At 39.8% G+C, this 144,179-nt stretch overlaps 2 protein-coding genes, 1 long non-coding RNA gene and 2 pseudogenes across 4 annotated transcripts; 2 read left to right on the forward strand and 3 right to left on the reverse strand.

Moving 5' to 3' along the window:
* The first annotated feature begins 22,099 nt into the window (after positions 1-22,099).
* On the forward strand, positions 22,100-36,457 carry LOC114279512 (calmodulin). 2 transcript variants are annotated; one of them, XM_082869931.1, is made up of 4 exons: positions 22,117-22,356; positions 22,819-22,976; positions 35,893-35,973; positions 36,184-36,457. In XM_082869931.1, the coding sequence occupies exons 1-4, from the start codon at positions 22,272-22,274 to the stop codon at positions 36,316-36,318; spliced, it is 459 nt and encodes a 152-aa protein (XP_082726057.1). In that variant the 5' UTR covers positions 22,117-22,271; the 3' UTR covers positions 36,319-36,457. The 2 variants fall into 2 exon arrangements, with proteins under 2 accessions (XP_082726056.1, XP_082726057.1); XM_082869930.1 differs by lacking the exons at positions 35,893-35,973; positions 36,184-36,457 and having other exon boundaries at positions 22,100-22,356; positions 22,819-28,056.
* A 3,802-nt stretch (positions 36,458-40,259) lies between these two features.
* On the reverse strand, positions 40,260-99,275 carry LOC114279779 (cysteine-rich receptor-like protein kinase 44; annotated as a pseudogene).
* A 27,981-nt stretch (positions 99,276-127,256) lies between these two features.
* LOC145790891 (uncharacterized) lies at positions 127,257-128,737 on the reverse strand. The gene is made up of 5 exons (XM_082869932.1): positions 128,505-128,737; positions 128,207-128,428; positions 128,027-128,119; positions 127,821-127,928; positions 127,257-127,732 (listed from the first exon to the last, which is right to left on the reverse strand). The coding sequence occupies exons 1-5, from the start codon at positions 128,691-128,693 to the stop codon at positions 127,289-127,291; spliced, it is 1,056 nt and encodes a 351-aa protein (XP_082726058.1). The 5' UTR covers positions 128,694-128,737; the 3' UTR covers positions 127,257-127,288.
* Positions 128,738-132,629: 3,892 nt separating this feature from the next.
* LOC145790892 (uncharacterized) lies at positions 132,630-135,238 on the reverse strand. Its single transcript, XR_014330239.1, has 3 exons — positions 134,943-135,238; positions 133,496-134,843; positions 132,630-132,944 (listed from the first exon to the last, which is right to left on the reverse strand). It is a non-coding gene; the product is annotated as an uncharacterized LOC145790892 (long non-coding RNA).
* Positions 135,239-138,425: 3,187 nt separating this feature from the next.
* LOC145791738 (ubiquitin carboxyl-terminal hydrolase 10 pseudogene) lies at positions 138,426-139,800 on the forward strand (annotated as a pseudogene).
* The last annotated feature ends 4,379 nt before the right edge of the window (positions 139,801-144,179 follow it).

The raw sequence follows: 144,179 nt of genomic DNA on the forward strand, positions 1-144,179 counted from the left end.
TGCGTGTGAATGTTAACATGACAGTATGCTTACCATGCGGCTAAGTGCTTATATGAGATAAACTGTTTGAATGCCTGTGGGTGGAGGTCGAATTGCTTAAATTGGAATAACACATTAAAACTGTGAGTTTTAAGCCCACTAGATAGTGGCAAAATCATCTTCTCTAAAAGCCCACTTGAGGGTGGCAAAATCTGTATTTTAGCCTACTTGCGAGTAGCAAACCATTTTCAAAACAAACATGAAATGTTTTGTTCCAATTTGGGCGATTTGGTCTATACTTATTTGCTGCGCGCACAACATAGTAATTCTAGGCTAATAACCGGTTTAAGAACACATAACGTTTTCAAAATTGGATATCACGGTTAGTAGAGGCCGGTCTTCAGATCAGGCGAGAGGGGGTGCTCATAGCTGACCTTCCCCGATCGTACCCAAGCTCCCGAGCCGAGACAACTCCGGTGATGACGGACATGTGGCCTTCGGCACCGAGTCAGGGTTTCCTAAATTTCCCCATTTTAAAAATATTTAGGTGGCGACTCTGTATCTGGCAAAGCAGTCCATGTTTGGCACTACTTTTTCAAAAATCTGTTTCTCAAAACGATTTGCCAGATTTGGACTCTTTGGTTCAGACTTAGAACCGTGACACAAATCGAGTCCGAACTGTAGTAGCATCGAGGCCCCCCACGCGGGCGCGTCTACAGTTTCTGGCGACTCTGCTGGGGAGTTTTAGAGAGTTTGACTCAAACTCATGATATCCTGTTTTGATCTCATTTATGTGTTTCTTTGCATTGCATGTGCATTGGTGCGCCTAGGAACACAGTGTTTGCCATCTGCCATTCCTGAACGGTTTGCCGGAGGCTTGTCTTGTCAAGGCATGTCCATAAGGCTGACCGGCTATGGGCTCTGACAGTATGGGAACGCAAACCCCGGTTTTACCGGGGCACCCTTTTTGACCATTCGACCTAGTGCATATTCGGAACCATAGTGACCATTCCAAGCTAGGACAGGTTGCTTACCCGATGCTAAGTTGTTTGAAACCGCTGCGTGCGTAGTGAAACCCTAGCTCCTGACAAAATAAGACAGGGAAACCCTACCCCAACATAGGGGTGTTTTGGCTCTCTTTACTTGCTATGTGCTTTCAAAATGTATTTCTGCAGGGAAATGAACACATCAGTTTGTAAGTTTGGGCATCAAGCCTGAGGGCATCAGTATCAGTTTTAAGAAGAATCGGTTATCTGCGGGAATCAGGGCTCAGTATTGGGAATAGAAATTTTGAGAACAGTGATCGGTATCGGGGAACCGTGTGCTCGGCTTATCGACTATGTGTTTTGAAAATCCAACTGTATATTATTTGTTTATTTTATGCTGTTGTGCTGTCCGGTTGTTGGTTTATTTATTGCTTTATTTATCTTTTTGCTAGGTAGTTTAGCATCATTGCGTCTAACCCAGTAGACATTCCCCAAGCACTCTGGATCAGAGGTCGCCGGCTCCATCGATCTGAGGATATGATAGAAGGACAACCAGTGTACCATTCTCTACCCCCGGTTACTAAACGGAAAGCAACTAGGCAGAGGATATCGGTTCAGCAATCGGTACAAAGGGCTTCGTCTACCCCACCTGTGTACAGTAGGGATCAGGATCCCGTTTCACCCACAGAGAGGGAACGCATACCAGCAATTCAACCAGAGCAGAACAATATGGCTAGCTTAGAGGAGATGGTGCGCCAACTTCAGGAAAGCATGAAAATGATGCAGCAAGATGCTGCCCGACAAGCAGAATTTGCCAGGCAACAGGCTACAGTGATGAGTGAGCAAGCGGATTTAATTGGGAGGTTGCAACAGCAAACCGGGGCATCACCTTCGCAGCAAATCCCTCCTCCATTAAGGGTTCCAATACCCGAAGAAACACCAAACGCCCGGAATGTCCAAGAAGATACAGACATCCCAACGGGGCCGGCTCCACCCCCGATTCCGCCTCAACAATCCAAGGCAACCACTCCCATTAACGTATCGGATTCTCCCTTTGAGTCTGAGATAGACCCCATGACATTAAAAATGCACAAGCTTGAAAAGCTGTTCAAGAAATCTCAAGGTGCGAAGTCCATTCCGGACATTGGAGATGGGTACATCGACACAGCCGTGACGCTGCCAGATCGATTTAAGATGCCCCAAATTGATCGTTTTGACGGGTCTGAGGATCCCATGGTACACCTGCGACTGTTTTCAGACGTCCTAAGGCCAGTGGGCCTCACCAGATTGCAGAAACTATCTTTATTCGGCCGGACCTTGTCAGGTGTGGCGTCCGCATGGTATGCCAAGTTGGGGGACGACGTCAAGAGAAACTGGGACGAGATGGCTGAGGCCTTCATCTTGCAGTACTCGTATAACACACAAATCGAGATCACGACCCGGGATCTCGAGACAACGAGGCAAGAACCCAAGGAAAGCTTCTCAGAGTTTGTAACTAGATGGCGGGCTAAAGCTTCAATGATGACCTTGAGACCCACAGACAAAGACCAGATTCGGATGATTGTGCGCAATCTTCAGCCGAAGCTAATGCAAAAGATGATTGTAGTCCCCTTTCCCACCTTTGCTGATTTGCATGAAATGGGGGTGCAGATCGAGGACGCCTTGAGACAAGGTTGGATTGATAATGATCGGGATCAACCCCGCAGAAATTTCAATCGTAGTACTAATGCAGGCCCGAGTGGCGCTGCGACTGCCAGGACCTCCGAAGTGAGTATGGTCACCACTAACCCTCCCCCGAGAAATGCAGCAGCCACACCATTCTCCGGCGCGTCCGGAAGCAACCCGCAAACAGCCAAATACCCTCCCAGAAACATCAGAACCTTCGCTCCACTTTATATGCCCCTGTCCAAAGCTCTGGGGGTTTTGATCAGGAAAGGGCATCTGAAGCCCCTAGAGCCGCGGCCCTTACCAGAAAGACTACCCGCCACCCACAACCCAGCCAAATATTGTGCGTTCCACCAGCAGCATGGTCATGACACTGACCTATGCTTTCGTTTACGTCATGAGATTCAGGATCTCATTGATAATGGGGTGATTCTTCCCCCTGAGAAACCTAATGTTACCACAAATCCTCTCCCCGCACATAACCAAGTTCCACCACCCAAAAGAGTCAACTTCATCCACACTGGGGTCGCATCCTACGATCCCAGTATCTACATCACACCCTCCTACCTGCCTAAACCTAAAGTTTTCCTCCCCGATTGCACCGATTTGTGCATGACGGACATCTCCATAACCCAACCCAAGCCAGTGGTGGTGACCATCGAGAACAAGAAAGGGGTTGTCAAACCAGGGTCCGTGGAGCCTGAGAATGATGTTGGGAATGCTTACAGTCCGAATGACTACATTTCACCGGTGGGCCAGAATAGACTAAATGTCGAATTTCCAGTCGGGGGAGAGCTGTGTGTAATCCGAGGGGACAATTCAGGACAGGGAATGGATGATTTGACAGCCGTGGAAAAGGATGTTGTCAAGTCCCAATTTCATGATGACCAAGACTCAGCTATCAACTGGTATGATAATGAAGAATCAGCAGAGGCCACGGGGTGGTTAGACGATCAGCCGGATGTAATAGGGGAGTTCCAGTCAGAACAAGGCCCGGCAGGGGCAGGAATGTCAACAACGCCCGGGAGTGTCGAAAAGCAGAATACATCGCCGGAGAGCGCCGGCGTCGAGAGTTTCGCTCGGGAATGGAGCATTTTAAGTACAGGGATCAGTGAGCAATCTACTGCATTGACAAAGTCAGAACAAGAAAGATTCGAGGATTCTGAGAGGATCAGAAAAGCAAAAGGCCACGTAGGGGTCGAAACCGCCGCAAGTACGGAAATGAAGGATGCTGTGAACATAGGGATAAAAGGTACTGTGAGTATCGAGACAGTTGTGCCAGAACCAGACAGATGCTTGTCAGTCGCAGATGGTATGTGGTGGGAAGACGACGATCTATGTCTTGCCCACATGGACGAGGATTGGAAAGGTAACCAACCAGATGATACCTGGTATATCGGCGAAGTCGATCACATGACTAGGAGTGGACGGTATTTCAAGCCTCCACACCTAGATCAGCCAGAGGCGTCTGGGAAAGATAATGAAGCAGAGAAACAAAAGGAGAAGCAACTCGAAGATGAGGCCGTATTGAGACAATTGAAAAAGATACAAGCAGACATCTCCATCTGGGGACTGCTTATGGCTTCTCGAGTACATAGACAAGCTGTCCTTACAGCCATGGACAAGGCCAAGCTGTCCATAGACACCATGCCCGAGCAGCTGGTGGGATTAGTCTTTTCAGGAGGGAATTCCCCAGCATTGAATTTTTCTGACAAAGAGCTTCCACCCGAGGGTGCAAACCATAACAAGCCGCTCTACATCTCTGTCGAGTGCAGAGATAAATGGATACCTGTGGTACTTGTCGACACGGGATCCGCTATCAATGTCTGCCCGGCAAGGACAGCTTATGCGATTGGTTTGAAAGTCGCAGATTTTATACCAACGGCCCAGGTAATTCGGGCGTATGATAACACAAGCCGGGAGGTAATGGGGACAGTTAAGATTCAAACAAAGGTTGGGCCTGGACAGCATGAGATAGATTTCCATGTCTTGGAGGTTCCTGCAACGTTCAACTTGCTTTTGGGACGGCCGTGGCTGCATCAGGTTAAGGCGGTCTCCTCTACCTTACATCAAGTGGTGAAATACCCCTATGGGAAGGGAGTAGCCATTGTTTTTGGAAATTCATCAATTCATCCACCACCAGAGGTGTCTACGCCTGTTCTAGAAATTGAGCATGGTATAGAAGATGTGTTCATATCAGGTTTTACCTTGGCCGAGGCTCGGGTTGTACAGAACATCATGGCAGCTAACGAAGGGGTGTATGTCAGTGCCCAAGCAGTTTATCTCATGAACAAACTCCAGCACATCCCCGGGATGGGATTAGGCAAGAGCGGTAGGAAAGGTGCCGCAGCATCGACCGAAGTGCCACATAACCCCCATACCTTTGGTTTGGGCTACCTACCCACCAAAGAGGATTGGATAAGGAAAGGAAAGGAAATGGCCGGAAGGGCCAGGGCGAAACAGATGGGGAAGCCCTTTGACTTGATGCACCAGCCCATTCGGGGGACCCTGAACGGACGTTTCGTCCGGGAGGGGGAGGACTTTCCGTTCTGTGGCTTCCCGGAGCCGTGGCTCAATGCGGAGAAGAAGCGCGTACCGGGATTTGAAATTTTCTTTGATTTACAGTTACTTGAGGATGACATCGCCGAAGAGCAGGCAGATCTATCGGCTGAGGCCGAGCAAAGTAAGGAGGTACAGTCCGAGGACGCTGAAAATGAAATGGGGGCAGCGCTGGCGTGTCTGCTGTCAGATCCTCCGATCGAACAGAGGTGCTTGGGGGATAGCTCCTCGGTATGTGTGATTGGGAATGAAGCGGCTGCGGGCCTACCATCAGCTATTTTGGATGCATCCATCGCACCTTCTCTCATCTGGCAATATGAAGAAGGCTTTCTATCAAGCAGCACCGGGTCAGGTAGTGAGCCGGAATCTGATTCTACCGAATCTTGTGCGTCGAAATCAGATTCCAGCTCAACTGAGTCTGAGTCCGGTATTCCCGGGGGTGATAACCCGGATACCACAGTCCTGTCTAGATCGTCTTTTTCATTTTCTTTTGAGTCTGTTGTAACGGAAGAATCCGACGGCTCGGAAGTATTTAATGAGAACGACGTGGATGTGGTTTCAGAGTATTTTTCTGTGCCTTTGATTTATTGCTTAAATCAGGATTTTCAAAATTTTGATGAAAACGACGAGGAAGAAATTCCTTCGGTTTTGCAACGGTTAATTGATCAAGAGCAGGAAAGATTTGTTAAACCTTTAATGGATGAAATCACTACTGTGAATGTTGGTACTGAGAAGGACCCGCGGCTGGTCCAGATCGGGTCCACGTTGTCTTCTGAGGAACGCGAGCGCTTAGTCGCTTTGTTAAAAGATTTCAAAGATGTTTTCGCGTGGTCCTACGAAGACATGCCTGGAATCGATCCTGAGATTGTACAGCACCGGATCCCTCTTGATCCCGAGGCCCGACCTGTCAAACAGAAGCTCAGGAGGATCCGCCCTGATTGGGCCATTAAGATCAAGGAAGAGGTCACCAAGCAGATTGACGCAGGCTTCCTGTTGGTGTCTGAGTATCCGACTTGGTTGGCCAACATTGTTCCGGTACCGAAGAAAGACGGCAGAATTCGGGTCTGTGTAGACTTCAGAGATTTGAACAGGGCCAGTCCGAAGAACGACTTTCCCTTGCCACACATCGATGAACTGGTAGATTTCACGGCAGGACATGCCTTGCTTTCGTTTATGGATGGTTTCTCAGGCTATAATCAGATAGTAATGGCGCCCAAGGACCGGGAGAAGACTGCATTCACTACCCCGTGGGGTACATATTGTTATCGAGTGATGCCATTTGGGCTGAAAAACGCGGGAGCTACCTATCAGCGGGCAGCAACTACGATATTGCATGATATGATCCATAAAGAGGTCGAGGTGTATGTGGACGACATGATTGTCAAGTCTAAAGAAAGAGAGGGCCACTACACCGCCTTACAAAAGTTTTTTCAAAGGATCAGAGAATTTCGGCTGCGGCTAAATCCCCAGAAGTGTACTTTTGGTGTTACAGCAGGAAAGATGCTAGGGTTTCTGATAACGCAAAGGGGCATCGAGGTCGACCCTTCCAAAATCAAGGCCATCTTAGAAATGCCACCACCAAGGACTGAAAAGGAGGTGCGAGGCTTTCTAGGTAAAGTGCAATTCATAAGGCGGTTTATCTCTAAACTAACCGTGACTTGTGAACCACTGTTTGGCCTCCTGAAGAAAGGAAAAAAATTCCAATGGGACGGCCGATGTCAAGCAGCTTTTGAGCAGATCAAAGAGTATCTACAGAACCCGCCTGTATTGTCACCGCCAGAACCGGGGAGACCGCTGATATTGTATCTTTCGGTAACTGAGACCACCATGGGCTGCATGCTCGCACAGGAGTCGGAAGACAAAGTGGAAAGGGCTATCTATTATCTGAGCAAGAAGATGCTGGATTACGAGACCCGCTATACACCACTGGAGAAGGCTTGTTTGGCCTTGGTATGGGCTACCCGGAAGCTGCGGCACTACCTGTTAGCTCACTCTGTAATGTTGGTTTCACGTTTGGATCCCATCAAATATCTTTTTGAGAAACCAGCACTTACAGGTAGGCTAGCTCGTTGGTTGCTTTTGCTTTCCGAATTCGACTTGAAGTATGTAACACGCAAGTCGGTGAAAGGGAGAGCAGTAGCGGAGTTCCTTGCCGACCACCCGGTTGAGGGGGATGAAGCGGTTGAGTACCTATTCCCAGATGAAGCGATTCTGCATATCGAGGATGAAACTTGGACGATGTACTTTGACGGAGCGTCAAACCAGTATGGGTATGGGATAGGAGTGTTGCTGATAGCGCCTGACGATTCCCGTATCCCTTTGGCATTCAAGCTCCAGTTCAGAGTCTCGAACAATGAGGCAGAGTATGAGGCATGTATTGCTGGTCTGGAAGCAGCCCTAGAGCTAGGGGTAAGACTGTTGGACGTCATTGGGGATTCGAATCTTGTTGTATCCCAAGCAAAAGGAGACTGGAAGGTCAAGGAGGAAAGGATGATAATTTACCACCAAACCTTGGATTTGTTAATTCCTCGGTTCGAGAAACTAAATTTCACCCACCTCGTAAGAGAGAACAACAGGTTTGCAGATTCGTTAGCAACTCTATCTTCCATGATAGACATCCCGTCGGGAGTCCGGATGCGTCCAGTCATCATTGATCAGAAGTTTGCGCCAGCATACGAGTCAGTTTCCGCCATAGATGAGGCCTAAGACGACAACCCCTGGTATTACGATATTTGGAACCTCTTGGAAAAGGAGACGTATCCGCTAGGGGCAAGCGCCAAGGATAAGAGGGCCATTAGAAGAATGGCTATTCAGTTCATCATCTGCGGAGGTAAGCTGTACAAAAGAGGTCATCTGGGAATGCATAAGCTCTGTGTAGAAGCTGAAGAGTCGAAGCACCTAATGGAGGCCATCCATGGAGGAGAATGCGGTGCACACATGAATGGAGTAATGTTGGCCAGAAAAATCCTTAGACAGGGCTATTACTGGTCGACCATGGAAGAGGATTGTATCGGCTTTGTTCGGCGATGCCACAAATGCCAGATCCATGCAAACCGTATGAACATCCCACCATCCAAATTGTACAATATGACTTCCCCGTGGCCGTTTTCCGTGTGGGGGATCGATGTAATCGGAGCTGTTACCCCGAAGGGATCGAACGGACATGAGTATATCCTCGTAGCGATAGATTATTTCACAAAGTGGGTCGAGGCCCAATCATACGCGGTGTTGAAGGCGTCGCACGTCTCAAAGTTCATCAGAAACAACATCATTTGTCGCTACGGGGTGCCAAATGAGATCATCTCGGATAATGGATCCCACTTTAAGAAAGAAGTGGTCGACTTGTTGGAAAAGTATAACGTGGCTTTTCATAAGTCATCTACGTATCGGCCGCAAACCAATGGAGCGGTTGAGGCCGCCAACAAGAACATCAAGCATATACTGCGGAAAATGGTGGAGACCTATCGAGATTGGCCAGATAAGTTGCCGTTTGCTCTGTGGGGCTACAGGACTTCGATTAGAACTTCTACCGGAGCAACTCCGTATTCGTTAGTTTATGGAATGGAGGCTGTTCTACCTATTGAAATTGAAGTGCCGTCGTTACGGGTATTGGCCGAATGTCAGATAGCTGAGGCAGATTGGCAACAGAGCAGGTTCGAGGAACTAATGCTCTTTGATGAAAGAAGACTGAAAGCACTGTACCACGTTCAGAGTTATCAGCGCAGGATTGCTCGGGCTTTTAACAAGAAGGTTAAGTCCAGAAATCTAAAGGAAGGGGATTTGGTACTCAAAGACAACCGAGCTCCCATCCACGACCCGAGGGGCAAGTTCAGACCCAATTGGACTGGTCCCTACATCATCAAAACCATCTGGTCAGGCGGAGCTGTGGTTCTAATGGACTTAGATGGCTTAGAATTCTCTCAACCGATCAATATGGACAAGTTGAAGAAATACTACCCTTGAGAGGCTCGCTAGGCCGAAAACCCGAAAGGGCGACCTAGGCAAAAGTTAGAGCACAAAAAATTAGAAAATATAAAAACTGAGCTCGCAAGGCTGAAAACCCGCAAAGGGCGGCCTTGGCAAAAGTTAGAGCGCAAAAGGAGAGTGAAAATACTCGAGTGAACCCGAGCCGGAACTACGTAAGGCTTGATTCCCATGTTTGGGATACGTAGGCAGCTTCATCCTGAAGTTCAGCCATAACACTTCCCCGATCAACTTTGTCCATTTGATCATCTCAGCCACCTTTGTCCATCAGCATTCGTTGGAATCTCCGGTGCAGTGCCACTCAGACTAGGGGCAACTTTCCGTTGTTATGCGGTGCTACGAGGCTCTTCAGACTAGGGGCAACTTTCCAGTTGCGGGAATTTGGGGTTGTGCATCTCAAGCGACAGATCTCAGGCGTGTCCAGTTCTGATCCACATCAAAAATGTTTTTGAAAAGTTTTAATATAAGCTGACTTCGTTCAAATAATCTTTTTACAACTTCGACTATTTTCGGACCAAAGTGGAAAATTCTTAGTACCAGAACTTTCAATTTCATTGATTTCAAAACAGAGTCTTCCTGCTCTTACAAACAATTGAAGTTGCTTTTTATTACATTCATGAAAGAAAACTTGAAAATACTAATAAAGCAATAAATCTAGGGCATGGTCAAGTCAGGTGTTCCTGCGCCCCCTCCCAGAGCTGGTCGAAGCCTCTGATGCCAAGCTGGGCCCGATCTGTGCTTCTTCATTGAGCCAATCTATGCACTCGTCAGATAAAGTGCAACTGAAAGTAGGAGCGGGGGCCAGGAGTTCTCTCATCCTCCACGCAGTGGCCTGCCAAGCAAGTTGCGCGCCTCGGGCTGGAAATGCAGCAGGATACTCTATCCCCTCTGGCGGGCAGGTCTGATCATGGCCAAATTGGCGTCGAATCCGAAATGGGAAATAGAATACACAATGAGTGAGACCGACCAGTTGAATCCCAGTCTGCCGAGGCATATTGTAACTCATTGCCGGAAGGTTCAACCAAGAGCACCGCCAAGCAATACGGTCTGCGGACAAGTGGCACATCCAAGCGAACCACCATTCCTCATCCAAGGCATTAACTAGACGATGCCGGAAGAAGTAGCCGCGAGCTGAATATGCTGGGCAGGAGTCCACAACCTGCAATTTATCCATCAACCACACCTGGGGAGGGATTGAAAAATGAGAGATTAAAGAATAGAGAGATGTACGAGGAGAGAAAAGTGGGAATGGGGTTTTGTGAGAAAAGACTGAGCTCGAGGGCCGAGTGATGTGAGCAATACAGAAATGCGAGATTGGGTGGGAAATATTACCTGTAACAATAGTGGACTCCCTGCCAACCTAGTCGTCTCATGACAGTAAAAGGCGTCTAAGCCCCTTAGTGTCTCGGCCAGAACCATGGCAATACAGCTCTTGCCCTCTCTCAAGCCTTGGGCAACCTCAATCAGCCGGACACTAGCCCCTCCAGAGCCCGAAATGAACAGGAAATGAGACAGCATGCACAAGCAGAGCGCATGTCGCCGGAAGCCTTGCCAGTGATGGTTGCTGCGATCACCAGCATCAGAAAATCGATTGGCCAAACTCGGAATGTCTAACATCCCATCATCCGTCAAAGACCGAGCATCGCGCATGCTGAGTCCACACATGCGCCCTAAGGATTGGGCATGACCAAAATTAAGTTGGGGTAGGAGCTCCTCGTCGCGCTCGGACTCCATTAATGCTCGAAAGTCTTCAAAGGTAGGACATATCTCTTGCCCGGCAAAGCTAAAAACATGTGTCACCGGATTCCAAAACCTTGCCGCGGCATGAAGAAACGGCAGATGCAACGGGGTACGACCCAGAGTGAATAGTGCATTTATGCCGAAACCCCGGAAATTCACCTTTTCCGAGCCATTCAAGCTAGCAATCCAAGCTGTGAGATGTTGAGCAAGAAACTCTTCCATTGGAGCAAATCAATGTGAAAATGAGGAAAACTACGAAGCTGGGATCTTTTGTAGGAGATAAGGTTGAGTGGGGAGACAGGTGTCAACATTCTGGTGGTTCCCCTCGTTTAGTGCCGACCGGCATCAAAATATGCCGACCGGCCATTTCAGTTTGCCGACAAAACAGATATGCGGCCGGTAGCCACTCCTTGCAGCCGGTGGTTCCTACACCGTGCCGGTGGGCTTCCTCCCTGGTTTCCTGAGCTGTTTAGGCTAAGAATTGGGGAACTTCATCACCTCCAAATCCCCCCGGCGATAAACTCTTGCGAAGTCATGCCCGTCTGCTTATCCAGTTTTGAACATTTGCTTATCGAGTTGTATTTCGCTCTCTTGTAGCTCTCGGTTCGTTTATCGAGTTGTATTCACACTTGTTTGCTTGTGTCGTAGCTTTGTTTTGCTTATCGAGTTGTAAGTCGGTTCACTACCTGATTATTACGATGACGAATTTCCAAAATGAGTTCAATTTCGTTCACATTACGGTGTGAAACCCTGCGATGCGATGCACAGAAGATCCACAAATGCAATACCTTTTGAATAAAACGATTAGTTTCATTCCCCATCACATATTTTGCAAAGTGTATGAATTTTGAAAAAAAAAAAAAATAAACCTGCCTGAGGCAGTGCAATGTGCTTAAACTACTAGTAAAAAGGAAAATAAAACGTAGAATGGCAGGGTAGCCAAGTATCAGAATTGATACCGATGAAACTCCCCTTGCGGTTAACGCACCTTCCGTATCTTTGTTCGGGTCAGCCGCGTTGTCGGACGCCCTCACATTACGGGAAATCACACCTTTGAAACGTGAACCTTTGAGTTGACCTCAGATCACAACTTCTGCAAGCAACGCTCGATGCATGCGAAGAATGTCCCGCCCCGTATCCTTTTCATGCTTTGTCAGCCCCGCAAATTGTTTCGATTATGCTGTGTAATAGTACGTTCCTTTGATTGCGTAGATCGCATGTTTAATTCCATTACCTGCGTAGACCGCATGTTTTGATTGCGTAGATCGCATGTTTAATTCCATTACCTGCGTAGACCGCATGTTTTGATTGCGTAGATCGCATGTTTAATTCCATTACCTGCGTAGACCGCATGTTTTGATTGCGTAGATCGCATGTTTAATTCCATTACCTGCGTAGACCGCATGTTTTGATTGCGTAGATCGCATGTTTAATTCCATTACCTGCGTAGACCGCATGTTTTGATTGCGTAGATCGCATGTTTAATTCCATTACCTGCGTAGACCGCATGTTTTGATTGCGTAGATCGCATGTTTAATTCCATTACCTGCGTAGACCGCATGTTTTGATCGCGTAGATCGCATGTTTAATTCCATTACCTGCGTAGACCGCATGTTTTAATTGCGTAGATCGCATGTTTAATTCCATTACCTGCGTAGACCGCATGTTTTGATTGCGTAGATCGCATGTTTAATTCCATTACCTGCGTAGACCGCATGTTTTGATTGCGTAGATCGCATGATTAATTCCATTACCTGCGTAGACCGCATGTTTTGATTGCGTAGACCGCATGTTTTGATTGCGTAGATCGCATGTTTAATTCCATTACTTGCGTAGACCGCATGTTTAACTCCGTCACCAGCATAGACCGCATGTGTTAATTACGTAGACCGCTTGTTTAGTTTCATCGCCTGCGTAGACCGCGTGCTTATGATCAATTTCGTCGCCTGCGTAGACCGCTTGCTCCGCTTGCCTAGTTGTATTTCAATATGCATTGTCATGCTCTCTACTTACTTTGCGCTGTCACGCATTTCGAGTACACCACTATTCTTGCATTGTCATGCATTTTTGCTAACCATATTGTACCTGTTAAGTTTGTTTTCTTTTCAGGCACGATATTATATGTACGGTTCATTTGAGGCTGGTGCAACCAGACGAACCGGACAGGTATTGTATCTCCCGAGTGAGACATTTTGAGAATTCCATAATTCTCTTACGTCCTTTCTGCATTGTAGTGTAGTTTGGTATGATAGCTTAAAGCTGTTGCATGTTTGCTTCGTTACAGCTTTCTTTGCATGATCATAAGTTATGCTCGGCTCCGTGCATTGTCTTGCATTTTGCCCCTGCCTTCGGGCGCATATCTTATTTGTATTGCATGTTTGTCTAAGTCTTCGGCCTTGTCAAAAATGGGTCGTCTCTGGGCTTTGACATTCACTCCCGTCATTGTTATGACTTTCGAGTTCTGTCAAAGAGGGGCAACTGTAGACACCCCATTTTTGACCGTCCTCAAGACTTGGACGTCATCGTTTGAACACTCGGTGATCATCCATGATTGTGTTCGTTTGGAGTTCCCGGAGGTCTCGGCTCGCGCGCCTTGCCTCAGGATCCCCGAACTCGACTGTTTAGTGTCTAGTTTTGCACCGAACACTTTTGTTTTGCCTTAGAAGGGCAGGGAATGCCTTGTGAGACACCCCCATACACCACCGGCAGTGGCTGGAGGCCACCGGCTGGTCTTTTTCTTCCATCGGCAATTTTGTTTGCCGGTTGGCACACTTTATTGCCGGTCGGCATAATATGTTGCCGGTCGGCACCTTTTTTTGCCAAAATAGCTTTTTTGGGCAGCCGACCACTGTTCCTCCACTTTATGGAGATATTTTGTGCCAGTTGTGATAGTTGGCACCAACTCCTTTCCCCTCCATACACGTGTATGGAGGGATTTCCCTCTAGCCAAGCTTGTTGAATAAGCTTTGCAAGAGGGATCCTTATAAGAGAGAGGCTTTCCTCTTGGTTCTAGGTTAGAAAAAACAGAAGCAAAATCAGCCTTTAGAGATATAGATACATATTATCTCTATACCTCTCTCCCTCTCCCTTCTTGTGTGTGTTTCTTGGCCCAAAAGGTGTGTTTTACCTTACTTTTGCACCATTACACACACTATTACACCTTAGTCCGAGATTGAGGGACTTGGGGGAGTTGTTTCTTGAGTTTTGGACTGGTTTTGATCCAAAGAAGGAGGTTAGGCCATTTGTTCTTCAAGGGTTCTTCAAGGGTGAGCATCTTCCCTTTTATTCCCCAAACTTGCTTTGGTTTTCTACCTATTTTGTTTATTGTTTTGGCTCTTGTGTATAACATAAAAAAGGCTCATATTTTCCTGCTCTAACACTTTCATTAAGGTCACTTTGTGGTTAGATTGCAAACTCACCCTCTTAGGCCTTGTTTAGCCTATTTTGGTGCCATTTTGATAAGGTTTTGTGCACTTCAGCCTCTTGATCTTTTGATCACTAAAAATCAGTGTATTTTAGTGTCAAAAAAGTTGGTTTGAAGTCTTGCATAGGGGAGGGACACCCCTCTCCCTTTATGGTTTTGTTTCCTTGCTTTTTGGGCTCAAAAGGGTGACATGCATACTTGCTTGGTTTTTGCTCCATTTCAGAACTTTTTGGGTATTTTTAGGTCATGTGGGATCTCTGTTTTTGGCCGGATTTGGCCCTCTTGTATGCTTGTGATATTTGCTTTGTATTGCTCCATCTTGCTTAAAAATACATCCCATGATTAGGCCATAATTTTTGTGTGTGTTGGCTTGGTTCCATGAAGCATTTAGCATTGTTTTTCCATGCTTAACCTCTGTTGGTTATCAACTTGGTCATGTTTGGCATGTTTGTTAGAGTTGCTTTGTATTTTGGCTTGGAAGCTTTGAGCATTTTGACCTCTAGCATGCATGGTTGTGTTTACCCTCTTGATTTGGCATCATCTAGGGTCATATTTTAGTCCAAGAATCATGCTTGTATGTGTGCATGCATAGCCTCTTTCATGCCTTGAAGATGTGTCTTCCTATGCCTAAGAATGAGCCTTGGTGTATTTGTTTCATGGGGCTTATTTTAGTTGCCATATTAGGAGTTTTTGGGGTCATATCTTACATGCATAAATCCTGTTTTTATTTGTTTTAATCATGCCATGAATGACCATGTTGGTGGGGGTAAGTTGTCTCCTTTAGTGCCTTAGTTTTGGGACCATAAGTTTGCTTGTTAACATGAGTTGATTGTCTACCATTTTAAGCACTTTTGGCCACTGTTTTGAGAAGGGTAAGGACCTGCCCCTTTGCCACTTCAAGCCCTCTTGCATGCTTGCCCCATGTTCGTTGCATATTTGTTCCATTAAAGCTTTGTAGCACATCAATTCCGTGGTCAATTTGCTCCATGTTTGCATCATGCTTGTATCTTGTGCGCTTGGTATCATACATTTTGTCATGATAATTGCATATTGCTTGTTGTGTTTTATATCTTGGTGGCGTGTTACATTTGAGGCTTGTGAGCATTACATGCATTGCATTTACTTGGTTTGGGGTGTCAAACCAAGTGTGGGAGTCAAGGACCATTCGTACTTCAAGTGATGTAATGTGCCTTGATCCCCGGTCATCGGGACCTTTGACTCTAACTTGATAAGGCTTCGGTTTTTCATGTTGTTTGTTGCATGCATTTTCATATCAAATGGCAAATTCGATCCTTTGACTCATCATGTACCATTGATGATTCAAGGATCGAAAGTCATGCTTCTTTGAGTCTAAAATATGATAAGAAGTAGGACCATGCTTACATGTGTCCAAAAACTCCATACTATGCACTGCCTGTCCTCTGTTTGCTGTCAAATTGTCTATTGCAGGAAGTTTCTGCCGACCGGCAGAATTTAGTGCCGACCGGCACTATCTGGAGTGCCGATGAACCTGATAAAGTGCCGACGGGAATTTTGGAGTGCCGGTGGCAATTCTGTCTGGCCGGTGGTGCTCTGCAGGATGCAGAGAGCTTGTTCCAGTACTTTGGCAATTTTCAGAAAGACAAAGCAGTACAAACAGAGGCGACAAGAGTATAGTACGGGTTTTCCGGGCAGGACGGATTCGAGCATGCATCATCTGCGCGCCCCGAGGCAGAGGCTGTGGCCACCCTCTTCATTCTTTTGCTTCCTCTTTTTTAATTAATTAGGAAATTTTGTAATAATTTTATTTATTCACTATTTTGGGACTGTAATATTAATTTGGACCCTCCGAGTGAGGGCAATGATGTAATAAGTGTGCGTGAGTGTGTGTATGTCTTCCAACCTCACGTCTTTCTTCCCTTTTATTTACCTGCTTATGATGGTAGATTAGGGCACATTTATTTTAGCATACCTTATGCTATGCATGCGTGCATTCATGCATTTGTTGACATGCACTGGGCTCGGTACATCATACAAACTACATTGTACTTTTCAATTCCAAATTGAATACATGTTACTTGTAGCATTTCATATGCCATTTTAGGGTTAGCCGAGCCTACTCTAAATTGCATCCTTGCCTGTGTTGCATTAGCCACTTAACCTGAACTAGGAACACGCATGTTTGCTAACTAGTTTATTATTTTGGCACGGAGTACGATGTAAGTATTTATGCTTTAGCATATCGCATGCGTGTGAATGTTAACATGACAGTATGCTTACCATGCGGCTAAGTGCTTATATGAGATAAACTGTTTGAATGCCTGTGGGTGGAGGTCGAATTGCTTAAATTGGAATAACACATTAAAACTGTGAGTTTTAAGCCCACTAGATAGTGGCAAAATCATCTTCTCTAAAAGCCCACTTGAGGGTGGCAAAATCTGTATTTTAGCCTACTTGCGAGTAGCAAACCATTTTCAAAACAAACATGAAATGTTTTGTTCCAATTTGGGCGATTTGGTCTATACTTATTTGCTGCGCGCACAACATAGTAATTCTAGGCTAATAACCGGTTTAAGAACACATAACGTTTTCAAAATTGGATATCACGGTTAGTAGAGGCCGGTCTTCAGATCGGGCGAGAGGGGGTGCTCATAGCTGACCTTCCCCGATTGTACCCAAGCTCCCGAGCCGAGACAACTCCGGTGATGACGGACATGTGGCCTTCGGCACCGAGTCAGGGTTTCCTAAATTTCCCCATTTTAAAAATATTTAGGTGGCGACTCTGTATCTGGCAAAGCAGTCCATGTTTGGCACTACTTTTTCAAAAATCTGTTTCTCAAAACGATTTGCCAGATTTGGACTCTTTGGTTCAGACTTAGAACCGTGACACAAATCGAGTCCGAACTGTAGTAGCATCGAGGCCCCCCACGCGGGCGCGTCTACAGCCGTCTTGCACCAGTTCTTCCAGGTGATCCTTTAATGCGTAACAGCTCTCGGTTTAGTGGCCGTGATCTTTGTGATACTCGCACCGCCTATCTCTTCTTCGCATGTCGGGTGGCCCCACCATCTTTGACGACCATTTGAAGAATGGAAGGTGTTGGACTTTGGTCATTATTGCAGTGATTGGTTCTGACAACTCTGTGTACTTTTTGTCGGCACGCCTCGAGCGCCTACTGTCGACTTGTAGTTGTTCATTCGTCCGGTAGGAGCATTGATCGCTTGATCGGCGAGAATCCCGCCTTTTGTCTCGTTTAGCGCGTTGCTATGGCTCAGGGCTCGGAGGTGGCACGAAACTTATTGGTTGAGCACTTTCGAGGGGGGCCGTTTTGGTGGACAATTGTCCGGCTTTTATTCTCAAGACATCATCTTTCACTTTGCAATACTCTTCAACTTTCTTCATCAACGCCCAGACTATTTTGGGGGGTATTTTGGTCAAGGAACTGCGAAGAGCACTATCAGGATATAGTCCCATTTTGAAGGCGGTGATGGCCATGGAGTCGTTGCAAGCATCGTCGATGAGGTTGAAGCACTCCCAATAGCACGCCGAATACGCTCTGAGCATTTTTCCTGACTGGATCTGCATAGCCCAAAGGGAGTTGGCCTGTTTCGGCTGTACCTCATTGGTGATGAACCTGGCCCTAAAGGATTTCTGTAATTGATGGAAGCTTTTGATCGAAGCTGGCTCCAGCTTGTAATACCACCTGACAACTAATGGCCCTAGGCTGTTGGGGAATATTCGACACATGAGGGCTTTGTTGTCTGCATGCAATGTCATGGCCTGCTTGTAGTGACGGATATGATCAGTTGGGTCTGATTTTCCATCGTAAAGAGGGAATGATGGAGCCTTGAACTTCTTGGGCATGGCCGCCCTTGCGATCCGTCGGACAAAAGGATCGTGCTGGTCTTCTTCGTCTGAACTGCTTCTTCTGCGCTTGTTCCTTGTATGTAGACTCTTTCCGGAGGAGCTGGAAGTTTCGGATCGTCCCTTCTTGTTGAGCTCTGTGGGTGATGAGTTGGAGTTGCTATCGGTCTCTTTTGGTCGGGCTCGAGGTCGTTGTCCACCTGCCCTCGGAGGTCGTTCGGGACCTTGGCGCATGGCTTCTCTGGATTTTGCTACTTCCAGGGCCAAATCTTGACAGAGACGTTCATTTTCAGCGATCATGTTCTCCAGCCTTTGTTCATTCTGCTTTGCTTGTTCCATGATCGCTTGTATTGTCTCTTGCGCTGAAGTCGTTGGTGAGTCGAAGTTCAAGGCGCGTCTTGCAGCGATGGTTTCCTTTCCGAGCATATTTGCTGGAGTGAGGTCATCTCCCTGTGCGGTCTCGTCAGTGGCTATCGGAGGATCTTCAGTCACGCCTACCATGGATGTATTTGAGTATTCCCATAGACGACGCCAGTTGTGAGGAAAGAGGTTTGGAAATACTCTTCAGATCCTGGGAGACGCTAGTGATCCTCAGCTAGTCACCTGAAAAGATACAAACACTCCGGTCGGGGGTGCCAGAATTAGCACTCCGATGGACAAGTCAGTTCAGACACTCAGGATAGCTTATTTGCTAAGTTAAGTCAAGTGATTCCTACATACCTTTCTCAATCCATTGTTCCTGTATTTATACCTGTTCCTTTTGATCCTCGGGGCCAGGGCCTACTTTTTAATCATTGTCCTTTCTCTTATTCGGCTCTAAGGATCTACACTTATTCGACATATGTATTGTATTCGGCATTCCATTCTCGTAGGATACAGCCGATTAATATTAGTCTTCTAAGGTACACACCTTTTGATCTTGCCATTTATTCGGCTCCCACACTTATCTTCTTCAAAATAATATGAATTGACTAGGCCATTCATGGACTAACCAGGGAATGAGTGGGTTAAGTCTGGTTTTGGGTCAATTGTATTTGTCCAATCTTATGCTTATCTTCTTCAAAATAATATGAATTGATTGGGCCATTCATGGACTAACCAGGGAATGAGTGGGTTGAGTCTAGTTTTGGGCTCTTCTTTTGTTGGTCGTTGAAATGGCATTTTTTTTTTTTCATCTTTAAAGGTTTGAATATAGGAGTTTTTGTTTATTTGGATATCATATTGAATTATTAATTACCATCTCAAGAGAGAGATGGATAACTTGACTACTCAATTAAAGAAAACTACTTATGCCTTTGTTCGCCTTGAGTAGTAGTGATCATTTTTAATTGTTTCTAATTCTCATCAGCATTCTTAGTAAACAAACTGAGCATTAAAGGTTAAGAGGGACATTAGTATTAGTAGAAAACAGAGACAGGGACAGTACAAACTTGTACAAATGAGGCATTGTAAATGCTCCTCTAATGCAATACAGGGCTCCCTAATCACAAAGGACAATGTGAAAAAACAAACAAACCACCAAAACCTAAAGAGGAAAGAAAATAAAGCTAAAAATGCACTTCTTGTGGGCTAAAGAAATGGTTCTCCCTCAATACAGGGCTCCCAGAAATGACTAGCTCTTTTCTTCCAAACGCAAAAATGGTTCTTCCTTAATATGTGTGTGTCTCTCTCTCTTCCTCTTTTAGACAGGTGTGAATGAATAGTAGAGAGAAAAGATAGCAGAAACAGAGGATTTATAGAAAGATCACAGCGATGGTGAAAAATTAAAGGATGAGAGCATTCCAAAAAGTGGCAAGTGAGGTCAGCAATGGGGTCCTCCAAATGTGAAGGACACCTTAAGCTTGGCTCACCGTCGATGTTCGCCGCTGACTTCGATTCACCTCCGATCGTCGTCGATGTTCGCTGTCGACTTTGCCGATCATCCTTCGCCAGAGCTTCGAAGAGGGAGGGAAAACATGGAGGGAATGAGAGGGAAGCTGCTGCTGTATTGAATGAAAGAAATTCAAAATTTTTTTTTTGTTGGCATTTGAGCCGTAGATCTTCATTTAAGCGACGTGGCCAAATCGTGGCCCTTGACCGAAGGAAGGGCCAGAGGCTTTCGCTGGAGAGGATCCGGACTCAGACTTTTGGGTCTAAGGGCTCATTTTTCAATACACACTGCAACAAAACATGGAGAGGGCCGAGAGAGAGAGAGAGAGAGAGAGAGAGAGAGAGAGAGAGAAAGGGGGAGAAAAGCTAGGGGTTTTCTTTCATAGTTAAAATCAAGATTGGATGGTTATTTCTTACCCAATCTTGATGAAATTTTAACATGTTGTTCATGAAATCAAGCTCTACATTTTGATTGGAGTGGATCTTGTCAAAGCTCTCTTGGATTGGTAGTTTGGGATACCCATTTTGGTGAGACCTAAACTTTATCTCTTGTTGATTTTGTTAAAACCCACCTTTATGGTGATGATATAAGTATTGTTGGTGGTTAAAGAATATATCTTAATGATTGTATTCCTCTAGTTGTGACTAGAGATGATAACTTGTAACCCCATTATTTTATTGTGGAAGTTGATTCAGAGTTGGACCCGTAGATGTAGGTATTTTTTCCGAATCACGTAAATTTGGTGTTTTGTGATTGTTTTTGTGCCTTTAATTTCGGCCATATTATTATTTGTATTTTGTGATTTGTTACCCATTTTCTAATTACACAAAGAACAAAAAATATAGGAGTTTTTCGAACAGTAACTACAACAAGGACATTTTGAAAAAATTTAAAAATTGAGACAGTAATCCCTAAATAATAGTATAAATAGATAGTTAGGAGTAAATATAGAAGATAAAATGAATAAATAAGATTATTGGAATTGGAATTATAATGACCCCCACCAACTCAGCTGAAAGGAGCTATGCTATATTATTATGATTCATTAGGTGATTATTTTAGTATTTTTAATAAATGACAACAAACAAATAAACAAAAAGTACTAAAGTCGTTTGTGCGGCAACAAAATGAAGTCCAAGTGACATCACTCATGACTAAACCGAACTTGGATGCATACTATTCACCGTCGATACCGTGTCCAATGTATTAGTAACATTTGACTACATTCATTCATACCGTGTCCAATGTATTACATTGACCATTTTGGGATTTTCTTTCTAGGAAAATTATTATCTAATTTTGGTATACCATGTTACATTTTTGAGTAATGTTAGAAATCTCAAAATTTTTACCAAAGTTTTTACCAAATATCTCATATGGATGTGAGACCTACACAATGTGTATCCCATGTGAGTCTTACACTCATGTGAGACATTTAGTAAAATTTTTGAGATCTCTAACATTTTTATACATTTTTTTGCGTAACACTCAATGTGTTTAGTTCATAAATTTAAAAAAGAAGAAGATAAAAGATGGGTGAAATGCGGCAAGTACGTGACATTTTCTATTTAATTTTGAACATAAGTTAACATTAAGAGTAAATTAGAAAAAATTTGAAACATGAAAGGGATAAAAAATTTCAAGAACCAAGGTGAAAAAATGGCTAAACATAAAAAGGATAAAGTGTAATTTACAGAGAAAGTATTTATGAAATTATATTAAGAATTCTATTTTCAAATTTCTTTCTCCTTGGCTTGAAACACTCACAACTATTCTAGATGATTGAAAATTTTAAAGTGCGATAATTTTAAGGCAAAATTTAATGAATGTCAATATTTTGAAATAACGAAACATAAGATTTAAAGACAATGAAATTAAGCAATGCCGTCCAAGTCTAACCCCATCCAAGACTTGCTCCCGGTCATCCAGAAAATTCTTAATAGAATTATAAGAAAGCAAATCTTGTTTGATAGTTAAAGTCACTTTCTTGATGATTAAAAAAAAATGAAGGGAACAATACTTATCTACCCTCCCTTCAAAGTATACTCCTTGCATATATGTAAGTGTTGAAGGTTAAAGCAATAATATTAGAGCATTCTCAACTACTCTCTCTCTCTCTCTCTCTCTCTCTCTCTCTCTGGTGCGTGTGTGTGTGTGTGTGTGTGTTTTGTAGTGCAAAAAGTTAACTACATAAAGTTCATAGCAATCATTTAGCAAACAAAGATGAAATATAAGGGAGATGAATTGAGTGAAGAACAGATTGCTGAGTTTCAGGAAGCTTTTTGCTTGCTTGACAAAGATGGAGATGGTAAGCATATGTTTCTCTTTATTTTTCTCGCTCCTTTTTGGTTCACACAAAAATATATATATTGGAAATAAGCACATGGTGGGTTAAATTTGGGGTGTCTGTTGTGCTTTTTGGTGGGGGTTCAATCTAGATATGTTAAGATGATTTGAATCGTTCATCTTGTATAATACGTACGCCGAAGAGATTGTTCATGCAAAAAAAATAAATAAAAATGATTAGATATCAATAACCACATAATTGGATCATATTTGGCTACCGGTAATTGATTAACCTAATTTTTTTTGCATAAAAACGATTATATAAAATGAACGGTTTGGATCAACGAATCCAGAGTGAGCTCACAAAAGTGCATAACATTAAGGCAGAACATACCCCCCAAATCCTGATATGCTTAACTTTCAATTATGATTTTCAATATTAATATCGGGATATGTACTGATATCGACGATATAATATGTATAGGTTGCATCACCATTGAAGAATTGGCCACAGCAATTAAATCCATTGATCAAATTCCAACAGAAGAAGAATTGCAGCGCATGATCAGTGAAGTTGATGTCAATGGTAATGGAACTATCGAATTTGGGGAGTTCTTGCATCTCATGGCCACAAAGATGAAGGTGTAACATCATCTACCTTTTTTTTTTCTTCTTCTTCTTTCAGTTGTCATGTTCTCAGTTATGTTATTTACTGGGTAAATTATATTTTCTAGGCTCTAATTTTTATTTAAATTTCACTTTGGTATTCATCTTGTAACAATTAAGTTATCAAATTTTACTCTGTATTTTAATGTGGTCCTCTTGTTACATATTGTTAAGAATTTGGACAGAAAGTGCGCCCGTAAGAGCCACATGAGCACGTTTTGGCAGCATTAGAGAAAAATATTACCAAAAAAATTGCACTATTCACCTTTCAATTTTCAATTAAATTTTACTTTGTTACTCATGTTTTAACTTTCACTTCAAATTTTGACCTATGGAGTGATGAAAGGATTAGATTAAAACTTGGCTTCAAGTCTGAGAACTTATCTATTACAAATTTACAATTATAAAGTGAAAAATTAGAATGAAATTCAAGTAAAATTCAGAGGGTAAAAATTGTAATTTATGTTATTTTAGGTGTAGAAATTTCACGAGAATGCCTTAGGATAAATTACATTAATATTTCTTAATGCTTGAAGAAAATACATTTAAGTTTCACAAGTTTGACATAAATTCACATAATACTTAGTGTGAGGATATATTTTTGAGTACCGACACGTAGCAAGGTGACGCCGACGTGTCAGCCGACATGTCACGTGTCAGGGTCATAACGCCGAGATGATCTCGGTCAAGCCGAGGTTATTTCCGAAGATATTGAAATCCGAGAAAAGAGGATAAGAGATAAGGGACAAGAGTCCTAGAATGAAGATGAGACTTAGTCAAGATGAGGATAAAACTCTTAGGGAGTTTATCTTTATCTCTTGAGGAGTCCAAAGTAAGTACTGAATTGGAATCCATAGGAGTAAGGCTTCTAGTGGGACTAGGATTGAGTTAACTATAAAAGAGAGGCACCCCGTGGGTCTAAGGTACACAATTTATGCTTTGAGCATGAGTTTAGCACTTGATTATCTTTGAGAGATATACTGACTTGATCGTCGGAGTGCCCCCGGGTGGAAGAACCACCGCCGGAGCCTTCTCTTTCTGTTGCAGATTAGCTGCAGCCATCTATTCTGCCGGTGCTCTCTAGCTGATTACTATACGGGCAGTGTGATCAGAAAATCACTCACACAATTTGGCGCCGTCTGTGGGAAAGTAGAAGAATAGATGGCCAGTAACGGACAGAAGGAAAAGATTGGGGACGACACTCCTGCTGGGAGTGGCAGACCAATTGACCTTGATATCGAAGGAGACAATCACAATGCAGAAACTCATGACCAGGGCCACGGAGAGAAAGACGTTGGCCAGGAGGGCGGCACTTCGAAGAAGACAGGCCAAAGCAAGTACTATAACGAAGATAACCTCCAGGTATGGAGGGATAGGTGCCTACGGAGGGATGAAAAAGTAAAAGAATTGGCAAACAAGTTGGCAGACCTGCAGTCGGTCGTCAACTTCATGATGCAAAACAATGTCATGCAGCCACCATACCCGCTGCACGACACACCGATTCCAGTAACTAATACCCAAAAGGGAGGAAGGAAAACAATCCCCGAAGCCCCTCAGCACACTAGAAGTGGAAGGCACTCTCACCGACCTTCCAGGGAAGTCGGACGAGAGGAGCCAAGGCGAGAGGAGTCTCGAAGGACGTATCACACGAAAGACCCAGAGCCCAAAGAACATCGGCATGTTCAAGGGCAGGCGCTCTGCTTTGACACAACCCATGGAGAAAGATCAAAACGGACCGACCACGAGGCCGAAAGTAGTGTGCCGAAAAGATTGAAGTCCAAAGGTAGCTGAGCTCCAGGGAGGAGTAAAGAAGACTTGAGAGATTACCTCAAGAGGAAGTAACAGAATGCTGAAGCTGAGGTAACTTCCCCGGTTAAGCCGAGGACACCAGTCTTGGTGGAACTAGACAAATTTGAAGCACCAAAGAGATTCATTATGCCAAGGTTTCAAGTATATGACGGCAAGTCAGATCTCAACTTTCACGTTGGACTATATCTGAATTCAATGGCATTATATAGTGGGAACGAACCATTGCTCTGCAAAGTATTCCCCTCATCCTTCAGGGAGATTGCATCAGATTGGGAAGGCCTGGCCGAGATGTTTGTGGCCAGGTTTGTGACGAACAAACTACAGCCCTTGAGGGTCGACGCACTGATGACTTTAAAAATCACAAAGGATGAAGGCCTTAGGGCCTATGCAAAAAGGTATTACGAGGTGTTCAATCGAATACCCGAATGCAACCAAGAGGTGTCGGTCGTGTTTTTCAAGAACGGCCTAAAAGATGACTGCCCACTGCGGAAGTCTTTGGCAAAGACATTGCCAAAAAGCATGGAAGAACTCATGGCGAGAATCGAGAAGTATGCCAGAGCCGAGGAGGATACGTCGGGAAACAAAGAGACAAAACAGGAGAAAGGAAACGGCTCACCGAAGCGAAGCCGAAGTAACAATGGATCGATCAAACAAGAAACGGAATTGAGGGCTAAACAGGCAGTGACGACTGTGTTCCGAATCCTGGTCCACAAAGTCCTGGATCAAATACGAAACCAACCCTATTTCAGAGCACCGACAAGAACACTAGGGGAATTTATGGGAAGAAACGTCGGTAGACGTTGTGTTTACCACAAGGAAGAAGGGCACCCAACTCAGGGTTGTAGAGCCCTGAAAGCACACTTAGAAGACTTGGTGAGGCAAGGCTATCTGAGGGACCTTGTCGATGAGGCCAGGACAAGGGAAGAACAGGTAACATTGCCTCAAGCACCAGCAGCTCCTCCCCCAGCACAGCAACCACAGGCAGCAGGACCACGGGTGGTTAATGTAATTCACTCAAAGGTGAACGAAAACGACATACGAGAGGAGACCCAGAAGGTAAAACACCTACATCACGTGAACCAGGTCAGACATAAAAGACCTTGGCCTGAGGAATGCCAGGGACCGACGATAACCTTTACTGAAGCCGACCTAGAGATGGTCCAGCATCCACATAATGATGCCTTGGTAGTATCCCTCCAGGTTGGGGAGTGCCAAGTGAAACGCATCCTGATTGATCAAGGCAGCTCTTGCGACATTATGTATGTTAGATGTTACATGGAGCTGGGCCTTCATCTTGATGACTTGGAGCAGTCCAATGGCCCGATAATCGGCTTCAATGGAATGCCGACGTGGCCACTGGGCGCAACAAGCTTGGAGGTACAGGCTGGCACCAGAAAAATCAAGACAGAATTCACCATCATCGACACACCCTCCCCTTACAACATCATCTTGGGAAGGCCATGGTTGCATGCAATGGGGGCAGTTCCCTCAACATTGCATCAACTATTGTGATTCCCAACAGAGCATGGGATAGAGGGAGTTAGAGGCGATCAGCTACAGGCGAAGAATTGCTCCATGGCAGCAATGAAATCTACCTGCAGCGTGCGAGAGCCAGAGAAGGCAGAAATTGAAGATAAGGACGTGGAAGTCCTAGAAGACGTCGGCAAAGAACCAGCCGAGAAGAGCGAAGAGGCACTAACGAAAATCCTAGTCCAGGATAGGGATAAAGAACGCTTCTTTCTTCTCGGCTCGGGCTTAGCCGAAGAAGAGAAAAAAGAGTTGGAAACTTTTTTGAGAGCAAATATTGAAGTGTTCGCTTGGACACCTTACGAAATGCCTGGCATTGACCCCGAGGTCACTTGCCACAAACTAAATGTTGACAGGTCGGCCAAACCAGTAATTCAACAAGCCAAAAGACCGACGTTGATACACGTCGAAGCAGTAGAAGAAGAAGTAGACAGACTTCTAGAGGCCAGGGCCATCAGAGAAGTACACTACCCAACATGGCTATCCAATACAGTGGTGGTAAAGAAGAAGAACGGTAAATGGAGGGTCTGCGTAGACTTTACCAGCCTCAACAAAGCCTATCCCAAAGACAGCTTTCCCCTGCCCAAAATTGACCAGCTAGTAGATGCCACTTCAGGGCATGGAAGAATGAGTTTTCTAGACGCCTACAGGGGGTACCACCAGATCGCCATGTACCCCCCAGATGAAGAAAAAATCGCATTCATCACCCCAAAGGCCTGTACTATTACAGAGTAATGCCTTTCGGGTTGAAAAACGCAGGAGCAACTTACTAAAGGCTGGTAACCAAAATGTTCAAACACCTGATTGGCCGAAGAGTAGAAGTCTACATCGACGACATGGTCGTTAAGACCAAGGAGCCTGAGGGTCATCTCGCCGATCTAAAAGTAGTCTTTGATATACTTAAAACATACCGGCTCTGGCTCAACGCATCGAAATGCGCATTTGGAGTTGGATCAGGTAAGTTTTTGGGGTACCTGGTAACAAGAAAGGGCATTGAGGCCAGCCCAGATCAAATCAAGGCCATCCCCGAGCTGAAAAGCCCGACGTCGGCAAAACAGGTTCAGATGCTTACTGAAGGGCCGTGGCCCTAAACAGGTTCATAAGCCGAAGCTCAGACAAATGTAAACCTTTCTTCAACCTGGTGAAGAAGGCCACGAACTTCCTATGGACAGAGGAATGTGAGGCCACTTTGGCTGACCTAAAGAAATATCTGACCACGGCTCCAGTCCTCTCAACACCTGAACCTGGGGAAGAACTGTTTTTATATTTAGCAGTTTCAAAACACGCAGTAAGTGCAGTGCTAATCTGAGAGGAAAAAGGGAAGCAAAAGGCTGTTTATTATGTAAGCAAAACCTTGGCCGATGCAAAAACAAGGTACCTACCACTAGAGAAATTAATGTTGGCCTTAGTAATGGCTACAAAGAAGCTGAACTATTACTTTCAAGTGCACAAGATTATAGTGCTAACAGAGCACCCACTGAAGTCCTTGTTACAACAAGGAGACTTAACTGGAAGAATAGCAAGATGGGCAGTGGCCTTGGGCCAATACGACTTGGATTTCAGGCCGAGATTAGCAATTAAGGGCCAAGTTTTGGCCGACTTCGTGGCCGAATTCACGCCAGAATCCATCGAGCATCGTGCTCCGTTGAGCCAAGATGAACGATGTCCAAGCAAACAAGGAGAAGCCCAGCCAAAGGCAAAAGAATAAAGAAAAGAAAAACTCAGACCCTGCAGCATTTATATTGGTGACTCCTTTCGCCTGTTTGTCGATGGAAGCTCAAACTGGCAAGGAGCGGGGGCAGGAGTAGTGTTAATATCTCCTGATGGGGAAATATTGGAACAATCTATTCGATTAGGGTTCAAGGCCTCGAACAATGAGGCAGAATACAAAGCATTGATTGCAGGACTAAAGCTGGCAGTGACAGCAGAAGCAGATGAGGTAATAATTTTTTGTGATTCACAACTTATAGTGAATCAGACAACAGGAGAGTTTGCAACCCGAGATGAGAGAATGTCGGCATATGCAAAGGAAGTCATCAGGCTGGTAGCCTTGTTTCGCAACTGCCGACTTCTTCAAGTTAACCGAGATGATAACAGCCACGCCGACGCATTGGCCAACTTGGCAAGTTCAATACAAACTGGAAAAATAAGGACAATAATGATTGACTATTTATCAGGCCCGTGCATAGAACCACCGATCACAAAACAAGAAGCAATGTGTGTGGACTTGGGACCAAGCTGGATGGATGCAATTGTTACTTTCCTAAAAGAGGGAAAGCTGCCAGAAGACCATAAGGAAGCACACAAGGTCAGATTGAAGTCGGCAAGATTCAATCTAACAGCGGACGGACATCTCTACAGAAAGTCCTTCACTGGACCCCTTTTAAGGTGCATACACCCTTTGCAGGTTGAAGATTTTCTATATGAAATTCATGAAGGGATTTGTGGAAGCCACACTTGGGGCAGATCACTAGCTCACAGGGCCAGTACCAAGGGGTATTGGTGGCCCTACATGCAAAAAGATGCTGAAGCCTACGTGAAGAAGTGTGAATAATGCCAAAGGTTCACACCTTTGATACACCAACCAACTGCTGACCTGAACCCTGTATCCAGTCCATGGCCGTTTGCACAATAGGGCATGGATCTCATTGGGCAGTTGCCCCAAGCAACTGGGCAAAGGAAGTACTTGCTGGTAGCAACAGATTACTTCATGAAGTGGATAGAAGCAGGACCTCTTGCCAAAATCCAAGATGTGGACGTCAAGAACTTCATTTGGAGAAACATCATCATCAGATTTGGCATTCCAAGAGCAATAGTTGCTGACAACGGAATGCAGTTTGACAGCAAACTCATCAAGAACTTTTGTGCAAAATTCAAGATAAAGAATTACTTTTCAACACCAAGTTTTTCCCAAAGCAATGGGCAAGCAGAAGTATCCAACAAAGTAATTTTGCATGAGATAAAAAAGAGGCTACAGGCAGCAAAAGGAAAGTAGGTAGACGAGTTGCCCAATGTACTCTGGGCATATCAGACTACGCCAAGAAGATCAACAGGAGAAACCCCCTTTGCCATGGCTTACGGCACAGAAGCAGTCATCCCACTGGAGATCGGCATCCCAGGGATCAGAAACCAGGGAGTAGAAAATGGGACTAATGATAGACTTCTAGTCCGAGATCTGGATCTCTTAGAAGAAAGAATGGAGAAAGCCGCAATTCAGCTCGCAGCATACCAGCAGCAGCTTGCTAGAGCTTACAATAAGAGGGTCAATCCAAGGGATTTTCAGGTTGGCGACCTAGTCCTAAGAAAAGTTGTTGGCAACAAGAAGTATCCCAGAGAGGGCAAGCTTGGCCCGAACTGGGAAGGACCCTACAGAATTACTTCGGTATTGGGCAATGGAGCATACCGGCTTGAAGATAATGAGGGCAAAGCATTGCCAAGACCCTGGAACACTTGTAATTTAAAATTTTTCTATCATTAGATGTTCCTTGTTATTTTTTGCCGACGTCATCAATAAAATCTTAGCAGAATTCTCAAAGACTTGTGAATTGATAAAAGATGCATAATGTTGTTTCTAAATAATGAGAACCCAGGTGGAACTCAAGTTCACATTAGGAGCAGAGAGAAGACAAAATTGTTTATCTTCACTTGTTTAAATTTATAGCAATTTACAAGTTGAAGTTAAACCAAAGTAATGCTTAACGCTTGTTGAAATTTGTAGCAATTTACAAGTTGAAGTTAAGCTGAGATTATTGTTTATCTTCACTTGTTGAAATTTGTAGCAATTTACAAGTTGAAATTAAACCGAAGTAATGCTTAACGCTTGTTGAAATTTGTAGTAATTTACAAGTTGAAGTTAAGCCAAGATTATTGTTTATCTTCACTTGTTGAAATTTGTAGCAATTTACAAGTTGAAGTTAAACTGAAGTAATGCTTAACGCTTGTTGAAATTTATAACAATTTACAAGTTGAAGTTAAGTCGAGATTATTGTTTATCTTCACTTGTTGAAATTTGTAGCAATTTACAAGTTGAAGTTAAACCGAAGTAACGTTTAACGCTTATTGAAATTTGTAGCAATTTACAAGTTGAAGTTAAGCCGATATTATTGTTTATCTTCACTTGTTGAAGTTTGTAGCAATGTACAAGTTGAAGTTAAACCGAAGTAATGCTTAACTCTTATTGAAATTTATAGCAATTTACAAGTTGAAGTTAAGTCGAGATTATTGTTTATCTTCACTTGTTGAAATTTATAGCAATTTACAAGTTGAAGTTACACCGAAGTAACGTTTAACACTTGTTGAAATTTGTAGCAATTTACAAGTAGAAGTTAAGCCGAGATTATTGTTTATCTTCACTTGTTGAAATTTGTAGCAATTTATAAGTTGAAGTTAAACCGAAGTAATGCTTAACGCTTGTTGAAATTTGTAGCAATTTACAAGTTGAAGTTAAGCCGATATTATTGTTTATCTTCACTTGTTGAAATTTGTAGCAATTTATAAGTTGAAGTTAAACCGAAGTAATGCTTAACGCTTGTTGAAATTTGTAACAATTTAGAAGTTGAAGTTAAGCCGAGATTATTGTTTATCTTCACTTGTTGAAATTTGTAACAATTTACAAGTTGAAGTTAAACCGAAGTAATGCTTAACGCTTGTTGAAATTTGTAGCAATTTACAAGTTGAAGTTAAGCCGAGATTATTGTTTATCTTCACTTGTTGAAATTTGTAGCAATTTACAAGTTGAAGTTGAACCGAAGTAATGCTTAACGCTTGTTGAAATTTGTAGCAATTTACAAATGAAAGTTAAGCCGAAATTATTGCTTAACACTTATTGAAATTTGTGGACAATTTACAAGTTGAAGTTAAGCCGAAATCATTACTTGACACTTGTTGAAATTTGTGGACAATTTACAAGTTGAAGTCAAGCCAAAGTGATTTTCAACACTTGTTGAAATTTGTGGACAATTTATAAGTTAAGTTAAACCAGTATGATGTTCAACACTTGTTAAAAGTTTACAAGAAGTTTGTCTATCCGAGGTGTGTCACCCCGAGAAGATTGTACAAAGAAGGAAAAGTGTGTGAAAAACATGCAGAATATTCTAAGTATAGAATCATGCAGAAGCAATGAAGAGAAGACAAGAGTACAAGCACTTAGAAAAGAAAAGTTGCATTAGCATTCATCAAGAAAAGGGCACATCGGCCATACAAAAGGCTTATATTGTTCCAAAAGATAAAGAAGAAACTAAATACAACTAAGCAAAAGAAAAACATGAAGCTAAGACTCCTATCCACCAGTTGGTTGAATTTGAAGATCAGATGATTGTTGAGAAGACATCTCAGCAGCCTTATCCGCCGCGACCTCGACATCAATTTTTGCAAGAGTGTCATCAAGGTTCTTATCAGCAAGGATGGCATCGGCTGATTCTTTCTCATCAGCAGCATCTTTGTTAACCTCATCGCCTTCTTCATCTTGAGTCAAGTCTAGGACTTGTTCATTTTGAAGAGGGGACTTGGCCCCACCAACATCTTTGGATTTTCTTACCAAAGCTTCATCCTCTTCCTCGTCACCATCCTCAGATTCAGATTCGCCGACGTCTTGACTTGGAGGTTGAGCTGGAGGGAATGAAAGAAGAATGGCATCAGCTTTCCTCAATGGTGAGTCCTCTGGGACATTAAGTTTCTTTAGAAGGGACATCCAACCAAGGGTGAAACCCTTGTTACATGCCACCTTCACTTGTTGTTCATAGGCATCTGTAACGTCGGCCATGCCTTGGGCATACGCCTTCTCGTCGGCATCTTTTATTTCGGCTTCTTTGGTGGCCAGTGCCTCCTGAAGCTCCTTTTCGGCTTGGACCATTTTTTCTTCGGCTTCTCTCTTCTAAGACTCAGCCACTTTCCTGATAGCCTCAGCAGCCTCAGCCTTCTTTTCGGTATTGGTCTGAGCTTTGATTGCAGCCTTGGCTTGGTCCTCCAGTTTTTTCATCTTTGATTGAAGACCTTTGTTGGTCTTTTGGAGGGAAGAGAACTCCCTCTTCATCTCGGCAAGCCTCTCCCGATTCTCAAAAGACTGCATTGAGAAAGAGTGGACATGCTGGATGACCTGAAAGAAAACAGAAGTATTAGAGAATATTCAAATTACGAAATAAAGAGAAAGAAAGAAGAAAATTACCAAAATAGAAGACATCTACCTGAACGGAGTGCTGAAGCATTAGAGCGTAATGCTCATACTCACTGTACTGGGCGTTTCGCTCCAAATCGCCTGGTAACAACAGAGCAGTACTGAGCGCAACGCCGACATTAATATCCTCGGCACTGTCACTTGCCATAACAGGCTTGTCTTCCAGAGTAATTGAGGGGGCCCAGGGGGCATTAGGTTTTTTTGATCCCGAGGTTGTTGCAGAAGAAGACCTCGGTTTTTTTGGTTTTTGGGATTTTGGTGGTTGAGACTCAAAGCGCCTCTTCCCAGCAGAAGGCTGAGATTTATCACTCTCAGCCAACTTTGAGATAGGCAAGGTGTCTTCAGATTCAACCTGAGCTATCTTAGCCTTTGGTTGAGCCTTCTTTATTCTTTTCGGCTTTGGTGGAGGTTGGGTTTGTGCTGGTTAGTCGTCAACAGATGATGAAATGCTGGCTAGAAGATCTTTTGCAACTGGTTTTGGGCGGCCCATCTCGGCAGTAAGGACAAGTCGTCGCCGATGTTTTCGTTCGGATATTGGGACCAAGTATAGAGCCGAAGTTGATGGCTGATCAGCTGGATCGGATGTTGATCCTTGATCTGTTCGTGATGTGGATGCAGTCAATGGAGTTGTAGTAGAGGGTGGAGAAAGGCTTTTCTTCTTCCTTTTGGGAACGTCGGGCAAAGTTAACTTATATGTTGGAACAAAATTGAGAAGCACAGGCGCTTTCCTTTTATGGACTGGCAAGTCCAGAAGTTTCTTCAAATCCTTGCTGGGAACAAAAGATTGGCGAAAATTTTTCGGTGGCTTACGAACAACTGCAAGAAGAACAGAAAATTTTTTCGGTGGCTTACGACGTCAAAAACAGGCAAAGCTGAATACTGGGCTGTTACCCTTGCCCTCTAAAATTGATCGACGAAGAGGGTAGAGATGAATGTCCTCGTCTGGAGCAAACTCCCAATTTCCCGAGGTAATGAAATAGTCATCTCCAACCCCCTTGTTGGAGTCTGGGAGGTCGGCTACGATTTTGAATTCTGTAGACCTCGGCTTAAGGTAATAAATGTAGCATTTTTCTTTCAAATTAAGGGCACACATAGTATAGCAGTACTGGATATCGGCTAGGGTGATCCTAGCATTTTCTTGTTTAGCTAAGGCTATGATGCCATTGATCACTCGGTAGGAATTGATTGCCAGTTGCATGGGGTTCAACTTATAATAGTGAAGAATCTCACGAAAAAGGATGTTGAGTGGGAGCCGGAGTCTGCACTTAGTAAAAGCTACAATGGGAAAGGGCATCGAATCATCTGTGGGCATGATGGAGTCGTTATCTCCAGCCAGCCTCAGATGGACATCGGTAGGGATAGAGAACTCTTGCCTAAAGTACTCAAGTTTGGTCAGGGTATTTATCCTATGTCTCCACATACCCATGATATCGGCCTGAATTAGAGGGGTTGGATTTTAGAGAAATAATGTTTTGAGAGGGTAAATAAGACCTCGGCAAAAATCTAGGTAAAGTACTAGTTTCAGTTTTTTCCTAAATTATGGGTTCTGCACAACAAATCCGAAACCTAGATCTATGAAAGCAAGGGTTGAAGGCACGGATCTGGAAGATAGAAAGGCAAAGACGTGCTTTAGAATCAAGAACAGGGATGGGATATCAAGAGCATAAATAATACGAGAAATAAAGGGTCAAGAACAGTAACAAGAGTGCAAGAAAGTGGTGAACAGTATGTATTCAAGATATGGGCAAGATCAAAACCATTTAATAAATATGTTCAAATATGTGATTCGTAAGATTTGAAACAAAAATGGCAACAAGTAATGAAGAATATCAACAGAATTGAAAACGAAAGGAACAGTAACTTACCAGAAGAAGTAAGGCCGGAATAAGGTTTGCCGAAGTCAGACGATGGTTACAGGAGTAACAGAGTAGCGAAAGCTTCACCAGAAAGACGAATGAAGACAATTGCAGAACTTGGGATTGGAACAATGGCGTATTCAAGAGCTAGATAGAGAAAAAGCGAAGAGAAATCGAGTGCAAAAGTGAAAAAATGAAGAAAGGGGGAAAGGCTTTGTCAAAAATTTGAAACGACGGCAAAATAGAGCATTGAATGCGCCTGGAACAACGCATACGTCAGACGGCGCATATAGACGCAAGACGGCTTACAAGCGCGTCATGGGCACGGTCTAATGAGGTGAAGACGCGTGAATGAAACAGTTGAGTAAAAGATGCGTGACAGCTCACACACGTGAAAGAACTCACTGGAATTCTTGTTCTCTGAAGAAAACATGTTGGCCTGAAAATGGATGATCTCGGCTGAGGAGTTCTTGAGTCGATGTACAGAAGGAAATACCGATATAGGTTCCATCACCTCAGGATACCGAGGTAATAGAATCTAGGGGCAGTTGTGGGGATATATTTTTAAGTACCGACACGTAGCAAGGTGGCGCCGACGTGTCAGCCGACGTGTCACGTGTCAGGGTCATAACACCGAGATGATCTCGGTCAAGCCGAGGTTATCTCTGAAGATATCGGAATCCGAGAAAAGCGGATAAGAGATAAGGGACAAGAGTCCTAGAATGAAGAGGAGACTTAGTCAAGATGAGGATAAAACTCTTAGGAAGTTTATCTTTATCTCTTGAGGAGTCCAAAGTAAGTACTGAATTGGAGTCCATAGAAGTGAGGCTTCTAGTGGGACTAAGATTGAGTTAACTATAAAAGAGAGGCACCCCCGTGGGTCTAAGGTACGCAATTTATGCTTTGAGCAGTGAGTTTAGCACTTGATTATCTTTGAGAAATATACTGACTTGATCGTCGGAGTACCCCCGGGTGGAAGAACCACCGCCGGAGCCTTCTCTTTCTGTTGCAGGTTAGCTGAAGCCATCTATTCTGCCGGTGCTCTCTAGCTGATTACTAAACGGGCAGTGTGATCAGAAAATCACTCACACACTTAGTCAATTTTTCATTTATTAGTCATATAGATAGAAAAATGATGTTATCATCTTTTTTATATTGAAATGTATATATATTCGGAAAATTATTCAATACTTTCGGAGCATCACATGTCCATATTCCAAGCCAATCACCAATTACTTAGTCTCATGTTGTTTCCCCGTTTCCAACATAAATCGTGGGCCCGTGTGCCTTTCCACCAATCAAAACCTTATGGAGCACCACGTGTTCATACTCCGGGAGTACTGAATAATCACCCTATATATTCTACCCAATTTTTTTGATCAGCTATTCTACCCAATTTATTCATGTGTTTACACATTATGTACATTAATTTCAATTGTTTTAATTTTATTAAAAAGAAGTCGATGTACTCATCTGAACTTTAGGAGTATGCAGTATAATGTCTAATTGTGATTGTTTATATTTATAGGAAAGTGAAGCAGTAGAGGAACTAAAAGAAGCCTTTAAAGTATTTGACAAGGATCAAGATGGCTACATATCACCCAATGAGGTTAATTCTTCTTCATTTTTCTTTTACAAAAATATTACTAACACAAGATAATAAATTTTACTTGCATAAGAGCATAAGACCACTTGCACCTTAATATTTTTAGAATTGTTTTGAACTCTTCACACTTACTTGCAAAGTTATTTCAAATTTTATCTACTTTGTATTTTCTTATTAATTATTATGTTTTTTTTTTTTTCATTTTGTTGGCAGTTGAGAAATGTAATGGTTAACTTAGGAGAGAGGCCGACTGATGAAGAGGTGGAGCAGATGATTAGAGATGCTGATTTGGATGGTGATGGTCTAATTGATTACAAGGAATTTGTTAGAATGATGTTGGCTGCATGACAAGTTCACCTTTTAAAGATGTGTAAAACAAAAGTAAAGCAAAAAAAAAAATTTGCTACTTATCATCATTTTTTTTTACTGTTTTATATCACTGAATTTTATAACAAAATATTATTTTGCATCATGCTTTTAATGAAATAATTGACCCAAAATTCACAAGGATTCATCGTGAAGCAATGAACTCTAATTTCCAACATGTTTCCAATCAACCCACCAACATCGAGATTGGTAATTCTAGAGAAAAAGTCCAAATTTGTAATTTTATTTTTCACTGTGTTACACAGGTATCTAATAATTAAAAAAAAAATCCATCTTACTTAATGGCCTTTCCTCTCTATTCTTTCCCTTCGTATGGGTCGGTTGCCTCACCATGATTAAAACCCTAAATGTCAATTAGACAAGCCACCTAAAAATATTTTTGCAGGTGCAATGGGGGGTTAAACAGTTCTAACTAAAGTCGATATTTTCTAAAGATTACAGAGATTTTTGTTTTATTGTCCAGCACGAACATTAAATGAATTTTTTTAATATGCATTTTTTTTTTTTTTTTTTAATGTTAGACCAATTTAATCTCCAACGTGAATGGAATTGGTTAAGTTATTGGCAACTAAACAAAGGAATTGGTTAAGTTATTGGCAACTAAACAAAATATTTTACGTTTTAATACATTTTGGCTTTTTGGTCAATAAATTTCAATTACAAGAAACCAAAAAATTATTAATAGATTTTGGCTTTTTGGTCAATAAATTTCAATTACAAGAAACCAAAAAATTATTAATGTATTTGTTAAGTTTTATTTTTTTTTAAGTCATATTTTTTTATAAATCGATATGTTTAGATGTTTCTTTCTTGGTTAATCCCTCCATGTTTATATTATATCCTAGCCTAGATTACTACATGTGCACATGTAGGAGTGTACAAATGGCCCACGACTTATGGGCAGCCCGAGGTGGGCCCAACCTTATTAGGCCCGGGCCTAAGCCCAACTCAGGACCTTGAGCCTAGGCTTGGGCCATCATTTTGAAGTCTGGCCTGGCCCGGCCCGGCCCGCTCAAGGCCCATTCAAAACTTGTCCCAAGACCCAATGTCATTTTTTAGTGAAAAAAAAAATGTTCAAGCCCTATCCAAGCTCGAGCCAAGGCCCAGGCCCACCCATTGGCCTACCCAAGGCCAGAATACCCCCTGCGCCTAGGCCTAGGCCTAGGCCTAAGTTTTTGGCTCGTGGGCCGGCCCGAATTTTGGTGAGAGCCCGCGAGATTTGACATGGGCCAGCCCAAGCCCGGGCCCGGGTCCGGGTCCGGGTGGGCCAAATTTACACCCCTATGCAAATGTTGCCTAACAATATCAATATCGGGATGTGTTTCTACAATTATTAGGAACATATTTCATTTGTTCTTCATGGAGTTTTTTTTTTTTTGGGAACTTACTGATAAGTCCCATGTAACAAGTTCAAAACCCAACTAATCCCAAAACAAAATACTTGCACCAATTAGTCCAACACATTTTTAATTGTTACCAAAAAATCATTTTTTTTTTTTTTTAATTTATAGACACTGTTCACATCTTACTACCGTCGGACTTCCGTTTAACGGTCACCGGAGACTCACTAGAATGTCTAGAATATTGCCGGAAAAAAAAATTAAAAAACATGTTATGAAACTGTAAAATTTTACAGTTCTAAAGAATGTTATAAAACTGCAAAATTTTACAGTTTTAAACCATGATTCATTCCAGCACCAAAAAAAAATTTGAAATTGCAAAATTTTACAGTTTTCACCGCCTGTAACTAAAACTCGAAAACTGCTTGTTCAGAATTCGAAAATTTTCTCCATTAGAACAGAAAAACAGAAGTGTATAGCAGAGAGAGAGAGAAAAAAAAAAGAGATCGAAGGGGAAAGACGGATGTCTAACCAAATCTGTGTAGATCTACTCAGATCTGATGTAGATCTGAGTAGATCTATATCAGATCTAAGTAGATCCATTCATCTTCTTCGTCGGAACATATATCATCTTCTTCGTCGGAGTTGATTTCAATGCTTGGTGGTTATCAATGAACCCCGATCAATGGAGAAAGATATGATCACTGGTGGTCCTCTTCCATGACAAACACGGTGACAGAAAAATGTAGAAAAAAAAACGAGAGAGGAAGGGAAGCAAAAAGCAGAGAGAGAAGAAAGGACTTTTGGGTGTAGTGAAAAAGTTATGGGATTAAATGGAGATCACATGTTTCCCATGGGACCTATGGGTAATTTCCCTTTTTTTTTTTTGGTTTTTTGTAAGTTATTTTTGAATGGAGAATTATCATTTCAAAATTAATTTCTTGCACTAATTTCGTGCAATGTACATTGTCACAAGCAAACCTCAATAATTGTTTGTAATGGGTTAGAAAAGCTACAAAGGAGATTTTTGTTGGAGAGGGGGGGATGATGAAAGAAGAAGACTTCATCTTGTAAGATGGAGCTCCATCACTAAAGTATGAGAACAGTTCAGAAGAATTCCCTATGACTAAATAAACACTATGGAGGCACGTGGTAATTCAGAAGTATAATCTGAGAATCAATAATTGGTTCCCAACTGACCTTCAGTACTCTTCTAACTGTTCTAGACTTTGGAAAGGCATTCTTAGCATTTTCTCTAACAATGAGGACTTTAGAAATCTTCTCCTTAATAATCTGATACTAAAACTTGGATTGGGCGTGGACATTCTATTCTGGTCTGATACTTGGATTAATAACAGATCACTTGCTATATTGTTTCCAACACTTTTCTCCCTCTCTTCAGCAATCGTATGATTGGCCCATGTTGGAACCTTCTCTCCCGAAGGAATCTGCTTGTATGGGAGCATGAAAAGCTTCAGGAACTTCTCCATCTTTTAAACAATTTTCTCCCCCAACTTGAGCGTAGTGATAGTTTTCAGTGGAAAATTGACAAGTTTGGTATTTTCTCTGTTAAATCGTTGGAAGAATGTTGCTCCATCCAAAGTAAAAATTATCTTAGTGCTGGCTAGAACCTATGGAAAGCTACAAATAATCTTATTTTCAATCAGCAACAAATTTGCTGGGAAAAACTTATTGGTGGTGTGAAGCTTCAAGTGGCCTTTTGGACAAAGACAAATTCAGGATTCTCTTGTTTGTTCACCACTGACTTCATGCTCTATATTCATGAGCTCAGGAAAATCAAATCTAAGAGTAGAATAATATACCTCCTGATGTGACTTCCCAAGGAATATATATATATATTTTTTTTGATGACAGTGTTGTTATTAGTGTCTTAGTTGGCTTCTTGCTTTCTATCCTTGTGCTTATTATAGGCTACTTCATCATCGGGTATGTTCTCCAATACAAGGATTTCAAACCTCTTGATTTCAGCATCTCCAATACTGCTGGAGCTTGCTGATAGGCCAAAATGGGCTGCTTCATCATCGGGTATGTTCTCTGTTTCCTCTATGTACAAGTCTTGTGTTGCTGGCCTTGGTCCTTATCTCAGATTCAGTAGAATGGTTTGGAAAAACACCATTCCCCCCAAAGTTCAATGTTTTGGATGGTTGGCATGAAAACACAAAGTGAAGACTGCCGTATTTCTGCAAAGAATTGGAGTGTTTAGTGGCAATGCCTTTATTCTTTGCTGTTTTTGCAAGGCTGGGAATGAATCAATGGTTCATGTTCTGTTGCACTGCCCATTTAGTTAGAAAATTTGGTCGGCCTTGCTGTCATGGTGGGGAATTCAATGGGTTTTACCTGGGACAGTTGAGAGTTGTTGTTTTGGTGGGATGGAGGGTGCTTCAAGAAGCTAGAAAGGAAATTTTGAAGAGCCATTACTTTGGCAGTCTTGTGGTCTATTTGGAAGCTTCGAAATGAATGCGTGTTCAAGGGAGTGCAGTCTGATATCTGGGAGCTGTGTGAGCTTATCAAAATTGATTGGGTCATCGGCGAAGGCTTCCTTAAAGCAGCTTCATTTCTTTGTTAATGACTTTGTATTCAATATTAGGCAGGTTAGAGTTTGCATAGGTGGTGATCGTGCTAGCTGAATTTGTTGGAATCTTTCCAACATTGTATTTGTGTGATCCTTGGGTGTGCACATGATTGGTCTTGCATTGGGTGCCAACATAGTTGGAATGTAATATGTAGACAATGATGCAATTTTCCCCAAGCTCTTGTAACCTTCTTCTTCTATTTTAATAATATTTCTTTCCTTTCCTGATCAAAAAAATAAAAAAAAGATACTCATAAAAAAAGTTCAAACCTTATTATGAAAAGCTCCAGAGTCAAAACAAACAACATGAGCCAAACTAGTGCCGTCATGTTTACAACAAAACAATATGCAACTTTGAAAAACAATCATCTAGGATATAACTCGGTAATGGAAACCTCATTCACAGAGGAACTACCAGATTGCTTACTCCTTGGTTGAGTCAATTCTGAATCAAAATCTTGCCCCAGTGATGTGCTTTCAGGAGGATTAATGGTGCTGTGCATGAAAAATGTTGGTTGTGACAGCAGTGAGAGAGTGAGAGAGAAGCTACTAAGCATGAGTACAACTGAAGCCATGGTTGGTCTATTTGCTACATTTTCTTGAACACATAGTAATCCCATGTGGATGCATCTTGATGATACAGCTTGTTCCAAATGGAACGGGTCGGACTGATCCACGCTTCCCAAACTAGTGTCCGAGGTACCAAGCCCACAGAGGAACCTGCACAAGAGTTCAATGGGGAACGGGGAGTCCCCCAGCGAACCCTCCGACGAGCAAGTTTGAAAGAGAGATGGACTGTAGAGATAGATTAGAGATAGAAAGCTTAACCTTCTTATTGTCTTCGACATCTGCTTATATCCTCTGGTAATCATTTCGTTGTCCCTTCCGACCTGGCATCTTGGCCGAAAGTCTGTGCTCTAGCTTGCCTTGTTCATGGTGAGGCCGTTCCGTCTTGACGAGAAGGGGTTATCGCAATAAATGCTGTAAGGGGCTTCATTAATGGCTAATGTGCAGTGCAATAACTTTGTAGGATCTTTGTCTGCTTATGCGGCTTGTCCTTCACTTGCCACGTGTCTAGGTGTCATTGGTTCTTGATGCCATGTTGAGCTCCAACAACGCTGGGCTTTAGTATTTGAATTATGCATTAGGCCCTAAGTGGTGGGCTATACCCTTTATGGGGTTACCCATATCAGTAGTCCCCCATTCCCAAGTGCAGCTTTAGTCCAATGAAGGGAATAATGAAGAAGACGATGGTTGTGAAAGACCGGGGGTCGAAGACCGACCGATAGGTGGGCCGACGGCGATGGGTGGCCGATAGGTGGGCCGACCGCGAAGGGTGACTGAGTGGAGGGTCTGACCATGAGGAGGGCCGACCGTAAAGGGTGACTGAGTGGAGGGGCAAGTGCCAGTGCACGGGGCTCGAGGAGTAGAAGGGCACGTGGTGATTTGAAGTGGAAAAGACAAGGTAGGGGAAAGGGGGCAGTAGATCGTGGTCGTACACATGGTGGAATCCCGTGATGGGGGAGGTTAGGCGTTGGGCCAGAAACGAAAGGGTGGGTTAATATAGGGTGTGGAAAAGGCAGTTTTGGCAGATTTTTTGAAAATTTTCAAGCTGGAAAAATTTAATTGTGACCCTTAGAATACAGGCAAGCCTTGGGCTTTTGGTATTATCCGCTTTACCTACCTTTTTGCGAAGAATCAAAACGTTCCAGAAGTAAACTCTTTTGTGTCGAGTGATATACCTCTGCAACATTTTGTGAACCACCTTGTGCCCGCGTCCGAAGCCATTCGCAGACACACAAGAGAAATGGCTCAAGAGGAAGTAGCAGCCGCAAGGCTTGATTCGTTAGGCGACGACGATGGAGTAGGGTTGGCGGAACAGTACCGTGCGGAGCGAAGGGAGGGGGGGTAGGTGGTCAGGCGGTGCGGGCTCGTCCTAGGACAATGATTGTGGCAGCAAAACCCATTAGTCAAGTGGAGCCGGACCACTAGCACACCAAGTCGGACAGATCCATACTTACAGCAGAGGAGTTGGAGGAAATAAGGAGGAAGTACCAAATTCCCTCGGAGATAGGGTTAAGGTTGCCCACATCCAAGGAAAGGGCGTCGGATGTGCAGCCGGACGAATTTAGCCTGTACGAGGAAGCGTTGCGAAGGGGTTTGAGCCTACCTCTCTGTAGACGTCCCCGAACGCCCTGGGAGGGCGAGTCCCGTTCTGTTCATTTGGGGTCACTATAGCTCAGGACTCTAAAATTGTCACGGTTCTTAATCTGAACCAAAGAGTCCAAATCCGGCAAATCGTTTTGAGAAAACAGATTTTTGAAAGAAGTGCCAAACATGGACTGTTTTGCCAGATACAGAGTCGCAACCTAAATATTTTATTTTGGGAAATTTAGGAAACCCTGACTCGGTGCCAAAGGCCACGTGTCCATCATCACCAAAGTTGCCTCGGCTCGGGAACTTGGGTACGATTGGGGAAGGTCACTTCGTGTGCACCCCCGCTCGCCCGATCAAAGATCGGCCTCTACTAACCGTGATATCAAGTTTTGAAAACATTGCGTGTCCTTATTCCGGTTATTAGCCTAGGTTACTATGTGATGCGCACAACATACAAGTATAGACTGGGTCGCCTGAATTGGAACAAAGCATTTCATGTTCGTTTATTTGAAAGATGGTTTGCTACTCGCAAGTAGGCTTAAAATGCAGATTTTGCCACCCTTGGGTGGGCTTAGAAAAGATGGTTTTGCCACTATCTAGTGGGCTTAAAACAAACAATTGATGATTTATTCCAATCCAAGTAACCCAACCTTCACCCACAGGCATTCAGGCAGTTATATCACATAAGCAAATAGCCTCATGGTAAGCATGCTATTCATGGCAGTCAGTCACACGTATGCAAGGATGCTAAAGCATAAAACTCACTGAGTACTCCAAGCCAAAAAAAAACTCATTAGAAATTCATGCATGATCCTAATTATACAGAAATGCCTAATGCAACTCATGCAAAAATACAACTATAGCAGGCTCGGCTATTCTAAACATGGCATATGAGATGCAACAGCTAACAAGTACTCAATTTGGAATTGAAAGTACAATGCAGTTAGTATGATGCACCAAGCCCGGTGCATGCAAAAAAGATGAATGAATGCAAACATGCTATCATACTGTATGCTAATTGAAATATGCCCTAATCTAACCATCATAAGCAGTTAAATAAAAGGGAAGAAAGACGTGGGATTGGAAGACATACATCACACTCACGCACACTTATTACAACATTGCCCTCGCACAGAGGGTCCGAATAAATAGTATACTGTCCCAAATAATTACAGTCCCGAATAAATACAAAAATCCTAATTAATTTACAAATTAATCTAGGAAAGCTATAAACTGGCATGCAAGCCAGGGATTGCCTTGACTCTGATGAATGATGTATGTTTGGACTGCCTTGTGCGGAAATCTACTGTGATGCCCCAATTAGCCTCTGTTTTGCAATGATTTCTTGGAAAGCGCGCCAAGCCCCAGAAGACTGCTGATTTTTGATTTGCTGCAACAGAGAGCAGGAAAAGGGCATGGCAATGTATTTTCACAAATGTATGCATGCCTCGATCCTCGTGCCACCAATCACGTATCTCGATGCATGATGGCTGAGGAGTCGAATTGCGCAATTCAATATAGGATGAATGCACATGAAAACACAACTAAAACCTAACTCCATCATGGATAATCCGGAGTGTCGGTGACTGGGGAATTGAGACACGTTCCGTCACTCGGAGTACGAAATGCACCTCGTTTCCCGTGCCCGGGCTAACTCCTATCCCGAACACGATGCAATATGCATGACATGCATGAAATGCAACTAAGATACAATCCTAACATACACAATGTTATGGAATGGCATACACGCTGCACGAGGTAATACACAACCGAGCATACACAATGCTATGGATGAAATGGCATACGCAATGCAATAATGGGCTTACACCAACATGAGAGAGCCTCAGCCACACTCACATAGGAGGCCATCAGATGAAAACAAGACAACTCGAAATGCGTGCACGCGTGCACGCAAACCGAGGACCGACCCTCAGGCACCGAAATGCCACTCTAATGAGACATGGCAAAGACATGGAATATGATATGCAAACATGAAAAAATCAATAGCAAAATGAGTGGCAAAATAGCTCCGAAACAAGGCGAAATGACACCCGATGCATGGAATTTCTCCCGAAATGCAAAACTAGGTACATGAAATGGCTTACAGCTATACAAAGCATGCATTATTGGTACATGGAGTGAAAAGGCAGAAGCAAGGCAGCCCCAAAACAAGCATGTTTCCAGTTTATAACAGAGCCAAACAACAAACACAAATGGGGCTAAACTAGCATGCAAAAATGGCCCCAAAAGCAAGCTAATGAAGCAAGCCACACCTGCAGGCCTCAAACAGCCAAGGGTCCTTCAACAATGTTGAAGAGGGACCCAAAATATGATATTTTACAGTTCTGAAAAGAGCCCAAAAACAGACACAGGTATGGCTAAGCTCTTATGCAAGAAATGGACCAAAAGATAGATAAAGAAGCAAGTGAAGGTTGCTGGCCTCAAACACAAAGGGGCCCTTCAACAAAATTGAAGAAGAGCCCAAAACATGGTATTTTACAGTTGATGGCCAGACCCAAAATAGCATATATACAAGCCAAAAATACTATGCAAAATATGGCCAAAAAGAGAGATATAACACAAAGTATAGAAAGGATGTCTCAAACAATGAATGACCCTCAATGAAACATGAAGAGGAGGCCAAAATAAGACTGTTTTCAGTTCTGAAAATCGCCCAAAAACAGAAGCACAATAGGCTAACAAATCATGCAAAAATGGAGCCAAAAGGGAGATATAAAGGCAAGTGATGAATGAAAGCCTCAAAAAGCAATGAGCCCTTCAACAATGTTGAAGAAGGGCTCAAAATAAGCTACTTCTCAGTTCATGACAGAGCTCAAAACAATTTACACACAGGCCAAAAATATTACACAAGAAAATGGCATATAAGAGGGATAATGAAGTAAGTGCACCAAGGAGGCCTCAAACGACAAAAGTCCCTTAATGAAACATGAAATAGAGCTCAAAAAAACACTACTTTCAGTTATGGCCGGAGCTCAGATATACAAGAAAGAGAGGCTAAGAAATGTTGCAAAAAAAGAGATAGAAAGAGGGAAATGGTAACTCACCCTTGTAGACCAATCTTTAGCAACTTCTTGGACCAAATTTGCTGCCTCCTAGCCTCTGAGAAGACCTCCAAGCTGCTGGAAATGGAAGTGGTGGTGTGGTGCTAGGTGATGGTGTGTAAAAATGGTTAAGAACTTAAGGGGTTTTGAGGTTTAGAGTAGAGAGAGAGAGAGAAATTTAATGTGAGAGGCTTGAGAGGAAATTTTCTTAACCCTAAGCCAGCAGCTGGAGCTGCTGATATATAGGCAAAAATGGGGGAAAAAATGGAGGGAAAACAATCCAAGTTTCCCTCCAAAAAGGCCAAAAAGTGAGATATAAAGGCAAGTGGTAGCTTCTGGACCCAAATGGCTGAGAGCCCTTCAACAAAGTTGAAGAGGGGCTCAAAACAAGACACTTTGTAGTTTATGACCAAGTCCGAAACAGCTCACAAGTAAGCCTAAAATACCGCGCAAAAATAGGCCTAAAAGAGCATTAAAGAAGCAAGTGATAGGAGGAGATCTCAAACAACAAAAGGTCCTGAATCAAACATGAAAAAGACCTCAAAATATGACTATCTCAAGTTCGGGTCGGAGCCAAAAAATGCAAAATGAAGGTTCGGGAGCCAAAACACGCAGTTCGGGGCCTCGAAAGTGGGCTGTTAGGCACCGGAAGTGGTGTCCGACCACGAAGTTGGTCTCTCGGACCACAGTGTCCCTCAAAAGGGAGCAAATAAGATGTATGCCAAAAAACTGAGGGAAACGGAGGTGGTTAAGCGGTCCCAAACCGAGGAACACGGCCAACGGCTCCGAAAAATCGGAAACCGTGCTCCAAACGGGCAAAATGGCCTACGACCACGAAACGTAGCCTACGGCCACTGAGAGATGATCTACGAGACCTCTCCCTCCCTTCGAGAAGAGAAAACAGAGAAAACAGAGCCTGGTTCGCAAATCGAGGCAAAGCACAAAAGAGTCCGGAAGTCCGGAGGCAAGGCTCGCAGCCGAGACTCTGAAACTTCTGAACGAGCACAATATGCAACATCACCGAGCGCTCAATCGGTGACGTCTGAGTCTTAAGGTCGGTCAAAAATGGGGTGTCTACAGTTGCCCCTCTTTGACAGAACTCGAAAGTCATAAGTGACGGGAGTGAATGTCAAAGCCCGGAGACGACCCATTTTTGACAAGGCCGAAGACTTAGACAAACATACAAAATAACAGAGATGTGCCCGCAGGCATGCCTGTAGGCAGGGGCAAAATGCAACTGACAATGCAAGAAGCCGAACATAACTTATGATCATGCAAATAAACATGGAGACGTATCCCGGTGTTTAGGGACGTATCCCAGGGTTTGGGGACGTATCCCGGTGTTTAGGGACGTATCCCAAGATTTAGGGACGTATCCCAGAGGTTAGGGACGTATCCCAGAGGTTAGAAAAGAAGGAGAAACATAGGGACGTATCCCGGTGTTCCGCAAGAAATATGAAACATAGGGACGTATCCCGGTGTTCCGCAAGGAATGAGAAACATAGGGACATATCTCTGTGTTCCGCAAGGAATGTGAAACATAGGGACGTATCCCGGTGTTTCGCAAGGAATGTGAAACATAGGGACGTATCCCAGTGTTTCAGAATGGTGTAAGCATTGGAACGTATTCCGAACGCTTTTAACCGAAGGGGGAGAAACATAGGGACGTATCCGGGCGTTTCAGAATGGCGTAAGCATTGGAACGTATTCCGAACGCTTTTAACCGGAGGGGGAGAAACATAGGGACGTATCCCGGCGTTTCAGAATGGTGTAAGCATTGGAACGTATTCCGAACGCTTTTAACCAGAGGGGGAGAAACATAGGGACGTATCCCGGCATTTCAGAATGGTGTAAGCATTGGAACGTATTCCAAACGCTTTTAACCGAAGGGAGAGAAACATAGGGACGTATCCCGGCGTTTCAGAATGGTGTAAGCATTGGAACGTATTCCGAACGCTTTTAACCGAAGAGGGTCTAACCCGTCGCACGCACGAGGAGAAAGAATGATAAATGCAAGTGAATTAGTGCATAAAAATGCAAGTAATGAGCATAACAATGCGAGATAGATGTGCACAATCAATGCAATGAATGGGTATAACAATGTTAGTGAAGTGGGTGCATAACAATGCAATTGGAACGTGCATCACAATGCAAGCATGAGAAGTGCATAACAATGCGGGTGGAAGGATGCATAACAATGCAAGTGGAATGTGCATGACAACGCATATTTGAAACAAAATGCCGAATAAGGGAATACAAGCCTTAACGAGACTAGATGAAAACGCGACCTCCGATTTACCTTTCGGAGGGGTTTGTAACACATTCAGCTCAAAAACGGGCACACCCTGTTCATATTAGAGAGAGATAACATCTGTTGCTGCTTTAATTGCCATTCTGACTTGAAGCAGGCTTAAGCTTGGGGTCGAGATACACTCACACTTCGGAGTAGTGACAAGGGCTGAGGAGGTACATCCGGAGTACAATCATGAAATCCGCTGAAGGTGAAATACACTCAGGTGGCTTCGATTTTCCCTCTTTTCTTTTGCTTTGCAGTCCAGAACCTATATAGCTTCAGATAGGCCCTGATTTCACTGTTCTCACATGACCTGGGTTAAACCCTGCAGTTTTCGAAAGAACAAATCTCATTTTGCACAGATATGGTGAATGGCACGGCACTCGGAGTACAAAACGATTTTATTATTTTTTGAAATCGAGAGATGAGTTTTTGACCAGGTATTGAGCCTACGACTGAACATAGCAAAACGACTCAACAAGGAAATAGAAGGCACACAACCTAGACACATCGAGTAACACTTGAAACGACTCAAAACAAGAATCGAGATAAAACAAAAAGACACGACACTCAGACGTGCACAGGGAGCCTGTTTCACCGGGTAATGTTCCCCACCCTCTCTCATTTGTGATCCTCACATCACTTAGCCCTCAAGCTCTATTTTTCTAAAAAAGCCCTTTTCTCACTTTTTCTCTCATCACACGTCTCTCTATTCTTCAATCTCTCATTTTTCATCCCTCCCCTGGGTGGTTGATGGATGAATAGCAAACTGTGGGCTCGTGCCCCTAGCATTCTGCTAGATTCTTCTTTTCCTGCGCGCAGCTAGTGAGTTCCTCTCTCAGAGGGGTTGTGCTACAACATGATGTGTAGCAAATCTGCAGCTAACATCGGTTGATGATGCTCTGTCGGGGAGTTTGGACGTGGTTAGACCTGTACAGATAAGGGAGTGGAATATCTTGATCCATTCCGGTTTGTGCTTCGCGCTTGGCTTGATACCTCGTTGCTTGGAGGATGAGAGAGCTTTCAGCCATTTTGCTGTTAACTTCAGTTGTGCCTTATTCTGGCAGGTAGAGTGCCCTTCTTGGCAAGTATGTTGACAATGGGAAAGGCAGGAAGCCTGACTCAACTGTGCCAGTAGTTCATCATTTTGACCATTTTTGTTTTAGTTTTCTCCTAAAAAATTTTGACCAAAATGAGAGTTAGATTAACGTGCTTGTTCGATTTTCTGATTTAAAATCATGCAAGTTAGGCTATGAGCACTGAAAATTTTCCTCTTTTGGGTCTAAGAAATGGTCCAGTTTTAAAAATGGAATACTTTTCAAGAAGATTAGTCAACCTTAGTAAAAATTCTCAAAAACTATTTTTGCAAATGACCACTGCTCAACGAGTACGGAACCTACTCTCGAGATGCACAACCTCGGATTCGAAGGAAAATTGCCCTTTGCTTGAGGGGAACTACATGGCAACGGAAAGTTGCCCCTTGTTTGAATGGCACCGCGGCGCATTGATTGGCAACGGAAAGTTGCCCCTTGTTTGAATGGCGCCACGGCGCATTGAATGGCGATGGGAAGCTGCCCCTTGTCTGAATGGCCTTGCAGCGCATCGAGTGGCAACGGAAAGTTGTCCCTTGTTTGGATGGCACCGCAGCCCTTTGTGGGCAGTCCTCAGAGCGACGAACGCAACCAGACTCTCAGATACAGAGAAGACAAAGATGACCGAAACCATCGCATGGACACAATCGAATTTGAATTGTTTTACGGCTGGACTTCAGAATGAAGTTGCCTACGTATCCCAAAGATGAGAATCAAGCCTTATGTAGTTCGGGGTTTAGGTACACTCGGGTATTTAACCTCTCCTTTTTAGGCTCTAACTTTTGCCAAGGCGCCCGTCGCGGGTTTTCGACCTTGCGAGCTTTGTTCTTCTTTCTTTCTTTTTTCAATTCTTTTCTTCTTTTTTTTGATATTCTTTTTCTTTTCTTTTCTTTTCTTTTTTTTTGCATTTTTTCTTTCTCTTTTTTTTTTCTTTTTTTTTTCTTTTTTTGTTCTTTTTCTTCTTTTTCTTGCTCTAACTTTTGCCTGGGTCGCCCTTCCGGGTTTTCGCCCCAGTGAGCCTCTCAAGGGTAAAAGTGTAGCTTGGTCCACGCCAAATGGTTATAGGGTTTCGAAGCCATCCGTATCCAGGAGAGTGGCTGTTGATTTGCAAGAGGACTCATTTTCAGCTCTTCGAGCATGTCTGATATCTTTGCCCCTAGTTCGAGAGGTACTTTTGTTCTAGCTTTGCAAGCTTCTTCTGATCTTCTGATCTTTTTGATCTGACTTTCCTGGCCTCTTGTTCGAGGGCTGCTTCAAATCTAGCCACACAGGCCGCACATCGTAGTTGACCGTTGAACCTTTTGAATTCAAGTTCAAGGTTTGGAAGCGAAGGGGTTGAGTCTCGAGGCTGAGAGCGATCCTAGGCTGCACAATCTCAAGAGCGATTCCACACAGGTCTTCGCAGGACCGCGCAAAACATTTTGTTTTTGAAAGTTTTTAAGAAAGCGACAAATCGCTCGCGCTGAAGATAGTGTGAAACCAGTCTGGATCAAGCCAGGGTCCTTCTCAGTACTTACGCTAACAAGCATGATTTCATTCATTAAGAGCTTAGCACGCCTCTCTTTCTCTCAAATGATCAAAGTTTTGCAAATCCCGAGGAATTTATTCCTCTTCGTTTTCACCGCAGTGTTCAAAAAAGTTTTGAAAAACTTAGGTCGATACAATGATTTCAAGGCACAGAAAAGACAGAGTTCTTTAGTCAAATACTGCCGTCTCATTCAGAACTTCCGACATAACTAGCACAAGGCAGAAGCAAATGCGAGAGCGTGAAGATCACTGCTGTTTTATTAAAAAAAAAAAAAAAAATCTGTTGGCACAACTGGCTCCCTGACAGAAACAGACTCAAAACAAAACGAAAAGACAAACATAAAACAAAATGGTGACGCCCGAGTTAACACCCCCCGGAATCACCCGACTCCTATACAACAGGACTGACTCGATACAACAAGACAGACCCAAAACAACAAGACTGACCCAACAGGACTGACTCGATACAACAAGACAGACTCAACAGGACTGATTCGATACAACAAGACAGACTCAACTAACTCAGTATGAAAAGACTGACTCAAAACAAAAGGACAGACTCAAAACAAAACAACAAGACTGACTCAATACCCAAGTCAGAATGTAGCATTCGCCAACTGCCCAAAACGATGCGTGCCATACGCCATATCTGAAATAAACTGAACGCCGCCCGCAGATGGTTCATCCCTCGATCACATCACATTATCCCCCCACAAGTTCACTTATCAAGTGCCGATAGACTTTGCAGGACCTGGTGCGGGGATGACCCCGTTGTCAATCAAATTTTGTATCTCGTGGCGGAGACGGACGCAATTGTCAGTGTCATGACCGGTTTGTTGATGGAAAGCATAGTACTTAGTCGGGTCATGCTTTGCAGGGAGAGGATCGGGTAGGGGCCGTTGTTCTAATGGTTTCAGATGCCCTTTCCTGAGTAGGACCCCTAGAGCTTTAGACAAAGGCATAAAGAGCGGGGTGAAAACCCTCTTGCCTCGGGGTAGATAGTCCGAAGTTCGGGGGTTTGAAGTGGATGCACTAACAAAGGGGGTGGCTGCTCTCAGTGTGGTGGTGGCGACCATGCCCACGTCTGAAGTCCAAGCAGCTACATCACCGCTGGTGGTTGCATTCGAACTATGGGTGAATGCCCTCTTGGGCTGCTCCTTCTCCTGGTCAATGAGGCCCTGCTTCATGGCATCCTCGATCTGTACTCCCATCTCATGCAAATCTGAAAAGGTAGGGAAGGGGAGCACGATCATTTTCTACATTAGCTTAGGCTGGAGATTACGCACAATCATCCGGATTTGATCCTTATCAGTAGGCCTTAGAGTCATCATCGAGGCCTTCGCCCTCCACCGGGTCACGAATTCTGAGAAGCTCTCCTTCGGCTCCTGCCTCATCGTCTCAAGATCACGGGTCGTAATCTCGATTTGGATATTGTATGAATATTGTGCGACGAAGGCCTCGGCCATCTCCTCCCAGCTTCGTTTTACTGAATCCTCTAATTTGGCATACCAGATGATCGCAATACCCGACAGGGTCCTGCCAAAAAGGGAGAGCTTCTGTAATCTTGTCAAGCCCATCGGGCGCAGAACATCTGAAAACAAACTCAGGTGGACCATGGGATCTCCTGACCCATCAAAACGGTCGATGTGAGGCATCTTGAACCTGTTCGGCAGAGTTACAGCTGCGTCGGTGTACCCGTTCTCAATGCCCGGGATGGACTTTACCCCTTGGGATTTCTTGAACAACTTTTCAAGCTTGCTCAACTTCAACGCTGTGGGGTCGACCTCGAACTCGAAGGGAGAGTCCAATAGATTGGTAGGTGTTTTGGATAGTTGGGGTAAAATTGGGGGCGGAGCCGGCCCTACCGGAATGTCCGTACCTTCCTGGACATTTGGCGTCTCCCCAGGTGCTGGAGCTCCTGCTGGGGGAGGAACTTGTTGTGAAGCGGACGCGCCGTTTTGCTGTTGCAGCTTGGTGATGAGCTCGGCCTGCTGAGCCATGATTGTAGCTTGCTGCTTGGAGAATTTTGCTTGACGGACAGCATCTTGCTGCATGAGTTTCATACTTTCCTGCATCTGGCGCATCATTGCCTCCATCCCTGACGTGTTCTGCTGATCCATCTGACTGACTGGTATCTATCCCTGCAGTAGAAACTGAGACCTCAGCCTGACTGTTCACTGGTGGGGGGGATAAGGGCCACTGATCTGGTAACTGCTGAACTGGTGATTTGTGCCCGACTAGCCCTTTTACCCTGCTTCTGGCAAAGGAACACTAATTGCCCTTGAACTGAATCTCTGACCTGACAAAGTCTATCAGCATAAGTTCGATGAACCTCGGGGGATATCGGAGCCTTCTAAAGCTATGGTTCCAAGACTACCTAGCAAAAGAGAAAACAGACAGCACCTTAGCCTGATTTCACGATAACCCACATGAGCAAAGCTGAGTGAGTGCACTCTCTACTGAATTCTGCCCCAAAATTCTGCCCCAAAATCTGAGTCTGATACCCACAAGTAAAGCTGACTCCCGAATACTGATAGTAATGCCTGCAGGCCTGATGCCCAAACTTGCAAACTGATACATGCATTCCTGTAGAGACGCACTCTAAAGCACATAGCAGATAAGTGAGAGCCAAAACACCCCTATGTTGAGGTAGGGTTTCCCTGTCTTATTTTGTCAGGAGCTAGGGTTTCACTACGCACGCAGCGGTTTCAAACAACCTATAAACGGGTAAGCAACCTGTCCTAGTTTAGAATGGTCACTATGGATCCGAATATGCACTAGGTCGAATGGTCAAAAAGGGTGCCCCGGTAAAACCGGGGTTTGTGTTCCCATACTGGCAGAGCCCACAACCGATCAGCCTTATGGTCATGCCTTGACAAGACAAGCCTCCGGCAAACCGTTCAGGAATAGCAGATGGCAAACACGGTGTCCTAGGCGCACCAATGCAAATGCAATGCAAAGAAACACACAAGTGTAATCAAAACAAGATATCATGAGTTCGAGTCAAGTTCTCTAAACCCCCAGCAGAGTCGCCAGAAACTGTAGACGTCCCCGAACGCCCCGGGAGGGTGAGTCCCGTTCTGTTCATTTGGGGTCACTACAGTTCAGGACTTTAAAATTGTCACGGTTCTTAATCTGAACCAAAGAGTCCAAATCCGGCAAATCGTTTTGAGAAAACAGATTTTTGAAAGAAGTGCCAAACATGGACTGCTTTGCCAGATACAGAGTCGCCACCTAAATATTTTATTTTGGAAAATTTAGGAAACCCTGACTCGGTGCCAAAGGCCACGTGTCCGTCATCACCAAAGTTGCCTCGGCTCGGGAACTTGGGTACGATTGGGGAAGGTCACTTCGTGTGCACCCCCACTCGCCCGATCAAAGATCGGCCTCTACTAACCGTGATATCAAGTTTTGAAAACATTGCGTGTCCTTATTCCGGTTATTAGCCTAGGTTACTATGTGATGCGCACAGCATACAAGTATAGATTGGGTCGCCTGAATTGGAACAAAGCATTTCATGTTCGTTTATTTGAAAGATGGTTTGCTACTCGCAAGTAGGCTTAAAATGCAGATTTTGCCACCCTTGGGTGGGCTTAGAAAAGATGGTTTTGCCACTATCTAGTGGGCTTAAAACAAACAGTTGATGATTTATTCCAATCCAAGTAACCCAACCTTCACCCACAGGCATTCAGGCAGTTATATCATATAAGCAAATAGCCTCATGGTAAGCATGCTATTCATGGTAGTCACTCACACGCATGCAAGGATGCTAAAGCATAAAACTCACCGAGTACTCCAAGCCAAAAAAGAAACTCATTAGAAATCCATGCATGATCCTAATTATACAGAAATGCCTAATGCAACTCATGCAAAAATGCAACTATAGGAGGCTCGGCTATTCTAAACATGGCATATGAGATGCAATAGCTAACAAGTACTCAATTTGGAATTGAAAGTACAATCCAGTTAGTATGATGCGCCGAGCTCGGTGCATGCAAAAAAGATGAATGAATGCAAACATGCTATCATACTGTATGCTAATTGAAATATGCCCTAATCTAACCATCATAAGCAGTTAAATAAAAGGGAAGAAAGACGTGGGGTTGGAAGACATACATCACACTCACGCACACTTATTACAACATTGCCCTCGCACAGAGGGTCCGAATAAATAGTATACAGTCCCAAATAATTACAGTCCCGAATAAATACAAAAATCCTAATTAATTTACAAATTAATCTAGGAAAGCTATAAACTGTCATGCAAGCCAGGGATTGCCTTGACTCTGATGAATGATGTATGTTTGGGCTGCCTTGTGCGGAAATCTACTGCGATGCCCCAATTAGCCTCTGTTTTGCAATGATTTCTTGGAAAGCGCGCCAAGCCCCGGAAGACTGCTGATTTTTGATTTGCTGCAACAGAGAGCAGGAAAAGGGCATGGCAATGTATTTTCACAAATGTATGCATGCCTCGATCCTCGTGCCACCAATCACACATCTCGATGCATGATGGCCGAGGAGTCGAATTGCGCAATTCAATATAGGATGAATGCACATGAAAACATAACTAAAACCTAACTCCATCATGGATAATCCGGAGTGTCGGTGACTGGGGAATTGAGACACGTTCCGTCACTCGGAGTATGAAATGCACCTCGTTTCCTATGCCCGGCCTAACTCCTATCCCGAATACAATGCAATATGCATGACATGCATGAAATGCAACTCAGATACAATCCTAACATACACAATGTTATGGAATGGCATACACGCTGCACGAGGTAATACACAACCGAGCATACACAATGCTATGGATGAAATGGCATACGCAATGCAATAATGGGCTTACACCAACATGAGAGAGCCTCAGCCACACTCACATAGGAGGCCATCAGATGAAAACAAGACAACTCGAAATGCGTGCACGCGTGCACGCAAATCGAGGACCGACCCTCGGGCACCAAAATGCCACTCTAATGAGACATGGCAAAGACATGGAATATGATATGCAAACATGCAAAAATCAATAGCAAAATGAGTGGCAAAACAGCCCCGAAACAAGGCAAAATGACACCCGATGCATGGAATTTCTCCCGAAATGCAAAACTAGGTACATAAAATGGCTTACAGCTATACAAAGCATGCATTATTGGTACATGGAGTGAAAAGGAAGAAGCAAGGCAGCCCCAAAACAAGCATGTTTCCAGTTTATAACAGAGCCAAACAGCAAACACAAATGGGGCTAAACTAGCTTGCAAAAATGGCCCCGAAAGCAAGCTAATGAAGCAAGCCACACCTGAAGGCCTCGAACAGCCGAGGGTCCTTCAACAATGTTGAAGAGGGACCCAAAATATGATATTTTATAGTTCTGAAAAGAGCCCAAAAATAGACACAGGTATGGCTAAGCTCTTATGCAAGAAATGGACCAAAAGATGGACAAAGAAGCAAGTGAAGGTTTCTGGCCTCAAACACAAAGGGGCCCTTCAACAAAATTGAAGAGGAGCCCAAAACATGGTATTTTATAGTTGATGGCCAGACCTAAAATAGCATATATACAAGCCAAAAATACTATGCAAAATATGGCCAAAAAGAGAGATATAACACAAAGTATAGAAAGGATGTCTCAAACAATGAATGACCCTCAATGAAACATGAAGAGGAGGCCAAAATAAGACTGTTTTCAGTTCTGAAAATCGCCCAAAAACAGAAGCACAATAGGCTAACAAATCATGCAAAAATGGAGCCAAAATGGAGATATAAAGGCAAGTGATGAATGAAAGCCTCAAAACAGTAATGAGCCCTTCAACAATGTTGAAGAAGGGATCAAAATAAGCTACTTCTCAGTTCATGACAGAGATCAAAACAATTTATACACAGGCCAAAAATATTACACAAGAAAATGGCATATAAGAGAGATAATGAAGTAAGTGCACTAAGGAGGCCTCAAACGACAAAAGTCCCTTAATGAAACATGAAATAGAGCTTAAGAAAACACTACTTTCAGTTATGGCCGGAGCTCAGATATACAAGAAAGAGAGGCTAAGAAATGTTGCAAAAAAAGAGCTAGAAAGAAGGAAATGGTAACTCACCCTTGTAGACCCATCTTTAGCAACTTCTTGGACCAAATTTGCTGCCTCCTAGCCTCTAAGAAGACCTCCAAGTTGCTGGAAATGGAAGTGGTGGTGTGATGCTAGGTGATGGTGTGCAAAAATAGTTAAGAACTTAAGGGGTTTTGAGGTTTAGAGTAGAGAGAGAGAGAAATTTAATGTGAGAGGCTTGAGAGGAAATTTTCTTAACCCTAAACCAGCAGCTGGAGCTGCTGATATATAGGCAAAAATGGGGGGAAAAGGGGGGGGGGAATGGAGGGAAAAAATGGAGGGAAACCAATCCAAGTTTCCCTCCAAAAAGTGGGATATAAAGGTAAGTGGTAGCTGCTGGACCTAAATGGCCGAGAGCCCTTCAACAAAGTTGAAAAGGGGCTCAAAACAAGACACTTTGTAGTTTATGACCAAATCCGAAACAGCTCACAAGTAAGCCTAAAATACCGCGCAAAAATAGGCCTAAAAGAGCGTTAAAGAAGCAAGTAATAGGAGGAGATCTCAAACAGTAAAAGGTCCTTAATCAAACATGAAAAGGACCTCAAAATATGACTATCTCAAGTTCAGGTCGGAGCCCAAAAATGCAAAATGAAGGTTCGGGAGCCAAAACACGCAGTTCAGGGCCCCGAAAGTGGGCTGTTAGGCACCGGAAGTGGTGTCCGATCACGAAGTTGGTCTCTCGGACCACAGTGTCCCTCAAAATGGAGCAAATAAGATGTCTGCCAAAAACTGAGGCAAACGGAGGTGGTTAAGCGGTCCCGAACCGAGGCACACGGGCAACGGCTCCGAAAAACTGAAAACCGTGCTCCAAACGGGCAAAATGGCCTACGACCACGAAACGTAGCCTACGGCCACTGAGATATGATCTACGAGACCTCTCCCTCCCTTCGAGAAGAGAAAACAGAGAAAACAGAGCCTGGTTCGCAAACCGAGGCAAAGCACAAAAGAGTCCGGAAGTCCGGAGGCAAGGCTCGCAGCCGAGACTCTGAAACTTCCGAACGAGCACAATATGCAACATCACCGAGCGCTCAATCGGTGACGTCTGAGTCTTAAGGTCGGTCAAAAATGGGGTGTCTACACTCTCCCCTAAATAGTGGTGGATGTGCTAAACAAATTAGAAACAGCGCCAGGGCAGCTGATGCCGAACGCTTGGAAGATAGTAGTGGGCTGCGCGAGTACCTGGAAGCAGGCGACCGGAGGGACGACAATGACAGTAGAGGAGTTCTTCTCTTGCTACAAGGCCTCCGGTCAGCAAGAGACTTGGGTGACTCTGCAAGCAGTGGCGGGGCGAGGTCTGGTGGCGAGTCTTCCATCTTCGGTAAAGAGGTGGAGGCTGAGACGGTTCTTTGTGACGGTGAACGGTGGAGCAGGAGTTCGCACAACGTGGAAGGTCCCCACCAAATCAGTCAAGCCTAAGTTGGATGGGGCGGCCGAGGACCGAGTGAAGAAGGTGAGGGAATGAAGGGAAGAGAAGGGTGTGAGGTGGGATGAGCTGGTCCTTCCTTCAATGTTGTTTGCCTTGAACTTGGGATCGCAACCATTAGGGGAGGATCCGGCAAGGGAGGAGTTGGAGGTGTAGAGGAAGGCAGAGGAGGAGAGAAGATTGTTCACCAGAGCGGACAAGTATAAAGAGGCAAAGTTGGGACCTGTTTTGAGACCGATCGCGAGGAAGCGAGTCCAACCCCGCCCCAAGTCGCTGGGGGAGAAGGATTTGAGCGGTTTGGAGCCACGACCACCTCCAGTGGATCCTCTGAAAGAGACGAGAAAAGGAGATGGAGGCTGTGTTGAAGGAGAAGAAGCAGAAAATGGTGGACAAGGGTGAAGAGAAGCCAGCATTAAAGAAGATGAAGGAGGGGGTGGTAAAGGTCCCCCCAGAGGTGGGGCTGGAGGAGACTGCCATTGGCTCCGAAGTACAAGTGGAGGGTGGGGCGACTGGCCCTGAGCAGGGGGCAGAGCAACAACCTAAGAGGGGTTCTGCGCCCCAAGAAGAAGGAGAGAGGGCTAGGCTGAAGACCGCCATTTACCATGCCCCAGCAGTGTCCGGGCGACTGGAAGAAGAAGGAGTTGAAGCCAGGACCGCTGCAGATCACCTCTTGGAAGTGGTGGAGGACGCAGCCGTGTGTTCGATGGCTAGTTTCACTGAGGCCGAACTGTTAAGGAGGTTGTGCTCTGCCCAGATGGAGGCGACTGCCCTAGCAGGAGCCCTACTGAACAAGGCGGCGGCACAAAAGGCGAAGTGAGGCCATTGAAGGCAAAGTTGGAGGAGATGGAGGCCCAACTTGAAAGTTTAAGGAAGGAGACCGTAGGCTGGAGGAAGACCGTGCGGAGTGCGTGTGTTAGGGGGCTAGAAAAGGCCCAGAAGGCCAAGAAGATGGAGGTGTTGGCGATGATACAGAGCTATTCCATCGACCGTGCCAATGCTGAGGTGCTCGTAACCAAGTTAGAGCTGGAGACGGCGCGCCGCAAGGTGGTATCGCTCGAGTTCCAGCTGGTTGGCGAACAGAAGAAGTTGGAAGAGGCCCAGAAAACCTGCACCGTCGCCAACGAACGGTGGGATGAGGCCATGGTCTGCAACGAAGATCTGCGTGCCCAGTCGATCAAAGAAAAAGAAGAAACAGGTCTGAAGATCGCTGGGTTGGAGAGCGCGCCGGCAGACGAGCGCGCCAAGTCAGTGGCGGAGAAGGCAGGGCTAGAGAGGGCCTTAGAGGAAGAAAAGGCCAAGTTGGCATCTGAGAGGGCGGCGTACCCCGACCTATGTGTTGCAGCAGTAGAGCAGTTCAAGGGGTCTGCCGACTTCCAGGTGGCCATTGATGCTGCGTTTGCCAGCAGCTTGGCGAGAGAGGGGAATAGGGGGGCTGGCCCGTCGGGAGTGACCGCTGGGAGCAGGAGTGAAGAAGAAGTGATCCAGAGCTTCCAGCGGTCGGACTTCTAGAAGCATGAGATGACTGAGTTCTGGGACAGTGGCTGGAAGACTTTCAAACGTAAAGCAGAAGAGCTGTTCCCAAACTTGGACTTCAGCAATGTAAGGATAGATGAAGACGACGTGGCCCAGACCCCCCTAGACGAGGGTGTTGACGAAGAGGACCTTGCCTCAAGTGAAGATGAATGATTGGTGTGAATAAAATTTGTAAATAAAATTTTGGTTGTTGTTGTTGTTGTTGTTACTTTTTTTTTGGTAATTTCTGTAGTGAACTTATGTGTAAGTTTGTGAATAAATGAAATTATGAGTTGTGTTTTTCATACTATTGTCTTTATTTTTTGTGGATCTGAAAAGAATGAGAATGGTCATTCACATAAGGCTTGTGTAAAAATCATAGTAAAGGCTGAGAAGTAGGGAGCCAGTCTGGCTTGTAAAACGTGAAGGTCTTAAAATGTGAAGTTTTAAGGCATGTTGTAAGAGTGGTGAGAAATAAAAGACTGGGTTGGGAAATGAAAATTAAAAAATGTAAAGAATGTTAAGAGGCGTAAAAGCATGGTCCTGAAATTTGACTAAGTATGGCGACTATGCCACAAACATAAAGTTGCAAGAATGGCCTTGGCCCAGCTCTTCATTCGTGCTCAGTTTGGCTTGAGCCATAATTAGCTCAGTCTGGCTGAGGCTCCAAGTAACTCGGTCTGGCTAAGCTCTTCATGCTCAGTCTGGCTGAGGCTTTAAGTAACTCAGTCTGGCTGAGCTCTTCATGCTCAGTCTGGTTGAGGCTTTAAGTAACTCAGTCTGGCTGAGCTCTTCATGCTCAATCTGGCTAAGGCTTTAAGTAACTCAGTCTAGCTGAGCTCTTCGTGCTCAGTCTGGCTAAGGCTTTAAGTAACTCAGTCTAGTTGAGCTCTTCGTGCTCAGTCTGGCTGAGGCTTTAAGTAACTCAGTCTGGCTGAGCTCTTCGTGCTCAGTCTGGCTGAGATTTTAAGTAGGGCGTTATTGAAATACCACATAGATAACTGAGATATAAGATTGTTGTCATTTAAAGTGTAGCACATTGATCACAAATTTACACCATGTGAGAAAAGAACAAAAACATCCCAGTGTGTAGATTGTTAAAAAGGAAAATACAGCAATTGATCAATACAAAAATAGGGCTTTATTAAAAATAACGCTTCAAGTGCTCGGCGTTCCATGGATGGGGAAGATCTCAACCTTCCATGTCCTGAAGTCGGTAAGTGCCCGGACGAGGTCTGCCCTTAACAACGTAAGGTCCCTCCCACTTGGCTGCCAGCTTGCCCTCAGCTGGATTTTTGGTGGCAAGAGTTGCTTCGCGCAAAACAAGGTCCCCCATGGCGAACTACCTTGGTCGAACTTTGCGGTTGTAGTGTGTTCTCATTTTCTGTTGATATGAGGCCCGTCTGACGGCAGTGGTCTCTTGGAGTTCTTCGATTAGGTCCAAGTCTGCCCGACGCAGTTCTTCAGTTAGTTCTGAATTCGGGTGTAGAACCCTTGGGGTAAGCAGACCGATTTCCACTAGGATGACCGCCTCAGTGCTGTATGTTAAGCGAAAGGGGGTCTCCCCAGTGGGGGTTCGAGCGATAGTGCGGTAGGCCCAGAGTACGTTTGGTAATTCCTCAGCCCAAAGTCCCTTAGCAGCTTATAGCTTAGTTTTGATGATCTTCAAAAGAGAACGGTTAGTAACCTCAACTTGGCCATTGGCTTGGGGATGACATGGGGAAGAGAAACATGACTAGATGTGAAGTTCTGCACAGAATTTCCTGAACTTGGCATTGTCAAATTGTTTGCCGTTGTTGGAGATGATGGCTTGAGGGATGCCAAATCGGCACACGATCGACTGCCAGATGAATCTGGTTGTGTTCCGCTCGGTAATTGTGGCAAGGGGTTCCGCCTCCACCCATTTAGTGAAGTAATCAATGGCGACAATTGTGAATTTGGTTTGGCCTCGGCCAGTGGGCAATGGACCAACTAGGTCGATCCCCCATTTGGGGAATAGGTAAGGACTGCAAAGTGTGATCAATTTTGTAGAAGGAGCATGGGGGATGTTAGCAAAGCGTTGGCACTTATCACATTTAAGCACGAATTTAGTGGCATCTTGGTTGAGAGTAGGCCAGAAGTAACCAGTGCGAAGTATTTTGTGGGCTAGTGACCTGGCACCCGAATGATTACCACATATACCCTCGTGGACTTCTCTCATCACGTAGGTCGCTTGAGAAGGACTAAGGCATCTTAGGTATGGGCATGAAAAGCCACGTTTGTACAAGAGGCTGCTGACGAGAATGTAGTTGAACGATCGGGCCCTGACTTTGGCGGCCTGCTGTTTGTCGTCTGGCAGCTCCCCCTGTGTCAAAAATAAAAAGATGTCGGCCGCCCACGGAATAGGTTCGTTTTGGAGGAAGTGGACTTGTTACTGGTTTGGGAAAATGGCAGGGTGGGCCAAATACTTAAGGCGGACACCATGGCTGAGGTCGGACTGGTCTACAAAAGCCAATTGAGCCATCTCATCTACCTTGGAGTTTTCCGCCCGAAGAATGTGCTTGATGTGGAAAGTATTGAAGAGGCGGGCAAGGGGGAGTGCAATATCCCTGTAAGCCCGCATTGTGTCTTCCTTGGCATCGAATTCCCCCGTAATTTGTCCGACAATAAGCTGGGAATTGCTGAACACCCGGATATGGCTGACACCAATGTCTCTGGCTAGGCGGAGACCTGCTATCAATGCCTCATATTCGACCTCATTATTGCTTGCGTCGAACAAGAAGCGGAGAGAACACTTGAAATAACCACCCTCGGGGGCGGTGATGATGAGACCAGCCCCACTGCCTTCTTTGTGGAATGATTCGTTGACGTTGAGGGTCCAAGAATGGGGGTCTTCTGTCTCAGTGTGGGGTTGCGGGGGTGGTGGGGCCGTGGTTGGGATGGGATTAGTGAATTCTAGGATGAAATCGGCAACAGCACTACTACAAAAACAGATAAAGATCACACTTTTTTGGTGTGATGTATATTATTTAATCACACCTTTTAAGTTTTATTAAAGTGTGATCTTTGGGAGTGTGATTAAAATGGGTCATTTTTAATCACACTTTTTAAGTGTGCTTAATAACATTTAGATCACACTTTTTAAATGTGATTAAAAATATTTAGATCACACCTTTTAAGTGTGATTAAAAATATTTTGATCACATCTTTTAAGTGTGATTAAAAATATTTAGATCACACCTTTTAAGTGTAATTAAAAATATTTATATCACACTTTTAAAGTGTGATATTTGGAAGTGTGATTAAAAATCGTCATTTTTAATCACACCTTTTAAGTGTGATTAATAACATTTAGATCACATCTTTTAAGCGTAATTGATAACTAATAAAATCTGTGATAAAAAAAGGATTCGACATATTTGAAAAATAATCAATATTATTTTTGTATGCACATTTGAAGAATGTAATACACATTATATACTATATTTTGAATCATAACCACATATTAAATAGAATAACGTCATATATTTCATAAATAAAAATTAAATATTCAAAAGTATATACAAAAGAATTAAATAAAAAAACATTAACTGTGCTTACATAATTAAAAAATAAAAAAAAACTTAAAAAGCTAAGTTCTTTAATTCTTGGACCATATTTTGCATCTCCAAAAAATTTCTGACTTGAAAATGAAAACACAAATTAAATCCAGAAACCGCTGATGCATATGGATAAACTAAAAAGTTAATTCAACAAACCAAAATAGGAACATTAATCATTTCTGCTTGATCTTAATCCTTTTGGAAGTAACTTCCCTGTTAACAATTAGATGCCATAGCAGCTCTGTGTCAATGACATTGTAATTAGGTCACTAATGAGCACAGTATTTAAAAATGATAAATCTCAATACAGCTTGTGTACGATCTTTTTGTGAATGTATATTATTATTACTGTTGAACCATAATTCTAGGTACCCATAAATAAATAAATAAAAACTCAAGAATTTACTCCATTTTTTTTGGGAGGGGGGGAGTACATACATTGCAGTTATTATCACGAGCAGCAGTAGGTTTTGGAGATGCAGAGGCTGCATTTTCTTTAGCACCTTTGGAGGAAAAAGAAGAGAAAACAGTTACCCATTTCATGCATGTCTGTCTACGAATTGAGTTCCAACCAAACCAGAAAATTTGACGTATACGTTAAATGGAAATCTGAAAAAGTCAAATGAAGGCAGATTCTAGGGAGTTCAACCAGTAATTTTAACCAAACTTCAGCAACTCAATATGAACAAATTCACAAACATAATAAAGTAAATAATACCCTATTGGAAATCATGACAAGTTTCTTAGCAACCGAGAAAAGAGCGAGTAACCATACAAAATTTTTGTTAAAAACACTATTAATAAAACATGAAGAAACAACGAGCAATGAACTAAATCATGATTTTTTCCCCTTAAAAATTATATCATAAGGCCCTGTTTGTTTGGGGTTATGGGGAGGGGATTGGGTTTGATAGTGAGGAGGGGATTGAGAATGGAGTGTTTGTTTTGAGAGATAGGAAAGGGATTAGTAATCCCTTGGTATTAGTAAGGAGGAGGAAGGGGGATTGGTAAGGAGGAGGTAGAGATGGTATTAGAAAAATAGTGAGGGGATTAGAAATTTTTTTATTTTTTATATATTGGGAATTTTTTTTTAAATATAATGTTTATTTTTTATATTTTTTTATTTGTTTTATTATTTTATATAAAAATAATTTAACAATTCCTCACTATTAATCCCCTCACTATCAATCCCCTCACTATTAATCTCCTCACTATCAATCCCCTCACTATTAATCTCCTCACTATCAATCCCCTCACTATTAATCTCCTCACTATCAATCCCCTCACTATTAATCCCCTCACTATCAATCCCCTCCATTCTATCTCCCAAAACAAACGGGGCCTAAGATTTCCATACCTTTCGTATCTCTATGCAAAAGGAAGCCGTTATAATCAAGCATAGTCACTAACATCATTAGCCTGGTGCATCACACACTTTCGCTTCATCAGGATTCATAAATTTGCCAACTCATATGTAGTTGTTTGGGCTAAAATTCAAAGCTTTTGCTTGGAAGTTCATGCTGGACATATCACACTTCTGTAGCCATAGCCCCTCCAGGAGAGCTTGTCTCTCCAGTAACGGAAACTCAACATGAAGGGAGAAAACTAGAACCTTTCCCCACTCCAACAACCCCAAACCTTCTTATAGAGCTAATGGGTGGCCAATTTGTATGACATCAATAGACCAATGTGATGAGGAACATGAAGACATTGGATGAGCATAAATTGAAGATTATGGATTTACTTTAGTATTATTTTCTTATATATGATTTATTGGGTTTCATTTATTAAATTAGGATTTTCATATTGTAAATCCTATCGTAATGAGTATTTTTAGAAACTTCAATTAAGGTTTCGTAGGATGCCTATAAATAGGCTTCTATGTAATGAATTTGTCATACTTGAATTGATATTGAAGAATAAGATTGAGCTTGGAGAATTGCTATTGTCCAGTTTTGTTATTTTCTTTTCTTTTTCTTTTGGTTTCAATTTTCTCTTCCATCCAGCATCATAATATTAACAAAAATCAGGAAATACTCAGGGAATATATGAATTAATGATTACCGAATACACATAACAAGTTAGGATAATTCACTAGCTCCCATGCAAATTTGTAGAAAATTTTTAAAAATTGCCAAATATATGTTCCATTAGGCTACCTGCAAGAACTGGCACAAGTGATCAACCAATGGCCACTGCTTTTCTTCAAAAAGCAATTGCCACATCCCGATTGCAGTATCCAATGCCAAAGATTTCTGACCCTGCGATTGACAAAGAAAATCAACAACTGCAGAGTATTCCACATATCCCAAAGTTGCAAAATATGAAATATCTATTTGACATCACCAGAAAAAGCATCCATTTCCAATTGCTCTTCGGAGAACCGATTATGATTTTCATTTGCAAACAGAAAGAAGAAACTAATTGCAGTCATGTCCTTTGAGGACCTAATCTGATGAGTTTGGGGGGGGGCATAGCCCACCAATCCATGCATTTGTCGCTTTACATTACAGTAAAAAACACTGTCAATTATGTGATTAGACTAAGCCAAAATTGCAAAACAAAATTACTTCAACTCATGGATTTAATCCTCTAGTGCTGCCTCCCATGCTTCTCCCACATTATAACTAATGACCTCAACTGTTTTTTTAGAGGTTTCTACTTCTAGGTAGAAGTTAAAATGTGTTTTTCCACGAGGGTTTGAAACATTTGACCAACTCTGAAGAAGCTAGTAGGGAACACCGACGATCTGGACCATACAAAAACAAAACTGAAACCACTTCCAATAGACTTGTAAGCAAAACAATGACTGGACAATATGACTGTGTTTGGGTTGTCATAAAATAAAAATGTTTTTCTAATTAAACCCATACCCTGATCAACTCTGAAGCTACCTAGTAATTTTTATTCTCAATCCTGTGCTTTATATATGGGGTCATGCTATGGGCTGTCATTAAGGTGAAGAAAATGCCATTATAGTTAGAATTTCAATGCACTTTTCATATATTTTCACAAATTTTTACATATTTTTATACACTTTTTCAATACACTTTTTACACCTATATCAAAGCTAATGACCACCCAATGAGAGGTCATTAGCATTTTCCTTATATATATATATATATTGTCCGCTCTCACTCTCGCTCTAGATACATAGGTCATGTCTGAGAACTAATGTCTATTAATTGCATTAGCACATATGCCGGCATATACTTCCGAGTCAAATTAATTGTCATTAATAAAAAACTATCCACCACGACAATACGGACAGAAAAGGCGGGCATCATTACAAGGGTATATCATCAATAGAACATGGCATACCACCTCATGAGAAATTATACCAAGGTTGATGTATCTTCTAGGAACTTTGACAGTACGACAGAAAACCAATAATGAGAAATGTAAATCCAAGTCTTTATGCTTATTACATATACCTTCTCCTTTGCCCAGCCAAAAGCAAAGTCATAGATCTCACGGAACTTTTCTAGACAACCATATTGAAGATTAGTTCAGTAACAAAATAGTGGAAATCCTAAAGTTCATAAAATCAATCTCCTCATAGAGGGCTCAAGTTCAACATCAAGACAGCATTTGAACTGACTTTGTGATGAGCAACATGACATATGAAAAAATAGAAAAATCATGAATTATAACTTATAACTACTAGCAAGTAGCAACTAATGAAGGAAAAACAATGTCACATTTACATCCGCTCATCTTTCAACTCAGAATGCATAAATTGTATCCTGTCACAGAACTTCTCCAGTGAATCTATCCTGATATCAAAAAATAAAAACTTTGTGAAGTTGACATCATAATGGTTCAAGGCTGGTTTTGTTGATTAAGAATAAGCAGCGAATACAACTCAACAAAAAGTTGCCCAAGAGCTTGTAAACCACCAATGAACTCCTGCTTGGAAAATTCACACATGATGGCAGCCTTCATGTGCCAAGAAAGAACTAACTACAGCAAGGCAAAAGGTCCATGTTAGCTAGATGTTTACATGTTATTAGTTCATTTACTAGATAACTAATAATTCTATCAAGAGAAACCAAAAGAATCTTGATATATAATGTAAACACAGATCTGATTTCATTAATATATATGTCGATATTGGAACAATGCTTGAAAGCTTTTGAAATATATTTAGTCAATAATTCAGCAATGTAAACCAATAAAGTAATAACCTGCTTGAGTATATTCATCAATAAGAAAATGAGGAACTGAAATAGAAGTTTAAGATCTAGTAAAGTGAAAGAGAAAGAAACTACAGTATGCACCTTGTAGCAATTGATGGACAAAAAAATAGGAAATAGTGAGAAAAGAGCTCTATAGATCATCAAAAGTCACTAAGCATGCACTTCTGATCTTGTAGACATTATCATAATGCTGGAGCTTAGAGACATCGTCATTCACTCTTATATGGCAAGCGATGAGAGGCAACAATAAGATCTAGCCAGTATCGACCACGACAAGGTTGAATTGCAACACTGCATGTTACACCTGCATCCTATTTCACTAGGAAAGAAAGCTCCTCAATCAAAGTGATTTCATTCCATTCAGTTAAAGACAACGTGCAGCAAACACCCTTTCCATCCATCTCAAGTATTCCAAACCAAACCAAACCAAACCAAACCAAACCAATTCAGCATATTTATGGCAAAAGAAAAAAGTAACTTAAAATATATAGCAAATTTAGCACAGAGTCTTGCTTACCTATGTGATCCAATTGGAATGTTTGAGATATAAAACTTATCTATGCTGTTGTAAGTTAAATTAGAATGCTCCAAAGATCCATTGGTATAATTAACTGGCACCAAGACTGTGAAAGCAAGGAATGCAATAGGAACAAAAAATTTAAGATATTTATATCCCGTGTACAACAGGCTTGAAGCAAAAAAGAGGTTGGAATGACATATTTTCAAGGTTAGCATATTCCTTTACTTACAATATTGCAAACAACAACCCGTAAACAACTTCAATTTGAAACAAAAAAGAGGCTGGAATGGCAGAGTGAACCTCAATTAAATTATGAAACAGGAGACCGGAAAAGTAGGAGCTAAGCAAACACAACCAAAACAGATGTAGCACAAAAGCTGTGCAACTATGGAAAGCCCTTCAGTCAAACATAAACTGAATATAAATCAAGTGAAAGAGGCAGCAGGCTTGAATGACTTGCAATCCATATTGAAATCGTGGGGAATTTTAGTTAGAAAAGTCAATAAATGAGTTACAATCTATTCCAGTCAATAAATGTATTTCTTCTGTGAGCAATTTTAGTTGGAAAAGTCAACCACATTCTTTTTCTTTCTTTTATTTTCTTCCCCCTCTCTCTTTTCCAAATACAAAAAAGGGGGCATTGTCCAAGGCCCATCTCAATTGCAGGTCTGTAAATAACCAATATGACACTATAATATTTAAACTTAGTTCATCTAGATTACAATATGGAACAACTGTGGAGTTACTGGTAGGACGGTATATAAATGCATATATGCACATATATATATATATATATATAGAGAGAGTATACATGTCAAGAGACAATTTTTTTGGGGACTACCCATCCCCCACCCACTCCCCGATGGAGAATTAAATTAGATCACCTACTGACCTGATGCATAGAGAAATTGGGAAAACCCACATATTTTGGGTAGGGTCTCCATGGATAAACATTGGGTATGGTTTTATTGCCATCCCTAGCGCATTGCATTCAAGTTGTCTATACTCCATCGGCATAAAGCATCCTAAAACAAGAGAACTACAAAGATCTACTTTCAAAATAAAAAGAGATCTAACCAACATTATTGTTGAAATCTTTCTACAAATCATCAATAAAACCATGCATTTCAATACACCCTTCTGATAAAGACAATAAACCTCCTCAGTTGACATTACAAAATTTTAGCAATCATGATAAATTATCACATACCCACATCACAACAGTACCCAAAAAAGACAAATATTCAATGCCCACGAAGCAATTTCACAAACTACTATTAAATTACAAACACCCAATAGTGGATAACATCAGATATTGCATATAAAATGTGAAAACCAAAGAATAACTCAACAAAAGAACAAATTGAGATATTAATGACCCAAAATCAACAATAACAATATGATCAAATCAAGGTCTAATGTGTTCTTACCAAATACATGAATCAACCATAAAGTGGAATTGGCTGAAGAGAGTAAGAAGATAGATTTGAATATGGGTTTAGAGCTTCGCCTACTCTTCTTCTTTTTTGGTCTCAAATATGAGTGGAACTTCAAGGTGAATCCTACTCACTGAAGAAACTTAATTACAAGAAATATCCCTAAAAAATAGTTCAGGTGCATCTCTTTATCAATATTAATTCAGAGGGATTAGGTCTCTCCCCTAAAATTCTGCTGTAACATTATCAAAAACAAAAACAAAAAAATTTAATAACAATAATTATTATATTGTATTCTGATTCTGCTATATCAAGGTTTATTCAACTGTGACCTCTCACCCAACTATCTTTGACATCTCATGATTAGGATGTAATTGTAATTTATCAAAAAATGCAGTACAAACAATAGCTACCTTAGATTTCTTTTTCCCTTTTTTGCAATGTATCAAGGCTTATTCAGCTGTGACCTCTCACCCAACTACCTTTGACATCTCATGATCAACATGTAATTGTAATGTATCAAAAAGTGCAGTGCAAACAATATTTATCTTAGATTTCTTTTCCCCTTTTTTGCAATTCTAGCCAAACAAATTAGCAAGTTACAAAAATATTACATCATATTCACCTGGGAAACATATAAAACTTTCCAAAAACCAAAATTTAAAAACCTCTACATTAGAAAAAAGATCAGGTACTGAAACAAATTTGAATTAAAAATGTAATACCATTTTCCTCCAAAAGTAAACCAGTACCATCAGCAAAGTAGCCACATATAGTTTGAGGCAAAGCACATGTCTACTCTAGGAAAACCATCAAGTTAAGGAATCATACACTGAGTACACATTGCTATTACAGCTTACTCAAGAAAATTGTGAGCAGAGATGTATTAGATGATTTCAGTGCAACTAGACAAATCAACGAATAAATGGGAATAAGTGATCATACCAGTTGCAATTCTTCTGCATCAACCAAAACAATCTGTGACAGCTCTTGAAGTAGCTCCATATCCAAGAAAACACTTGTGTTGTCAATTATAGGAATAGTGCCCTGCCAACTACCAAAGCCAGACCTTCTACACAATACATCAGTGGAGAAAATGCAGCAAGCAGCTGAATTTGTGAGTGGAAATGAATGCTTAGTGGTCTGTATAACAGCTTGCAACTTTTGCTTTTCATGTTCAAACCTTCTCAAAAGCATCTAGAAAAGCTTATTTGAGTTCAACTAGAAAGGTAAACAAGCCACCCTCAAACATATTTTGAAACTAGTTAAGTTTTCAAATCAAATTTGAATAACTTACAATTCAACTAACATACAATCTTATATCAATGTCATAAGGATTACTCTATATTTTCTCATGATATCTTTATTGAGGACCTATCAATTTCTTCACCTAAAGGTGTTTTGGAAATTAATAAAGACCTAACAAAAATTTCAAAAAAGTGTACAAAATGTTGGAAATTAATAAAGACCTAAAAAAATTTAAAAAAAAATTCTCGTTTTGTAAATTTTTCAAAATTGTGTCAAACTAAAAACAATATGAAAATGATAGATGTTTTCTAACTCTACTTCTACCATTTTTTTTTCTCCAAAAACTTAAAAAATGCAAATGACCAAACAATTCAATAGCAAAATGAGGTCAAGTAGCAAACATACCAAAAAGAGTGGTGGATTCAAAACATATTTTTCAGTTTAAACAATGTATCTTCTAAGACAAAATCATCTATACTATTATAAAGTGAAGGCTGGAGTTTGTATGGCTATGGCGAACGACCATTGGAGTCCTTTTGTTGCCGCGTCTGCGACATTACCGATGCTCGCAGAAAACAACCACCACCACTAATAAGCTGCCATGGCTATAGCGGTGGGGGCAACATAGAGATATAGAGGAACCATTTCAACCCAGTCGATAGAGGAACCGACTGGAATGAGAGAGTCGAAAGAAGAGTCAAAAGAAGTGTACCGTCTCGTCGCCGAACTAGTCTCGCCGCTGCTGAACCAGTCTCGCCGTCGATTGAAACCCTTCCCCTTCAACCCCAGTCTGTCTTCAACCCTCTATCTTCTCTCACTCAGATTAAGGTTTGCTCACTGTTTTGAAACAGTGTTGTGAAATTAGGGGCTCTACAAACCTGAAAGGAAATGAAAAAAAGGGCGGAAAGGCAGAGGGAAAAAAAGGGGGGAAAGTTTGGGCGGGCCGTCCAATGAGTCAGTGAAAAAAGAGAGAAATTTGTTTTATTTTTATTTTAATGAATTTTTTTTTATTTGGTAGAAGTAGAGGTAATATTTTAATAAAAAAATATTGTTTGTTAAAATAAAATTAATTTTTTATGGTCAATAAAAAATATTATTTTGTGACCCATTTTTTTTGTTATTAAAAATCAAGAGCTAATTTTTTGTGGTAGAGAAGAGAGAGCAACAATAATAGTGAAGGTGGTGGATAAGAGGTGATGGTGGTGGTAATGGTGGTAGTGATGGCAAAAGAGATTAGTGGTGAAGTTGTGGTAGTGGTAGAGGAGATGGAGTGGCGGTGTTGGAAAAGCGGTAATAGAGACAGAGAGAGAAAGAGATATAGAGAGACAGAAAGAGACAGACAGACAGATAGAAAAAGAGAGAGAAATAAGAGATGAGTGAGAGATAGACAAAGAGAGATAAATGGAGTGAAAAGAGATGATCGAGAGAAAGACATAGAAAAAGAGAGAGATAGAGAGAGAAGAAAGATGAGCGAGAGAGACAGAGAGAAGAGAGATGAGTAAGAAAGATAGAGATAAAGAGAGAAAATATATGAGAGAAGAGATAGATGAGTGAGAGACACAAAGAGAGAGGAAGGAGAGAGACAGACAAAGAGAGGAGAGTGATGAGTAATAGAGAGAAAGAGAAGAGAGAGAGGAAGATGAAAAAATTGGTGAAAAGAGATAGACAAAGAAAAATAGAGACAAAGAGCGAAATGATATAAACGAGAGAAAGACAGAGAGAGATGGAGAGAAGAGAGATAGACGGGAGACACAGGGAGAAAGAGAGAGACAGAGAGACAGACAGAGAAGAGTGATGAGTGAGAGAGAGAAAGAGAAGAGAGACAGAGACATAGAGAGAAAGAGAGAGACAGACAAACAAAGAAGAGCAATGAGTGAGAGAGAGAAAGAGAAGAAAGATAGAGACAAAGAGACAGGATTGGGGGTTTTTGGTAACCCGAACGGGAATGGAAAAAAAATGGCGGGCCGAGTGGGGGAGATTGGGGGTTACTAAAAATCAGGAACTAATTTTTTGTGGTAGAGGATAGAGAACGACAGTAGTGGTGAAGGTAGTGGATAAGAGGTAATAGTGATGGTGGTGGTGATATCGAATGAGATTAGTGGTGAAGTTGTGGTAGTGGTAGAGGAGATAGAGTAGCGGTGGTGGATGAGAGGTAACTGTAGTAGTAATGGTGGTAGTAGAGTGGTGGTGATAGTAGTAGTAATAATAGTCGTAGAGGCGGAATGGCAACAGTGGTAGTAGTTGTGGTAGTGGAATGCCATTTGCAGTAGTGGTGAAGGTGGTAGAGGAGATGGGTAGTGAGAGAGAAATGAGTAAGAGACAGATAGAGAAAAGAGATAGAGACAGAGACAGAGTGATGAGCGATAGAAAGACAAAGTGGTCACAAAAAGTGCATTTTCTTGTAGTGTCTCGATAAATCAAAAGATAGCTTGGTAAATAGAGAAGAAGGGAGAGGGGAGTAAGCAAGGCGAACACAATGAATGAGAGACAAATAGACAAACAGATAGAGAGAAAAAAATAGAGAAAATAGTAAAATTGTGAAAAGGAGTGAGAGACAAAGAAACAAATAGAGACAGACAGACAGAAAAAGAGAGAGAAACAAGAGATAAGCGAGAGATAGACAAAAAAAGAGAGAAAGAGAACAAAAAGAGATGAACGAGAGAAAGACATAGAGAGAGAGAAGAAAAATGAGCGAGAGAGATATATAGAAATGAGCGAGAGAGACATAGAGAGAAAAGAGATGAGAGAGATAGAGAGAAGAGAGATGAGCGAAAGAGAGATAAAGAGAATAAAGATAAGTGAGAGAGGCAGAGAGAGAAGACAGATGAGAGAGATATAGAGAAGAGAGATGAACGAGAGACAAAGAGAGACAGACAGAGACATATACAGACAGACAGAGAAGAGTGATGAGTTAGAGAGAGAAAGAGAAAGAGAAAAGAGAGAGACAAAGAGAGAAAAAGATAGAGAGTGAGAGACAAAAAAAGAGACAGAGAGAGAATAGAGATAAACGAGAGAAATAGAGAGAAGAGTGATGAATGAAAGAGACAGAGAGAAAAGAGATGAGAGAAAAGATAGATGAGAGAGAGACACACAGAGAGAAAGAGAGACAGATAAACAAACAGATAGACAGACAGAGAAGAGTGATGAGTGAAAGAGAGAAAGAGAAGAGAGAGAGGAATATGAAAAATGGGTGAAAAAAGACAGAGAGGGGGGTAAGAAGAGATTAGGGATTTTTGGTTTTGGTCGGGGTGGTTTGAGATTGAGGATTTTTTGTTTGGGTTGGGGGGTTACAGAACGGGAATGAAAAAAAAAAAAGCGGGGGGGGGGGGGGGAACACAGCGAGAACGAAAAAAAAAATCGATCACAAATGAAATTTAAACAACAAAACGTGGTTTAACCTTTTTTTTTTTTTTTTTTTTTTTTTTGCGACGGGGGTTGCTGTAGCCAAAAAAATTATTTTTTGTTAAAATAATTTTTTTTTTTGTAGTTAATGAATTTTTTTTTGAAAAAAATCATTTTTTTTTATTATAGCTTGAAAATTTATTTGTTTTATTTCTATTTTAATGAAAAAAAAATTGTTATTATTATTTTTTTTTATCAAAAAGTCATATTTTTCGCGACGGCAAGTTGTACCGTCTCAAAAAGTCTTTTTTATTTTTTGTCACGACAAGTTGTGCCGTCTCAAAAAGTCATATTTTTTGTGACGGCAAATTGTGTCGTCTCAAAATGTCATATTTTTCGTGACGGCAAGTTGTACCGTCTCAAAAAGTCGCATTTTTTTTGCGACGCAAGTTGTGCCGTCTCAAAAAGGCACATTTGTTGCGATGGCAAGTTCTGCCGTTTCAAAACGTCATATTTTTTGCGACGGCAAGTTGTGCCGTCACAAAAAATGACTTTTTGCGACGGCAAATATGCCGTCGCAAAAAGTTCCGTCTCATAAGCCCACTTTTCTTGTAGTGTATAATCACACTTAATTAAAAAAATAAATATATATATAATCACATTTAATTAAAAAGTGTGATTAATATATATATATATATATAATCACACTTAATTAAAAAGTGACATAAAAAATAAATATGATCACCCTCAATTAAATTAAGTGTAATTAAAATATCAATCTAATTTTTTTATCACACTTCTAATAAAAGTGAGATATTTTCATTTATCAAAGTGTGATCTTTAACTGTTTTTGTAGTAGTGATATAATCACACTTTAATTAGAAGGTGTGATTAAAAAATATATAAATAATCACACTTTAATTAGAATATGTGATTAAAAAATATATATATAATTACACTTACTTAAAAAGTGTGATTAAAAAGTAGTAGTGTATATATAATCATACTTTAATTAAAAAGGTGTGATTAAAACATATATAAATAATCACATTTTAGTTAGAATGTGTGATTAAAAATATATATATATAATTACACTTACTTAAAAAGTGTGATTAAAAAGTAGTAGTGTATATATAATCACACTTTAATTAAAAAGGTGTGATTAAAAAATATATAAATAATCACACTTTAGTTAGAATGTGTGATTAAAAAATATAAATATAATCACAATTACTTAAAAAATGTGATTAAAAAGCAGTAGTGTATATACAATCACACTTTAATTAAAAAGATGTGATTAAAAAATATATAAATAATCACACTTTAGTTAGAATGTGTGATTAAAAAATATATATATAATCACACTTTCTTAAAAAGTGTGATTAAAAAGTAGTAGTGTATATATAATCACACTTTAATTAAAAGGTGTGATTAAAAAATATATAAGCAATCACACTTTAATTAAAATGTGTGATTAAATATATATATATATATATATATATAATCACACTTGTTTAAAAAGTGTGATTAAAAAGTAGTAGTGTATATATAATCACACTTTTAATTAGAAGGTGTGATTAAAAAATATATATATGATCACACTTAATTGAAAAGTGATATAAAAAATAAATATTATCACACTCAATGAAATTAAGTGTGATTAAAATATCAATCCAATTTTTTTATCACACTTCCAATAAAAGTGAGATCTTTTTTTTTTGTCAAAGTGTGATCTTTAATTATTTTTGTAGTAGTGCAGCCTGCCCTTTGATCGTCGTTCGAGGTCGGTTGGAGATGTCAAATTGGCTGAGCTCGACCGACCATTGCATGAGTTTGCCGGACAGCTCGGGCTGTTGCATTATCTTTTTCAAAGGTTGATCAGTGAGGACCGCTATGGAGTGGGCTTGGAAGTAAGGATAGAGTCGTCTTGAGGCGGTGACTAGGGCCAAGGACATTTTTTTCTAGCAATGAGTAGTTCTGTTCGGTGCCTCTGTAATAAACTGGGCGCTGTACTGAACCGTCCTCCCTGATGAGGGCCGCACTGACTGCGATGTTCGAGATGGCTAGATAGAGAAAAAGAGGCTCGCCCGTGAGTGCTTGGGAGAGTAAGGGGGGTTGGCCATGCACTGCTTCAACTGTTGGAAGGCCTCTTCAGATTCGCCCGTCCACTCGAAAGTCTGCCAAAGAACTTTGAAGAAGGGGAGGCACTTGTCCGTTGCACGGGAAATGAAGCGGTTGAGGGCGGCGACTCTGCCAGTAAGCCTTTGAACTTCCTTAACCGTTCTGGGTGACTGCATTTCTATCAAGGCCTTGATCTTTTCGGGGTTAGCTTTGATGCCTCACTGACTGATCATAAAACCCAAGAACTTCCTAGATCCTACGCCGATGACGCATTTCTCCGGATTGAGTTTCATTTGATACTTTCGTAGGGTGTCGAAGGTCTCTCGCAGGTCAGCCAGATGATCAATGGAGATTTTGCTCTTGACTAGCATGTCATGAACGTATACTTCCATGTTCCGGCCTATTTGATGATGAAAGACGACGTTGACCAACCGTTGGTAAGTGGCCTCAGCATTTTTTAACCCAAATGGCATGACACAATAATGTTAGGTTCCCCGGTCGGTGATGAAGGAGATGTGCTCCCGGTCAGATGGGTGCATCATAATTTGGTTGTACCCAGAGAAGGCATCCATGAAGCTGAGCATTTGATGGTCGGTTGTGGCGTCAACAAGCAAATCGGTGCGAGGAATGAGATAACTGTCTTTGGGGCAAGCTCGATTAAGGTCGGAGTAGTCGACATAAAGTCGCCATTTACCGTTGTTTTTACGAACCAGGACCACATTTGACAGCCATCTGGGGTAGTCCACATTTTTGATAAACTGTGCCTCAAGGAGCTTATCTACTTCATAAGCGATAAGAGTATTGTGCTTTGGGTGAAAGATGCGCTGCTTCTGGCGGAAGGGTCAGAAATGAGGCTCAATGCTGAGACAATAGGTGATGAATGAGGGGTCAATACCCGGCATGTCGGAGTGGGTCCAGGCAAATACGTCGTTGTGCTCAATCAGGAGGGCAGTAAAGTCAGCCTTGGCCTGAGAGGATAGTTGGTTGCCGATCTTGGCAGTTTTTGTCGGGTTGGTGAGATCGATGGGGACCTCGATAAGCTCTTCCACAGGTTCCCCTCTGACCAGCTCATCCTCGTCCCTAACATCGAGCCCTTCAATGATCATAACCTCCTTTAGCTTGACCTCTTTAAATGAAGCGACGTAACATTCCCTGGCCACGGTTTGCTCGCCCCTCACTGTGCTGACCCCAAGGTCGGTGGGAAATTTGATGGCAAGATAGAAAGTGGATGTAATAGCTTGGAAAGCATTTAGGGCGGTGCGGCCGAGGATGATGTTGTAAGTAGAGGGACAGTCGACGACGAGGAAGGTGAGCAACTTTGTGGTCTGCCGTGGTATTCTCTGATTCTGATGGGAAGAACGATGGAGCCGATGGAGGTCACCTGATCTCCAGTAAAACCGACCAAAGGGGTTTGGAGAGGGGACAGACTTTCTTCCCTGACCTTGAGCTGGCGAAAGGCATTTAGGAAAATGATGTCTGAAGAACAGTCATTATCGACAAGAACCCATCTGACTTTGTAATTGGAGAGGAGGGCAGAGATGATGAGGGGGTCGTCATGGGGGTAACGGATGCCTGTGCAGTCAGCCTCCGTAAAGGTGATGGGCTCCATCCACTACTTGGACTGTTTGGAAGGGCAGTCTAATGTGGCAACTTCTTTGTTTGAGCCTTGCCTTATTTTTCTGAGTTCTGCCCGCTGAGCCGAGCGGGATGGTCCTTCACAAGCAATCCCGCCAGCAATAACTCAGATCTCTCCAACAGGGGGGGCGGGGTTACCTTGTGCCCGGGGTTGTTGTGGAGGGCGATCATGATCATAGTTTGGATGTGCGGGTTGTCGAGGAGGGGTGCGCCGGCAGTTGTTTCTAATGGGTTCAGTCCTTTGCCTCTGCTGAGGGCGGGCTTCCGTGAACCGACTGAGATGTCCCTGACGTATCAAGCCCTCGACCTGGTCTTTGAGGTTAATACACTCCTCCGTATTATGGCCGTGGTCCTGATAAAAGCGGCAGTATTTGGACTGGTCTCGCCGGTTGGAAGGAGACCGTGATGGTTGGGGCCATTTTAGGGGATAATCTCATTGAATCTGGTTCAAGACTTGTTCCATGGGGGAGTTGAGGGGGGTGTACCGTTCGAATCGGCTGGGAGGTCAGGCTGACGCCGACCGGTTGGCTCGTGGTGGTCGATCGGTATACTGGGGTGTTTAGTGAGTGTACTGGGTGTTTCTGGTTTCTGAGTCCTTTCTCTTCTCTCTGGGGGTCGGGTTTTTGGCTGTAGGATCTTGTCGGGCAGCTAGGGAATCTTCGGCGTTCATGTATTTTTGGGCCTTGGAAAGTAGGGTTGCCATGGAGGTCGGGGGGTTTTTGGAGAGAGAAAAAAGGAAATTAGATGATCGTAGACCGGCCATGAAAGCCGTGAGAATGACATTGTCATCGTTTTCTACCACCTGTAAGGCCTCTGTGTTGAAGCGGGTGACAAAGCTGTGCAGCGACTCTCCCTCTGTTTGACGGATGTTAAGGAGCTGAGTTGCCGGACGCCGTTGGCGCTGGGCACCAATGAAGTGGCTGAGGAAAGAGTCACTCAGGTGCTGAAAGGTAGAGACAGAGTCCGTCGGTAGCTGACTAAACCACAGTCGGGCTAAACCCTTAAGTGTTACAGGGAAAGCCCGACACATGATTTCATCAGGGAATGCATGGAGGATCATGAGGGTCCTGTAGGTCTCTAAGTGATCGACTGGGTCCGTTGTACCATCGAAAGAGTCAATCGAGGGCATTTTAAACTTAGGAGGTAGAGGTTTGTCCCTGATGGAGGCAACAAATAGTGAGTTAGCTGTGGTAGATGGTTTATGATGTATGTTCTGCATGACTCCTTGGAGTTGGAGCTCATGGCTCGGAGTTTCGCGTCCCAGAGTGGAACGTTGTCACTGCCAGAATGCAGCGGGGGCTGGACACTACAGGCCTCTCCCTCGGGTGTGGGTGCCTGGACCGATAAAGGTGGGGCCCGGGGTGACAGGTTTATATCTGGCGGAGGGGGTCGCAAGCCTTCCAAGTTGGGTGGATTGGGCTGTTGGATAGTGTGGCTCGGGGCTCGTTCTTGGTTGGGTAGGATATCTGGAGGTGGTAGAGGAGGCATAGGAAGGTTTCTTTGGAGTAGAGTAATAATCAGGGCTTGGTTTTGCTCGGCCAGGCGGTTAATGTTGTTGGTGAGCTCGGTGAAATACTGTAGTGGGTTGTTTGGATTGGGAGGGACGGCATGGTGGTCAGCAACATTGTGGTGAGAAGCCATGGATCTAGTTGTGACCATCCACCTTCGCAGGTGGTAGGATGGGGTTATTGGGAAGGGGTCTCCCGCGACAATGAGCACAACTGGCGCGCGGAGCAAGAGGTTTCTTATAGACGGTGCCAACTGATGATACAGCGTGTTCCAGATGGAACGGGTCGGACTGATCCACGCTTCCCAAACCAGTGTCTAAGGTACCAAGCCCACAGAGGAACCTGCACAAGAGTTCAACGGGGAACGGGGAGTCTCCCAGCGAACCCTTCGACGAGCAAGTTTGAAAGAGAGATGGATTGTAGAGATAGATTTGAGATAGAAAGCTTAACCTTCTTCTTGTCTTCGACAACTGCTTATATTCTCTGGTAATCATTTTGTTGTTCCTTCCGACCTGGTATCTTGGCCGAAAGTTTATGCTCTAGCTTGCCTTGTTCATGGTGAGGCTGTTCTGTCTCGACGGGGAGAGGTTATCGCAATAAATGCTGTAAGGGGTTTCATTAATGGCTGATGTGCAGTGTAATAACTTTGCAGGATCTTTGTCTGCTTATGTGGCTTGTCCTTCACTTGCCATGTGTCTAGGTGTCATTGGTTCTTGATGCCATGTTGAGCTCCAGCAATGCTGGGCTTTAGTATTTGAATTATGCATTGGGTCCTAAATGGTGGGCTATACCTTTTATGGGCTTAGCCATGTCACATCTCATTATGTCTTGTACACAATTTGAAATAGCCTCCAATATGGTGGGGTCTACCACATTTGAAGCCCTTTTATCCTTCCAATTTTTCCATGTCTGCAAGAATGAAAGTTGAAGGGGAAAAAATATAATTTACTATATATATATATATATATATATATATATATGAAAAATGATATAGTTACAAAACATGTATGCATAATTTATGACAACAATAATGTGGCTGTTGTATTTTTTATAATGTTATCTTGATAAGTATTTTTCTTTAAAGTGATAAAAGAAAAACTTGTCACATCATGCTTTGTCATTGTGTAGCTTAAGCTTTTAAGACAATTAGTAACTTAACAATCTTTCAATAATTAAGTCTTTTGTTTTGAAGTGATAAAATCAAAACTTGTCTTATCATTCTATCTAGATTGGGTCTAGATCCTTTGCTTTAAAGTGACAAAATCACTCAATTTTTATGCATAATAATGTGGTTTTCTTTTGTCCTTTTATTTCAAGTTAAAAAACTTACCATTGTCGCTAATAATTTAAAAATTGGCACAATCACATCATTCTGAATAAATTTTTTTTATATAAAATTATGTTTGTGGATCATTTTTCACTCACACACACACACATATATATGTATATATATCCTTATTCATACTTACATAGGTTAGAAGGTACTCCGCATTCTCCGCTTTTTGAAAATGATTGTTCTTCTGTCCACTTATGATTTTTAGAACTAATACTCCAAAGCTAAAAACATCTGATTTAACTGAGAATTGCCCATACATTATGTACTCTGGTGGCATATAACCACTGCAATTGCAAAATCATATAGGTGAATTATTTCATCTTAGAAGTTAAAGATAGTAATTTTTTCAAGGTTTTATCTCAACTTACTCACAATTATTTGATTATGCTTTAATGTTTTTGTTTTTCAAAATTCTCACATGATCCAACAGCTTTGAGTGAATTGAAACAAAGGACCATATAGGTTTTGGGACAGAGGATCTCTAACCTTCAACACAAGGTTTTTATGTTTTTCACTTTTAATGTTTCTAATCAATTACTTTGTATATACACAAACCATTTGGCTTTTCCATTTTTTAAATTGAAGAACAGATGGTAAGAATTTGTAGGACTTTTATGTTACTTTCATTTCATGGTAGAAAATGTACATGTAAAAATGGAACAGATATTGTTTGTTAATTTTTTTTGATCCACAAAGAAAACTTTTGTTAACTTGAAATAATGCTTACGTCAAGAAAAATGGATTAAGGAATAGAACTCCATTTGATACTTCATTTGATTAAGAAACAATTTGATGTAGTGTATGCCCACACAATTCTTAGACCAAATAGATGGGCAAATAAGGCCAAGGCAAAAAACATTGGTAGAAATCAAATGGCCCGGACTCAAAATTGCATGAAATTTGGTGGATTGATAGAAAATGTCATTTTGGTCATGATTCATTGACCCTAGTAAATTTTAGTTGAATTCTATTGTTCAGGCTGTCAATCTTGACATTTTGTTATTTTTGGAAAGACTTGCTACTCTAATTACTCCTAGCGTAGAACTCAGAATCTTATTTTGTCGAATATGCTATTATTGTAGCAGTATATATTAGTATTTTCTTTATTTTATTTCAATATTTTTATTTTTGATAATTTTCGTTATCTTTCCTTATTTAAGTATTGCTCATTACGAAACTATCAATTCTAATTGTTTCCTACTAGGTTAGGTTTGCTTGTACTTATAATTCATTAATGTAAACCTTACAGTTTTTTGAGAATTAATCAGTATGTTTGGTTTTAGTTTTTTGAATTCAGTTTTTTAGAAATTGAGTTTTTTATTTTTCATATTTGTTTGTTTTTAGTGAATATTTTTAAAATTTTAAGCATTTTTTTTAGATGCACTTTACTTAGATGTATCTAAATAGTAAAAAATTTGTGAAAAAATGTTTTAAAAAATTAATAAATACACAAAAATATAAGAAATGTATTGAATTTTTGTATTTCTTTTTTGTATTTTTGGTATTTATTTTTTAAAGATTTTTTTCACAAATGTTATACTTTTTAAGTGTATTTATGTTAGGTGTGTCTAAAAATTAAAAAAAAAATTGCTTAAAATATTTAAAAAATTCAGTGAAAACAAAAGAAATACAGAAAACGAAAAAGTAGAATTTTTTGAAAAGTAAATTCTGAAAATTGAAACCAAATAGAATATAATTTTGAGTTTTATACATTTCTTTTTTTATAACCTTGGGTATTATTTGAGAATCAACTATTGTTGAACCTTTATTTTCGGTATTTCTTGCGAATCAACGAATCTAAAGAAGAATCTTACTTCCGGTATTGGGTTTTCAGTCAACGGATTCTAAGATCATTACTATTTTGCTTTTCTTGTTACATCACAATTACTGGTTAAGTTTAATTTTATTTGATACTTGCTTTGGAGAAGGTAATACTTAGGAGTTGTTTAGGATGAGCTAAATAAGTGTACTTTTTGTCTTTTTACGAAAAGATGTGCAGAAAAGTAGAGAGGTGATGTGATGAAAAAAAGATAAAAAGATGGATTATTTTAAGGATGCCAAACTTGGCCTTACTAGGTTCCGACAAATTTGTTTGTATTCCCTTGAGTTTCATCAAGCACAAAAAGCCTTGCCATTCCAAAATCTGAAATTTTAGGGTTCATATTTTCATCTAATAAAATATTGCTAGCTTTCAAATCACGATGAATGATCTGAAGTCGAGAATCTTCATGAAGATAAAGAAGTCCCCTAGCGACGCCTCCTATGATTTTGTGGTGCATATCCCAATCCAAATATGCTTGTTTGTTTGGATATACATAAAATGGCTAATTCTCAAAGCTCTACTAAATCATAAACTGGTCTACAAATAGTAATGTGCAACATGAATTTTAGTTCTATGCTCTATTTTAGAAAATTAAGTTTGAGATGATTCATTCTTAAGTGGTCATAAATGTATGAAATATAGTTATATGTCTTCCATTCTATGCATGTAGGTCGATGTGTATTCAGAATTAAGTCAATGAAGACAACAAGGTTTTTATTGGAAGTATAGAATGATATGAAACGAAAATTTGGTGACGCAATTATGATTTTTTTTAATAAAAAAAATCATTCATTGTGAAAAAGAGCTTTATAACAGTTAAACTAATTGTATCAACTGTGAACTGGTCATGAATTGATTGTAAACATCGATATGTATTGGAAATCGGCTCAAACGATTTTCCTTCTCATCAATATGCTAGTATTGGGAGGTCAAAAACCAATACGTATTGGCCGATATTTAAAACTATGAAAGATAACAACATAGAGAGCTATCTTACCAAATAGGGAATGATCAAGACTTCCATTGGGCATAAACTCATACATGAGAAGTCTTTCTGTTCCTTCCATGCAGAAACCTAAAATCCTTGGCAAATTTTCCTATGTTGAAGTTTGGCCACCAACAAACTTCCTTCTTAAATTCCACTTCACCTTGTCCAGAATTTTTGGATAGCCTCTTTGTTAAGCATAATGCTCAGGATGAGGCTCAAGCTAACTCTGCAACAGCTGCACCAGCAGCACTAAAGCTCTGCAACAGCTTATAGTAGTCCAGCTCAGCTCAAGGTTGCAAGTTGCTATTTTAATAGTTAGTTTGTTAGAACTAGAGTTAGATTGCAGTTATGGTTAGGTTAGGAGGTTAGAAGGTAGTTAACAAATAGTTGTTTCTCTATAAATACAAGTTATGTAATTCTATCTTGCATTGAATAAAAAGTGTCACATAGCTTGTTTATCAGGAGGAAGAGTAACTAAAGACCAAGTACCTTGGTTTTGAAGAGCTTGATATTCATCTAACATAGCAGCTTGCCAAGCTGGAGACTGAGCAGCTGCTTGATAATTCTGTGGCTCAGTAGAATCGGCAGATTCTGTAGAAGCAAGAAGACAAAGGGAAGAAGAGGAAGCAACATGATTCTTACTCTTGGACCTAGTGATCATAGGATGAGGAGGAGGATGAGAAGAAGAGATTGGAGGAAGATCAATGTAGAGAGATGAAATAGGCAATTGAGAAGAAGGAGGAGCAGACAGAAGTGATGAAGGGGCTACAGATGAAGGAGAAGCTGATGGAGACAAAGAAGGAACAGCCGCAGAAATAGGAAGAGTTGCTGCAGACAGAGTAGGTGTGGCTGTTGCAGATATAGAAGAAGCCTCTGCAGCCAGAGGAGATATGACTGTAGATTTAGGAGGAAGTGATGTCCAGAAAAAATTAATTAAAGAAGGAAGAGTAGGAACAGAGGAGGAGATAGATGAAGGAAAGCTAGAGGAAGATTGTTTAAAAGGAAAAAGAGATTCATCAAACACAACATGTCTAGACACATAGATCTTCTGAGTAAGAGGGTCAAGACATCTATAGCCCTTAGTAGATGGTTGATAGCCAAGAAAGATGCAGGGAATAGATTTTGGTTGGAGCTTATGAGAAGAATAAGGCTTTAACCAAGGATAACACTTACAACCAAAAACTCTTAAGAACTGATAATCTGGTTTGTGATGAAAAAGAACTTCAAATGGTGTATGATTTTGCAACTTAAGAGTAGGTAATCTATTGATCAAGAAGACTGCAGTAGCAAGAGCATCAAACCAGTAAATCAATGGCATGGAAGAATGATGCATAAGAGTGATAGTGGTTTCAATTAAATGTCTGTGTTTTCTTTCTGCAACACCATTTTGAGCAGGTGTATGAGGACATGTTAATTGATGAACAATACCTTTTTGTTTAAGAAAGTTTTGAAAAGAAAGACTAAGGTATTCTCCCCCATTATCACTTCTTAAAATTTGAAGATGAGTAGTAAATTGAGTTTCAACAAAGGCCTTAAATTCCAGAAATTTTGAAAAAACTTCACTTTTATAATGAAGAGGAAAAATCCAAGTGAACTTACTACAATCATCAATGAAGAGTACATAGTATTTATAACCAAAGTAAGAGGCTGAAAAGGGGCCCCAAACATCTGTGTGAATAAGGGCTAAAGGCTTGTTAACAGTAGAGTTAGACAAGCAAAAAGGTAATCTATGACTTTTTTGCCACACAGCAGGATTCACACAGAGCAGAGTTATTATTGGAATTATGTACAGAAGATGAATGCATGAATTTATTGTGTGCTAAAACATGCTGAAATTTTTGAGAAGAAGGATGACCTAGCCGGAAATGCCAGTTGGATACAGCAGACTGCTTTGAACAGTTAGATGCAGCAGATTGCTTAGTACAGGAGAAGCATGCTGGTGAAGAAGAAGATGCAGAAGATGATGAACCATAATAGTTGTTTCTTTATAAATACAAGTTCTATAATTCTATCTTGCATTGAATAAAAAGTGTCACATTCTCTTTATGGTATCAGAGCCTTCAAGCTCTTGCGAGCAGAAATCCTTTGAGATATTGCTATGGCTTCTTCAAACCCTACACCTTCAAGTTCTTCTTTACCTGCAAATCTTACACTCTTAATTTCAAACCTGAATGCTTTTGTGCCTACGAAACTTGATTCAACCAATTATATTGTCTGGAAAAGTCAGATTCATAACATCTTGAAAGCTACAAAGCTTCTTGGATTTGTTGATGGTACTATCATATGTCCATCCTCTATTGTGATTGACTCAAACAATCAAGAAGTTCTGAATCCAGATTACACACAGTGGATCACTATTGATTCACATCTGTTGAGTTGCATCACAGCTACATTGTCTTCGTCTCTTTACACTTATGTTATTCATTGTCAGACTAGCCATGAAGTCTGGTCTGTTCTTGCCAAAAGGTTTACCTCTCTTTCGAGATCTCATATTCATCAGTTGAAAAATAAACTCAGTCGTATTGTTAAAAAAGGTTCAACAATGGAAGACTACTTGAATCAATTCAAGTCCATTTCAGATCAGCTTGCTCTAGCTTCAGCACCAGTTGATGATGAGGATCTGGTGCTCTTAGTTCTTAATGGTTTGCCAGATGAATACAATGCTTTCAAGACAACCATTAGAGCTCGATCTGATCCTATTTCCATGGAAGATTTGTCTTCGTTACTGTGTTCAGAGTCTATTCATATTGAGTCTTCCCTGAAACAGACTCATACAGCTGAAATTCCATTTGCTTATTCTGTAACAAGAGGAAACTATAAAGGAGGTAACAGAGGAGGTCATCGCGTTTCTTTTCGAGGCCGAGGTTCCTCTCCTAGAGGTTTAGAAGTTTTCAGAAGTTCAGAAGGTTCCAGAGGTTCAGAGAGTAGTGGTCGGTTCCGAGGCAGTTCACAGCATGGTAGTCCTCTCAGAGGTAGTGGTCAATATCACAGAGGTCGGCCCAACTTTAATCCTAATAATGCTGTGGTTTGTCAGATCTGTGGAAAGCTGAACCATACTGCACTAGACTGCTGGTACAGAATGGATTCATCTTTTCAGAATAGTTCACAGAATAGTCCACATCAAACCTCCTTTATTCAAACCAGTCCCACAGCCTATATTGCTTCTGCCTCACCTTCATCTGTAGCATCCACACCTGCATCCTCTTCAAACTAGTTTCTTGACTCTGGTGCAACCAGTCATATGACTAATGATCTTGCTAATTTCTCCTCTTATCATCCCTATTCTGGACAAGATCAAGTTGCTGTCGGTGATGGCTCCACTCTACCTATCACTCACACTGGTAAGGGTCTTCTTCCCACACCTACATTTCCTTTTCAACTTCACAATCTCCTTTATGTTCCTTCTATCTCCTCCAACTTACTTTCCATTCATCAACTAACTAAGGACAACAATTGTACTGTTACTTTTGATTCTCATTCTTTTCTGATTCAGGACAAGGCTACTCAGAAAGTGCTGCATAGAGGATCTTATGCTCATGGCCTCTATCCCCTTTCTTCATCATCTTCTGCATCTTCTTCTTCACCAGCCTGCTTCTCCTGTACTAAGCAATCTGCTGCATCTAACTGTTCAAAGCAGTCTGCTGTATCCAACTGGCATTTCCGGCTGGGTCATCCTTCTTCTCAAAAATTTCAGCATGTTTTAGCACACAATAAATTCATGCATTCATCTTCTGTACATAATTCCAATAATAACTCTGCTCTGTGTGAATCCTGCTGTGTGGCAAAAAGTCATAGATTACCTTTTTGCTTGTCTAACTCTACTGTTAACAAGCCTTTAGCCCTTATTCACACAGATGTTTGGGGCCCCTTTTCAGCCTCTTACTCTGGTTATAAATACTATGTACTCTTCATTGATGATTGTAGTAAGTTCACTTGGATTTTTCCTCTTCATTATAAAAGTGAAGTTTTTTCAAAATTTCTGGAATTTAAGGCCTTTGTTGAAACTCAATTTACTACTCATCTTCAAATTTTAAGAAGTGATAATGGGGGAGAATACCTTAGTCTTCCTTTTCAAAACTTTCTTAAACAAAAAGGTATTGTTCATCAATTAACATGTCCTCATACACCTGCTCAAAATGGTGTTGCAGAAAGAAAACACAGACATTTAATTGAAACCACTATCACTCTTATGCATCATTCTTCCATGCCATTGATTTACTGGTTTGATGCTCTTGCTACTGCAGTCTTCTTGATCAATAGATTACCTACTCTTAAGTTGCAAAATCATACACCATTTGAAGTTCTTTTTCATCACAAACCAGATTATCAGTTCTTAAGAGTTTTTGGTTGTAAGTGTTATCCTTGGTTAAAGCCTTATTCTTCTCATAAGCTCCAACCAAAATCTATTCCCTGCATCTTTCTTGGCTATCAACCATCTACTAAGGGCTATAGATGTCTTGACCCTCTTACTCAGAAGATCTATGTGTCTAGACATGTTGTGTTTGATGAATCTTTTTTTTCCTTTTAAACAATCTTCCTCTAGCTTTCCTTCATCTATCTCCTCCTCTGTTCCTACTCTTCCTTCTTTAATTAATTTTTTCTGGACATCACTTCCTCCTAAATCTACAGTCATATCTCCTCTGGCTGCAGAGGCTTCTTCTATATCTGCAACAGCCACACCTACTCTGTCTGCAGCAACTCTTCCTATTTCTGCGGCTGTTCCTTCTTTGTCTCCATCAGCTTCTCCTTCATCTGTAGCCCCTTCATCACTTCTGTCTGCTCCTCCTTCTTCTCAATTGCCTATTTCATCTCTCTACATTGATCTTCCTCCAATCTCTTCTTCTCATCCTCCTCCTCATCCTATGATCACTAGGTCCAAGAGTAAGAATCATGTTGCTTCCTCTTCTTCCCTTTGTCTTCTTGCTTCTACAGAATCTGCCGATTCTACTGAGCCACAGAATTATCAAGCAGCTGCTCAGTCTCCAGCTTGGCAAGCTGCTATGTTAGATGAATATCAAGCTCTTCAAAACCAAGGTACTTGGTCTTTAGTTACTCTTCCTCCTGATAAACAAGCTATTGGCTGCAAGTGGGTATTTAGGCTCAAGAAAAACTCAGATGGTTCTATTGCAAGACACAAAGCTAGACTTGTTGCTAAAGGCTTTCTTCAAACTGAGGGTGTAGACTATCATGAAACATTTAGTCCTGTAGCTAAACAACCTACCATCAGAGTTCTCTTATGTCTAGCCCTTCAGATTTCAATACCTTCAGGGCAAACTTCAGGTGTTTCCCACTTCTCTCAGTTTGCGGGGGACTGTTAAGCATAATGCTCAGGATGAGGCTCAAGCTAACTCTGCAACAGCTGCACCGGCAGCACTAAAGCTCTGCAACAGCGTATAGTAGTCCAGCTCAGCTCAAGGTTGCAAGTTGCTATGTTAGATGAATATCAAGCTCTTCAAAACCAAGGTACTTGGTCTTTAGTTACTCTTCCTCCTGATAAACAAGCTATTGGCTGCAAGTGGGTATCTAGGCTCAAGAAAAACTCAGATGGTTCTATTGCAAGACACAAAGCTAGACTTGTTGCTAAAGGCTTTCTTCAAACTGAGGGTGTAGACTATCATGAAACATTTAGTCCTGTAGCTAAACAACCTACCATCAGAGTTCTCTTATGTCTAGCCCTTCATTTTCATTGGCCTATTAAGCAACTTGACATTTCAAATGCCTTTCTTCATGGCATTCTTGAAGAGGAAGTTTATATGCATCAACCTCAAGGTTTTATTGATGCTAAACATCCATCCCTTGTTTGTAAATTGCACAAGGCCCTCTATGGCTTAAAACAAGCTCCTCGAGCTTGGTTCTCCACTTTCTCTTCTTTTCTTCTTTCTCATGATTTTGTTCCTAGTCATTGTGACTCCTCTTTGTTTGTCAAACACACCTCTACTTCCATTACTGTTCTACTTGTTTATGTAGATGACATCCTTCTTACTGGGAGTGATCCTCTCTATATCTCTACTCTTGTTCAACATATGCACTCAGTTTTTTCCATGAAAGAGTTGGGTTTACTCAACTATTTTCTTGGTATCTCTGTTACTTCTTCTCCTTCAGGTTACATTTTGTCTCAGCCAAAATATGCTTCTGAAATTCTTGCAAAGGCAGGCATGAGTGATTGTAAACCATATTCTTCTCCCATGGCTACTAAGGGTGTTCTTCCTGAGATGGACTCTTCTTTTTCTCACCCTAGTCTTTATAGAAGCCTCGTGGGTGCTCTCCAATATCTTACACTTACCAGACCTGATCTCAGCTTTACAGTTAATTATTTGTGTCAATTTTTACAAAACCCTTTGAATAGTCATTTTTCTGCTGTTAAACGGCTCCTCAGATATCTCAAGGGTACCTTAAGTCATGGCTTGCATTTCACCTCTGGTCCTCTTGTTCTCAATGCATTTTCAGACTCTGATTGGGCTGGCAGTGCTCTTGATCGACGATCCACCACAGGTTACTGTGTGTTTCTTGGTCCCAATCTCATCTCTTGGTGTCCTAAAAAGCAACCAACAATTTCCCGATCTTCATCTGAGGCAGAATATCGTGCTTTAGCTCAGGTATCTGCTGAGTTGAGTTGGCTTGGCATGCTTCTAGCTGAACTTCATGTCTCTGTGGCTGTTCCTAACTTATGGTGTGATAACTTGTCTGCAATTGCCTTGGCTCACAATCCAGTCTTCCATGCTAGAACTAAGCATATTGAAGTCGATTATCATTTTGTTCGTGAGAAAGTTGCTGCCAAGAAACTTGCTATTTGTCATATTGCGTCCACTGACCAAATTGCCGATATTCTCACAAAGCCTCTCTCAGTTTCCAGATTTCAATACCTTCAGGGCAAACTTCAGGTGTTTCCCACTTCTCTCAGTTTGCGGGGGACTGTTAAGCATAATGCTCAGGATGAGGCTCAAGCTAACTCTGCAACAGCTGCACCAGCAGCACTAAAGCTCTGCAACAGCTTATAGTAGTCCAGCTCAGCTCAAGGTTGCAAGTTGCTATTTTAATAGTTAGTTTGTTAGAACTAGAGTTAGATTGCAGTTATGGTTAGGTTAGGAGGTTAGAAGGTAGTTAACAAATAGTTGTTTCTCTATAAATACAAGTTCTGTAATTCTATCTTGCATTGAATAAAAAGTGTCACATTCTCTTTACTCTTCACAGCTATATCTTGTCCATTTGGAAGTGTACCCTATAATTACATTCAAATATATATATGTATTCTCTCAATAGACTCAAATCTGTAATTTGGCACAACTTAATTGAAATTTTTTTATGAGAATATTCTTTTAGCATGTAAACAGGCCCAAATCCACCTTGTCCAAGCGTGTTACTATCAGAGAAGTTGTCTCTAGCACTAAAATAGTATTGTAAGGATTCTACGGCACTGATTTCATCCGTAACTTCACAAAAAAATAAAAATAAAAAAAAATATGAACTTAAAAATGACAACAAATTTGGATTTATAAACTTTCATTTTATTAGCAGTAATGTTTTTGTCTATCTTGTAGGTCTTGTCAACATGTCTATGTACTTCGTTTTTCTTGAGAAGTAAATTTATGTAATAAAGAATTTATCTACTGGTCCTTTTTTCGACCAAGCTCCATGGTGTCGGACTTGTCTGACCTACCGTTAGCTTTCTAGAGAGTGATGAAATAATATATTTCAACGTTACCTGAGTAAATCCTGTACTATTAGGCCCAAGTTATTAGAGATGAGCACAATAATGTATCTAGCCACCTATTTAGGTTGTATTTAGATCATAAACTTGACTACAGACTTGTACAGTGAAAAGAAAAAGAAAGAAGGAAGTAATTAAAAATGTAAACTAATTTTTTGACACTTTCTTACTCCTACAAATTTATAATTCAAACACAATCTTAATATAGTAATTTGGAATTGCTAACACGAGGTGTGTATTAGCTGAAAATTTTTAAATGGTACGCATTCCCCTTAAAAAGGTGAGTACTCTATCCTCATATTTATAAAGTTTTGTGATTGTAATTATGAATTATGCATGCTTTATTATGCATCCTAATTATAAAGATTTGGGATCTTAGTTATGAATAATAGAGATGGCAATTAGGGGGTCCATGGCACTGGGACTGACCCGGCCTCAACCCGAATCCAATTAAATTATACTACACGCTCCTTGATTCGAATCTGAATGGTGAATGGTATGAACCTTCGAAATCTGAGCGCCTTGTCTCGGGACCTCTTAACTTTCTCCTCTTGGCCTGGTTTTTGGACGATGCCTTGCTGCCTTTGCCTAGAGGGAGACAGAGGCCTGTAGGCCACTTTTTATAGCCGTAGGCTACCTTTCCCTCTTGTAGGCCACTTGTAGTGGCCCGTAGACTAGTTTTCGGGGCTTCCGGCTGAGTGCCTTTCCTTGCGGACTATTGTCTTTTTTCCTTTTGGTTTGTTTTTGAACTAAACCTTGTTACCCTTTGCCTGGAGGGTCGAACAGGGGTGTAGACCAGTTTTCCCCCCTGTATACCACTTTTTATGGTCGGTCAGCTAGGGTGGGTGGTCGGTCTACCAGACTAAGTGGTCTGCAGCCTGTCACCACCTTCTCCTCTCTTTGTAGACCCCTTTTTTCTCCCCGGTCAGCCAGTTTTCTCCCCTGTAGACCACTTTTTGTGGTCGGTCGACCACCCTAAGTGGTCTACGGCCTTTTTTCTGCTTATGCAGATATTTTTGGTGCTAGCTGTGCCAGCTGGTGGCCACTGAATGCATCGTGTATGGAGGGATTTAAACAAGTTTAAGCTTGTAGTTGCATTGTTCTATAAGAGGGGAGCTCTCTCTCCCTTTCCAGGGGTTCTAAGATTTTGGAGTCAAAAAATTTCACTCTCTCTAGCGTTCTCTCTCTCTCTCTCTCTCTCTCTCTCTATATATATATATATATATATATATATATATATATATATATATATATATATTGTGTTACATTGTGCTCAAAAGTGAGTGTTCTTCACATTTTTGCCTACAAGCACCTAGTCAAACACCACTACTTTTGAGCTGAGATTCTTGAAGGTTTGTTTGGAGCTTAAAAAGCTAGTTTTGGCTCCGAAAAGCTGCTGGTTTTGTTGTTCTTCAAGGGTAAGCCATATTCTCTTTAGAGCTTTGCTTTAGTTGCTTACTTAGCCATCTTTGCATGCTTCTTTTGGCTTAGCTTTCAACTCTAAAAACTTTTGTTTTGAAGTGTTTGAAAAAGTTGTTTAAGGCCTTGTTTGAGTTACGGGTGTCTCTCACTCTTTTATGCCTTATTTGCTTTGCTTTGTGCTACCTTTTAAAGCCCTTGAAACTATCTCCTTTTGGTCTTCCTATCACTAAATTCCAGAGAAATTCCAGTGGTAGAAATGTGGTTTTAAGGTCCCAAATGGGTAGGGGTTGTCCCCCCCTCTTCTCTTGTTTGCTTGTGTTGATGGCCCATCAAAAGAGCATGTGTTTCTACTTCTTTGTGGCTTTGTTTAGGCTCGCTTTGGTAACTTTTCAGACCTGCCTTAACTCTGTTTTTGGCTGTCATGGTCACCTCTTGCATGCTTATTGCACTTGTAGTGTAATCCTACTTGTAGCCTTACAAAGTAGCATGTCTTTGTGCCTCGAATTTGCTTAGTTCAAGCATGTTTCTAGCCATTATTTTCCATGTCATAACTCTAATTTTGGTTGGTGGAGTCACCCCTAGCTTGGTTTTGGCACTTGTAGTGCAATCTTGCCCATTAGCCTAGTGTACTCGGTGTTTTGGCCTTTCATGCTAGCTTGTCTTGGCTATACTCCATGCATGTTTTGGCATTATTTTGAAATGCTTTAGGACTGTTTTGAGTCATCGTGATCCTTTGGGGCTTGCTCTGTATAGCTATGGTGTAAATGGCTTCATTAGTCTTGAGTTTTGAGGCTCGTAGCATGCTATATTTGTGATGTATGCATGATATGGCATCATTTGGAATGTAATTTCAGAGCTTATGTCTTTGCTATACTCCCATATTTATTACTCTTTCATTGCCCTTGAGGGTTATGCATTATGCCTTGTTTGTGAGCCAATGAATAAACATGCTTTCCTTCCCTTTTGAGCCTATGTTTTAGCATGCTTTCGGCCTTGATTTAGCATGCCTCAACTCTGTTTTGAGTAGTTTGGGTCATATGGGATTTGTTATGCATGGTTGTAGTGCAATAGCTTTGACTAGCCTAATGATTCAAGGTCCTTAGGATGCTATGCTTGTGTTGTTTGGATGGTTTGACATCATTTCTTACATGATTTCAGAGCATATTTCATTGTCACACTCTCACATTTTTCACTCATTCAATGTGTTTGAGAGTTGTGTCTTCATGCCTTGTTTGTGAGCCAATGTGTAAGCATGCTTGTATAAGCTTTTGGACTCCATTTTCAGCATGTTTTGGCCTTTATTTTGGCATGGTGGAGCTCTGTCCAGAGCTGGTTTAGTTGTTTAAGCTTTGTATTGCATGCCTTTTGTATGACGCTCTTTACTAGCTTTGATGTTCTTGGCCTCCGAACATGTCTTGCATGCATTGCTTACATGATAGAACCTTGTGCATGCCACATTAACATTGATAGACAAGCATGTTGTTTGCATGTATGTTGCATTGCATCGTGTTTGGGTCAGGTGTTAACCCAAACATGAGAAATGAGGGGCGTTTCATACTTGAAGTGATGCAATACGCCTCATTTCTCGGTCGCCGACCCTCTTTATCAAGCAGGATAGAGGTGGAGGCCCTTATGTGTTATTTGTGCATTCATTGACATTGACTTGTGCAAACTTGGCTTCTCGGATCATCGTGCATTGCGATGCTCGGTTGGTGGCCCGAGAGTCGAGTACCGCGCTCCCTTGAGCTTGAGAAATGATAAGGAGGGTGGTTGTGCACACATATCTTGCAAATACACTGCTATGCCCCTTCTTGTTCTCTGTTGTAGCAAAACTGGAGTTTGGCAAATTTTCTAGTCGGTCGACCAGTAAGGGTGGTCGACCAACCAGTTTTTCTGGTCTACAACCAATTTTTCTGGTCTACAGCCCCCTTTTCTGGTCTACAACCAATTTCAGAACATGAAACTTCATGTTTCGGATCATCTACCATGTATATCATCAAGAAAACAAGACTAAAACTTGCAATATAGTTAATGGACAAGATTGTTTGGATACCCTCAAGTTATGATAACAAATTTCTGAGCTCACTAAAGTTAAGCACATTTTTTCAGGATACATATGTGGTCCAGTGGGAGATTGTTAGATAATGTCTCAATGGGACCACATAATTAAATGTGGTGTTATCATTTATAAGAAGCCTACAATTTAAGTGATTCAATTTAGTTAATAGGCTTAAGGGTATATGTGTTATGGACCTAATGTGTAGATACTAGTTGTATAATTTCTATTTCTTGGTTTTCAAAACTGAAAGGTTATGGTCCCTATTCCTTCCCAAGGTGAAAAAAAATAAGAATACTGTTTTGTTTTTCTAAATCCTCTCAAGGAGAAACATAAGGCACCAAAGGGAAAGGATTAGAAGGCTCTAACAAAGTCAATATTAAGGTTTTATTGACAATCAGACACTTCCGTTTAACCATTCATCAATGGATTCAGGTATGTCATTTTGTCTTGATTTCTTGATAATACACATGGTAAATGATCCAAAGTGTAAGGTTTATGTTCTGAAATTTATGTTTACAAGTGGTATCAGAGCGGTTATATCATGTGTATTATCAGAATAGATATGCTTTTATTCATCCTATTTAGTTTCCTGGAATCAGATTCTGTTTTTTGTATTTTTGTTAGCATGAATGGTGTATCTAAGAGACGAAATCGGACTCTTAAGGATATGGTAAGAAGTATGATCAGTCATTGTACTTTACCAGAGTCCCTCTGGGGTGAGGCTCTAAAGACAGCAACTTATATCTTAAATCGGGTGCCAACTAAAGCAGTTGTAAAAACACCTTATGAGCTTTGGGTTGGGCGAAAGCCTAGTCTAAAACATTTGCATGTGTGGGGGTGTCCTCCTGAGGCGAGGCCTTATAAACCTCATGAACGAAAATTGGACTCTAAAACCATTAGCAGCTACTTTATTGGCTATGCCGAACGATCACGGGGTTACAAGTTTTATGATCCCACAAATAGGTCAATATTTGAGACGGGAATTGCAACATTTTTTGAGAATGTTGAGTTTGGGGGGAGAAATCCAGTTAGAGACATTGTCTTTGAGGAGGAAGCAGGAGTAATCCCACTTCCTACTACTACTTTTGACCAATCACAGGTTCCTATACCTGTCATTGCTCGAGAAGTAATTTCGGATCCTCAACCAGACAATGTTGTTCAAGATAATATAGTTCAAACCCCCATTCAAGATGAGGTAATTGTTCCTGAGGAACAAACTCTACAACCTCAACCTCAAGAATCTGTGCCATTAAGGCGATCCACTAGAGAAAGGAGATTTGCATTTTCAGATGATTATATTGTATATCTCCAGGAACATGAGGTAGAAAATGGAATGTCGAAAGATGATCCAATCAACTTTCGTCAAGCCATGGAAAGTTCAAACTCTCATAAGTGGATAGAAGCCATGAATGAAGAATATAAGTCTATGCAAGACAATAAAGTTTGGGAACTTGTCTCATTACCAGTTGGTGCGAAGCCCGTAGGTTGTAAATGGATATTTAAAACCAAAAGGGATTCAAATGGTAACATGGAGAGGTATAAGGCACGTCTTGTAGCCAAAGGCTTTACTCAAAAAGAAGGAATTGACTTTAGAGAAACTTTCTCTCCAGTTTCTTCGAAAGATTCTTTTAGGACAATTATGGCGCTTGTTGCATATTTTGATCTTGAGTTGCATCAGATGGATGTCAAAACAGCTTTTCTTAATGGTGACATTAAAGAAACAATTTATATGGAGCAGCCAGAAAACTTTGTGTCAGGAGACCCAAAGAATATGGTTTGCAAATTGACTAAATCCATCTATGGACTCAAACAAGCTTCTCGTCAGTGGTACTTCAAATTTCATCAAATTCTCACTTCGTATGGTTTTGAAACTAATGTTGTTGATGAATGTGTGTATCACAAGTTCAGTGGGAGTTTGTATTTATATTACTGCTTTATGTCAGCCTTAAGTTTTATCTATGTGCAGAGTGGACAGATTTTCATAGAGCACATTGGGACAAACTCCATGATAGCGGATCCACTTACGAAGGGACTACCACCCAAGGTCTTTCATGAGCACACTGCTCAGATGGGTGTTGTTCTATTTGAGAACATTCTGGTTTAGTGGGAGCTTGTATTTATATTACTGCTTTATGTCAGCCTTGAGTTTTATCTATGTAATTAGATTAATTTCTGCAGAAATGAAATATTCAGTTTATTACGCTCTGTTACGTATTGTGAAGTATTGATCTCAATAAAGTTAAGTAGGACCAGTTGGAAATAGGCATGTATGGATCACATCACATGTAATTTCCATGCTACGCATCCATGATTGATCTATGTCATTTAGTTGTATTAGTATATGTGACCATTGGTGGGTCGAGTTACGATTGATGTAACGAAGACCGCTTTGATCCTATATTAATATAGTTAATGGACAAGATTGTTTGGATACCCTCAAGTTATGATAACAAATTTCTGAGCTCACTAAAGTTAAGCACATTTTTCAGGATACATATGTGGTCCAGTGGGAGATTGTTAGATAATGTCTCAATGGGACCACATAATTAAATGTGGTGTTATCATTTATAAGAAGCCTACAATTTAAGTGATTCAATTTAGTTAATAGGCTTAAGGGTATATGTGTTATGGACCTAATGTGTAGATACTAGTTGTATAATTTCTATTTCTATGAGGGGCAGAAATAGAAATTAAAACATATTGGTTAAAGTTGGTTTTCATTCCTTTTGAACTTCCACAACCTTTCAGTTTTGAAAACCAATTACAACCTTTAAAAGGTTATGATCCCTATTCCTTCCCAAGGTGAAAAAATAAGAATACTGTTTTGTTTTTCTAAATCCTCTCAAGGAGAAACATAAGGCACCAAAGGGAAAGGATTAGAAGGCTCTAACAAAGTCAATATTAAGGTTTTATTGACAATCAGACGCTTCCGTTTAACCGTTCATCAATGGATTCAGGTATGTCATTTTGTCTTGATTTCTTGATAATACACATGGTAAATGATCCAAAGTGTAAGGTTTATGTTCTGAAATTTATGTTAACACAAGATTCATTTATAAATTGGTCCGGCCTCATAGTGAGAAGATTAAATCTACACTCTACATTTGAAATTTTGAGTAAATTTCTGATTTTTCTTTCTGGGTTTATAGACTTTCGGGATTGTGAGAGAGAGAGTAGTTGTTGTCCTAAAATTATTATTATCTCTCCTAACACGAATTTTATAGCACACAATAAACAATTCTAAGATACAACTCAAATAACTATCCATCCTCCTCATGTCTGCAGACATCAGATGGTTAATAATGAAGTGTCTATCACTACAACATATTAAGATTTTAGGGACATAAATTACTTTTCAAGGTTGAAATATTTTTATTGTCAAAAGTGTCATTGTTATATTTTTAACGATGAAATTGAATATTTAGTGATAGATTATTATCATTTGGGACCCATTTTTTTGTCTAAAAAAATGCACATTTTTTACCAAATAATTTTTGTTCCTAAAAGTACATTTATTTGACTTTTTAGGATGAGATTTTAGTGACTATCCTCACGACGATGAGAATTGATCTATAAATATTTTTTGCAACAAAGTTTTACTTTTAGAGATAAAAAATTTGTTCCCAAACTCTTATTTGTTATAGTAAAATGTCTATAGTTAAATTTGTCTATCATAGATAAATAAATAAATAAGAAAGAAAATAAAGATTGTGGGAATGGAGAAGTTATTTGATGGGTCAAGAATTCCACATGAACAGTGTGTATGATTAATGGGAACCATACATAAAAAAAAAAAAAAAGAAGAAGAAGAAGAAGAAGAAGAAGAAGAAAAAAGAAGTCACAATAGATAGAGGAATTTTAATAATTTTATTAATGTATTATTAATTCAAAAAAATAGCCACAATATACTTTAAAATTTCATTGATTTAACATCTCACATCAATATAATGACGTGATATATATCTTCAACCTATTGAAATTTGAATATGTTATGGTCTGTAAGGGAGGAAATATAAGATACGTGGCTTTTTTATTGGCGCACATACTTTCGTTTGCCATCAGGGATATCAAAAGAAAAGACCCTTCTATCTAAAAAAGAAAAAAAGAAAAAGAAAAAGAAAAGGAGTCCCTATAACTTTTGGGGTTACAACTATTCATTAAAGTTTTTTGAAATTAAAATAGGACAATTTTCACCGGTAATTCTTATACTTTACCATTTGTATTATTTAAATTTTTATAGTTTTATTTGATTCAATTTTAATCATTAATTTTAGATTTTACATTAATTTGGTTCAATTGATAATATCGTTAAGATTTTTTACAGAAAATTTTCATTGAATTAGTTACGGTTAAGTCACTAAATTGATAAAGTTCACAATTTAACTCCTAAAATCGTCATATATACCACTCATATGCGCATTTGCTATAAAAAAAAAAAAAGCAAAAAGAAAAACAAAGAGCTAACAATTGTATTCAATTGGATCAATTTGAGACAAAATTATATTCAGGATAAGATATTTCCAAACATAACTTAACATGCAATAATCATGCCACGCGATTGCCTCCGTGTAGTTTGGACAAACTTGTATGAGCTTATGAGTAGAATCATTGACACAGAGCTACGACAAAAATCGAGTTCAACATCTCCTCTACAAAGCCCTAATGCATTAACTCTATCAGAATTTTGGCCATGAGAAGCAGAGTAAAATCCATATCTGTTAATGGTTGAGGAGAAAGAAGAAAGGAGGGTCTTGAGGTTTGCCTCATAAGTAGTAGTTTTGTTATTTGGATTAGGCACACAGAAACTGAATATGAAATTAGGCTGAGCAGTGGTGATGGTGATGGTGTTGGTGATGAGGGTATGTGAAAGGAAGAAAAGCAGTCTCCAATAAACCATTTTTACTGTATCTATATATGTAAATCATAAAGCATTATAAATTAACGTATCGGATAAAAATAATTTGGATCATACCTTAATGACACAACCTCGTGGGTAAATCACATGCTTCCAAAATCTGATTAGTCAACGAACCCAGCAGTGGAGTGATACTACAAAATGAGTATCGCCCACACAAGTCACAGTGCAAAATGGCTTGATCGTTGTTTTCTGGGAGAGAGTCAGAAAGAGAGTCAGGGAAAAAAGGTTATGGGTAAAAACCACATAACGTATATCTGATATACGTATATCTTTAGATTAACCATATAATCTGATATATAACCAATATCTATCTATCCATCTATCCATATCTATTAATATGATAGATATAGATATCCTGAATGGTTATCCAAATAAATTTGAATTCAAATTCAAACTTACATGGATAAGGTTCGAAAGGTTCAGGTTCAAAAGGTTCTAAGGGTCATGCCACATGGGCGCCCAATTTCTAACATCTCCCACTCGAACATGAGTTGGAATGACATTGCCATATCTCTATCTCAATCTCACCCAAAATTAAACAATCTCATACTAGCCACTACATCGTGCGACTGCTAAGAACACATGCATGTGGGAGCTCTATACTAGAAACTCAAAATGAGCCAGCATAGAGACATCAACCCAAAAAGAAAAGAAATAGTGTCTCATATACCCCAGACCCATCTAATTACACCGGTCCAAAAAACATCTTTAATCCCTCAAAAGAGCATGTTTGACCCTCTCAATTCTTGCAATATATTCACACTCAATCCCCTTCTCATACAGAGCGATGTGAGTTACCGGCAGTGAATATACAACAGTGGTGTAATACTAGATGATCTTCTCTTTGCCCTCATGCCATTTAGTTTAGGATTGACCGCTTTTCCAGTGATGTCCCTTAAGGCCGAATCATACATGACCGCAGGCAACATACCAAAGTAGCAGAACATCAACCCTTACCTTATGACATAGTCAAAAGTCACAAAAGGGTACATAAATGAAAGTCATATCAATAATGACACGTAAGACTCACACGGTGAGGAAACAGGGATCCATTCTCTCACCTCTTTACTAAGTCGCCAAGCACATATAGTATGAATACATGTTACGGTGGAGTAACTCTTCCAAAAGAGTGACGTCATCCTCGATACACCGTACAGATATAAGTCTAGTCGTCTTCTAGCGCCTAACCCGAATTCTCTATTTGCTCGCCTTCTAGGCGCCAAATAAGATCTCGCATCTGGCTAATCATAATAAGCACAACATAGAAAGTGGGTACTAATATCCATGTTTGATCCTTAACACGACCTCATCTTGGTTGTAACCAAGGCGACATATATAGTGGATTATTTAAGCCTCTCTTGGCTCCAAATAAAAATAAACCACTAGTCTCATCCTTGCTCGCTCCAAAGTGCCAAGGGCGATTGCTTGTGTGAGTGAGCCAATCTTGCCTGCTGACATCATCATCTGCTAATCATTATGACACAAACCATAATAGTGTCAATATCCCATCATCTCAAAATAAGTGATCGATTTAAAAAAAAAGACCACAGCTTGCGTAATTATAGATTCCAAACATAAGCCTTATCAGCACCTCTTGCGATAAGTATATACAACGGAATCCACCATGTGCGCCTCACATGAAGTAATTTAAGATCACTACCTCTTGCACAATAACCTCTCTAAAGATATTTTGGTGACCAATTTGCGTTCATTCTTGATACGCCCAACTAGCGCATATGCACCCAACTAGCGCATTGAATCTTACAAGGAGCAAATTAATATACTACTAGTAAAGCATTTTATCCACAGTCTAATGAGCAAGGTCAATGTCTAAACAACTCAGTTGACTATTTACCAAAGATAACACTTATCATGCCGAATACACCCACATAGCGTACTTTAGGCTCCCACAACAAAGAAAAGATCAAGGAATATAGGTCATCTGTTTCTCCCAAAGACAATTCGAGGATTCACTCAATAGCTAAGGCTCTGGCTTTTACCGATAGGTAAGTCAATGGGTTTGCAATTTTGCATCTAGAATCGTTCTAGGATATTCCTTATGTAAGTCATCGAAGACAAAACATGAATTCTCCCAAAGCAATCCCTAAGGATCGTACATCCGAGCATATAAATTACATCACCCATGTCCATCATATCTAAAATAGAGGACTGCCCACCCTAGGTGGTGACAACCTTATAAATTCCTAGCTATAATGACTATGTAAGGAAAAACTTCTTTTGGACCATTGATCATGCCTCAGTGGTCTTCATCGATCATCGTTGGCCTATCATGGCTTGACGAAATCTAAGAACCACTATTTCGATAACTGTTTTAGGTTGTAAAATATTTATTGGAACTAGCAACCTTTTTGCGCTCCTAACTTTTCACCATAAAAGCAGAAGGTAAATCCCTACGGATCTACTTATCCAATTCTCTAACGAGAAAGTTGGGTCACAATATCCACAAATCAATGTTCCGAACTTATGTCAATCATAGCCTAAGTCAAAATAACCTCACTCCCCAGGAGGAAGTCTTCTCATGGTCTACACTTTCCTCAATGGTGCGACTTTTCGGTATCTAGCGAGCCTTATGCCTCAACAATGACTATCCAAATTACGTATAACTTTATAACAGTTTTGCGTCATAATGGAAAGTCAACCAAATTATAAAAAAAGGTTAATCCTCAAAGACTTTGTCTTAAACTGCGCAACATTGATCCACTTCCTAAAAATAGGGGACTAGAGCCTTAGGCATTATCCTAGGCTCTTTATCATCTTGCGGCGCAATCATGAATGTTTCCCTCTCAATCACCCAGTGATGACGTGAAAAATTTTCACATTCGCTACCACGCAACTAAGAATGTAGAGTATTCTTCTCTAATGGAGTAATCCATTAGTAGGCACATCGCTCCCACTGTCCCTAGGATATTGGAAATTTATTTCCATTCTCAACTAGGCTACATAGAGCGCTATGCCTAGAATTCTCTATCTTATAGAGTTCCAAAAACTCTATTCACGTCACCTTTACTAATAAAACTTTATGTGACTTAGTTACACTACCACAAAGCTGCTTACCTATATGCATATGACCTGGAGGGTTTACATTACCGCATACAATAATGCGCCACACGACCCTTTGTGTTTACAAGACAGCATACAATAATGCGCTATAAAACCCTAGTTCTTAACTTCGCAATCTTATGAGAAGTAAAATAAAGATAAGCTGCTTAACGGTTACAGATCGCCCATAAATGGCTCTCCGCTAACCCATTACTCAAATGGAGTGTAAAATCTGATATGGAGGGCACTTAGTTAGGGATATAGGCAACAAACTAGTGCAATTCCCAATTGGAAAACATTTTACGCCATTATCCACCTAACATTAACAATATTTAATTCCTTATCTCTACTACACCATTGTGTTGTTGAGTACTAGGAATAATCAATTTCTAAGCATCTATCTCTCTTCACAGAGTTTTCTAAAATAACTCAAATAGATACTCGCCACCTTGGTCAAAACTAAAGGCACGAAAGCTATTATCTCATTGATCTCAACCTCATATGTGCTATGTCAAAAATCATCTCAAAACTTTTGACTTATAGGAGATCAAATAGTCTTGACTCAGATGCGTATCGTAATCTATAAATGTGTCGAGATTGAGGCTTAGCTATCATATCCTTACACATATCTAGTCACAAATATCATAGTGGACTAAATGCGCCAATACAAATGACCTCCTATGGCTTTCTTACTTACTCATGTGCAACCATTGCGAACAAAGTTACATTCACATGAGAGCAGGATGTCATAAGCGAGTGGGCCCGAGAAGGCCTACTCAAACCATCGTGTCATCATCTCATTAATGTGATTAAGTATAATAAGCCACTAGTTCATGACCAATGTCATAAACTAATTCCAATCATCTTAATGTGTGAGTTCTCGAAGACAAGTTTTAAAGGTTTAGGTCTAACTAGGTAATGACTCACGACTAATTCATATTCACTAGATCATAAAAGGATGTCATGGAGATATCAAGTGCGCCTAAGTCGCAAATTTAACTAGTAAGTGCTAATCCCCCGCACCTTCAAGTCAATTTTATTCTCCATACACTTTACTGCATCTAGTTGAAAGATGACGATATTCCTCTTGCCATATCTATTTCTCGCTTCATAGTTACTTGCAATTAATTCTACTATCCACAAGAAGGAGAGAATAAGCTATCAACTATGATAGCTCCAAAGTAACTTAAGCGCGAATTAGGCTAAAGAGTCGAATTCAACCCAATGCTCTCACAAGCGATGCGTCAAATTCTTAGAGTCATAACAACCTTGTCGGCCTTGACCTTTTCATCACTATGCCGCAACGTTTGTGCTTAGTGCTAAACGTTATTCAAAATCGTTAGCCTAGCTAAGGAATCATACAAAGAAGCCCCTCCTCATGTCTCACACTCAAGTGTGGAAACAGTAAGTGTCCAGACTTAGACAAGTTGGCAATGCTAATAGATTTTGCAGTTTCTAAGCGCTAATCTTTTCACTTAGTGTTAATAGATTTTACAGCTTCTAAGCGCTAATCTTTTAACTTCACGTGATATTTCAACACACACTATTATAGTGTATGAAATTTTGCTCCATCCACTCTCAATAATTGGGTAGAGAGCAAAACACTGCTCATACTGGCTACTCGTCTTACACTTAATGACTAATTTATTTAAGCTCGCATTTCTTGGATGACGTGACTCTTGAATGTTACTTCATCTAATGATGCAACATTATTTACAAGTCAAATTACAAAGTCAATCTGCGCAGCTCAATAGTCAAGATCATATACAGATCTATTGAGGGCTTACTAATTTCATAACTCCAAAACTCGCCAACCAAAACTACGTAGCGTGCCGCTAACCATAGCGCACACATTAGTTTTTATTATGCCAAACAAGGCAACAAAACTACGGTGACTTTGAGTCATGTTTCCTTACATTGGCTCAATTAAGACTTGACCTAAAGTCTCCAAAACTTTTGCTCATCTAAAGAATGGGATTACATTGTTCACATTTGAACATCTTTACTAAGTCTAGGTCAACCAATTAACTACCATAAGCTAAGTCAATTTAGAGAGAAATTCATTGGGATTAATTTGATTAGCATAATATAATTTTGCCACAAAAATCTAAATTAAATAGTGACAATATTACACAAGTCGCAAGATCGAAAATTCACTATGCTCGTAATCATCTCTTGCGCCACAGGTGACAATTATCCAAAATTTAATTTAATTTATGTGCAAAATATTAGCTTTCGAGAGTTAATCTACAAAGATTTCTCTCAACCGAATAACCTCCCACTGACTATGGAATGTCTAAAAGCATGATAAAAAATTCTAATTCCATACAATAGCATCATGATGTAAATTCACAATCAACTCATGCTATGTTACATTTAATAACGAAATTAAAATAAAAAAAATAATTAATCATGCTATTCTAATTACAACATATTACAAACCCTAAAAAAATAATATGCTGTATTTAATATTCAAATTATACCATAACAGAAACTGTATCACTTCTGAAATTTTCTGAAATTTTTCTGAAATTTTCTGGAATTCTAAATAACTAATAAATACACATTAAATTAGAAATAAAAAATTCCATAATCTGATAAACTGAAAAAATTATTCCAGTAAATAGAAAAACATTTCAGAAGTCTACAATAAAAAATTCAACCCCAGAAAATAATTTATGCAATATCAGAAGCATTTTAAAGCATAAATAATGAATTATAATCACAGGAAAAATACTTTTTATTTTCATAAAATTTTCAAAATTTTACAAAAGATATAAAATATAATTCTAAGTCTAACGGTACTAACCACGCTTAAAACAAAGCTATAACGAATTAATTATGACCATTTAACGTAATTCTGAATTTAAAAACAAAAACAAATAGACCCTTACATCAGCAGCCAAGCCGGCGGAGGAAAAACGGTGCGGCTCAGCACGCGCGGCTCAGCATGCGGCTCGGCTCGCGGCTCAGCACGCAGGGGGCGTGTGTGGCGTGGAGGGCGCACGCGTGGAAGCACGGAACATTGCGCGCGTGGAGGCGCGTGAGAGTGCGCGGAGGAGCGTGGAAGCCTCCCACGACGTCAGATGGCGCGTGAGACCCACGCTCTACCTTCCAAGGTGTTTTCTGGTTTGATTTTTGTACTGCCGGACTCCATTTTTCACAATAAAAACATTTATGGCATTAAAAATAACATTTAATGAACATAAAAATGAAGTGTATCACATTCTCAATCAATGAGAGTTGAAGTGTAAAAAATCGTGCACTTCATCTTCCTCCTCCATTAATTTTCATGCATATAATATGTATATATTTATATAAAAAAATACACATATTTTAATGCATAAAAAATAAGCACGAAAAAACCCATATAGGCTCTGATACCAATGTAAATCATAAAGTATTATAAATTAACGCAGCGGATAAAAATAATTCGAATCATACCTTAATGACACAACCTCGTGGGTAAATCACGTGCTTCCAAAATTTGATCAGTCAACGAACCCAGCAGTGGAGTGATACTACAAAATGAGTATCACCCACACAAGTCACAGTGCAAAATGGCTTGATCGTTGTTTTCTGGGAGAGAGTCAGAAAGAGAGTCTGGGAAAAAAGGTTATGGGTAAAAATCACATAACGTATATCTGATATACGTATATCTTTAGATTAACCATATAATCTGATATATAACCAATATCTATCTATCCATCTATCCATATCTATTGATATGATAGATATAGATATCCTGAATGGTTATCCAAATAAGTTTGAATTCAAATTCAAACTTACATGGATAAGGTTTAAAAGGTTCAGGTTCAAAAGGTTCTAAGGGTCATGCCACATGGGCGCCCAATTTCTAACAATATATATATATTCTATCATAAGAATAGGTACTTCCACAAACATGCTAGAGAGGGAAAATGCTCTGCCTTATTTAGAAGGCTTGCGCATTTGTAGAACAAGCTGCCACTTTTCTCACCAATACAAATATTCAAGTGTTGGCTAATCTAGCCTCAAATTTCAAATGAATGAATCTACTAACGAAAGATCCAAAAAAAAAGAAAAAAAAAAGAAGAAGAAGAATCTACTAACGAGTTGTGGAGAAGTTATTGGTTTATCTTGGGGCATTGTCACATGATGTTCTAATGGTGTTGAGATTAGTGAAGGGAGTGGAGTTCACAAATTTGTGTTGAGTTATTGAAAAATATGAGGAAATATAATGAATTATAATTGATGTGGGGTATAGACACGTGACGTCCGAAGACCAACCACTAATTTTTCCAAGTTGAGACTGTGGGGACATAATTTTTGAATGACAACACGTGGCCGAGGTGTCACCGAAGTGCCAGCCGAGGTGCCATGTGTCCTGGTCATGATGCCAAGATCATCTCAGCTAGACCGAGGTTATCTGTGAAGATACCAGAATCCGGGATAAGCGGATAAGGGACAAGAGTCCTAGAATGAGAGAGGACTTCAGTTTGGGTAAAGATAAGACTCTTAGAGAGTTTATCCCAATTCTACTGGGAGTCCAAGATTAGCAGTAATCCTAAGTCCATTGAAGCTAGGCTTCAATTGAGACTAGGTTTGTGTTGGCTATAAAAGAGAGGCACCCTCATGAGTCTAAGGTAGGTCTTTTATGCTCTGTCTAGTGAGTTAAATATTATTGGTTATCTTTGAGAGATATTTTACTGACTTGATCGTTGGAGTGCCCCCGGGTGGATGAGTCACCGTCGGAATCTCTTCTTTCTGCTGCAAGTCGTTCGGGCTTAATCTATTTTGCCAGTATTCTCCAGCTGAGTGCTTGATTGGCAGTGTGGTCGGAAATTGACACACAATTTGGCGCCGTCTATGGGAAAGAAAGGAGAATAGATGGCCAACGACGGACTGAAAGAGAAAGTTGGGGACGACACCTCAGTAGGAGTGGGAAACATATTGACCTTGACGTCGAAGAAGACAACTGCAACGAAGAGACTCGTGATAAGAATCACGGAGAAAATGACGTCGGCCAGGAGGGCGATGTGCCAAAGAAATCAGACCGAAGCGAATATTATAACGAGGATGACCTCCAGGTATGGAAGGATAGATGCCTGCGGAGGGATGACGAGGTGAAGTGGATGGCGAGCAAATTGGCAGACTTGCAAACGGTCGTCAATTCCATGATGCAGAACAACGTCATGCAATCACTGTTCTCTTTACAAGATACGCCGATTCCAGTGGCCAAGAAAGATGCCCAGAAAGGGGGATAGAACACAGTTCCTGCAATCCCTCAGCACGCCAGGGCTGAGAAACACTCTCACCGGCCTTCAAGGGAAGTCGGGCGAGGGGAGTCAAGAAGGGAAGAATCAAGGAGGACGCATCGCACCAAGGAAGCCGACCCCAAACAGCATCGACATGTCTAAGGGCAGGAGTTGTGCTTCAACGCAACCAATGGAGGAAGGACCAAGAGGACTCACAATGACATAGGCAGTAGTGCACTGAAAAGACTGAAATCAGGAGATAGCCGAGCTCTTGGGCGGACCAAAGAGGACTTGAGAGATTATCTCAAGAGGAAACAACAAAATGCCAAGGTAACTTCCCCTGTTAAACCAAGAACACCATTCTCGGTGGAGTTGGACAAATTTAAGGCCCCGAAAAGATTTAGTATGCCGAGGTTCCAGATATACGATGGCAAGTCGGACCCCAACTTTCACGTCGACTTGTGCCTAAACTCAATGGCGTTGTATGTAGACGTCCCCGAATGCCCCGGGAGGGTGAGTCCCCCGTTCTGTTCATTTTGGGTCACTACAGCTCAGGACTCTCAAATATGTCACGGTTCTAAGTCTGAACCAAAGAGTCCAAATCTGGCAAATCGTTTTGAGAAAACAGATTTTTGAAAGAAGTGCCAAACATGGACTGCTTTGCCAGATACAGAGTCGCCACCTAAATATTTTATTTTGGGGAAATTTAGGAAACCCTGACTCATTTGCCTAGGGCCACGTGTACGTCATCACCAAAGTTGCCTCGGCTCGGGAACTTGGGTACGATTGGGGAATGTCATTTCGTGAGCACCCCCGCTCGCCCGATCAAAGATCGGCCTCTACTAACCATGATATCCGTTTTTGAAAACCTTGCATGTTCTTATTCCGGTTATTAGCCTAGATTACTATGTGATGCGCACAACATACAAATATAGACTGGATCGCCTGAATTGGAACAAAACATTTCATGTTTGTTTTTGAAAGATGGTTTGATGGTGCTACTCGCAAGTAGGCTAAGACGTGGATTTGCCACCCTCGGGTGGGCTTAGAAAACATGATTTTGCCACTATCTAGTGGGCTTAAAACATACATTTGATGAATTGTTCCAATTCAAATAACCCAACCTTCACCCACAGGCATTCAGGCAGTTATATCACATAAGCATATAGCCTCATGGTAAGCATGCTATTCATGGCAGTCACTCACACGCATGCAAGGATGCTAAAGCATAAAACTTACCGAGTACTCCAAGCCAAAACAGAAGCTAATTAGAAATCCATGCATGATCATAATTATACAGAAATGCCTAATGCAACACATGCAAGATGCAACTATAGCAGGCTCGGCTATTCTAAACATGGCATATGGAAAGCTACAGCTAACAAGTATTCAACTTTGAAATTGAAATACAAATGCAGTTAGTATGATGCGCCGAGCCCGGTGCATGCAAAACAGATGAATGAATGCAAACATGCTATCATACTGTATGCTAATTGAAACATGCCCTAATCTAACCATCATAAGAGGGTAAATAAAAGGGAGAAAGACGTGGGGTTGGAAAACATACATCACACACACGCACACTTATTACAACATTGCCCTCGCGCGGAGAGTCCGAAAGAATAATACAGTCCCGAATAAATATTACAGTCCAAATAATTACAAAATCCTAATTAAATTTACAAATTTAACTAAGAAAGCTGTAAACTAGCATGCAAGCTAGGGACTGCCTCGACTCCACTCCGGATGATGAATGATGCATGTTCGGGTTGCCTTGCGCGAAAATCCACTGCGATGCCCTAATTAGCCTCTGTTTGTGATTGATTTCTTGAAAAGCGCGCCAAGCCCCGAAAGACTGCTGATTCTTGATTTGCTGTAACAAAGAGCAGGAAAAGGGCATGGCAATGTATTTTCACAAATGTATGCATGCCTCGATCCTCGTGCCACCAATCACGCATCTCGATGCATGATGGCCGAGGAGTCGAATTGTGCAACTCAACATAGAATGAATGCACATGAAAACAAAACAAAACCTAGACTCCATCATGGATAATCCGGAGTGTCGGTGATTGGGGAATTGAGACACGTTTCGTCACTCGGAGTATGAAACGCACCTCGTTTCCTGTGCTCGAGCTAACCCCTATCCCAAGCACGATGCAATATGCATGATATGCATGAAATGCAACTAAGATACAACCTAGCATACACAATGCTATGAAATGGCATACACGATGCACGAGGTAATATGGCATACACAATGCGCTAACATACAGCCTAGTATACGCAATGCTATGAAATAAAATGGCATACACAATACACAATGGACTTACACCAACACAAGTGGACCTCAGCCACACTCGCATAAGAGGCCATCAGATGAAAATGAGACATTCGAGATGCGTGCACGCGTGCACGCAAACCGAGGACCGACCCTAAGGCACAAAATGCCACTCTATCAAGACATGGCGAGGCATGAAGTGTGGCATACAAACATACAAGTTTTAGAAGCAAAACATGACCCAAAACCGCCCCGAATCATGAACACATGGCACCCGATGCATGAAAATGGTCCCGAAATGCAAGATTAAGCATATGAAATGACTTGTAGCTACATCAAGCATGCATTATTTGATCATGACATGTGAAGACAGATTCAAGGCAGCCCCAAAAAAAGCATGTTTTCAGTTCTAAGCAAGGCCAAACAGCAAACACAAATAGGGAAAAACTAGCATGCAAAAATGACCCTAAATATGAGATAAAGAAGCAACTCACAGCTGCTGATCCCAAACAGATTAGGGCCCTTCAACAATGTTGAATAGGGGCCCAAAATATGATATTTTACAGTTTATAGCAAATCACAAAAACCAACACAGGTATGGCTAAGCTCTCATGCAAGAAAAGGGCCAAAAGATGGACAAAGAAGCAAGTAGTGGTTTCTGGCCTTAAACACAAAGGGGCCCTTCAGCAATGTTGAAGAGGGGCCAAAAATATTGCACTTTACAGTTGATGGCCGGACCCAAAACAGTATACATGCAAGCCTAAAATACTACACAAAATGAGGCCAAAAAGAGAGATATAACACAAAGTGTATAAATGGTGCCTCAAACAGTGAAATACCCTTCATGAAACATAAAGATGGGGTCAAAATAAGGCTATTTTTAGTTCGGACTACAGCCCAAAAATAGAAGCAAAAGAGGCTAACAAATCATGCAAAAATATGGCCAAAATAGAGATACAAAGGCAAGTAGCAAATGGAAGACTCAAACAGCAATGAGCCCTTCAACAATGTTGAATAAGGGCTCAAAATAAGCAATTTTACAGTTTATGACATGCCTCAAAACAGTCTACACATAGGCAAAAAATACTACACAAGGAATATGCATACAAGAGGGATAATGAAGCAAGTGAAACAAGGAGGCCTCAAACAGTGAGAGGCCCTCAAACAAAAGTGAAAAGGAGCTCAAAATAAGCCTAACTCCAGTTAGGGTTGGAGTCCAAAACAGCAAGCAAGTATGGCTTAGAAAGGATGCAAGATATGGACCAAAAAGAGGGAAATAGAGCTTACCCTTGTAGACTAAACTTTGGCACCCTTTTGGCTTGAGTTGCAGCACTCCTAGGACTTGAAGAACAACCTCCAGCTGCTGGAATGGAGGATGGAAGGGTGGGGCTTGGTGGTGGTATGAAAAGGGGTATAGGACTTGGAAGGTTTTGAGCTTGGAATAGAGAAGGAGAGAGATATAATGCCAAGGGCTTGAGGCAAAATTTTCCAACCCTGAAATCAGAGCTGAAGCTTCTGTTATATAGGCCAAAATGGGGGGAAAAAGGGGGGAAAATGGAGGGAAAACCAACCAAGTTTCCCTCCAAAATGCAGCCCCCTGGATACAAAATCTGGGGGAAAAACAGATGCATATTTGCACTGTAGCTGATGTAAGGATTCTGGCCGGCCAGTTATCTAGGTTGCAGGTGGCCGGCCGGCCAAGGGTCAAAAGGGTCAAGTGTGAATAGTGGCCGGCCACCATAGAAAGAGGGCCTCTGATGTGTGCACAACACAACCCTGTGGTTGAACACTGGAAAAAGTGAACCAAGAGAGAGAACAATCCATTTTTCAAAGGGGTTCAAAAGGGTCAACAGCAATTACTGGCCGGCCACCAAATATTGGTGGCCTCCCAGATGTGTACATCACAAATATGTGGTTTAGGGTTCAAGAAAATGGCCCAAGGGTGTTCAACATTGGCTTTGAAATGAGGAAAAACGGGCGACAGAGGGCGATGAAGGGATAAAGTTGGCTGACAGAACAATTACTGGCCTCCCACCCTTCTACGGCCTTCTTACCAATGAAACAGAGGTCCCTGCCAAAAATGAACCAAAACCAATGCAGAATGAAGGTTCGAGGGCCGAAACGCGCAGCTCGGGGCCGCGAAAACGGGCTGTTAGGCACCGGGATTGACGTTCGACCACGAAGTCGGTTTCCTGGGCCACAGTGTCCCTCAAAAGAGAGCAAATAAGAAGCATGCCGAAAACTGGAGCAAACGGAGATGGTTAAGCGGTCCTGAACCGAGGCACACAGCCAACGATTCTGAAAAAAATCGGAAACCGGACTCCAAACGGGCAAAATGGCCTACGACCACAAAACGTAGCCTACGGCCACTGAGAGATGATCTAAGAGACCTCTCCCTCCCTTCGTGAAGAGAAAACAGAAAAATCGAGCCTGGTTTGCAAACCGAGGCAAAGCACAAAAGAGTCCAGAAGTCCGGAGGCAAGGGTCGCAGCCGAGACTCTGAAACTTCTGAACGAGCACGATATGCAGTATGACCAAGCGCTCAATCGGTGACGTCTGGGTCTTAAGGTCGGTCAAAAATGGGGTGTCTACGTTGTACATCGGGAACAAGTCGTTGCTCTGCAAGGTGTTCTCCTCATCCTTCGGAGAAATTGCATCGGACTGGTTTCACAAGTTGCTGAAAGGAACTGTGAAAACCTGGGAAGGCCTGGCCGAGATGTTTATGGCCAGGTTCGTGACAAACAAGCTACAACCATTGAGGGTGGATACCCTAATGGCCCTGAAGATCGGCGAGGATGAAAGCCTTAGGGCCTATGCCAAAAGGTGTTATGAAATATTCAACCGAATACCAGGATGCAACCAAGACATAGCAGTTGTGTCGTTTAAAAACAGCCTGAATGATGACTGTCTGCTTCGAAAATCACTGGCAAAGACATTGCCGAAAAGCATGGAGGAGCTGATGGCCAGGATAAAAAAGTATGCTAGAGCCGAAGAGGACACGCCGGGGACAAAGGCGTCCAAACAAGAGAAGAGAAATGGTTTGCCAAAGCGGAGCCGAGATAATACTAGATATGAGAAGACAAGAGCTCAGCCCAAGTGAGCAGATCCCGGATTCCAGATCTCGGATCCCAGATCCCAGAAGACAAGATCTCGGCCTAGATTATTAAGTCCGAGAAGAAAAGAGCTTGGCCTAAGTTAAAGAATTTTTATATAAGGTCCACAAAGGAGTATGTGGAAGACATATAGGGGGCAGATCCCTTGCCCATAGAGCAATATCGTAAGGATTCTTTTGGCCTTACATGCAAAATGAAACTGAAGCCTATGTAAAAAAGCATGAAAATGCTTTGAAATCCACCTGCAACGTACGATAGAATAACAATTCGGCTGGGGGCATACCAGTAACAACTTGTTAGGGCTTACAACAAGAAGGTCAGCCCAAGAGAGTTCAGAGTTAAGGACCTCAGCCTGAGAAAGGTTATCGGCAATGGGGCATAATGGCTGAAGCAATAATAAAGTGCCAGTTTGATTTTTGAAATCTGTGCGATAGGACCGACCAGTCCTATGATGATGTTTCTAATTGAAACATGACGAATGACTTAGACTTATTATATGGCAGAGTAGAAACTTTACTTGCATATAATAAAGTTGAACTAAGTTGGGTTAATCTGGACTTGTTATATCGGCACAATCAGACACAGATTGGAGCTAAGTGCCTTAGAAAAGAGACCAAGGTCTCGGCCAGTCTTTGTTCAGATCTTATATCGGTGATGAGGTCAAAGCCACGTGCCTAATGAGAACCCAAGTGGAACTTAAGTTCACATTAGGGGGCAAAGGGATGAAGAATGATGCTTGGGAGTTGGAATTTCACAAGCTAAGATTGGTTTAGACACTTGTTAAAATTTAAGTTTACAAGTTGAAGTTAAACCGAGGTCATGTTTAACACTTGTTGAAATTGAAATTTACAAGTTGAAGTTAAACTGATGACGTGTTTAACACTTGTTGAAATTAAAATTTACAAGTTGAAACTAAACCGATGTCATGTTTAACACTTGTTGAAATTAAAATTTATAAGTTGAAGTTAAACCAAGGACGTGTTTAATGCTTGTTGAAATTTCAAAATTAAACATGACCTTGGTTTAACTTCAACTTGTAAATTTTTAAAATTTCAACAAGTGTTAAACATGACCTCGGTTTAACTTCAACTTGTAAATTTTTCTCAAATTTCAACAAGTGTTAAATATGTCATCGGTTTAACTTCAATTTGTAAATTTTTCTTAAAATTTCAACAAGTGTTAAACATGACCTCGGTTTAACTTCAACTTGTAAATTTTTAAAATTTCAACAAGTGTTAAACATGACCTTGGCTTGAAAATTCCAACTCCCAAGCATCATTCTTAATGCCTGACCTCCCGTGAAGGCCAGTGAGAATGCCCCTTTGCCCTGTCGTGCTGAGGGACTGCAGGAACTGTGTTCTGCCCCCCTTTTTGGGCATCTTTCTTGGCCGCTAGAATCGGCGTATCTTGTAAAGGGAATGGTGACTGTATGACGTTGTTCTGCATCATGAAATTGACGACCATTTGCAGGTCCGCCAATTTGTTCGCCATTCCCTTCATCTCGTCGTCCCTCCGCGGGCATCTATCCTTCCATACTTGGAGGTTATCCTCATTATAATGCCTGCTTCAGTCTAATTTCTTTGGCACGTCGCCCTCCTGGCCGACGTCCTTTTCTCCATGATTTTTATCACGAATCTCTTCGTTGTAGTTGTCTTCTTCGACGTCAAGGTCAATATGTTTCCCACTCTCAGTAGGAGTGTCGTCCCCAACATTCTCTTTCTGTCCGTCGTTGGCCATCTATTCTCCTTTCTTTCCCACAGACGGTGCCAAGTTGTGTGTGTCAATTTCTGACCACACTACCAAATTAGTACTTAGCTGGAGAGCACCGGCAGAATAGATTAAGCCCGAATGACCTGCAACAGAAAGAAGAGATTCCGGCGGTGGTTCGTCCACCCGGGGGCATTCCGACAATCAAGTCAGTAAAATATCTCTCAACGATAACCAATAATGCTTATCTCACTAGACGGAGCATAAAAGACATACCTTAGACCTATGGGGGTGCCTCCCTTTTGTAGCCAACACAATCCTAGTCCCAATAGAAGCCTAGCTTCAATGGATTTAGGATTACTTCTAATCTTGGACTCTCAGTAAAATTAGGATAAACTCTCTAAGAGTCTTATCTTTACCCAAACTGAAGTCTTCTTCCATTCTAGGACTTTTGTCCCTTATCCTCTTATCCTGGATTCTGGTATCCTTGCTGATAACCTTGGCCTAGCCGAGATCATCTCGGCATCATGATCAGGACACGTGACACCTCGGCTGACACTTCGGTGTCACCTCGACCACGTGTTGTCATTCAAAATTATGTCTCCACAACTACCCCCTAGGTTCTATTACCTCAACATTCTGAGGTGATGGAACCTATATCATTCCTTCTTTTAATCATGACCCCGGTTTAACTTCAGGTTGTAAATTTTTAAAATTTTAACAAGTGTTAAATATGTCATCGGTTTAACTTCAACTTGTAAATTTTTAAAATTTCAACAAGTGTTAAATATGACATCGGTTTAACTTTAGCTTGTAAATTTTTTTTTTAAATTTCAACAAGTGTTAAACATGATCTCGGTTTAACTTCAACTTGTAAATTTTTAAAATTTCAACAAGTGTTAAACATGATCTTGGTTTAACTTCAACTTGTAAATTTTTAAAATTTCAACAAGTGTTAAACTAATCTCGGTTAAACTTCAACTTGTAAATTTTTAAAATTTCAACAAATGTTAAACATGACATCGGTTTAACTTCAACTTGTAAATTTTTAAAATTTCAACAAGTGTTAAACTAATCTCGGTTTAACTTCAACTTGTAAATTTTTAAAATTTTAACAAGTGTTAAACATGACCTCGGTTTAACTTTAACTTGTAAATTTTTAAAATTTCAACAAGTGTTAAACCTACCTCAGCTTGTAAATTCCAACTCCCAAGCATCATTCTCCAGCCCTCTTTGATTCTCCATGCCTGACCTCCCGTGAAGGTCGGTGAGAATGTCCCTTGGTCCTGCCATGCTAAGGAACTACAAGAACCGTTTTCTGTCCCCCCTTTATGGGCACCTTTTTTGGCCGCTGGAATTGGTATATCTTGTAGCGAGAACAGTGGCTGCATGACGTTGTTCTGCATCAGGAAATTGACGACCGTTTGCAGGTCCGCCAATTTGTTCGCCATTCCCTTCATCTCGTCGTCCCTCCGCAGGCATCTATCTTTCCATACCTGGAGGTCGTCCTCGTTATAATACCCGCTTCGGTCCGATTTCTTCGGTACGCTGCCCTCCTGGCCAACGTCATTTCCTTCGTGATTCTTATCACGAGTCTCTTCGTTGTAGTTGTCTTCTTCGACGTCAGGGTCAATGTGTTTCCCACTCTCAGTAGGGGTGTCGTCCCCAACCTTCTCTTTCTGTCTGTCGTTGGCTATCTATTCTCCTTTTATTCCCACAGACGGTGCCAAATTGTGTGTGTCAATTTTTGACCACACTGCCAAATTAGTACTTAGCTGGAGAGCACCGGCAGAATAGATTAAGCCTGAACGACCTGCAACAGAAAGAAGAGATTCCGGCGGTGGTTCGTCCACCCGGGGGCACTTCGATGATCAAGTCAGTAAAATATCTCTCAAAGATAACCAATAATGTTTAACTCACTAGACAGAGCATAAAAGACATACCTTAGACCCATGAGTGTGCCTTCCTTTTGTAGCCAATACAATCCTAGTCCCAATAGAAGCCTAGCTTCAATGGACTTAGGATTACTGCTAATCTTGGACTCCCAGTAGGATTAGGATAAACTCTCTAAGAGTCTTATCTTTATCCAAGCTGAAGTCTTCTTCCATTCTAGGACTCTTGTCCCTTATCCGCTTATCCCGGATTCCGGTATCCTTGCAGATAACCTCGGCCTAGCCGAGATCATCTCGGCATAATGATCAGGACACATGACACCTCGACTGATACTTCGGTGCCACTTCGACCACATGTTGTCATTCAAAATTATGTCCCCACAGAGACTATACAACTTGACAACTTGTTGGCCGTCATTGCCAAGTTGTTGTTGGTTTTTTTTCTACAAATTATTTTGTTAACACCCTCTTAATTTGTAATACAAATATATATATTGAACTGCTCCAATTTTCGTGATGATACTGCCATGTTTGCTTTGGACAAAAATAAATATCAAAAAGATATTTTTTAATTTTAAAAAATTATTTCTTTCCTCCCATAAGTATCTATATAAAAATAATATGTATTTTTCATTGTTTTAATTTTTTTTTGGCCAAATTAATTTTTATTTAAAAAAATAAAATAAAAGGGTAAATTACACTTTGCACCTTTGCACTTTGCACCAAATTCCACTTTAGTCCTTACACATGAAATCATGACAGTCAACTCCTTGCATTTTTGGTCAAATCCCACTTTGGTCCCTACACATGAAATTGTGATACTCAACTTTCTATACTTTTGGTTAAATCTCATTTTAGTCCCTACACAAGTGTCAATGTCCACTTTCTATTACTCAATTGTTTAAATCTTTAACAGAATCTAGTCATGTGACAAGAATGTGACTACAATATGATGGTAAGAGAGGAAAATCATTTACGTTTTCCACCAATACACTTTATCCCAAAATTTACATCAAATTATGATTGTATTAGGCTAAAACAAAACGCAAATTGTTAACGATTAAGAAAATGAACCAAGGTTTTGCATAATTTGAAATTACGAAACTCTATTCTTCACGGTAACACAATCTTCTCTCTATTTATCTTCTTTTCTCTTTGACTTCTTTGTCACATATTTTTTTTTTAATATTTCAAAATCTTTATTTTCTTGCCTCTTCGTCCCAATTTTTACCATACGAGCACACACACACACACACACACACACACACATACATATTGTATTATATAACTCTCACATACTTATCACATAGGACAAAGTGTATTGGTGGGAAACATGAATGATTTTCCTTTCTTCTCCTCATTTCGTAGTCACATTTTTGTCACATGAATGGATTTTGTTAAAGATTAAAAAATTAAGTAACAGAAAAGGGATATCGATACTTGTGATTTGTGCAAAAGTGTAGGAGGTTCACTGCCATGGTTTCATATATAGGGACCAAATTGAGATTTGACCAGAAGTGCAAGAAGTTGAATGTCATGATTTTATGTATAGGGGTCAAAGTAAGATTTGGTGCAAAGTGTAACTTACCCAAATTAAAAACATATTTGTGAAGGGTAGAAATTCAAATCTGGCGCAATAGAAATATGGGCCCAAATAAATCTGGTAAGCCTAGATGAATTGAGCCCAAAAACAATAGGAGCCAACCAACATGATTGGGCGCATCAAAAAAAATCAAGCTCAAAGCAGAGACTAACCCCTGACAAAAGGATGACCCTCCGATTGGGGTGGATCCAAAGGCCAAAAATGAATAAAAGTTGGCCACTACCACAATGACCTTTGACAGAATGATGTTCATTCAATCAACAGAGATTTGACGATCATCCACAAATACAAATTAGCCACTACCTCTGACAAGTAGCCAACCGTTCGATCATCAAAGATCTAACAATCAATAGCAACTACAAGTTGGCCACTATTAAAGTAATCCCTGACAAAGGGCTAACCATTTAATCAAGATGGGATTGACAGTCGACAACAACATACCAATTAACTATAAAAAGGACTCAAGGAAAACAGGTAAAGAGCACACAGAGGTAACTAAGAGTATCTATACAAACACACATGTCCTTCCTTTATTTCCCTATTACAATCAGGTCCAACTGACTTAATCATGTCCAATGAAAATTCTATGTAATTGAAGTTTTTCGTCATCCAAAAAAAAAAAAAAAAAAAAACCAAACTACTGACTTGATCATTGAAAAGTCCTCCTGACCTACCAAGGTCGGGGTGATCTCAGACTTTGGTTTCTCTTGCAAGCGCAGGATTAAGTGCATCATCTTACTAATCTCATGTGGAGACCAATTCACCATCCACAATATTCTTATAACTAAACCAAACAGAGCCAGTCTTTGTGAAAATATTTCCAAGTTGCGCGTTGGTGTGGACAAATTTTCACAAAGTGATAGCGTAAAGTGATGACAACAATATCTACAAGTTGCTCTGATAAAGTAATAACGTAATTTAATGTGCTTGATTCGGACATAGAAAACTGAATTTTTTGTCAAAACAATAGCAAATATATTGTCACCAATAAATTATTGTAATAAGGTCCATTTACTTTTGTTGTAAATCTAAAAAAAAAAATTCTTCTAAAATTCTACCGCTTCACAAGCGGCGTCGATAGCGGACGATGTATTCTGCTTTATAATTGATGAGACTGACACCGTCATTTTGTTTTTTGAGAATTCTGAGAGTGACACAGCGTAATTTACACTCAATCCAAACTAGACCATGACCTTCATAACAAGAGCAATCAAAGTCTCGAGTAGAGCCCCTATCATAATGTGAACCTTGATTCAAAAATTACTATGCAAGTCCCTTAACTATATAAATGGAGGAGGATGTCTTCCGGTCTAGATTTTAGATTGGAGAACATTGTTTGGATTTATAAGGTCCATTATAAGTTCTGTTTCGATAATTTAAATCGTTCATTTTGTCGAGCACTTCGTGTATTTTGTCCACAAAAATTTTTTTTTTATGTCAATTAGATAATTGTAACTTATTCAATATATTGCGTTTGTAACTAAAAAAAATGTATAGTTTATTTTTAAAAACACAATTATTGTCTATTTTTTTAATGAAAAATTGAACAAGTTACAATTCAAATCAGCTTAATTTTGTGTGTGGATGAAATACAAGAAATATTCAACAAAAATTAATGATTTAAATTATCGAAACGAGACCCATAATAGACCTCATAGACTCCAGCCTAAAATCTGGACAGGAGAGGTTCCTTCTCCTAAGCAAATTAGTCATTCTTGTCACTTTCCATATAATGAAATATATATATATATATATATATATCTTATCATACCAAGGGTTGGTTTGGAAACAAATTTTTGTTGTTGTTGTTGTCGTTGTGATTTTTTAGTGTTTTAATTAAAATATAAGATGAAAAAAAACTAATATTTTTAGAATAATTTTTTTTAATTTTTATAAAAAGATGTGTAAAAAAGTAAAATGAACATAAAGATATATTTTACTTTTTAATATTTGTTGGTTTTTTTAATTTTTTGATGACTTCAACTTTTAGGCTTTTTTGGTGAGTTGCCAAACAACCCCTCAGATAATAAATGTGTCAACGTGCTTGATAACTGAATAATTTAGATTCGACTCATTTAAAATTCATTTCAACGACTTATTTATTAAATAAATAAATTTAATATTAGTTATTTTTAATGATTCTGAAAATTACATTTTGTCCCTTAAAATTTTCAATTTCATAACAAAGAATCAAATTTATTAATAAATCATCAATTCTTAATAGTTTTTAAAGATATCAGAAATTTATTTTTAATTAATAATTCAAGTAATTTTGTTATGGGAGATGCACCAATAAATCCCAAATTAATAACTTATGCACTGTTTAGTCCTAAAAGTTTTCTTATAGACTGAAAGGTCCCATTACAATGTTAATAACATCAGATACAATGTTAATAACATCAGAGTCATGTTACAAACATTGGATTTCAAACATCTAATGTTCATCAAATTTCAATAATGTTTGAAAATATAAGATGAAAAACATCTAATGTTCATCAGATTTCAATAAATTTTGAAATTATAGAATGAAACATCAGATCATTTACATCATTCACATCATGTTGATGTAAAAAAGGGACTAAATGGAGCATAAGAAAACTTTTAGGACTAAATGGTTCAACGTTTCAAAAACTAGGACTTATGGGTAAATTTTCCTTTTGTTATTGCATATGAAAATAGTTATGAATTTTATTTTTTAAATTAATTCTCTTAAATATTTTTTTTTTTGGTAAAAGGGTATTTGTAATTTTTTAAGTTATTAAAAATAAGAGAAAATTAGTTTAAGGTCCCTATCCCATTTTTAGTAATGGAAGATATCCACAATATTATTTTGTAATGTCTAAGGTCCCTCAACCATGACACTTATATATCACAAAGAAATTTGATTCTTTCAAATCAAATCGACCTCTCCCTCTCTTCCTCTCTCTCTGCTCTTCTCTCTCCCAACGAACTCCATCTTTATCATCGCCGTCGACAGCTCTTCCCTACCGTCGCATATCCTCCCGTCGCCTCCATCTTCTCCCGCATCTCCTCTCGCGGTCGCATCTACTCCATCAGCTCCTCTCTCTCTCTCTTGCTTTCTCTCTCTCTATAAACACACACACACACACATTGATAGATTTACAAACCTCTGCTTTGTTTTGTCCTTATGGTATGACTATGTGATTATTAAACACAAGTCCAAGAAATCTTTCACTGTAAGTCTGATTAGGGTTTGTTTCATCTAGAATTTTTGATCTCTCTCTGTATATGAGTGTGTATATATATAAAATAAACAAATACATACAAACCATACACATGTAATACGAGTTTATTGAAGATTAGGATTTTGTTTTCTGATATATATTCTATCTTTTTGTCTTTCTGTTTTTTCCCTGTTTTGTTTTCTTTATTTTCTGCAATATTATTGATGCAAATATGTATTTCTTGAAAATCAGTCTCATGAACAATGTACTTACGGTTTGTTTGACAATTTTGTATGGTGTTGATGGGTCTTAAAGGATTTGGGGATGTTGAGTTCTCGAATTTCGGATTTAGTGTTTGAGGAGTTGTATATGTATTATGTATATGGACAAATGCAAATCACAGTGAAGCCAGATGCTCTATTCCTTGAACTTTTCATTACTGTTTCTTCAAATCTAGAGAAAATCTTAAGACTAGAATCTAGAGAATCTCTCTGGCCATTCCATGGACAAATGCAAATCACAGTGAAGCCAAATGCTCTATTTCTTGAACTCTTTTTTACTTTGAAATCCATAAAAAATCCTGAGAAATTCTCTGAAAATCCAGAGAAAATATCTAGACTTGAATCCAGAGAATTTATCTAGCCTTTCCATGGACAAATGTAAAACACAATGAAACCAAATGCTCTATTCCTTGAACTCTTCATTACTGTTTCTTGAAATCCAGCGAAAATCCAAAGAATTTCTTTGGCCATCCCAGAATTTCTCTAGAAAGAAATTCTCTAGGAAGTTTAGAGAAATTCTTTGGATATATGTATATTGGTTGTTATTGTTGCTTATTTGGGTGATCAATTTGTGTATTGCATATCATGATTGGGAAGACAGAGAAATTTTCTGGTGTATCTTGAACTCTTCATTACTGTTTCTTGACATCTAGAGAAAATCCATAGAAAGTGCAGAGAAAATCTTTAAATTGGAATCCAGAGAATTTCTCTGGCCTTTTCATGGATAAATGCAAATCACAGTGAAGCCAGATACTCTGTTCCTTGAACTCTTTATTACTGTTTTTTGAAATCTAGAGAAAATCCAGAGAAAATCTCTAGATTGGAATCCATTCTAGAGAAATTCTCTGGATATATATATATATATATATATATTGGTTGTTGTTGTTGTTGCTTATTTGGGTGATCGATTTTGTGTATTACACATTGTGATTAGGAATGCAGAGAAATTTTTTGGTTTGAACCCAGAGCAATTCTTGTGAAAATCAGAGAAAGTCTTTGGAAATTTAGAGAAAATCTATAGATTGAAATCCAGAGAATTTCTTTGGCCTTCCCAGAAGAGAAATTCTTTGGAAAATCTAAAGAAATTCTCTGGATTGAATTTTTTCTGAATCGATATTGAGAGACTTTAGACATAATAAAATTATTGAATGTTCTTTATATTATAAAATCTTAATATCAGGAATCCTAAAAAAAATCCCTTAAAAATAATTTATATTTTAAATAAATCTCAACTGATTTATTTATAATTTACTCTTTATTAAAATGTCACTCCAACTCTCTCCTAGGAGAGGTTGGAGGTATAAGTCCTCCCCTCTTCTACGTTTGTAATATTATGATATTTTTTTATAATAATTGTAAAAAGAAGAGAAAAAGATGGTCAGTGTGAACATTCAAATAAGAAAATTACAAATAAAATGCGCGAGAATATCCTGTTAAAACATACTTCGCAATGGGAAGTTATTGAGCACTCCTGCAGTACAGTTATATGGTGCTTTAGAATATATGATTGATGGAGAAGATGTGAGTTATAATTTTGTATTGAATAATTAAAATATATAAAGAAAAATGATAAATGATAATTAATGAAAGAATATAAACATGTAATACTCTAAGATTATCTAATAATTTTCTCTTACTGACAGGTTCAACCTTACCTTCAATAGTAAGTGTGGCCATTCAAATAAGAGAATTACAAATAAAATATTCGAGAATATCCTTTTGAAATGTACTATGCATTTGAAAGTTATTTGGTACTATTGTAGTATAGTCACGCAGGTAAAGTGTGACTTATAATTTTGTATTAAATAATTAAAAATATAAAAAATAATAATTAATAAAAGAATACAAACACGTGATGCTCCGTAAATATTCAATAATTTTCTCGTCGGCATTGAGCTGACAGGTTCAACACCTTCGATAAAATCGTAGGCTGCGGTGCAATGTTCTCGAAAGCACAAAGAGTCAAAATTTGTCGATTCTGAGCTCGGCCAACATAGTAGTAAAAACAAGGGGAAATTCAATGTGGAATTTTCAAATTTTAATTATATACTTATGAAAATTTTTATAACTTTATGTTTTAATATTTATAAAATTTATCATTAATTTAAAATATTTTTTTAAAATTTACACTGAAATGAAATTATTCTTAAAAACACGATATCAATTCCAAAACAGTATATATAAATATGTTTCTATTATGTGATATAAAGTGTACACTTCATTTGATGAAGGCAAATTTTTTTTCCCCTTTGAAAAATGACATTTAAATTTGGTAATTGTCACATTTAATAATTGTTAAATAACTTTTTTCATCAAACTATTAAAAAGATTTTCCCCATTCAACAACTTGCTTAATCATCAAATTATTCAAAAAATTAAATGTAAAATTACCAATGTATTAGATTATGTGTGGGTAATTTTCTGACCACACTGCCCGCCACGTAATCAGCTGGAGCACACCGGCAGAATAGATGGCTTCAGCTAACCTGTATGTAATAACCCTCATCACTGCTTACCGATAAACATTGATTACCGTCAAACTGAACTGATTATGACTGATAATTGAACTGATTAAAGCACTGAACTGACTGACTGAAAACTGGAACTAAATTGACTGAGTCTATCTATTTAATTGTGCATCTATCTGTTTGATTGATTATTTGATCTGTTCGTGTTTTAGTGTTTAAACTGCTAATTGAAGGCCTTATCGGCGGCCGAATTGGGAATTGATTGATGTTTTATGATCCTCATAATTAATGTGATTTTATGGTATATTTATCTGAAAACTGATTAGGTATGATTAAACTAGATTAAAATGAGTTAATTACAAAGTTTGCCGTAATTACCGTTTTGCCACCGAGTGGCCCACTACCTAGTTATGCTAGAGCCTTGCATACTTGACTCAAAACATCTCTTAAGCTCCATTTCTTGCACACAAACCGACCATAGGGAGGCGAGAGTGAGAGATTGACACTACAACAAGTTGGGCATTGAGTGACAAAATTTTTTTGTCTTCAAAGAGCTAATTTCGTCACTATAGATATTTGTGAGGAAATATTTTCGTCACCGGTTTCGTCATTGAATGTTTGTCACTAAAAACCAACGTGACGAAAAATAATTTCGTCACCAATGAAATTACTTCAACGACGAAATTTTTTGTCACCAAAAAAACAACATTTTGTCGCTAAAAATTCTCATTTTCGTCACCAAATAGTTTTTCAATACCATATTTATAACTTTAGTTGACGAATAAATTTGTCACGCATGTTGATCATTGATGAGGAAATAATTTCGTCACAATAAGCTGTAAAGATGACGAAATTTTTTGTCTTCAAAAGTCATAATTTTGTCACCAATAAAACAATATTTTGTCGCCAAAAATTCTCATTTTCGTCACCAAATAGTTATTCAGTACCATATTTATAACTTTAGTTGACGAATAAATTTGTCACGTATGTTGATCATTGATGAGGAAATAATTTCGTCACAATAAGATGTAAAGGTGACGAAATTTTTCGTCTTCAAAAGTCATAATTTTGTCACCAAAAAAACAACATTTTGTTGCCAAAAATTCTCATTTTCGTCACCAAATAGTTATTCAGTACCATATTTATAATTTTAGTTGACGAATAAATTTGTCACGCATGTTGATCATTGATGAGGAAATAATTTCGTCACAATAAGATGTAAAGGTGACGAAATTTTTCGTCTTCAAAAGTCATACATGGGTGACGAAATATATTTCGTCACAAATATATATATACGTGACGAAAATTTTAGTCACCAAACAACAAAATAAATAAAAAGTTTCATATATAAACTGCAGTAAATTTTGTCACAAAAAAAGTTTATTGGTGACGAATAATCACTTTGTCATAATAACAAGTACAAATGACGAAACAAATTCATCACTAAACCTGTTCCATATTTTATATTCAATTTAAATTATTATTTCACAAATATCCCTGCGCATATCCCAATAGCCTTTTAATTGTACTAAGAAATCCACTAGCTATTATACAGCACTCCACAAAAAATTCACTAAACAATTTATTTTATAAATCAAAATATATCCATCAAACAACCTTAATAATAATCCATTAAGTATCACAAAAAAACCATCAAAGTAAATCCCAAAATAAACTAACGTGGAGTCCACCAAAAAAAATCAACACTCAATCTTAATTTGCAACTACAACTAAGCATCAGTTTAGGAAAAAAATTCAACAGTTGATCTTCATTTGCAAGTATGCTTCCGAACGTCATTAAAACCAATCTACAAAAAAAATAAACAAGGCAAACATTAGCATAGAATGTATATATATAAAGTTTATTATAATAGCAAAGTTTTATTATAAACTTAAAGCCAAATATCAGAAACTTAACAAATATACAGAACTGTTCTCAAGATCACAAGCTTGAAGTTATTTGAATAGAAATTAACAAAGATTAACTAAAAAGATGAATACCATGCTCATTCCCACCCATGGGCTTTGCAATGATCACCTTAACATGGCAATTCACTGTATCCCTAGAATTATGCTCGGATCAAAAACTGGATGTGACCCACGGACACCAGCCAAACCAGTTATAACACTACAACATCTCATGGTAAGAACCAAAGCATGCAGTCAATGAGAATGGGAAGGAACAAATATTGTGGCTGCTGCACAAATGGGATTTAAAAAATTTTTGAAGAGAGAGAGAGAGAGAGCAACAACCTACAATGCAAAAAATGGAAAACTGGACCATTAGCTTGGTGAGTTGTGACAGCAATGACCAAAATGGATGTAGATAATAAGCTTATTATTTTTAACATTAGCATTAAAAGGCCACGCACAAAACCTAAAAACAGCTCCCTTCTAAATTTAGAAAATAATACACACTGCTATACGTATTATTTTGTTTTAACATTGATTGCTTCCTTTTTTTTTTTTTTTTTGATCAACAAAAACTTTATTGATGAAAGAACCTTACAAGAAGGAGAAAATACATCAATAAAGGGGACAAGAAAGGACAGGGGAGAGGGGGATGATGCACAGCACCAAAACCAAACTGTTGGTGACGGACCAACAAGAACACAAAAAACACAACAGACAGCAGGATAAAACGCACACAGCAAGCTACCCATCCCAGCAAAGGTATATAGAAAATATACATCACCAGGCCTACAATTAGATTCACATCCAAAACTGAAGCAAAACTGAAGCAAAAGATATCAGAAAAGCTGCCTAGCAGATCTGTCCACTCACACAGCATAGAGATACAACCAGCAAAGCAGAATGATACCAACAGCAGAGCATACAAATACCAACAGCAGAGCATACAGATACTTGTGACATAGGCTATACAGATACCAACATCCACAGATAGAAACACACCTAACAGCAGGCTATTATCTGACTTAGTTTTGTCGCTACTTTGGTTCGTGTGTATTTTAACTAGGGTCATGCTAAGTAAGAATTTTGATAATGAATCTATTTTCATTAAATACATCTTCAAACTTGTTAAATCTTAGTTAATAAGTAGTCAAACTATTGTACTTTAACTAGTATATACTAACCAACATGAGAAAAATAAAATGATAAAGCGAGCGAGACCTACCAAAAAGGCGACGTACGAGTTCATGGGATACCTCATCCTCTAAATTGTCCTTTGAAACCTTGCTTCTTAAGAAACTCCATGATGCTTGATGTGATCTCAAAATGCTCGTCAATCGACCCATTCATCTTCCCTATCTCTTTATTTTGTGCTTGAATTTCCTCTCTTTGTACTTGAATTTCATGTTTCTGTGCTGTAATTTCCTCTTTATGTGTCTGAATTTCCTCTTTTTGTGACTGAATTTCCTCTTTTTGTGACTGAATTTGCTCCTTTTGCTCTTGTATTTCCATCTCTAGACGCCTCACATAGTCACTGTCAGTCGAAGCACTGGTAGTCCTGACAGAGAAGGAACGCCTCAACCCGAGTCCTTTAACATATCCCGACCTTGGCTTTAGCACCTTCACAGATAGCTCCTCCGGAGTAATTGGAACCACACCAGGTCGGGAGCAATGTTCAGCTTGGATCTTTATCATATTATCCTGTCATTTAAAAAAAATTAATTAGAAAAATGAATAAAGATACAATTAAAATTGCAATCATCCTAATACAAAAGGTAAATATACATACATAATTCTCTTCGCACTCCGGAGAAATCCACTGCTTTGTGACATCATTAAAGTGTGTAGATTTGTAAACACATGGCAACTCTGGCAGTTGGCCCCCATTTGCAATTGTCTGATTTTTTTTGTTCAACTAGTAAGTTAAATAAGAATGATGGTAGTAGAATCATCTTTAAAAAAAAAAAACCGAAAAAAAAATTAAAGAAGACCCACCGCCTCGTGTACCCTAACTGGGAGAGATTTTGACCCACACCTATGCTTCGTCTTCAATTGATTTCTATTGTCAATGTTAGCATTTGATTGCTTCTACAAGGAGGAAGTTCCAATAGAAAAATATATATATTAGGAAGACAAGGTAATTGTCAACAATAAATAAACATAAGAAAAGTTTACCAGCCAATTGGCATCATTCCACTTCTTGTCAATCAAGTTTTTCCATTTCTCGAGGTCACATTCAGGCGGTGGGTGGCTTCTAGCATACTCCTCTCCCTTAGCACTTTTAAGGTTCAGGTATTTTTTTCGTAGTCTGTAGGTGTAGCTGCTCAAGCTCCGTCCACACTTTGTTGCCACCGCTTTGCTAACATTTGTGGAGTCACCTTCCATGTCAAATTGATCCTAGCAACACCCACAAATCTTGTAAGTCATAATTAATTATATTACATTAATTCAATCAATTATGTAAAACTTTTACCGTTAGACGCTGAAACATAGGTGCCGTAACTTCTTCGTTGACATGTTTCCACCTGCGAATGCTAAAGTCTGGCAAGTGTGTTCGGACCTCAACACCAATTTTGGAGACTAATTGAGAGGCATGATCCCCCACTGGTGCACGATACTCCTGTGGTATAGGAACTTTGAGCTTTCCATCTTTTTGAACCATTGCTTGAACCTTCAACCCGCGTGTCAAGGCACGAGGGTTTCTAGTAGGCACTGTTTTAAAGACATAACATTGACTGGTTAGCAATTAATTAAAGCGAAATCATAAAAGCAATATAAGTAACTTTTTTTACACATTGAACGGTTCTACACAAATACAAGAAAAAGATTGCTAAGTTTGCATTAAAGATAATGTGCTTCTTAGGTACGTAGAGATGAGAGGTTGCCTTCAGCTTTGAGGCAGCTCCCCGTTCCTGGTTCTCAAGCCTCAGCAGATGAGCAAATAAAACTGTATCAGATGGCAAGTGGGGTTTTGAAGAGAAAGGAGCCTGATGGTGGGTGGGATGGAGATAGGATTAGCTACAAACAACCCTCATGGCAGTAGGACTACAGGGTTATGGAAAAATTTGTCAATCTTTTAAGGCCTGGTGAGCCATCTATTCAAACTTCTGTTACAGTAATTGAACTTTGATGCTGATGTAGTTTCACATTATGTATATATAGGATGCACTCCAAAATCTTGTGAAAGTGAATCAATAAAAAGATACACAAATACAAATACAAGAAAAAGATTGCTAAGTTTGCATTAAAGATAATGTGCTTCTTAGGTACGTAGAAATGAGAGGTTGCCTTCAGCTTTGAGGCAGCTCCCCGTTCCTGGTTCTCAAGCCTCAGCAGATGAGCAAATAAAACTGTATCAGATGGCAAGTGGGGTTTTGAAGAGAAAGGAGCCTGATGGTGGGTGGGATGGAGATAGGATTAGCTACAAACAACCCTCATGGCAGTAGGACTACAGGGTTATGGAAAAATTTGTCAATCTTTTAAGGCCTGGTGAGCCATCTATTCAAACTTCTGTTACAGTAATTGAACTTTGATGCTGATGTAGTTTCACATTATGTATATATAGGATGCACTCCAAAATCTTGTGAAAGTGAATCAATAAAAAGATACACAAATACAAATACAAGAAAAAGATTGCTAAGTTTGCATTAAAGATAATGTGCTTCTTAGGTACGTAGTTTACCTTTTGCTCATCTCTTAAAATTTCCATTTATGCAGATGGAAAATACATAAAATGGAGAAATATTATGTTCAAGACACAGTAGCTGGAAATAAACTAAGTATGACAATAATGATTTGGTACAACAAAAAGAAAATACACCTTAAAAACACAATTAGTACTTCTCATCAAACCTCTCCACATTAAAAAAGAGGCTCATGGTTAAGTAGGTGTATTCTCAGAACAGTTTCAGAACAGTAGCATCCCCCATTAACTCCATATCACAAAATCATCCAATTAGACAAATAAGCAGCCACTCACATAAATAGCCAACTGATGGTGCTAAGCAAACAACTAAACATAGCTTCTGTTAATGGACAGCAACTAAACAATACTGATGGAGCATTCATCCTCCATTACTGAGAATCATCAAGCCACACAGTAGTATAGATCAACAAACAGCAATAATAAACAACACCAAGACAGAGCAGCAATAGTAGGTCTTATCAAAAGCAAAACAGAACAGCCCCATGCTACCATAGACTCCACGCATCTCAGCAACAATCCATATCAGCAGCAAAGGAGACTTGAACACCTCTATTTAAATGTTGTCACTAATAAATTTTTATTTATTAACAGATTACAAAAATATGTTCTATAAAGATGCTTTGAGATATATAAAATTATCAATAATTAAATGAAACTATGATCGTTTGTGAAGATCATGAAGATCATTGTTGAATGTTTTAAATGAATGTTTAAGCCTTGATGTTCTTTAATATATTCTTCCTATCTATTTGGGGTGCATAGGCACTAATTACATTAATTATACTTTCTCCATTACAAGTTTAATTAGCATTATTATGTCTCCTATTTTTGTTATCTGTTTAGTTTCTTGTAAACATGCTATATTAATTTTCCTTCTAATCATAGTGTCTACTAATACCAGTCTTACTTGTTAGTGTACAAACATACGAAGTTGCCTATTTAAACCAACAACTCTGGTCTAACTTCTTTACCCACGGTCGTCTAGGAAAGTGCAGGGACCCTTCCCAATTTTTCATTACACCTGATCACCGACGCAATGCCCCTTGCCCATTTTTTTGAAGTGTCTGAGCAGGTGCAGCTCATTGCTTACAGAGAATGCCCCTATCCCTAATGCAAGAACACCCTAGCCCTTACAAACATGAAATCTATCCTTAGAAGCCTAAGGCAGGGGCCATTGCTTAGAGAAAAAGAAACAAAATATTAAATGAAATAATTGCTCTCTCAATTCAAGAGATCAACAGTTGTCTCCATATTTAAAGCGGGAAAAGATGTCTTTCTGGTTGAAGAAGAAATTGGAGAGAGAGAGAGAGAGAGGTAGGACCATATTCTTCTGCAGTTTCAGATAATCAAAGATTATTAGAAATATGTATGCAATACGACACAACGGACTCCAAATTCTGAAAATCTTTACTCTGAAATATGGAGTGGAATTCTTGAAATTGACATGAATAACTGTTTTCAAAGAAAGTATCATTGGCTTGATTTTTACTTGATCCTTAATTTGAAATGGGCATCCATATTCCATCAAAGCAAAGTCCACCAATACTACCATGCTTAACTGCACAAACTCTAACTAAAATATTTATCCTAACCATCAAGTTGTGCCAAAAACATGAATAACCCTTCCAGCACCAAAATGGAACTCAATTTCTGTACAGCAGAACTCAATTCCATTTTGTATAAATAAACATTGTAATTTTGCATTATTCTGATAATTGAGTCTCAATTATCCAATAATGGGTATATCTATACTTAGTTACTTAATTTTGCATTATTCTGATAATTGAGCTAACGATGAGATTAATAATGGAGCTAACGATGTATCTGCTTAGTGCATCTGCTTAGGTTACAATTAATCAAAACGTAAATGGGTATATTCAGAATTTTCTAAAAAACAAGAACAACAATTGAAATTATAATAACACCAGGAATTCAATGTTAGGTATGAGATGACAAAAGCAAATTAGATGAAATAAAAGGAAAATTAACAAACCAAACATAAAGATCTTCTCTATCAATTACAGTGAAGTAAATGGAATTGAGATCTGAATCAGAAAAGGGGAATTGGGTCTCTTATAGCAGAGGAAGATTAGACTGACCATTGTTTGAGTTGGTGCATCTGCTGCTTGGGTTTGCTGAAACTGGGCAGTGGTTAGTTCTAGTATACCTACTGCTATTATTGGGGTTCTATGCACCTTTAGCTGAGCTATACTGTAGGGCATGATGCAGCTGTGCTATGGTCTAAAATCTGGGACTATTATAGTGAGCTATTTGTTACTGCTGTACATATTGCTACTGTTTGATTGGTTGGATCTGCAAATCCTGATGGAGCCATGTAGTTGGTTGATGCTGCCGTAGTTGGTGTATCTGGTTGCTATTGGCTACTACTGTTACTATTGGTATTACTGAATTTTCTATTGGAAAATTTTGCTACAGCTAGAATGTTGTTTATTTTTGTCATGTACAGTTAGTTATTTGTTGGAGTTTTCGGATGCTCCTCCTAAATTGTTTGTTTTTATTTTTGTTTGCTGTCTATATTTCCTTATTTTATGGCCCCTCTTTGTCTGTTTGGGGTTTGATTTGGTCATGTTCTAGGGTTTAGGCTTTTTATTTTTTTAGCAGCATTTTAGTCTTTGTCCTGTTGTTATTAGGGCCTGAGGTATACCCCTTGTACATGTTATATATTTCATTGTCTTAATTTATGACTTATTCACCTAAAAAAGACAGTTTTTCTTGAAATTAGCTCAATGGTTGTACTTCTACATTTCCTATGTAGGCAAATGATTACCAAGTTCCCAAATAATTTTTCCTTTTTCAATGTTTTTGTTCAAAGAACTAGGAATGCTTGAAAACTAAGAGCATCTCCAATAGAGATGTTGACTTTGTGTGTTATATGACAAAAAATTACAAGTGAGACCAAAACTAAAATAAAAAATAAAAAATCAATCCCTATGAAACAAATTGCTTGAAATTTTTTGCACCATAGAATTATATTAAAACAGAGAATTTGTTTAGCTTAGTAAAATTCAGTATCTTACCGACACTAGATTGGGGGGCTGCCTCCCTCGGTGCCTCCATATCGACATCAAGTGGCTGTGAGTGTTGGGTATCCACATTGTCATGTAAATCCCCATTTGGAACAACAATTGCCTCGTGCGAAGGTTGAAGAGATGACTGCGCCAATCGTTTTGGTGGCATTGGTAAGCCCTAAAAAACATAATACAAAAGCATAAACAATAAATACATAAAAATGGATAAGTAAAGATATGTATATGGAAACCCATCAAGGCCACTGTTGATATTTGTAATCTGATCCAGTCCACTCCTTTTCTTCCCAAGTCTGGTCCTGACAAGTGGTTGCTTTGAATATTTTTAAAATGGTCAGGTAAAGGGTGTTGTCACTCAAAAACCTGTAGGCAAGTTGAGTGGTTGAGTGGTTGTGAGCTACCAGTAGTTCTAATATCTTTAATTGGTTTTTCCTAATTGTGTTCTTTGCAAGTTGTCAATCTGGTGTTTCCAACATGGTCAAATTATGTGTTATTTCGTTATACATTTGTGTTCCAGCTAACTTACTCCTACAGTTTGTTTTGGTATGCATATTGTTGTATGTAGGATGTATATTTTCTAGTTTTATTTTATGACTTATTCATCCAATAAAGCATACGGAAATATAAAGATAGTATTAACAAAGCATCGTTAACAAATATATAGCTATCAGTGACATAATAAAAAAAAATGAATGGCCATACATATAGTACCTCATCGTCAACACTTTCAAAGGACTCAGCATCAGTGTCATCCTCATGATCTGACGGTATGTAGTCATCATCATCTACCCTAATTTTCTTTCCCTTTTGATGAACACGATTGGGCTGAGTAGAACCCATCAAAGAAGTTGCTATACGCTTCAATTGTAGAGCATCCATTTTCTTATTATTCTTCTTGATTGTCTTATATCTTTCCATTTCGTACTCTGTTCGCTTCTGTTTCGCTAGAAAACCTGGTTTGATCCATTGTTTCTCCCCTTTGGCCATTTGGTTAACTAAAAAGCATAAATTTATATCAAACATGAAATATAAAGCATAATTTTACTTGAAGAGACGCAACAAAATATATCATAACCATGTAATGCATTAAAAACATATGTCCATATAGAAACCTAAAAACAACAAAAACTACATATCATAATCCATATCAGGTTCCATATCAAGATCCATATCATCATCAAGTACGCCAAGTTCTTCATCTTCTTCATCATCTCTACCATCTCTCTTTGTTTTATTTGAAATAACCTCAGCTTCAATATCATCCCTATGAAATCGAATAATATCTTCAATGTTGATCGGGACAACTGAGTTAATGTTTTCTTGTTGGAATGCATCATTAAATTCTGGTTGATCTGGTGGTTCTCCATCACCAACCTCTGGCACATCAAACACACCTCTATGTTGGACCCGTTGCACGACTTGCCAAGGTTGCCCCCATTTGGTGTCATTCAGGTAGAACACTAGCTTAGCTTGACTAGGCAAGATAAAAGGGTCAGATTGATACCATCGGCTTGTGACATCGATGCTTGTGCAATATGTGTCAGATCGTACTGTTCTACTTCTACCAGTGTTACCGGTGTTGTACCATTCACATTGAAACAAAACAACTTTATTTTGGCACATGTACTCAAATTCCCATATATTGCACAAGTGACCGTAGAATTCGTGCATCTCTCCCTTGTAGTCCCCTTCGGTAAGCACACCACTGTTTTGACTCTTACGACGATTGTCTAATTCCTTCGTGTGGAATCTGACACCATTGATTATACAACCCGAGTACTCTTTCACTAGCAAATTAGGACCATTCGCTAAGGACCACAATTCTTCGGTTGCTTCTGGTGCCTCATCAACTCTCAATCTATTTATCTACATCCACATGCAATGTGCAACACTTGAATTATGTTAGTAATGTTTGTATTTTATGCAAGCCTAATAGTGTTTGGCCAATTGTGAATATTAAAAATGACTTACATATTCTTTGAACCACTTTGGAAATTCCTTCTGTTGTATCTGAGTTATATCTTGTCCACTGGGAATTTGTAACAAATTCTTGTGTTCCCTACTCAAATAGTTTTGGTTAATGTGTGAAATACTACTATTATTAATGACTAATAACATGATAATTGTTAAAATATATATAATTATAAGAAACACGTACTGAAGATACTTCTCTATCTCAGGGCTATTGTATAATAAGAACCAATGAGCAATATCACGAAGTTCCTGTGACATCTCAACATGCTTTCTGATTTGGCCAATAGGACGAGCAGTTTCGGTGAATATTATCAAACCTTCACGACGGACTCCATAATCTTCATTTCGTGCATCTCGATTATGCACGGTTTCAATCCCTTCAAGGTACATTGAGCAAAAAGTAATGCACTCCTTGACAATGTAAGCCTCTGCAATAGAACCTTCTGGTCGAGCTCGATTGGTGACAAACTTTTTCAAAGATCCGAGAAACCTTGAAGAGATAACCAATTACGAGTATGGTTAGGCACACAACATAATCTATACCTTTCATTTGAAAGTACAATTTTAGAAATTACCTTTCAATCGGGTACATCCACCGATATTGCACAGGTCCTCCGAGAATAGTCTCACGTGGCAAGTGAATGGCCAAATGAACCATCACATCGAAGAAGGATGGAGGAAAGATCTTTTCAAACTTACATAGTATGAGTACTATACGTTCCTCTAATTTCTCCATTTCACTTCGTTTCAGTGTCCTTGAGCATAGATCTTGGAAGAAGCTACCTAACTCAAAAAGTGCTGTACTGATCTCTTTATCTACGTAACCACGCATCCCAATAGGAAGAATCCGTTGTATAAGTACATGGCAGTCGTGGCTTTTCAATCCTGTTAATCTACCATTTTTTGCATTTACTGATCTCGAAATGTTTGCCGCGTACCCATCTGGATACTTGACTGATTTCAAGAATTCAAAGAAACCCTCTCTCTCTTTAGGGGTCAATGAGAAGCTGGCTCGCGGCTTCACATATGATCCATCGGGATTTGTTGTCAACCACAATTCTTTCCTTATATTCATGTCTTCTAAATCCATCGGGAGCTAGTAAAAGTAATTCAAAACCTAATTACCAAATAAAGTATGTCGCGTAACTTTAAACTTAATCTCACCTATTTTTCTCAGCAAAAATTAAGATTTATTGATGTAATAGAAAAGGTTATAAAAGTACACCGCAAATACAAAATGAAACTTAAAGCTGTTTTGGGAATAAATTAAAAAATATTACAAAAATAGTCAACTCTTTTCTTTCCGTTTTTATATGTTTTCTTATAAAAAAAAAATCAAAAATCAACTTTTCAAAACAACCCTTAATATGATTAACATTCACAATTCATTTAATTTTTGAATAAATTTTTCAAGCTTTGTAATGTTGCTATAAATGAGAATTAGTATATAGAATTAGATACAAACATGGGGTCATTTTAGGGCAACTTAGAGCTGACTCTCTTATACGTTTCATATGGGATTTTAGGAAACAAAGATTGTAAACTAATCAACTCAACATTTATATGCTGAGAAAGTAAAGCCTAATGAGTAAATGTGGAGACCTGATTAGCATTATTACCTTTATTAACCAACATAAACAACCCCACAGCATAAGAATTTCGACATGCACATTCTCTAGAGTTGAGCTTAATGAGTAAATGGACTAGCTAATGCCACAACAAAGCAACTTAACATACCATAAGGACTTACTAATTAGGTCCCCCACGGTAGATAATTAATAAATACTTATGGTAGTGATTTTAGCAACATAAGTACTAAGAGCATCTCCAACCATACTCTTTATTTTTCACTAACTAAAGTACAAAAAAAGGACACTGTTTATTTTACCTAATTAGTTTAGCTATTGTGTGTTCCAATCATACTCTTTATTTTAACTAGTCATTCAAACTAACTTAACCAATTTTCAAAACAAAAAATGCTATATATATTACTGTATTTTTCATAGAATGCCACATACACACCAAACGCTGAAATGGTTGCCAATGTGACATTTGCGATAATATTTTTAAAAATAATATTTTTTAATATTAGTTTTAAAACTACTATAAAAAATAATGAGGAAATGACTAAGATTCCCAGTTGTAAGCAAATTAATTAATAAATGGAGATCATTTCAATTTAAACACTCCTTGTTTTGTTGAAAATGATTCAATGATAATTTTAGATAAATAAATGGAGATCATGTAAATTCAATAAAAAAAATGATTCAATGATAGTTGCAACAAACTCTCTAATGATATATAACAACAGCTAACATTCTGCTTCCAATGAAGAACTCTGCTACGATTAAAGCTAGAATCCCAAGTCTACAACCAACTCTGTAATGATATATAAAAGAGCTCTAATTCTGTTAACATTCCATCAAGCCTATATATTATAGAACTAAGAATTCTAGTGAAATTAAAACTAGTTTTGAAGTTTCAAATGAACATGAATAAAAGTATTTTGGTGGGGATTAACCTTTCACAGACAAGATTGCAGAGGTTAGCTGGGATATCAGGTTGTTCATAAACTAATTTTGTTGGCTTGTTCCTGTTTGGAGTTTGAAGTGAACAAGGAGGCACATAGACACCAACCTTATCACAATTTGACAAAGCTCAACCATGTCTTCAATTCCTATCTCCTATCTCTTATCCTCACGTACAAAATAATGGGTTTGTTTTGTTCTAATAACTAAATTAATTGAAATGGGAAGGAAACTGGTATGCTTGATTGAAATGTTTGATCCATTTCAATCAAACACTTCACCAACCAGACTCCAAACAGGAACACACCAACAAAAACTAAGAACAACAACCAACACACAGCATCAGTAACATACAGGGACAACAGACACACATAGATCAGAAACAGATCAGCCAAGAATCTGCAACAGAGCAGACAAAAAACCACGACCAGAGCAGACAAAAACCAGCAACATAGCAGACAAAAACCAGCGACAGAGCACCCAGAAACTAACAACAGATCAGTAACACACAGGAACAGATCAGCAACTTATTTGATGCATATTCCAATATACAAAGATTCATGATTAGGAAGATCTAACTCCCAAACAAGCATTGACACTAGATAATGTTTATGATGATGTTTACGGAGCTGATATGGGATCACCTTCAAGCCAAGGCCCCAAGCTAGACCTCTTGTCCAAAAAACATTTAGAAAAAAAATTGGGATTGTGTTCTTTCTGGATAGGTGATTCTACTCTTCAATGTTCTTAAAGATTGAAGAGTTGCTGCCTTGAGTCAATGCTTAAGGCTCCAACCAGGTCAAAACTATGGGTACTCTGCTCTCACATATGGAGAAAGGCATATGTATGAATTAGAATATGACAGACTTCCACATTTCATTCTATCAGACCAACTCAGTGAGATCCTAGCCACTAGGAGGAATTCCACCAGAAGTACAACATAAGATTATCTAGGGGGTAATACTTAAGGTGAATTGGTATACCCTTGGAGGAATTCCACCAAAAGCATCTGAAGTTTACAAAATACCCAGGGCCAATAAAAATCAACATTTGTTTGCCCAATTTGCAACAAAATTTCAATAACATTTGACCCCTTCATGTACTTAACTTTGCCGCTAACTTCTACTACCACTCGGACAATGACAGTAACCGTATTTTATGGTGATGGGAGTGGTCTTCCAACGCAATACACTGTTACTCTCCTAAAACATGGCTGCTGTAAAGATCTCAGTCAAGCTCTGAGTACTACATGCTGCTTAAGGAGCGATGAAAGCATGTTGCTTGCAGAGGTAATTTATATCTTCTTGACTTCTATTATATATTTACTAATCTGTTGCTAATTCTTTATGTATTAGTCTTCTGAAGCCCTGGATTTTTAATATGCAGGTTTACGAACATCGAACATATCGATATTTAGAGAACCCTTCGGAACCATTACCTTCTATAAAAGATTATGAACATATTGTAGCCTACGGGCTTCCAAAGCGGGCAGAATTAACAAGACTAGAGATATGTCATCGATACTTGGAAAAGTGAGTTCTCATTCTTGAATCCTTAGTTGTTACGTTCCCACTTGGCTAAGATTCAAAAATCTTGAATCCTACCATGCCTTGTGTGTTTGGTCTTTATTGGGTAGAGTTGACATGTCTGAATGAGTCTATGGTTTTTATTTCCTTGTTAGGGATGCCAAATTGCCTAGTTGCATAGATGCTCTGATTGATCTTTTTAGTTTTTTGGTCTGAAGGCAATGAACTACATTATAGGAATAACCCTTGAACAAAAAGCCAAAAAGGAAGGAAAAGTAATAAAAAAAAGTGAATGAAGGTGGGATGTAACCCAGGTCTGAAGTCCGGTTGCTGTGTACTAGGACAGATGACACCTTTGTTTTAAGTAAACATTTATTAGGTTTAAGACTTTTTCCTTGTAACTAAAGCATCATTGCTTTCCAGATGTTTGTCAGATAATTTCAAGGGCAGTGAGAGGAAACGTTTGTTGACACCACTGGTTACTTATCTGGAGGACACACAAACTGGAGCTGACATCGATCTTGCTATTAGTAGAGTGTTGTCCCCATTGAGAAAGAAAACTTTTTTTAGTTCAACTATTGTTCATAGTGGCAAGGAAAATGGCTCTGCTGTGGAACCTATTGATGAATCAGCAAACATCTACGCTACCCATTCTGGACCTGGAAAACAGTCAATGGACAGCTTAGAACTGGAAGAAATGTCCTACAGGGAGTTCAGCTTTCAGCTCTGCATAACAGATAACAGAGGTTTGAACTGCAGGCCTATTTCAAAGGATTCACTCATAAAAACTGGTCAACTGGTTAAAGTTATGTTGGATTGGACTGATAAAGAACACAAATTATATGATTCCAGCTACTTAAAGGATGTTCCTGAGGTTCACAAGACCAAGCTTACTGTGAAGAAAACTCGACAAGAAGCTATCTCTTTATTTTCATGCTTGGATGCATTTTTAAATGAGGAACCTTTAGGGCCTGATGACATGTGGTAGAACACTTTTAATGCTTTTGACCAGCTGAATTGCATATTTTCAGAGCAATTCACCTCAAGTATTACTGCCTCATTTTTTGTTGTTTCAAAATTTCAATGTAGGTACTGCCCTCGTAAAATTTGTGGGTAGGGAGGATGCATCAACATTTTAAACTAGAAAAATTCAGCCTTCCCATTGGAAACATATTCTGTCTATACAAAAACCACACGCTACAAAAACAAATTACAATAGGAAAATTTCCCACATTTATGCTAATTATAACCATGCTTATAAGTTATATCAATATAAACGTGACAAAGCTGCTTCTGAAATGGGTATTGAATCCCGTATAGATTATCAATTTCTGGAACATCATTACATTTCAAGTTCTAAACAGTGGAAATAAGTTGGAGAGGAAGCGATAGAGAGATTGAGGATGTTAATGATCAAAGGCTATGGTATATAAAGATTCAAGATGAACACTTGTCACATCTTTATGTAGACAGCTGGGGAAAAAAAACGGCAATTTTAATGTAAGAAGTAAACAAAATAAGCCTATCAAGTACATGGCAACAATGTTTTATTGATCATGAAGTATTTGGAGTATTTGGAAATGCCAACAATAACTTGAGGCTTCTGATCTCATTTACAACAATTGAAAAAACAAGACTGTCAACACAGCAACCGACTGCCTTCCACTGGTTCTATCATACAACCACCTCAAACAAGACTCTTCGTAACCAATAAAATAAACCATAGTGCAAATTAAGTATGATTAATATTGCAATAAAATTAGTACAAAAGCTAACAACATTCGAACTTACTCATATCCAGGATAAGATAAAAGCAATATTAAGAGGGTGAAATAGTATAGAAAAGATATCTGTAAAGACACAAAATTAAATAGTAATTGAACAACCAAACATAGCAGGCTTGTGAAAATCAAACATGTGAATTTTAAAAACAAAAGTTCAACAAAAGTAATTTTCTCAGGGGAAAAAATTAAACACAATCAACCATAAAAATACTAATTTTAAGTAACAGAATCATTGTTAAGCTTTAAGAGAATCAAAACGTGTTACAATTTAAAGATCACGTACATGCGGACAGGCCTCTAAGGACTATGATCAAGATAAAGACAAAATAACTAAACCAACTTGATATTTTGGCATCATCACCATAAAGAAAAGCTTTCGAATTTTTCAGTTGCAACTAGTATTTGGGACACTACTTGATTCAAATGGTTCTTACAAAGACCGAATATATCTAATTAAATTTCAAATTCGACAGTCCATCTTTCAAAATTAAGGAAAAATAATTATTGCACAAATTTCAGTCCCTAGACCTCCCATTCTAGAAAATAGATCTGTTTTAATCTTTTCTCTGTTCATCCTCACATACAGCTTTCCAATTAAGCTCCATTCCAGAAAACGTAATATGTAATGGGTATAGAACTATATCAGCAATTTGAAGAAAAAAAAAATACACAATCTGAAAAAAAAAATAAAAATAAAGAGAAGATGCCCACAGCCAACTAAAACAAAGGCAAGAAATAATTGCAGTAGCATAGCATCAGGCATGTACAAGGATCCTCAAATAGCCATGTACAAGGATCCTCAAATAGCCAGGCATGGTATCCAAGAAGAATCAGGAGGATGATCACAGAAGCAAAGGAATCAATCGATATCAGTAAGTAATCAATTTTATTTTTTTATGAATAACCTAAGTAGAAAAACCTATAAAATAAACAGATATTAAACAAACATTCAAATATAGAGAGGAGTTGAACCCTAATTTTATTAAAAATACAGACAAAGACAAACAATCCAAATCATATGAAATATTCACATTTAGTAAAGGGCTTTTACTAAATTCAAACTCTTAATTATAATCAATAGGACATTCATTCTCAAGTTTATAGCAGAAAACTTGATGGAAAGATTAAAATACAGCATTAATTTTGAAAATTAATTTCGAAAATTAGGGAAAACAGAGATAGAGAAATAGAGAAATTGAGTGAGAGAGAGAGGGGGAGAGAGAAAGAGGACCCATACCTGATGGAAGAGAACACACAGCAGTAGTAAAGGAGATACGACGTCTGTGGCGACACTGAAGGAGGAAAACAGGGACGGCGCTGGAGAAGAATACACTGAAGGGGCGCTGGAGAAGAACACACAGCACTTGTGTTTTGAGAGGGAGAGGGAGAGGGAGAGGGGGAGAGACAGAGATTGATAGGAAAACTATTCGTCAGTTTGTTTCGAGAGGGAGAGACAGAGATAGAGGCCCATGCGAAGACTGATAAAAAAAATAAAAATAAAAGGAGGGAAAAATAAAACTGATCAAAAAAAAAAAAGAGGGAAAAAAATCTAGGCAAAAATAAAAGAAAAAATAATATATTTTTTTTTATTACAGCTTAATATGTCAAAATTCTTCTTTCAAAAAAATTGGTGGCAAAATAATTCTCACTAAAAGGCTTAAAAATATTTAAAATTATTAGTGACGAAAATATATTTCTCACCAAATGTTCTTAAAATATTCAAAATCAATTTTTTCAAAAACAAAAAAAAAAATTTAGATTATTGGTGACACAAATATATTCCTCATTAATAATATTTTAATTATTGAAAAAAAAAATTCTCACCAAAACTTTCGAAATTTTGGCACCATAAAAAAAAATTAGTGGGAAAAATTTAGGTGACGAAACTTATTTTTTTCTCACCTAAAAGTAAATATTTATTGACGAAAATAAATTTCGTCACCTATTATTTTTCTTTTTTTATTATACGTGACAAAATTTATAATTCCTCATGGATTATTCTTATTTAGTGACGAAATTTGTTTTCTTCACTAATTTTTGTCACCACACCAAAACAGAGAATAAGAGAAAAAGACACCAGAAAAAGAGCAAAGAGAAATCATGTACCAAATCATCAAGCAAAGAAGATGTGGCGGTTACCGGCAAGGCTGCTATTGGCGGTGACGATCGACAAGACTAATAAAGGCGACGATGGCGATCGGCATGGTGGAGGAGCAAGAGGTAAGCCAAATTAATACCCTATTTTGAGAGAGAGAGATGATAAACAGAAAAAAGAATAAAAAAATTAATACCTTTTTTTTTATTGTCGCTCAATATATCAAAAATTTTCCACCAAAATTTGTGACAATATTATTTCCTCATCAAAAGATATCAGAAATATTAAAACGTTTTGATGACGAAAATATATTCATCACAAATAATTTTATAATTAGTGACAAATTTTTTTGTCACCAAAAGTCCCAAAATTTTGGCGCCACCCAAAAAAAATAACGGGAAAATTTTAAGTGACGAAACTTAAGTTTTCCTCACTTAAAACGAAGTATTTATTGACGAAAATATATTTTGTCACTTATCATTTTTATTTTTTTATTATACGTGACAAAATTTATAAATTCCTCACGAATTATTTTCATTTAGTGACGAATTTTATTTTCTTCACTAGTTTTCGTCACCATAGGTTACTTTTGTTGTAGTGTGAGTTGTTCATCTTGAGTTCTTGAAGATTTGGCTTAGACAACTTGGAGAATTGAAAGTTGATTGTTGATTTGTGGTTTTACACTTGTAATTGAAGCTCTAGGTAAGAGAATTCAACCTTTATTGATGTGTTTGAGCTTGTTCTTGCATGATTCATGTCAAAATTGAGAATTGAGCCATGATTTAGTGCTAGCATGTTGTAATAGAGCATAATTCATGCATGCATGTTACTATTGTGGGAATTTGAGTTGAGTTCATGGCAAATTGTCACATGCATGTCCATAATTTTGTAATGGTCCATGTTTTCAACTTGTTTCTGGATCAATTGGCTCCTTAGAGCATCAAATTGAAGCTTTGAATTGATTTGAATTCATGCATGTTTGCATGTTCTCCATGTTCATGAAAATGGTTTGAAATTGGGTTTGAATTAAACACCCTTGGGCTTTGATTTCTCAAAATTGAGTTTTGAACCATATTATTCTATGTGTTTACAAATGTTTTCTGGAAATTCAGCCCAAGAGGTCGAGTTTTGAATTGTGAAAGCTTGGTTTGAGCTTGGAGGTGCAATCTGGGTTTTCCAGATTTTGCACTTCCGCTCGAGCGGGTAAATGGGCGCTCGAGCGGCGAATCCAAGCATCCAGTATTTCTCTGCACTGTTTTACAGTCCGCTCGAGCGGAGGATCGGGCGCTCGAGCGGATTCGTGTGTCTCAAGCTCGAGCGGGCGTCGAGCGGAGATTTCACCCATCTAGTACTTTTACAGTACGCTCGAGCGGGGAAGTTGACGCTCGAGCGTGTACCTTTGTTGCATGTCCGCTCGAGCGGGACTCTGTTTTCTGAAAATTCTGAAACTGTTTTCTGATCACATCTTTGCATCCTCATTCCATTCTA

This window comes from Camellia sinensis, chromosome 5, assembly GCF_055761805.1.
Source record: "Camellia sinensis isolate YWXY chromosome 5, ASM5576180v1, whole genome shotgun sequence".
Lineage (NCBI taxonomy): Eukaryota > Viridiplantae > Streptophyta > Magnoliopsida > Ericales > Theaceae > Camellia > Camellia sinensis.

Excerpts from the sequence above, each read along its gene's own strand:
- LOC114279512 (XM_082869930.1), top strand. The coding sequence starts at position 24,936 with ATGCCAAGGTTTCAAGTATATGACGGCAAGTCAGATCTCAACTTTCAC.
- LOC145790891 (XM_082869932.1), bottom strand. The coding sequence starts at position 128,693 with ATGGTTCAAAAAGATGGAAAGCTCAAAGTTCCTATACCACAGGAGTAT. Across the intron at positions 128,429-128,504 it reads CTATGTTTCAGCGTCTAACG|GATCAATTTGACATGGAAGG; the intron begins GTAAAAGTTTTA and ends GGGTGTTGCTAG. Across the intron at positions 128,120-128,206 it reads GGAATGATGCCAATTGGCTG|AAGCAATCAAATGCTAACAT; the intron begins GTAAACTTTTCT and ends TCCTCCTTGTAG.